The sequence below is a fragment of the Pituophis catenifer genome, unplaced genomic scaffold (genome assembly GCF_029215685.1).
Source record: "Pituophis catenifer annectens isolate HBS135680 unplaced genomic scaffold, rPitCat1.0.hap2 SCAF_4, whole genome shotgun sequence".
Classification (NCBI taxonomy): domain Eukaryota; kingdom Metazoa; phylum Chordata; class Lepidosauria; order Squamata; family Colubridae; genus Pituophis; species Pituophis catenifer.
In genome coordinates, this window is record NW_027256884.1 from 69,036,731 (window position 1) to 69,180,909 (window position 144,179).

Consider the following 144,179-nt stretch of genomic DNA (forward strand, 5'->3'; position numbering starts at 1 on the left):
CGCTTGCCAATAAACCAATATTCCTTCTGGTATTAACCATCTGAAATTTACTCCTTTTTGGATTAAGAGTTTTGTCAGAAATTGATATTCTCTCCTCGGATCTCACGCTCTTCTGGGTATCTTCAGCACCACAATCTCTTTGTCTTTATATTTTATTGGAGTATTTCTTGCTACCTGTAATATTTTTGTTTTTATTATTTTCCTGGTAAATCTTACATGCACCTCTCTTAGCAGTTTATTTCTCATTGCATATCAAGTATGCATTCTGTATATCTTGTCAATCCCATTTAATATCTTTTCCTTGGATTCCTCCACCACTTCCGCCAGTATTTCCGCCATCACTTCTGCCACTGTCAGGACAGCCTCCTTTCATTACCCAAGAAAGAAAAACCCCAACTCCATTTTCATAGAGAACAGTATCTTTTACTGAGTATGAACTGAATGCGGTCAAAAAAAAGCAAGGTCTGAATCAAAGGCGCAAAAATTACATATAGAAAGTATCCCCCACCATCTGTCCAGCGTTCATCATCCAATCCACAATTTCCCCAGGGGAAATTGTCTGGTGCCATTCTTCTGCTAAGCCACGACAGTTGAGCCATTCGCTGGAGCCGTTATCAACTTCAAAGAAGACACTGAAGCAAAGTTTTCCCTTTCTTCTTCTCCAGCTCTCTTTCCACCCCCCAAGAATCCCAATAGCTCCCCCCTCCCCCCGTTTCATGGCAGCCGAGCAATAAGCAATGAAAGAGCGGAGGCTGACATTCGGCCCTCCTGAAGAAGAGACATTAGTCCTACAAGAAAGCAAAATGACATAAAACACATGATCACAGAAATAAAGTATAACATTAAGAAAATATTAGGGTTTATCAGGATATTTGGAATGAAATATTTGCAATTTCCCTGGAGCTCGAACATCCTGTTTATTTACCCATTCAGCCTTAGATAATGGAAAATGTTTCCAGCCCACCGAATATTGCACCTTACCCCAATGTTTCCTAGAATCCAATATCTCTTTAACCTTGAAATGCTGTTCCCCTTCAATTAGTATGGGGACAGGAGAAGGTTCTTGGTCTGGACATAAAGGGGACATGAAACACCGGATGGATCCGTCACAAATTTTTTGGGAACTCCAATTGTACTGTGACGGGGTTGATGATTCGAACAATTGGAAAAGGACCCACGTACTTGGGTCCAGGTTTTTTCGACTTTTGGGCAGTTTGCAAATACTTGGTGGAAAGGAAAACCATATCTCCAACTTTATAACTTCTGCACTGAGCTCTTTTCTTGTCGGCCTGTGCTTTATGAGCCCGATGGGCTTCATCCAGAGCCTTGCGGGTAACAGACCAAGTGTTACATAACTGTTCAATCCACTCAATCAAAGAGGGAATCTGTGGGTTTTCCTGAGGCAACTCTGGAATGGGTACGAAATCTTAGCCAGAGGCCACTTTGAAAGGGGTGAACCCCATTGTTAAGGATATTGTTGTTGTGTTACCAACCAGCAGAGTGTAGAGCACAGAGAAACCTTGCTGAGAGCAATAAATAAGAGATATACGAATTGTGTTCTGGTCTGTAAAGAGCAGACCGTTTATGCTGGATCCCTGCATCCTGCAAAAACTTTTCCAACCTTTGGTTGGTAAATTCTGTACCATTATCAGTCACTAAGCATTTAACCTTAAATTTCTGTTTCCTTTCCACAAAATGCAGCCAGTTGTTAATATGCTGGAATGTTTCACTTTTTGTTTTCATAAGATAACAGAATCCGTATCTTGAATAATGACCTACTATGCTCAGAATATAGCAGGCACCTCCTATGCTGAGTTTTTTGGGTCCAATTAGGTCTACAAACACTACCTCTAATGGCTTTTTGGTTTTAAAATGATTAACACGGTTTGCTGGTGTTACCCTACTTTTTTGCTGACTACAGGCAATGCAATTCAGATATTTATTACATGCTTGTAGTTTTAACCCTTCAGATAACTGAACTGTTTTCTTTAACGTCCTGAAATTTAAATGCCCAAGTCTCCGGTGTAACAGATGAATACATTCATCATGTGGTTTAATATTCTTATAAACAGACTTAGACTTAGCCACCAATACTGGGTTATCCCTTAAAATAAATAAATCATTTTCTAAACTTGCAGTAAACAGCCATCTTTCTCAATAAAACACTTATCATTTTTAAATGTTACTGTAAACTCAAATTGCAATAATGATTTAACAGATAATAAATTGAATTTTAACCCAGGAATATATAACATAGGCAATGGTTCATTACTAAATGACCAACAAGCAACACCCTCTCCAGCTACCTTAACCTTCCAGCCATTTGCTAGTTTAACATATTAGTTACTCTTCTCCATTTTAACAAAAAAAAATCTATTTCTAGAAATAGATTGAGAAACACCACTGTCAACAACCCAACAATCCTGGTTAACATCAGTAGTTGAACTGGATATAGCTAAATTACAACCCTTCTTGGGTCTAGTATTGTCCCTAACAGACATTATCTTATTCTTACAATACTTAGCTATATGCCCTTTAGCCCCACAAGCAAAACAACATTTTACAAAATAGGCAGTTGAATAAATTTTTTCTTCTTTTGGTTGATGCACTCTCAACTGATCCCTTTCTTGTCTTCTTTTGGATTCTTCCAATAACCTACCAGTTATACCAGCCAATGTCAGTTCATCTCTGGACAAAACCTCTAACGAAGAAACATAGTCATCATAACTATCATCCAAAGAAGAAAAAATTATATAAACTTGTTGTAGTTCTGAGAAAACAAGTTCCTTTTCATGCAGCTCCTGGAAAATTCTGGTCATGGATTCCATATAAGCCATCATATCTCCACCTTTAAGAAGATGTTGTTTAAATAATCTCCGTGTGAGATAAATATGAGCACCCACAGAGTCACGAACCTATAGTCTCTTCAACTTGGTGCAACACCTAGCAGCAGACTCTTCGCCACGAATATGGACAAGCTGCTGGTCACCCAGTGTTAGTCCAATAATGCAAAGAGCTCATTCATTGTCTCTGTTAAACTTGGCTAAATTCTTCGCATCTTCCTCATTAGCAGGATCCCATGCTGTTACATCCGGTGGATTATAAACTATGTCCCACAGTCCTTCTCTATGCAAAAGTAGATTACATTTTGTAGACCAGGATACATAGTTTGTTCCATCCAGCCGGGTTATCATGGAAAAATTTGCTGCTTGTTCTAGTGCCATCTTCACTTGGATTGTATATCACAAACACAGTTTGTACTAACCACATTAACTCTCAGTTTAACTCTTAACAATCCTAGTTAGTTCTGGTTGGCTCTGGGCCCATAACCAATGTTAAGGATATTGTTGTTGTGTTACCAACCAGCAGAGTGTAGAGCACAGAGAAACATTGCTGAGAGCAATGAATAAGAGATGTGCAAACTGGTTTATCAAAAGTTTACTTTATAGTGAAAAAACAATCTCATAGTCTTTAAATCAATCCAAGTCTTTGCCAGTTAAATCAGTCCAGTGATACAAAAATCTTCTTACCACACAAACAATAGTTGGTTAGAATAACAAACTCACTCTGGTTCACAAACCACGATGGTAGCAGATCCATCCAATGATGATAGCACAATGATAGCAACTCCTCACACAATGGTAGCTTATCATCAACTGAATACGTTACAGTACCTTTCTTAAATACGTTTACAACTAATTACAGCATGACTCAGCATTACAATGAATCAGCAGGAAAGCTTTAAAGTCACACAATACATATTCATATTAAAGTCACAGAACACATATATTGCCTGGACAACTTGTTAGGCTCAAACCATATCCTAACACCCGTGCTGCTATGTATGGAGTTATTATAGGCTACCTCTGCAAAGGGTAGCAAATCTGCCCAGTTATCGTGTTGATAATTTATATAACATCTAAGATATTGTTCCAACATGGAATTGGTTCTCTCACAAGCCCCATTAGTCTGAGAGTGATGGGCAGAACTTAACCCTTGGGCAGAGCCTAACAACCCAAGGAAATCTTTCCAAAATTGGGAGGTAAACTGAACTCCTCTATCCAAAATTATCCGCTTTGGAGCTCCATGTAACCTGTATACATGTTAGACAGTTTTAATTTAATTTAATTTAATTTATCACATTTCTATGCCGCCCAACTCCCAAGGGACTCTGGGCAGCTTACAGCAAAAATAATGCGAACATAGAAAAATTATTTAAAAACATTATAAAAACATTTTAAAAATATTAAAAGCCCATGCACACCATTCATGGCCGGATCTCGCAAGATTGCAACAGCGAGATCAACGGCCCCAGGCCTGCCGGAAAAGCCAGGTCTTCACCACTTTCCGGAAGGCCAATAGGGTGGGGGTAGTCCGGATCTCAGGAGGTAACTGGTTCCAGAGAGCTGGGGCAGCCACAGAGAAGGCCCTTCCCTCATGGGCCCACCAGCTGGCATTGTTTAGCTGACAGGACCCGGAGGAGACCAACTCTGTGGGATCTTACCAGTCATTGGGAGCTATGTGGTAGAAGGCAGTCTCGAAGATAGCCTGGCCCTGAGCGCTTTGCGAGCGTTTTAGCAGAAGGGATCTTGGGACATGGGATAAAATGCACTTGTTTAGAGAACAAATCAGTAACCACCCAAATAACAGTATTCCCCCCCCCCCCTCACTTTCGGGTAATTCAACAATAAAATCCATGGAAATTTCCTTCCGGGGGCTCCAGGCCTGGCAACACTCTGGAGCAGCCCAGGTGGTTTTCCAGGAGGTCTCTTGGCCAAAGCACACACGGGACAACTGGCTACATAGGCTTCTATGTCCTTCTTTAGTGCGGGCCACCAGAACTGTCGTTTAACTAAATGTAATGTCTTCACAAATCCAAAATGTCCAGCAACTTTGGCATCATGAGCGTGCTGTAGTACTGTCACTCTTAGACTGGCAGGAACATACAGCTTAGCTCCCACCAAGCAAGACCTTCTCGATGTGTACACTCATTAGAATGGGCCAAAAACCACTCGTCGTTTTTTAGAGCTTCTTTTAGCTGGTTAGTCAAGTCGCCCACTAAGGTTTGGTCTGCTTTTGCCTGGGCTCTAGTAACTACTGGTGCCGCCAGTTGTTTTGAGGGAATAATCAGTCAAATCACCTCCTCTCTAATGCTATTGTATTGTGGCAGTCTTGACAGAGCATCTGCCATGAAGTTCTTTCCTCCAGGAAGATATAGCAGGGAGAAATTAAATTGTTTGAAATGTTGAGTCCAACGGACTTGTTTTGGGGACAGTTTTTGTGGTGTTTTCAACGCTTCTAGATTTTTGTGGTCAGTCCACTCCTCAAATGGGTGCTTAGCTCCTTCAAGGAAATGTCTCCATGTTAGCAGTGCCCAACGAACAGCAAAAGCCTCCTCCTCCCATATGGCCCATCTCCTCTAGGTCTCTGACAGTTTACGAGAGGTATAAGCACAGGGTCTGCATTCACTTGAAGTAGCACTGCACCAATGGCTACATCGCTGGACTACAAACGGGGCTTCCATGTCAGAATGTTTAAGGACCGGTTCAGCAGCAAACATCCATTTTAGTTTCTCAAAAGCCGCCTGACAGTCCATAGTCCATTCAAGAGGCCGGGAGGGTTTTGGTCTCTCTTCTCCTTTTGTTTTCAGAAGGTTTGTAATTGGTAAGGCAATTTTAGTGAACGAGGGGATGAACTGTCTGTAGAAGTTAGCAAATCCCAGGAAGCTCTGTAGTTGTTTGCGAGTGTGTGGTGGGGCCCACTCTAACACTGCCCGGACCTTTTCTGGGTCCATTTTGTGAGGGAATGGGGTTGAGGGGTACCCCGGACCGTGAACCAGCTCATGAGTAAACACACTGAGACTGAAATAATTCTGACAGAGGCGTCTTGTGTAAAAATATAATTTACTTTAAAACATTTAAAAAGCACTATGTCTTTAAGAAAGCACATTAAAAACAAAGTCTTATCTGGGTATGTGAAGCAAGGCTATCTCCCTAGATTCCTCTCCACAATACCGAAACAGTTCACAAGAGAATAAAGCTAACATGAAGGTAAGCAGCTTCGGCGTCGATACATCATCAAGGTAGGGGCAACACAAACTTCACAGCTAAAAGTCACCTGAAGCAAAAACAGTTCAAACAGCAAACGTTGCTTGAAGCTTGTGGGAGGAAAAAGGTCCAGCAACAGCAGTCCCGATGATAGCTTGCGTGCTACAAAACAGCAAAAGGCAAGCATCCGTGGGAGTTTCTCTACAACGGCGTCTAGAGTCCTTATCTGCATTCTTCTCCCATCTGCGGCGTTGCACTAAGCTTCCTGCAGGAGCTGTGCATTTAGGCCTAAACCAGGAGTCTAGGCCCAAGTAGCAAGCGAAAAGGTCCTTGCTTATATAGGGAGTTAACCTGCAATTAACTAGGGCGGGGAAGGCTTGCAGGTAATTACAAACAGGAGATGGCTTGATTGAAACCATACTGTTTGTGAGTAGGCAAGTAGCCACAGCAATCCTGGAAACACTCGTGACACATTTCTATTCCCTCATGTGAGATGTGGTATCCCAGATAGTCAATTTTAGTTTGGTGGAATTCGCATTTTGATAGTTTGGCATACAGTTCAGCAGCCCTAAGTTTTTTCAAGACTCACCAACTTTATGTGTTGGTCCATGGATAAGGTCCATAGATAAGAATGTCATCCAAGTAGACCAGTACCCCCTTGTATAGGTGTTCATGCAGCACCTTATTAATTAGTTGCATGAACACTGCAGGGGTTCCTTGCAGACCGAAAGGGAGCACTCTGAACTGAAAACATCCTAGCGGGCAGTTAAAAGCCATTTTCCATTCATCCCCTTCCTTAATCCAAACTCTATAATAGGCCTCCCGTAAGTCCAGTTTTGTAAAAAATTTTCCCCTTGCCTAGGTGGACTAACATGTCCTTCATGAGCGGCAGGGGGTAGACATTTTCTATGCAAATGGTGTTAAGGTTTTTGTAGTCAGCCACCAAGTGAAAGTACTCATCCTTCTTCTCCCAGAAAAGTACCAGTGCTGCCACCCGCAGTCTAGCTGGTTGGATAAAACTGCGCTTTCTTGTCAATAAAGTCCCATAGTTCCCTCAGCTCCCAGAGGATCATGAGGTAGATTTTTGGCTTAGGGAGTTTTACCCCCGGGAGGATTTCAACGGCACAGTCAGTTGGCCGGTGGGGGGGCAGCACATCTGACACCTTTTTGCTGAACACCTCCCGAAGGTCCCAGTACTCCTTTGGGATCTTTTCCTCCCCCACAATGTGGTCTGTTGCCGTAGCTGCACTTTCTACTCTGCCCACAAAAAGGGGTTCCTCCCCTTCCTTCCCTGGGTGCTTCAAGCAGATGCGCAAAACTCCCATTTTCCAGTTTATGGGGTTCCATTTACGGAGCCAAGGCAGCCCAAGTAGGAGGGGCTGTTCCATATCCGGGTCACGATAAAGCTAAGAGTCTCTAGGTGATCCCCCATTTTCATCTAGATTGGCTTGGTTACAAAATAGGCTGGGCCCTCTCCAGCCACCAATCTGTCTAGCTGACAGAATGTGATGGGCCTTTTCATGGCTTTTAGTCTTAGGCCCATCTGTTCTACCACCTCTGGGCTGATGACACACCTGGTGCATCCCGAATCTAGGAGGGCTGGCATCTGGCCGTGGGCCCCTGTGGCAGGTACCTTTAGTTCTACTAGGATGGTCAGGGCCCCCCTTTCTAGCTTACCAGGCAGTCGTCGTCGGAATCAGTTTTGGTTTTGCTGTCGTCTGCGATGGTCGGAGTTCCCAACTCACTCTGTTTCAGGGGAGCGAACGCAAGGACTTCTTCCTTCAGGGCGGTTTCATGGACTTTTGCAGGTGGTTTATCTGATCTCTTTCCTCCGGTAGTGGTGGCCTTGGGCGCTGGCTTGGAGAAACACTCAGCGGCTCGGTGCCCCTCCTTTCCACATTTGAAACACGGGAAGGATCTTGGCTTGGGCCTTGCCTTGCTTGCTGCGGCCTTAGGCGCCCCCTTGTGGATCAAGGAGGGTGGTTGATCCCGTGTGTGCCCCCCACAGAGACAGCTTCGGTCCAGGTCAATCTCCATGTCTGCTGCCAGCACGTATCAGCTCTGCAGGTTATCAGCCCCTCCCCCCCACGAACAGCAATCTTTGTAGACATCTTCATTCAGCCCATCTTTATAATTCTCTAGCAAAGCCACTTCTGACCACCCTCTCATGTAGGGTGCCAATTCGCGGAACTCTTGGGTGTATTCCGCCACCGACCTCTGCCCTTGGTGAATGCCCTTCATTCTGATTCTCGCTCTTCGCTCAGCTAATGGGTCCTCAAACCGTGTTCTGAGGACTGTCATGAATTGATCATAATTTCTCAGCAAGGGGGAGTTTTCATTATGAAGTCCCACCATCCATTCAGCTCCTACTCCCTCTAGGGCATTGGTAATGCACCTCACACGAGCAGCCTCTGAGAGGAAATCCTCCCCCCAGTCCTGCATATGGTTCCAGACTTGGGTCAGGAAAAAGCCCAATTTCTTCGGGTCTCCTCCAAATTTTTCTGGTATCGGGGAAAAATTTGGCTTTCTTCGCCTCTGGGATGGTGCCTGCCCTGCAGGGGCCCCTGGGCTGCTGCAGCAACTACTTGAGTTCCGGAGGCTTGAGCTGTTCCTTCCCCAGCTTGCTCTCACTCTCTCCCACAAGTGGCTGCCTCTGTTTCATCCCTGGGACGTTCACACACACCCTCCCAGCAGAGTATGCATACCTTTCCCAGCTTTTACAGCTCTCTTCTGCTTCCCTCAAAAGTTGCAGGGCCTGAGTGACCAGGAAATTTTCTTTCTGCTCCTGCATCCAAGCAGATTCTCCCCTTTGGGGTCTGGTGCTTGTTAAGTCATGGGGGGTTTTCTCCAGCTCCGGCAGCCTTCCCACCCCCATCGACCATCTGGCTCTCTCCGAATCTTCTTCCAGCCGTAAATTAGCCATTCAGTCCACTGCCTCTCTGCCCGGTTGGGATGACAAAGCTGCTGAGCTGGCAGCTCCCATCTGTCCAGCGTCCATCACCCAATCCACAATTTCTCCAGGGGTCATGTGGGTGCCACGTCTGGTGGTGCCATCCTCCTGCTAAGCCACGACCATTAACCTTGAGCCGTTATCAACTTCAAAGAAGATGCTGAAGCAAAGTTTTCCCCTTCTTCTTCTCCAGCTCTCTTCCCCCCCTCAAGAATCCCATTAGCTCCCCCCTCCCCCCATTTCATGGCAGCCGAGCAATAAGCAATGAAAGAGTGGAGGCTGACAGCCACATTCTCTCCCTTCTCTTCTTCTGTGTTTTGAAATCTTAAATAGTACTCTGCTCTGTCCATTTCAAGAGAAATAATTTTTTTCCTGGTTTTTGACAGCCATTGTGAGTCTGTCATCCATTTCCTCCACTTTTGTTCCTGTTAAATCTGCCTTTTCCTTCACTTTCTGTATTCTTTCTTCATTCTTTCCCATCATTGCCTTCACTTATTTAAGTTCTCCTTTTACCTTCTCCATTCTTTCTTTGAAGTCTTCATGAAAAACCTGTATCATATTTTTTAGTTCCAATTGCATGGCCATGGTATCCAATGTCCTCTGCACTGCAGGGCTTGAAGCTGGTGTTGTGGAAGGTAACTGCGTTGTTGTCTTCTTCATCTTGTCTTGTCTATTATAATCCACTGAATTTATAATCCAAATAAAATTTAAATTTATAATCCAAATACCTAATCCACCCCATTGAATGGATTGGTTAAAAATAGAAATCAAAAAGCTCCATCACACCCAGAAACACATAGCAAAAGGTAAAAATAAAATTAAAAAAAGAAGAAATGAAGAAGAAATGAAGAAGCAAAAAAACCCAAAAATTTCTGATTCTTCAGGTTCTTCTTACCTTAATCCAATTTTTTATTTATCATCAAAATTCAAACACTCAAGAAACCAACCAGCCAAAAAAAAAAAAAAAAGGAGAAAAAAAGACATGGAAAGGAAAAAAAGATACAAAACTCAATCCAGTCAATGAAAATAGTTCAAGAAAAAAAAAAGAAAAAAGAAAAATCACTGTAAATGGTCAAATCCTAAACCAAAAAAGAGGAGTATAAAAGGAAAAAAAATAAAATAAAAAGAAGCAAAAGAGCACAGTCACAAGAAAAAGAAAAAAGAAAAAGATTTCCAAAGAGGGCAGTTTATATTGCCTCAGTTGTCTTCTTTTAGTTTCTGTTTCAAAATTTTCACAAGGCACACTATTTCAACTTCTATTAAGGCTATCTATCTCAATGTGTAGTTCTTGCCAGACACAGCTGTTTCTTATCAGTCCAAGCCTACAATCTCAAGGCCAGTCCTCTCAATCAGTTTATTTAAAATAAAGTCTTTTTATTTGTGTCTCTAGATGGCGCTGCAAACCACTTTCACTCAGAAGAAAAGGGGGAAAAAAGGGAAAAAAATAGGAAAAGTTTTATAACTAGTTCTTTCAATAATTTCCACTCAGTCTCATTAATTTTGCATAGATCCACAAATTCAAAATTTACAAGTATTCAATCAGGCTGCCTGTTCTTATTTTCTTGCCCCCAAAGTAATTTTGTTACTTCATTCAATTCATTTCTTCCACTTGGGTCAATCCACTTTCTTCGCCTGCTAAACAGCTGAGGGTAGAGAGCTGACACACACCCCGCTCTCCCCTCTTCTCTTTGCCCCCTTCACTTTCCTTCAAGTTGTTTCCCGGGGTTTATGCAAAGAAAACTTCAAATCAGAAAACAAAAAGAGAAGTCGGATTTCTCACCCAGATGAATCCACATCCATTGCCTCTCCGGTCCCGCTGTGACCTCCCCAGCTTTGTTGTGGCTCATTCAATGGCCGCTTTCTAGATCATCTGGTTGAAGGGCTGCTTCTGACTAACCAGGGAATTGCAATTTTCCTGCGTTAGCCAGTCTGTGCCCTTCTTGCTCACCGTTCCTCCAAGAAAGTTTTCAGTCAATAAAGACCCCAAACAACTTTGATATCAACGTTTTCTTGGGAACATCCAAGAAAAGCGTTGTGCCGCTGGGTGCTGGCCACACCTCCTCTCTACTTACCACCCTTTCTTATTTGCACCCAGTAGTATGCCTCTTGTAGGTCTAGCTTGATAAACACTTTCCCCTTGGCTAGATGGGCTAGCATGTTTTCCACACACACAGCATTAATACCTCTAGTCAATGCATAATCTCATCGACCCATCTTTCTTCTCTTTAAAAAGGATGGGGGCAGCTACCTGGGATTTGGCAGGTTGGATCAACGCTCAGGCTAAGTTGGTGTCAATGTACTCAGTCATTTCCCTTGGGGTCATGGAATACATCTTAGGCTTGAGTAGTTTAGCCCCTGGGACAAACTCTATGGCACAGTCAGTAGGTCGGTGAGGTGGCAGTGCATTGCATTCTTCTTCACTAAATGCTTCTGCTAGGTCCCAATATTACCTGGGAACCTGGGGGCTCCCCGGGAGCACTTCTGCAGTGGTGGCTGGTTTTTCACCATTTTGTGGCTTGACTTTTTCTTCCTCCACAGGGTCAGGAAGGGGGGCCTAATCCCAGCTTTACTTTCCAGTAACTGTCTTCCCAGGTGATGGTGGGACACCACTTGTCCAGCTAGGCCAGACCCAGGATGATTGCTTCAGGCATTTTTGGCCCCACCACAAATCAAATAATTTCTCAGTGTGGCCCATTTCTAAGCGTACAGGCTCAGTGATCAAAATGACCAGTGTCCCCCCAATTAGTGTCCCATCAACTTGTTCAAAGTGTGTGGGGATGGCCAGGGGCTCTGTCTGGATGGCTAGCTTTCGGCAGAGAGGGAGGCTGATCAGGCACCAGGTACCGAGGTGACCTGGTGCCTTATTTATTTATTTATTTATTTATTTGTTAGATTTATATGTCGCCTTTCTCCGGAGACTCAGGGCAACTTACAATGCATTAAGCAATAGCCTTCATACTTTTGTATATACCTGCTTAGTAGGGCTTTTGGCCCCTTCTAAGCGGTGTTCTTGAGCCGAGGTGGCGCAATGGTTAGGGTGCAGTGCTGCAGCTACTTCAGTTGACTGCTAGTTCAGCAGATCAGCGGATCAAATCTCACCGATTCAAGGTTGACTCAGCCTTCCATCCTTCTGAGGTGGGTAAAATGAGGACCCAGATTGTTGGGGGCAATATGCTATTTAGTATACTGTCTTTGGTGTAAGCCGCCCAGAATCCTCAGAGAGTGGGCGGCATAGAAATATGAATAATAATAATAATAATAATAATAATAATAATAATAATAATAATAATAATAATAATACATCTCGTGTCTATGATGGCCTCTACTTCCCCTTGGGCTCCTGTATTTGGCACCACCAGTCTTGACTTTATGGCAGATGGGTTTATTCACCATCGGGTCTTCCTTGCTGCCGTCATTGCTGTCATCAGCTGTCAGTGGTGATGCCTCTCAGGCCAGAGTTCCCTCCTCTCTTTGCAGTGGGGGGAGACCTCCATGGCTTGGTGGGTTATTTTACTCCCTTCTGTGGATTTCCATGGCTTTTTGGGTTTTGCCAGTCCAGGAGTTTTTCGCTGTGGCATGGGTGCCGGCACCAGGCATTCTGATGCATGATAGCCTTGCTGCCCATACCAAAAGCACTTGATCAGTGCCGTCGAGGTCCACTGGGTGGCTCTTTCACTCATCAGGGGCACAGATTGCTGATTGAATTGCCTCCTTGGCTTCTTTTCCTATGTCTCTTTGCAGTGCGAATATTGTGACTTAGGCTCAAGTAGTTATTATCAGACACAATCAGTCCTAAACAAACATATTTTATTAGAACAACTGAGAATTACTTCATTCTCATCTTAGTCCAATTTAATTCCAAAACAAGTCCTTCAGAAAAAGTACTTCAGCCTTATCACAAACCTCTGTCTTCTTTGGCACCCTGCCAAAGGCTTCTCTTGGCAAAGCCCCACGGACACCGACAAGAAACCAATGTAGCAACGTTGCTTTCCTACAAAGAGCCCAAGAGCCGTTGCTGCTCTTTTAAGCCTTTTGGGAGGGGCCAATCATCTCCTGGCCTTACTCTCGAGTTGTCCTTTTTGCTTTAGTTGCTCTTGCCTTCTGGTAGCTCTTCGCATGCACGCACTAGGAACAGGCTTCTCCTGTTCCTCTGCCTCTCTGCTGTCCACCTCTGGAGGCTACAGAGTCCGCGCATTGCTCCCAGATGACCCTGGCCCCATCTCTGCCTCCGACGCAGACCCGTCATCTGGGCCTTCCCCTGACTCCAGGACTGGCCCATTGCCCTCCCCAGTCTCCTCACTGTCTGACTCCACTGCCAGCTCTGCAGACTGCTGGTGAACCACAACAGCGAGTAGATCTTGACAGTGGTGGGTTTCACTTATCTTTGCTATCAGTTTGCGTGTGCGCCACATCTGCACATGTGCAGAAGCTTCTGTGCATGTGCATAGCATATTTGATGACATCCAGATGGGTGGGTGGAGCCTCCCACTGCCACTACTGGTTTTCCGAACCAGGGTGAACTGGTAGCAACCCACCACTGGATCTTGAGGTCCATGGCCATGGCCATCTGGTACCAGTCATGGATGCGGTCGGGGACTCCCTGGAAAACACAGGCATTGCACAGCTCCTGGTCCAGGCCCTCCTTTAAGTAGTGGACCAGGAGGTGTTCCGGCCAGTACTGCAATTTTCCAGCAAGCCTCCAAAACTCCCCAACATACTCTTTACAGGTGACTCCTTTGTCTAATTGCTTTCATCTCCACCTCCGCTTTCTGGCCCTGAACCAAGTCTTCGAACCTCATCCTTAACTGCTGCAGGATTTCATCAATGTTCTCGAGTTCTGGGGTGCCCTCATCATGGAGTTGGGTCACCCACTCTGCTGCTTCACCCTCTAGGTTGTCTGTGATGGCCGAGATCATTTCTCAGTCAGTGAAATAGTCATCTCCATAGTGGTCAATGTGGGTCCAGATCTGATTCAGGTTGAAGGCCAGCTTGGTGGACTCCCATCAAAAGTGGCCCTGAAGCAGGGTAGGGCTGCCGGCCATGTGGGTGGCGGAGGTGACTAGGGGGCGTGGGGACAGGAGCAGGCATCCACTGGAGTTGGACTCAGCCTTGACCCAGGTAGTATGTCTATGTGGGCAGCACCTGCCCTGCTGGCAGCATCTGGTGTTGTCCCACCAGGCTGGCAGGTCTCTGATGCTTGGGAGGGCTCCTCTGTGGACCTGGGCTTGACTGGGCCAATGGAGGCGGTGGAGGGCTTGCTGGCCGAGCTGTCAAAGAAGTAGCTCGGGCCCCTGGGGAGACTCGGTTGCGTGCTAGACTGTGCTAGTGGGAGCAGCACTGGGGCTGCTTCTTGTGTAGATTGGTCCCTCTAGGCAAAAAACATAAAGGTTGGCTGGCCAAGGAGCACCATCACTTGGCTGGATGTTTGAAGCTGCCCAACGCTGCCGAGGCTTAGTTGGCCAACCTTCCCTGGCAGCCCCTCCAGGGTCTGGCTGTGGGTCATGGTCTGATACTTCCACTCCCCCAACTCGCTGAGGTCCAGGGGTCCCATTGACCTCCACTCGAGAATCACGTTCCCCTTTTCTCTCATTGAAGTGACCGTGCATTTTCTCGCTGGCTCCTGGAATGCAGACCGGTAGCCAGTGTCCTCCTCTGTCCTGTAAAGCTCCTGGGTGGCCAACCACTTGGTGTGAGTTTTGGGCCAGGTGCCCTGTTGGCACTTGGCCTCCACCGCTGCTGTTGCCGCCCATTGGGGTGAGGGGTGCTGTAGGCTTTCAGTAATTCCTCTACAAGCTCCAGCAGTGGTGGCCATCTTCTTCTCTATCTTCCCTGAGTCTTCCCGTTGCCCGGTAGATCGGATAAGCAGCCAGGGCTTAGAACCCCGGAGAGTGGCCCCAGATGCAATGGATCATTTCCTTATAATTTAGTAAATAGTTGGTTTAATGTCAGGGTTCCAAGTAATAGATCCATTGCAAGAAAAAACTCCAAGGCAGGTGAACTCCTCAAAGAATAGCTTTATTGGAAATGTCAAATTGGCACATATCTGGTGAAAACCAACTCTGAGAGGCCCCTTGGTTTTCACCTAATTAAAAGTAAACATTTTCCCCTCAAACCCAGTCAGTCAGTCACATGGCCCAATCATGGCAGCGTCCGCAGGTCTGGTGACATTACTCCTCCTTCCTCCTGCCAGGTGTGAGAAGTCCTTGGTTCCCTGGGGAAAGTATTTTATTTTGACTACACAGCCCCAGCTATCTCTAACCCCCCCCCCCCCTCCCTATCTCTCATTCCAGTGTGGCAACACTGAAGCTCCAAGACGGCTCTGGTCAGGTATCTTCAGGGTTGACATGAGGAGAGATACAATAGAATTCTTCAAATATCTGAAGGGTTGTTCTATAGAAGGGAAGGAGGGAAGGGGGAAGAGTTATTTTCTACTACCCAGAGGGCAGAAACTGAACAATGAAGCAAGTTTAGATTAGATGTCTGGAGGAACTTCCCATCTGCATGAGATATCAATCATGCTGCCACAAAAGTGGTAAATTCTTCTATGAAGGTCTTCAAATGAAGGCTGGATGGTTATCTGTCAGATCCTAAAATTAATATTAGCAAAATATTAGAGTGTGCAGAGATAAGTAAATTAACACACGAGATAAGTGATGAAGAAAATTCAGATTATGATATGGTGTGGGGAAGATGGTACGAATGGATAAATGATAGAATCAAGGAAGGAGTTAAAGGTGCAGAAATTAATTAGAAATGTATAGTATAAATGACACCAGATATTTTTTTCATGTATATATGTACAAACACTGCGAATCCGATGTCAAACAAAATTGTTATTATATTTTATCTGTCTTAAAAAAAAATCAATAAAGTGTATAAAAAAAAATATATACTAAAAGGTTTGCCATTCAGATAGGAAAGAAGAAGAAAAACACAAACAGATATCTAAACTATCTCTCATATCCTACTAAAGCAGAAAGGAGGATGGGGAAGGCAGAGAAAGACAGATAGACAGACACAGACATATATGCCAGGTAATCCAATCCCACAACAGATATAGTTCTAGTTCCTAAATTCAGAGAAACAATATGGGTAACATAATGTAAAGAAGGACCAATCTATAATGAGGTGAATGGTCATCTTTAATAGTTTGGGTTTTGGTTGGTATATTGCTATGACTTTATATCTTTCTTTTTCAACATTAAACACACCACCAGCAAAGGATGAGAGAATACTGATGAATAAGCCTACTTCCCTTCAGCTAGACCAGACAAACTGCAGAATATTGTGTATAAATTGCCCAGACTTGATAAATGTTGAAACTTTTAGAAAATACAAAATAAGCATGATTTTTATTATATGTTTTTATGAGGTTTTGTAGCCAAAAGGATCAAACTGCAATTATGTATCTTGTGAAAGGAATTGAAACTTGAATTTAAAGCTTTGCCTCCTGCCAACACCAAAAACAGTTGTTTTAAAATTTTGATTTTAGATTTCAAGAGTCACCTTATTTTAAAGTTAAATTGGTAATTTGTGGAAAAGCTTGGTCTTCAAAGGAAGTGCCATCTTTTAGCATTTTCCCAATACTGTGAACACCAAGTTGGGGAAGGCTACATTATTAAATTTCTATCTCATTTAGGGGACACTGATCTTTTCTGTCAAGAACTCAAAATAATAACACAAGCACTTATTTCTCCTCATTCTTTAAAATCATGGAAAATCATATCTTCATTTGTTTATATTTGTTTTAAAAGCAAGAGAAAGTCCAATATGAATCTTGTCTATGACTAGCCATACTTTTTTTAACCAATTTCCTACTTGGTTACCTTGCACTTTTCCTATGTGGATATGTAAGAAAGTACTGTTGAAAATCAACATACATTGTTGTACTCTGTCCATTCCTTACTTATTTAACTGTAGGACTTTACATCTATTCAAATTAATTCCCAGTTAGGAAGGTACTGTATAAGATTTTTGGAAAGCTATAGCTAATCAGGCAATTGGCATGTTTAAAATATTCTATACATTTTAATTGTAGTTATTGATTTTATTTTTTAAATCCACTGTATTTATTAACACAATAAAGAGAGAATAGAGCTTCTAAGGCTGATGTAATGTAATGAGCAGTATTACTTGGGGCATTTCCTAAGGCTAGGGAGATCTTATTTGTTTAATAAGTACTAATAAATATGCAAATCAGCATCCATGCCGCACCTCAATTCTGTCACAATTAATGAGTTGCAAATTAATGTGACAACAAAAAGAAATTCTATTTAGCAACAGATCTACAGTGTTTTATATAAAAGGCAAGGATGTTGGTGGTTCCAATCATAAGAAATACTTGAATGTTGTGTACTTCCTTCCTTCCTCATCACCAGGGATTGAGTTCAACAAGAAGGCACCTTTAGCTTATTGTTGCCATTCAGCAGTCTATGAAGATAATCCTATCTAATATTTCCTTAATTGCTGGTCTGTGTTACAGGAAAAAAATACTCTTGGCCATTCTATTTTATTGCAGCTACCAATCTTCACAATCGCCTGAAGTAACACTTTGATTTCATTCAGATTAATCTTGATCCCAATGTACTCTCCTACTCTCCTACTTCAAACCTAAAGTGAATTGTTGCTTGCAAGGCCTATATATATATTTTTTTGAAAAAAGTTTTTTTTATTTTTTAAAACATAAACATAAAACACATCTTTTCCAAAATGAAGCATTGATCCAGTCACAAATTAATACAAATCATTAACAAATCTTATTTTCCAATTAACACAACTTAATATTTTACTCAGTTATTTCCCAAAATTCTATCAATTTAACTATGCCATTGTCCCAAAAAACCTGTTACTTAAATCTTAAATCCTAACCAAATATCATTCCATTTTTCTCTTGCTTTTTGCTTAGATGGATATATTTTAATAATATAAATCATTACAGTTATTGTAAACATTTAAAAAATATTTTAACTATTGCTCCCAATATAGTCGTCTTCATTACTTTATTATTAATCCTAACACAATCATTTCATTTTTACTATCCCCAACATAAACATAATTTCCAGCATAATCATTTTATTTTTACTGTTGAACCCAACATCTTAGTTACTGTTATTAAACCCGATTTATTCATTTCATTTTTACTGTTAATTTAAACATACTTCTCCTTATTTTGGCTGTCCTACCCAGCATAATAATTTTTATTTTTTGGCTGTTAATCCCAGCATAGTCATTTTATTTTTACTGTTAAACCCAGCATCATTATCTTTATGATTATCTTTATCTTTATGATAATCATTATCTTTATGATTATCTTTATCTTTATGATTATGATCATAATCATTTCATTTTTACTGTTACTCCCAGCAAAATCCTCTTTGTTTTGCTGTCCTACCCAGCATAATTATTTTTGGGGTTTTGGGCTGTTAAACACAGCATAGTCATTTTTGTTTTTTGGCTATTAAACACAGCATAATCATTTTTATTTTTTGCCTGTTAAACACAGCATAATCATAGTTAATGTTACTATTAATCCCAGCATGGTCCTCTTTTGATTGTTTCCATCCATCTATAATTGTTTATTTCAGTTAATCAAATTTGTCATTATCCCTTTTTTTTTTGGACAGTTTAACATTGAGACATGGTTCTTACTTAAAACATACCTTTGTATATATTTATAAATCTCTTTTCACAAGATTAATTTCTCTTATGTTCTAATTTCCATCAATATTTCAATTTTATATATCTATGTCACATTTTTCTCATATTCTTATTCATCCATATTTGTCTATAAAAACCTCCTTTTTATTATTACTATCCACCTATACATTATTTCATTTTTAAACAGATTGTTTTAATCTTCCAGCCGTGTATTCCTTATTTCTTCATTTTCTCACCTGCTAGCAAATATTTCCTTCATTTTCAAAGTCTTCAAATTTTGCCCTCCATAAGTCATATTAAATCTTTTTCTTATTTTTATTCTGGATATAATGCAACAAGTTCCCTTCTCTTGAGCCTGCTCTAGATCCTTCTTTTATTCCTGCGCCAGTTTTTTAAATTATTATTGTTTCAATTATAGGAGTTCCATTATAATTTCCTTTTCTTTTCACCAAAATCAAACTGCCTGCAGACAAGAAGAAAAACCTCCTCCACAAAATCCCAAGGCTATTATCTGTAAAGTTCAGAATTTTCCATAACAAAGATGAATTGCAATGTTCCTTTTTAAGCCAGAAGGTGTTCCTCTACAATCCACATTTTCCATTAGTCATGCACATATCCATTTTGTTTCAGTTATATAACAGTCCAATTTAATTACTCTTCTTCCTTTGATTTTAAGAATATCAAATCTTCTTTTTTAAGATCCAGTTCAAATTTTAAAATATCCAGTCTTTTCACCATGTCTCGATATTTAATCCCATTAGTTCTGTTCAAGAGTTAGTTGTTTATCGGGTCTTTGTCTCTTTAAAGTTACATTTTAACCTTTCTATAGCCCTTTTTTTGTTCAGCCGCTGTTTTAAAGCTAGGGGTCTTATAGTTAAAAATATTGCTCTAAGCATTGTTACAAGCCTGGGTTGGTTGTCACTCACCCGGCTTCAAAAAGCTGTTTCACTCCACTTTCCTCCTGCACATCTCTTAGCCTGGTTGTCCCAGCTTCGTGGCAGCCGCCATGGCTGCCGCCCCCGCCACCGACTCACAGAGGGTTCCCTCTGACCTCCAAGGAACTTGCCTGTTCCTCTTGGTCATCCGAGGTACCCCTCCTTCTTCCCCATCCCTGCAGGATGATTCCGGTCCAAAGACCCATCGGCGGCGGTTCGGCATCCGGGGTTTTCACGGCGCTCATCAGAGCCCGCTATTTCCCCGACTGTCTCACCGCAATGCCAAACCGGAAGTCTCAAGGCCTATATAAAATTAATCCTCTTGTGAAAATATGCCTGAGTGTTGAGTTAGATGATCATTTTGCAGACTGATTTCTATAATCTCTCTTTCTGAACTGATTTTGGGCTACAATATATGGATTAGAAATAAAACATACATAGTACTGAAAGACAAGAAAAAGGTAAAGCAAATCTAAGACTTTTTTATTTCAGCAAGCCGAGCTGGGTTAAAAATCTTTTAATTGGGGAATTTTATGGGTAAGGGGTTTTAAATTGGGGAAGCCAATGATAAATTTAATTTCGTTTTAAAGTATTTTAATATTTGTATTGTGTGTTTTTAATTTTGGCTGTTCACCGCCCCGAGTTCTTCGGGAGAGGGGGCGGTATAAAAATTTAAAAAATAAATAAATAAAATAAATAAATGTTGCTGCCTAATGATGTGTCCAGTTTTTGCATCTCATGCTTGGTATACTAATATAGACAATGGTGAAGCATTTAAAGGTCAAAGAAAAGTTACAATACTTAAAAGATTTTTAATTTAGAAGGGGAGCGGGGAGAGTAAGGGCAGATGGAGTAGAGATTAAAAGCACAACATAAAATGAGGCTCCAGTACCACTAGCAAGAATAGCTTTTAAAGGCAAATTTCACTGACAGTGCCAGATAATCTAAACAGCTTCAATGCTACCTCCATCTGTAATACTAGCTGCTGAAGAATAAAACTTGGGAAGAATTTTGCGTTCAAGGTTGACTCAGCTTTCCATCCTTCCAAGGTCAGTAAAATGAGGACCCAGGTTATTGGGGGCAATATGCTGACTCTGTAAACTGCTTAGAGCAGGCTGTGAAGCACTGTGAAGCGGTATATAAGCCTAAGTGCTATTGCTATTGCTATTGCTATTGTGGGCTGCGGGGCCAGCAGGTGAGCCTGGCTGGCGAACGGGCCATAGAGGCATCAGAGGCGCTGATGGCAGATGCGGTGCTGCTGCTGGGGCTCTATGTGATGCTCTACTACAATTTTGTAGTGGCCACACAGTGCTGGAACATAGTAAGCCTGCGGGGCAAGACATCACAGGTCAACTGTGTACCATCCCCCGTGCGCTCCAGGGGGAGCATCCAGCCAGGCTCGGCTGCGGTCGAATCAGCAGGGGCTGGCCCCTCGCCATCTCCAGGGCAGCCCCATGAGCCAGAACTAACCACATTGCAGGCCGTATCTAGCTCTGGGGCCTTGAGTTTGACATGTCTGCTCTATAGCATTGTTTAGCATGTTAATTGAAAAGCACCCCTTGAGTTTACTGCAACTTACTCTGTAGACCACAGGTTTATAATTTCTGTTTTACATAGGGTTTTGTAGGTTAAACTGCTGCAAAAAGTGTTTTAAGCAATGAATAAACCAAAAATAAAAGATCTATTATTTCATTAGCGATGGTTATATACACTTTGGATGTGCTTTTATGGTAAATACCAATCTCTGGAATACATCATCAGAAAAAGTGACTTTCGCATTTCGTATTTTAAAAGTGTCAGCATTCTTTTCAATAAAGTTATCCCATTCAGCCTATTCTCTGTATCCTATCTCAGCTTTCAACATCTTCATAAAGTTGTAACCTGGGCACTGCAGTGTAACTTGAATAAAAATTGTAGTAGTGGGTTTCAATTTCGGTCGCCACTGGTTCACTCGTGGGCACACATCCATTTACACACACACACACACCACTTCTGTCCATGCACAGAAGCTTCTATGCATGCGCACAGACGTCCAGGCGGGTGGGCGGAGCCTCCTGCTGCCGCTACCAGTTCGCACGATATGGTAGCGGTGCCATCCACCACTGAATTGTAGGACATATTCAACAAAGAGGATCTGAAACTGATGTGTAAATATATTTAAACCATAATTTAGCATCTTTGTGTGACTTTTTTCTAGATGATTTTCCAAGCAATTCATCTATAAAGTTATTTTTGAAAAAGATGAAAATTATGCTTTACCCATTATAATGCTTTACCCATTATAGTGTTTTTATAGAGGGCAACCTTATCTATGTACCCTTCTCATCTCCAGTAAGCAGCAGAAGACGATGAATACACAGTACAGCCAGTGAAGAAATGCATAGCTCCTGAGGAAGGGTTACCTGACTTCATTCAACAGCTTAGAGCAATGATGATTAACCATTTTGGTGCCAAGTGCCCAAAGTGCACCCGCGCGTAAATGTACGTGTGTGCCCGAACCCCCAAAATGCAATGTGAACGCCTCCCACGCATGCCCCCCGGCTTCCCCCGCGTATGCGTCCCGCCCCCCCCGCCTTGTTTTGGCTTCCAGTTTGGTGCAGGAGGCTTTCCAGGCCCAAAATGGGGCACGCACAAACCCCCAAAATGCAATGTGAGCGCCCCCCATGCATGCACCTCCTGCACATGTGCACCACCCCCGCATGTGCACATGCATCCCCGTATGTGCCCTGCCCCCTGCGCATGCACCCCACCCCGCATGTGCATGTGCAACCCCGCATGCGCCCCACCCCCTGTGCATGAGCGGCAGAGACCCAAAGAACAGCTGGCTGGAAGGAAGCGCATGCGCAGTGCAGCTACGCATGCCATATGTTAGCTATCACGGGCTTAGAGCCACCACAGAGAATTCTCCACAGAGCAACTGAATCCTTATATCCACCAACCAAATTTTCCAGATTTATCTTCTTTCTGCTGAATAATATTGACATTATTCTGTTGACACAAGCAGTTTTCTCTAACAAATTCTATCACCAGCCATTCATGCTGAATATTAAATGGGAGATAGGAAAATAGAAACTCCTAAAAATATTTCCACAATGTTTAAAAAATTTCTTGTCTATTAAACCTGGTAAACAAATCTAACATTTAACACGATAAAATGTTTGTAACACTGCTGCTTGTGTCCAACACATCATGAATAATTAATTAATATTGGAGTTAACATAATGACAAACCCATACATCAACCATGAAGATAGAAAATTACAAAATGTGTTTGGTACAAAAATCATTCTTTAAAAAAAAACTGCAATGTCATATGTATGTATGCAAAGATTAGAATTTGTTACAATTTCATGATACATATTTTGTCATTTCCAATCCCCTCCTCCCATCCCATCTGCAGACATCTACAGCCAAATCTTGTCCTATGGTATAAAGGAGTACCCACAATTTGGGGGGGGGGGTGTAGTTTTGAATGAAGAGGGATTAGTATTTGACTGAAAAATGACTGAAAATTTTCCTTTCTTTCCGGGTAAGGAGTCCACACAATTCTACTCATGGGGAAAAAGAGATACCATTTGGGTTCTCAGTTCACTCAAAGGTCATACCAAAAACGTTATTTCAGCACTGCTTTTTCAACAGTTTTATTGCCTTTGGCATCTTTTTTTGTAAAATATAAATACAAAGGCAGAAGAATTTACGTACAAAGTTCAAACACAAATCTCAAACATAAACACACAATTCAGAAAAAAGATTTAGCTTCTGTACAGTTTTAAACAACTTCAACATAGGTTAGTTTTCAGTATTTTACAGAAAAATAGTTCAAAGTTTTCTTTTAAATAAAGAGCATCAAATGTTTAAACACACACATATAAAATGTGTGTGTGTGTGTGTGTGTGTGTGTGTATCTATATATATATATTATAAACAATCCAGTTTGCCATGTGAAAACTAAATTTCACATCTTTAAATTAAGATATAAAAGTTCACACAATTAGTAGATATGTAGTTTTAATTTATATTACAGTCTACTGAATTGTATTCAATAGTGTGTACCTGATCAAAGCAGGAATTTTTGTAAACAAAAACAAAAATATAATGAAGTGCCTCCCCCAATAAACTTTCCCAAACTAACAATATTGATCATATCACCTATAATAGGCATCTTTATGTAACCAATGCTTTGTTTGAAGCAAAGCCATTTAGTTCCATGTAAAAACAAATCTATACCAAAGTTCGTCTGCACTTGGAACGTGCACACACCTTTTACCAATTTTATAATTTCTAGAAACAGAGTGGTCTCTTTAAAAAAAAAATCTTCCAAAAGTCCACCCATCTGATATGTTTGTGTGTGGCATATATGTATTAGAGGAAAGCTCTTTTATTTAACAGTATCCTTTTCTTGATAGAAATAACTGCAGTAACACATATACATAAAGAAATATATTACACAGAACTGTACATTAAGAAGCTGGGAGATTCACCAATTAATATCAATTTCTTCATCTGGATGCAACCATTCAAGTGAGGCTCCAAGCAAAGATTGTAATTCATTAGAAAATTCTACCAAGTCCAACAGTTCCTTGCCTTCTGGGTTGAAAGCTTCAAGATCCTTTTGGCAAGCAAACAGCTGACTCAAAGATACCTGTTTGAAAAATTCTGCTTCTATAACACTGACAACTTCCAAACTTGGGAAACTGCAGCGAAATATCCTGGGTGACATTTTCAGCCTCTTGGCTACATCAGAGAGCAAAAACCAGTTCCGTGGTCTAGGGACAAAAGTAAAATATTGGCAAGATGCTGAGAGGTTTCAATCAACCTGATTCTGCTAGTAATAATTTTATATACATTTATATTTAAGGCAAAGAGATTTTAAAAATAGGTGAGTCTCTGTACTCTTCTGTACTCTTCCTGCTCCCTCCTCCAGTAAACTCATGGATGAAATCTAGCTTTAAACAAGCAAACATCTGTTCACACAATGGAGCAGTATTTTTTCTCTCTCCCCTCCATCCTTCCACATGCCCTGCTCTCACACGAATCTTGGTCTGGATTCATAAACTTCACCAAGCCACAAGTTTTTCCCTGTGAATATGTCTGCAATATCAGCATATATTCAGATAAATAGATTTACACTGAATATGAACAACTCTTGTTTTAAAGAAGCCAATCTATGGGGAGTTTTTATGTTCAAAAGACATAGGATATGAAACCTATTTCTAACAGAATGAATAACAAAAAGTTCACTGCATTCAGTGAGACAAAAAGATGATCTTGAATGTGTCAATAATAACTCAGATATTTGTACATTAACATACACTGGGAAAACAATTTATCTTCCCCTCCAGTATAAACAATAATAGTGCTTACCCTTGAGAAAGAGACACTTGGATGTTATAACATGGCAAGAGAGACACATCTGAGAATTCAAACTCAAAGATATCACTAAATCCATCTTCATCTTCATCATTTGGGCCAGGTGGATTAGACAGAATGTCAAATCCTGATTCGCCTTTTGGCTCTATTTAAACAAACAAAAAAATAATTGAAGATCCTTTGTCAAACAGTGGCTTTTTCCTCCTTTCATTCCCTGTTTTTAATTTGCTCTCCCTTCTGTGAATTCTTCCCCCTCCCCATACATATACATGCACACATTTGAAATAATAGAACCCTGCCCCCCACCCCCACCTCAAAACATGTCTTCTTACCACACACAGAGCTGCCATAGAAGTCCCAGGACAAGCCAGGGTCATCAAGATCACGACCTTGGAGATCAGTTAAATATTCTAGAGAGATACAACAATATAACATTGAAAAACGCCCAAAAAGTTGGGAAGTTTCCAATCTATCATAGCATGACAAAATATAATCCATACAGGTTTTATACTTATCTGAAAGCATACAGTATTAACATAAAGTATCAATCAGAATACAGCAGAACTCTAAGTGAAGTACCGTATTTTTTGGAGTATAAGATGCTCAAGTATAAGACGCACATAAGTTTTTGCAGAGGAAAACAAGAAAAAAAAATTCTGTCTCTGCCTACCAGCATCCATTGGTATTGATCTGACTAGCGTCCTTGCAGCGTTGGCCTCCACGCGTCCTTTTGGCGCATGGAGGCCAAAAACGGCTGGCGGGTTGGGGCTGGCGGGTGGGTGGGGCTTCGGCAAAATTTGCTGTATAAGACGCACAGACATTTCCACCCACTTTTAGGGGGAGGAAGTGCATCTTATACTCTGAAAAATACAGTAATATCAGGTATCTTATTTCTTTTCAAATAGAATTATTCTACTTTCATTTACTTTTCAACAACCTCCAAATCCTACTTTTAGTATTCAGTTTTGTGTGCTTCAAATTGATTGTGGAGATATGAGCTATAAAATTTAGGCTACAATTGCTAAAGATACATTTGTTTCACATGATCAGGACAAGATCTTCAACACCTTCATCACTAGATCTTTTTTTGATGCCGTGAACTTTGAAAGCACAATTGACAATGCAAACCTGAACTTAGTTGATGATGAATGGGAATGTACGAGGATACACATGAGCTGTACTCAAGAGTTGTTTGACAGTGAGATGGGCAGCATGATAGATAGATAGATAGATAGATAGATAGATAGATAGATAGATAGATAGATAGATAGATAGATAGATAGGCAGGCAGGCAGGCAGGCAGGCAGGCAGGCAGGCAGGCAGGCAGGCAGGCAGGCAGGCAGGCAGGCATAATATTTTATGACATAAAAGTTATCATAAAAGTTTCTGCCATAATATGTTATAAAACATTTTCTGTTTTAACTATGAGAACTCCCCCAGCTCAAGTATGTACACTGTTAATGCTATTTTTGCTGTTTTAGTATTTGTTGCTTTGTTCATTTTAATTGTTAATTGCATTAATACTCAAATAAGACTATTTTGTTTGGGAGAAAATAGTTTTAGTATTTCCAATTGCAAAACAGATAAATGGAAACGTATGAAAAAAGAAGAAAGCAGTATACTAATTGAAAAAATGTCACTGACTGTACATTTCATACTGGTTATTCATACGTCTCTCCCCACATTCCTAAATTTGGATGACATCATAATATTGGCCACTGTTGAGGGCCACAGATGAAGAGATCTATGAGCTACCTGCAAGACTAAGTTACTAGCATTTTAACTTACAATATTAATGCTGTGAAAAAATACACAGTATTTAAATACTGTATTAAATACTGTGTATTTCTGTTGTAAATTAAGCAACAAAATATCTGAAACCACAATCCTTACTTTTACTGTTATCTGAAAAGTAATTTATGTTTTGTAGAATATCAAATTGCAAATGGACAAGCATTGGCACAATCAAAAGTATACACACCTGTTAGAAAAGTCTCCATTAGTTCACTGTGTGTCATTTTCACAATTGTTCTACCTGAGTATGTAGCAAGCGTAGGGTCAGCGCCATAAGAAAGGAGCAATCGGACAATTTCTAGGTGATCATTTTCCACGGCATCATGGATAGGCCTTAGGAAGAGAAGAAAGAAACTTTTGTTTTAAATCCATACAAGGTAATAAGTTATGTTCTGTCTCCATTTAAAGCAAGATGTATGAGCATTATTAGTACATGATGAGGAAGAGGACTACTGCACAAAGTGCTTTTCTCACATTTTAGAATATATTATAAATTTCAGGAACTGAAACTAATATACTCTATTAAACAGCAAGCTCCTTGGAAAAAGTTATGTTTAAATAGACATCACTTTGAACAACAATCAAATCCCATAGTATTGGCATATAAGTATCAAAGGTTTTATGTATGTGTAAACAATATATTGAGCATTCACATCATAGTTTTGCTTTGTAAAATTTAAGTCCTCAAAAACCCAAACAAATAGCTGCCTTAATATTTTCCAATTTTATACAAACTTAATTTCATTCAAAATGTATAACTATTAAAAACCTCTAGCTTATGAATCAAGAAAAAAGTAAAAACTATATAGATGAAATTAACAATTATTGGTTGAAACCCTTAGAAATAAATGTAAAATTATGCTATCAAGTTTTACTGAATAATTTATTAAAATATGTCTGAATGACTAAAGATATCACACACGTTTATGACTGTGGATAAAAAAAAACAGATCTTCACTCAATTGAATTATAGAAGACAATGAAGCTAGAAGCAAATATTTTTTGGTAGAATTATTTTAATTTGTTTTATCTGAATCAGAATTCTAATATTAAAGTCAAAAGGCATAATAATTCCAAATTCTAATATTGTTAGAAATCTCTACAAAATAAAATGTGCACACAGGGCCTAACTAAGACCTGATATTAACCAAAGCCAAAAATAAAACGGCATCTGTTTCAATTTCATGTATGAAAGCCACCTGGACTAGCAACTAAATCTTTCTTCAGCACTGATGCCTACAGGTTGTCCTTCACTTAAAGACAGTATTTGAGACCAGAATTTCCATTGTAAAACAATAAGATTGTAAAGTATGATGTCACAAGACCACATCACTTAAAGATGGCAATCTTGGCAATCCCTGTTGCCATTAAGGAAAAAGTGCAGGTCATTAAGTGAAGACTTATGGCTGTGAAAGGGTTGGTGCAGTGCCACACACATGCAAGTACCATAGGTTGAATAGATGTTGTGATGCTGAGAAAGTGCAAGCAGGCTAAGGAAGGGATGCTGCAGCCTAAGCCCACATTATGCAGTCCACGATCTGCAGGGGTCCCTTGGGAGAAAAAGAGGTGGTAGTAACTTGCAATCTTCCCTGCTTGCGGTATTGACCTTTGTTGGTGGGAAGCCAGCAGGGAAAGTGACTGTGACCATGGGATACTGTGAGCCAGTTGCCAAGCACCCAGATCACAATCCTATGTAATGGTTAGAACGTCAAGGACTGGTCATAAGTAGTACTTGTTCAGCACCTGTTGAGAAGCATCCAGCCTGGCAGGGAGGAAGAATCAAGTGCAGAAGTAGTCTAAAGTCACTGTGCATTTGCAAAAGGGCTTAGGCCAACCCACCCCCAAGTTGAAGCCTTGTCTAATTGTTCCCATGGGTTGGCTGCCAGACCAGAGAGATTCCCATTTTATAGGCAGAACATAATAAAGTGGTTAGCTTGAATTCTGCACATGTGGGTCTGTTTGTTCACACCTGAGAGCACCATCACAATTTCAAATGGTTGCTGAACAAATGGTCCTTATGGTCATTGATCAAGGACTACCTGTATTGCACTTGAAAATAGAAGCTAACTTTTCTAAGATCTGCTCTGGGGGACCCATCTTTCCTCTTTTTTTTCTAATACCATTTTGTTATTTCCTACTAACTAATTATAGAACTGATCTAATGCAAATAAATACTGGGGTTGGTCTGCCCATTGGGTAAATATAACACTTATTCTAGAGGGACAATGCAGTGTGCCCACCCTATGTGACTGATTGACTCACTGGGGTTTCACAGGGAGCTTGGTGTAGTTCCTGAAGTTATATACATTGTTTAGCTAAGAATATAGTCTCTGCTTGGAATGAGCAAGTGTTGGCGGCCTTGCCACAGGTCATTCCTATATAAATCCTGGAGAGTCCCCTAGTTTTCAAAGATACAGAAGTAAATAAAATGACATGATTAAGGTACAGTCTTGTCCAGTTATCTGGTTTGAGTTCTATGTGGTCATTTCCAAAGAAGTGCCACCTGTGTGTTAAATTTATACCTTTCCTGGATGATTAGTATCTCCAGGGAAGTAACACATGGCTGTATTCAAGTAATGAAAAATGCCTCTCAGCAAGAGGAGATACTTCTACCTGCATTGAAGGAGGAAATAGCCATCCCCTCAAGAGGCGATCGCTGCACCCAGGTGCATTGGACAACTATATTTCTGCTATGTGGGGTGCCAGTGGGTTCAACTCTTTTTCTACTCATGTTAAACAACTAAATGAAACTGATGGGTGAAGTTATCCATTGGCAAGGAATCCCAAAGGAGCTTTTTTCAGGAGGCAACTGGATTTTCTTGCTTTTTCATTGAAGAAGTTTCTTCAAAGAAAAAAAACACCCTTCGAATGGTGTGGGAGTTTGAATGGATTTTCCAGAAGAACTGCGGATTGCAGGAGCCATTTGTGCTTCAATTTGGAGTGCAGACAGCGTGGACTCATCCCCAGCAGCCTGCACCTGTCTTCAACAGAAAAGGGACACAGGGCAGAAAACATTCTGCAGCCAAGAAGACTCCAAACCCATTTGCACTACTCAGGTGACCCTGAGGACACAGATAAACCTCCAGGTGGCTTCAACAACTGTCTAAAAGAATACAAATTACCAGCTGTCTGCAAGGAATGTAAATCCTTCCATTCCCCACCATTCAGTGAGCTGAAGAAGCTTCTTGGATGAAAAGCAAAACATCTTCAAAGAAAAAACAAGAAAGTCCAGTTGCCTCCTGAAAAAAAGCACCTTTGGGACAACCATGAGCTGGATAACTGAGAATCTCCATAGACTATTGGCAAAGAATGTAATTTCATCATGATACTAAATTGTATAGCACTGCCTAGGGCCATCCAAGAGATGCTATTAAAATGCTTTCCCACTGCCTGAGAGCTGTGTGTCTGGATGTGGAAAAACTGTCTTCAATGCAACCCTGACAAGACTGAATGGCTGTGGATTTCAGTACCATCCATATGTGGTTATTTTCCATCATAAACTCTTCATGGAATTATATTCCCCCAGGAAGAGTTGGTGGGCAATAGGAGAAGGGGGGTTCTCCTGGACTAACAGCTCTTGTTCAAGGACCAGGTGGGCAGCTATATTTAGAAGGACTGTTTTACAAATATATCTTGTGTGCCAGTTGTGCCTATTTCTGATTGGAAAACATTGTTCAGAGTTACTAATGCATTTCTTGATTGGACTACTCAATGAGCTTAAGATAGGAACTACACTTGAAAAGCATTTGCAAACTTCAGTTAGTCCAAAATGCAGCACTATGTGCACTACCGGCCACACCACAGTATGCCACATAACACCACAGCTACTTCAACTATACTGATTTCCAGTTAGCTTCTGAGTGTATTTTAAGGTGTTGGTTCTCACTTTAAAGATCTACATGGCATGGAGCCAGGCTACATGTGGGACTGTATGTTTTATTGTATATTTATAGTGTATGTTGAATGCCCAGAATTCATTAAAAGGATAACAGCCTTAAAATTTGATAAAAACATAGATGGCCTCAGGGAAAAAACATATTTTGAAATTGAGATTTTTTGCAGATATTTTGAATTAAAATTAACATACTAACTAAACACAAAATCATAGGATTTTCACCCACATGTACATTTCACACTGGAATTTTAAGTTTAATATATTCATAAAATTGGACATTAACAGGTATATGCTATCATCAACTGTACAACTTTTAATAAAGGCCCACTAATGACTCTTTCTACTTCCTATTTTTGAAGATTGCTTGGAAGAGTAAAAATATCATTTATTGATAGAGAAGAAAAATATAGGGGAAAGATTTGCATAAGTGACTTATGAAGCATGGCTGCTCACTGTATTAATCACCTACATACCGTGTTTCCCCGAAAATAAGATCCTGTCTTATATTTTTTTGAACGCTGAAATAAGCGCTTGGCCTTATTGCCATGCACTCAAAAGCCCGATTAGGCTTATTATCAGGGGATGTCTTATTTTGGGAGAAACAGGGTATTTTCTGAACCAATGTTCTCAACCTTGGCAATTTGAAGAATGGTTGGGGGATTCTGGGAATTGAAGTCCACATGTCTTCAAATTGCCAAGATTGAGAAGCACTGTTCTATACTGTAGACAAATGTAATAATGTAGGAAATTAGGCAGCTAACTGTAATAGTTTCAGAAACATTTATCTCCATATAACACAGCAATTTTTGCATCTTCTTTATATACACATTCTACTGTATATAAACACACATTCCCACATATCATACATGCATAATTAATCCACAAAGTGAGAGAGATGTATATACTGAAGAAAATGTTGCTAATTATTCAAATTGGTAACCAGTAAAATAGGGCTAAGGCAGAAAGAGAGCCAAGGACAGTAAACTTTGATACAGCTTATTGTTGAGAAAGAATTGTAGAATGGACTATGAGATAGGGAGGGACCCTTGAGATAAGGTGGCCCCATAGGCTGAGAGAGGGAAGGCAGGAATTGGGAAGGAGTTGAGTTGTGGGAGAGAGACATCACAAGCACTTAACATCAGGGTGGTGATGGATAAATTAAGATGGAATTGTGAAAATGGGCTACTCATAAGAAAGTGTTGATCATTTGAGATTGATCTGTCTTCCAGTTCTCAGTATTCATCTCTAATATTAGGTCACCAGAACCTCAGTGGTGCTGGCTGTTGCCATTAAATGCCAGACCAGTATATAAGAAGGTACTTTCACTCAAGATTTGATTATGGATGAGTCAGTTAATCTGGCACACATTACTAAAACCTGAGTATGCCAAAAAGTGATATTTCTTTCTCCCAAATATGCCCAATTGTGGTTCAAGTTTGGCACCAGTCACAGCTCCAAAGCAGAGGTAATGGGGGCAGTTGTTGGCCAGGAAGCCTTAACCTCTCTGACAATAACCGGATATAAATCCCTGTAGCTGAAGTTGTAGTCTAAGAAGCAGATGAGTTTTTGCTGCTTTGCTGACTTCCTAGCTGCACAGCTAATCCCTGCCAGAGCTGCTCAATTCAGTCATGGACCTGGCAATGGAGTACCCATGCTCCAATTCTGGGAACCCCGCCCTCTTTTGCACAAAGGTTCATAACCAACATGCTAACAATAGACCTGATTCAGATTATTGAGGACCTAATTCATGCAGGTGGTCAAATATATCTATTTTTTGTCTTTAGGCAGTTCCAAACATGATCTGAAGATGGAGGACATTCTTGTTATTCCTTTGTCATGGTGAGCTTAGTCTCTGATTGCTTTTTGGCTTGCTGGTACTGCCCTCCCACTCATCTCCCATACACTGGGAGGTTGAAACCATTACATCACTCTGTCTCTGAAGCCTCTCAGAGGAAGGTTGGGTGTTATTTTTTTTTACTGAGAATCTATTGGACAGTTTGACTGAGGCCCTTGTTTCTACTGGAATAAGCATTTTATGGGACTCTTGGATTGGACAGTCTTTCAATCTCAGAAAGCTCAGTGAAATTAAATGGCAGAGGAGATACCTAGGGTGTCATTGATGGAAGATATACAGTGAATTTGATCCAACATAATTAAGAGTCCATTTCAGGGATTACATTGTGGCAATAAGAGCAGCAAAATGTAAATATTTTTCAGTTCTTACCAATCTTATCTACATATTGCCAACCCATCACCCATTTTAAAACAACCTCTTTCCTGCTGGGGAAGGATGGACCACAGCAATACATAAAAGGCCATTGTGAGGAATATCCTAGGCATCTGACAAATAAATTCACGCATATTTTTTTAAACTGGACCCTTGATTAGACAGGTCTAATCAAATAACTAAGGCACAGTCTTGTTCAGTTATATGGGAAAATTTCATGCTGTAACTCCTGAAAAAATGCCCAGGGTCCTTGGAACTATTAATCTTGCACTGGTTACCAATGGACTTCTGGGTAGAAGATGTTTGCTGTTTACAAATCCTTACATGGTAATGCAAGAGGTAGTTATTTAATGGACCATCTTTCTCCCTTGTTTCTGCCTGCCCCTAAGATCAAATACAAACAGCAAACTCTGGATCCCATTAAATAATGTCATCTAATGGGACCCAGAGGGTGTGCCACCGCTGTTGCAGTGCCTGCCCTCTAGTCCCCAGAGATTTAAATGGCCCAGCCTGCTTTCCTTTAAGAATGCCTTGAATATGACTTTTCTCCCAAACTGTGGGCTACAAGTGGGACATAGATTCTCTACATGTGGGGTTTTATTGATTGCTTGTGTGTGTTTTGTTCTACTGGAATAACAAACATTTCCCTCTCTTCTGCCTGTTGTTTTATACCTTTTGGTATTAATTCTATAAGTTGCCTGGTCCCTTAGAATTGGGATGTCTTGGAAATCTTACTTGTAAACAAATTTAATATTGTTATCAATGTTGAAAGGAATAGAGGAAAAACAAGGCATTTAGCCATTTCGGTTATGCCTCTTCCAATAAAAGACTCATAGAACAAATCTGTACAACTCCAGTTGTATATGCCCAAATCCCAGTCTTTAAACAAAAACATATCATTTCCCTGATTTAGTTTTGAATTCATCAGTACTACAAGGTACATACACCAGCTCTACATAAACATAGAAAAAATGCTGAAAAACTCTGCTGTGAGAGCTATCCTTAAGATTATGGAACCTGATAGTTTTAATTTCTTCTTGGCTCCCTGCCTGCAGAAATCACATCACTTTTGAAAGTGGCTGTCCCTTCTAGGCAGCACCTTCACTCATCCTAAAGCCTACAAAACTGCATTCTCTCTCAGCTGCTGAGGGCATCCAGTTTATTCTATAGTACTCATTGCCCAATCTCTTTTGCAAACACTATACTAAACTCAAGAGATCAAGGAAAGACATGGTGCATACTCAGATGCTTCCCAACTTACTGTTGTCTTCATAAACTGTGCAAATGTCATTTAAATCAGGTATCCAGTATTGTGCCCTTGGCTTAATTCATTTTCATTTTCAATGAATGAGCTAATTAACAGATAAGATAGTTTAAATGACTCAAGTGATTTTTTTCTTGCAATATATTAGATGAAACCCAGTCACAAGAAATCCATGCCAGCTAATAATTTCTCTTACAAACATTAGCTGTTAATGTCATGAAACAGAATACAGCAGAGTAAAACTCTAAAAGTATATTTCAGCATACTCCTGTCTTAAATAGAAATGTTGAATAAGTGAAGTAACAAGCAATAACATTCAACCCAAAAAACAACAGAATACAGAGGTCACATAACAAAAAGTGGGTAAAAAAAATTAATGAGGCAGAAAAGTATAATTCTAGTTTCCCATTTCAGTTTTAGCCATCTCCCCATTCTCTAAAATTACCAGAAACACATGGTAACTAAAATCCTATAGTGCGAGCACAAGAAAACAGAGAAAAGTATTTCTACTAGCAATTTAATTAATAAAGTATGCTAAGTGGAGAAAATACTGAAGAAATGTCACAAAATACAATGTAGGCCCAATGCTGGAGTTGCAAATCAAGTTTTATATCCCTAATTCTGTTTTGATTATAGATGACAAATAATCCATAAGATTATCTGAAATACTCAATAATTCCTTCCTTGTCTTACCCTCTAGAATTGCCTTTCTCAGTTTATAGAAACAGAAGCATATCATTAAAGTGAGGGTTGTCTAGTGCATACTGTTAATTATTATTTTTTACTTAAGTATCATATCTGGGTTACAAATTACAAGTCTGAACAATTGATTGAGGTTTTTAATAGTAAGAGCAGTCTACAATGCAGGAAGATTTCCTGAAGATTTTCAGATAATTGATAGGCATTTGTTGAAGATGCACGAGCTCTGGATTCCTTTCCTCAATCATGAAATAGGTAAGAGATTGACAAATTCTCTACCAGAAATATAATTCTGTACCTTTAATTAAAGATACAACAGGGGCAGGAAAAATTCCTGCAGTAACTAACCAGAAAAAAATTCAATCTCTCTACTTTGCTTACTCCTTGTTCAGAAGGAGCTGAATGTTTTCGTCTTATGAAAGTTTAGTCTGTAAAATGAAACTATGTATCTTAACTGAAAATATAAATTTGTACAATACTTATTTTTATGTGGAAATTGCAGAGGTAGAGAAAATATAGAAAAGGAAAACAAAAATAAGCAGTAGGCCAAAGCAAATTCCCTTCTTTGAAAGTTGGGTTTATTAGTTTAGAAAAAAGCAATTAAAGAAGGACTTCATAGAGGTGTATATAAAATTATATGCAGTATATGCTTCTTTTAATACTAGAGTCCAGTGCCAATGAGGAAATAGTGAAGCACTACTTCATTAAGCTGATGCTTGAAATGTAGAATTTACTGCTTAAAATTAAATGATTTGTTACTTGGATGGCTTTTGAAGATTAGATAAATTCATGGAGAATATGGGTAGGACTTAATACCAAATTTTATGACTATATATATGTGCATGTATATATACATTCATTCTCTCCCTCCCTCCCCCCCCCCTCTCTCTGTGTGTGTGTGTGTGTGTGCGCGCGCGTGTGTGTGTGTGTGTGTGTGTGTTATATAAGCCTGAGATGCTATTCTGACTGTGTCCATAAAAAAAGAAAGGTAAACACTGAGAGATCAGGTGAGAATGCTAAAATATTTTAGAAACAGTAGTTAAGCCAGGAGTTGTTAACGTTATTGCCAAAATTATTTTGTTGTCTTAAGTGCATTTAATATTAAATTTGCCAAAATAGAGTTCAGACATATTGCCTTCCATCGATCATGATAACTCTATTTGCAGCCTATTTCCAGGATCTTAATCTGTATCTTCTACTGTGGCAACATCTATGGATTCTGTGTTCAATCTATCCTGTGTCCAAACAGTGTTTTGTTTTGTTATGTTTTCTTTTGTTTTGTTTGTTACATTTCTATGCTGTCCATCTCACTGGTTCAGTTATTCTGGGCAGCTTACAATATAAATAAATATATTTATATTTATAAATATAAATAAACAATGCAAACGTGCTTTCAAAAGTTAAAATTGGAAAAATTGAATAGAGAAATTAAAAAGTTAAAAACCAAGATGATGGGAGACCCAATAGTGAGAATCTTCTCTACCCCATCAGCCACCTCCAGCATAGTAGACACCTGTCAGGGCCCCAGGCCAAACAGTAGAGCCATATTTTTAGGCTCTTCCAGAGGCCAGGAGTGTGTGGCATACCTTACCTACAAGAGGAGAATATTCCAGAGAGTGGGGGCTACAGCAGAAAAGGCTCTTTTCTTGGATTCCATCAGCTGAAATTATTTGGCCAACAGAATCTGAAAGTATTTCTGAATGAGTGAGGTGAATTCCCATTAGGATGAGATGGTTCGTCAGATACCCTAGACCCATGCCATAAAGGGATTTAAAGGTAATAGCCAACATCTTGAATTGGACCCAGAAACAAATTGGTAGCCAGTGTAGCTCATGTGACAGTGATATCATATGTGCCACCTGAGGGGCCTCCATAACTGTCCGCACTGATATATTTTGTCCCAGTTATAACTTCCAAATACACTTCAAGGGTAGCTTTGAATATGGAATATGTCTGTACACCTGTGTGAATATGTGGTGTATAAATAATATTACGGATTTGACTGATCTAGTTTGGGGACAAAGGTAGCACAACAAACAGTGAAAAATAGCAGAATCATACAGAAAGGGTACAATCTGTTTTTAATCCACTGGCTGCTGGCTGTACATTACAAAGGGCAGATGAAGGTAAACTACAATAGAATCTGCCACTTATTACAAGATGAACTTCAGTGTCTGACCATACAAATAATCCCCATAGATTTAACAGTAACATCCTTAGTAAAAGAAATTAATGATAGGAGTGTTGCACATTATGAATTCAAGGAATGAAAAAAAAGGTACACTGAATGAAGAAAATTTACTTTTTGAGCCATGATTTTGTGTTTATACCACATGCTACAAAAATTTCTATGGCTTACTGAGTAAAGTGATCTTATTAAAATAAAGGTCTGACTGCTTGGTTTTTAAAAATCTCTCAATGTGGAAGTATGTGTACCTTTTCTCATTATTTTCTTTCTTTACTTAGCTAATGGAAGAAACAAATATTCAAAATGTCTCTACAGAATCAATGAGGTGACAAAGTCTGCTCAGAAGTTTTTAAAAAGGGTTGGTTTTTTCCTGAAATCTTTGCAACTTCTATTCAAATGCCAATGGCTTTCAGACATGCTAATTCAGAGCTGAGTTACCAGATAAGGTGATAAGTGATAAAACATTCAAACAGAAGAACTCGAAGAATATATCCATCATCATTATAGAACTTTTAAAAAATAAACACAACTAAATTGCTTTAGAAAAGATGAACTTTGCATAACAAAATATGAAGTTTAATGAATAGTAATGTAAAAGGAATGATCTAAAAATTTAAAAAATCTTGTGTGAGAAAGCATGTTTACTGCCTGTTTCCTTATGATTAGTAAAAATTTGAATTTTACGGTTGTCTAAACTTTGTATTTTTATTAGTATTTAAGGGAGTCATATGAGACAGTTTGATGCAGTGGTTGAGGCCTCAGGCTAGAAATCTGGAGATAGTGAATTCTAATCCCACCTTAGCTGTCTGACTTTGTGACATTCATTCTTTCTCTCAACATAGGAAGCATGCAATGGCAAATCACTTCTGAATCTAGCCATGAAAAACTGCAGAAGCTTGTCCAGGCAGTTACTAGAAGTGAACACAGACTTGAAGGAACAACAACAAAAATCAAAGGATTCTTTGCTGTTGATGATATAGTCTTGCAGCCAAAATGTACCAAGTAGTGACACCATGTTGTCATATCAACTTTTGAATAGTATACAAGGACCAAAGCAATTACTGTATACAATATAAACCTTTTGGGAGAAATATGCCATTTCTCTAAACAAGATTACAAGTTAGATGTAACAGTAATCCCACTATATATTAATACAATACTGAAGCACAGAAGTTTTAGATTTAGCTTAACTAGAATTGCTAACCTAGTTCCATCCTGAGCACTGCAGTTGACGTCTGCTCCATATTCTAGGAGATGTCGCACAATGCTCAGCCAACCTCTGGCACAGGCCTCATGTAGGGCACAATAACCAGCATTGTCACGATGATTTGCATCACAGACTTTGTTTTCCAAACAATATAGAACCACTTCCTGAAAAAAAAAAGAAAACAGAGCAAATTGTTTGTTGTTGTGAAAATATGCATATCATTTACTTTTAACATTCTGGGAATACTTCTCTGATTGGACTATTAGCGAGTTACAAAGGAAAGAAAGAAGCTACTACATAGTTCTCATCTCAGATAAAGTCAAATGATTGAAAAAGAAAGCCAGGGATTAGCCCAGAAGGAAGACTGAGATATCTCAAACAAAACTGGGGCTCAAGATATTTAACAATTTCAAGAGTTACCATACAAATAAATGTAGAAGAATAGTGGGGTAGATTAATTTACAAGGAAAAATTGTTTTTCACTCTAACAGAAGAAACAATGTGGATGCAGGGTTTTTTTATATAGTGAATTTTTTTCTGGGGCAAAAATCTCTTCAGACTTTTAAAAGTATATTTAGTTTCACTTCTATTTATGCAAACCTCTTCCACTGCATCATATGTTAATTAATGACATGCAAAATTTTCTGAATTTCAGTTTTGTGCCACATATCAAGGCAGAGAACCATCATTTTGGGGGTTTTCCCCCTTGCTTCTACTGTATTCCAAGGACTAAAGATATACCAAGATGCATCACCATTCCTCTGTGCCTGCTAGAACCAAATAGAAATCCACTGTGAAATAACATGTAAACCAGTGGTGGGATTCAAATAATTTAACAACCAGTTCTCTGCCCTAATTTCTTGGATTTCTTTTGTTGGATTTCTTCCAACAACCAGTTCACCAAACTGCTCAGAAAGTTAACAACCGGTTCTCCCGAAGTTGTGCGAACAGGCTGAATCCCACCACTGATGTAAACCACTCTATCTATTGGGATTTCCCTTAATATTTTATTATTGACTTGAGAGATTTCATGGAGATAAAGATCACTTGTCAATTAAGATCAATGAATGGAAAATCTTTATCCTGTATTTTGAAAGAAAGAATTTGCACAATAATCAATTAGTTGCAAGGTTTCATTTGGTTACAATTCTTGCCAAGTATGGAAATTTCAGACCATGAGTATCACCTAGCTCAGGGCTGTCAAACCCGTGCCCATGGGCGGATGCGTCACGTGCTGGCCACGCCCAGTTTAGCGAAGGGGGGGAAAGTCTGTGACGCTGCCATGACGATGCAAGTTTGACTCCCCTGACCTAGCTCACAGGTCAGAACATCTGTAGTACATCCTCCTCAATTTGGCTATAATGGTTTAAAAATCTCTAGTGGAAGACTCTGGTGTGATGCCATCAAATTTGTTAAGATCACTGCTAACTTCAACATTTCCTCTAATTTCTGAAGATATTATTGTGGCATAAGGTGTTATATATGACAATAGCTAATTGTGTACTGATCTAAAATAGAATTGGAATATCTCTCCCTAAATCTACTCCAACAACCTTTCACAAACTGGTTCACTCCTATTGCTTTGCCTACAATCTCCATCATTCCCAATAACTGATCACACTATGGAGGCATAGAGGACTAAACAAATGGTAGAACTTAAGACGCAGAAGGCTACCACACATTTTTCAAGGTTTCAGGAAAGCGTTTACAATTTTTCTGAGATAATTTAGATGACAGTCCTAAAATTTGGTATCTTATGCATAAAGTATACATTGTGATAACACTTAGAATTAGTTGGCATTAATCCACGAACAGTATGGTATTTGCCTATATTAGTAAATAAATGTAATAATAAATAAGTATGTGTAAGAGAGAAATTTGTCAGATTTTTCTCTCGTTTAAACTCATTCATTTAATCTGCACAATAGTTCCTGAAAGACAGCACCCATTCTGCATACAGCTTCTCACCACTGAACTGGTCAAGTTCCCAGTGGATTTTATCCAAAGTCATTCACCACAAAACATAGCAATATAGAGTTTTATTATTCATTAATTAAATACACTATTTAATTATGATTTATTTAATTCATAGAGATTTCAGCCTTGTGTATTGAATTTCAAAAATGTGATTTATTTATTTATTTATTTTATTAAATTTCAATACCGCCCTTCTCCCGAAGGACTCAGGGCAGTGAACAGCCACAAGATAAAACACATAAATACAAAAATTTAAAATAAAATAAAAACGAATTAAATAATTTGGCTGAACAAATTTAAAATACCCTATAATTTAAAAACAAATTAAAATTTACATTTAATAAGGGGAGAAGATTTAGGCTAGGCCAGCTTGATGAAATAAAAAAGTCTTACGCACGCGACTGAAGGTGTGCAGATCCGGGATCCTCTGTATCTCCGGGGGGAGCTCGTTCCAGATCGTAGGTGCCCCCACAGAGAAGGCTCTCCCCCTAGGGGCCGCCAGTCAACATTGTTTGGCCGACGGCACCCGGAGGAGCCCCTCTCTATGGGAGCGTACTGGCCGGTGGGAGGCTATTGGTGGTAGCAGGCGGTCCCGTAGATAACCAGGTCCTAAGCCATGGAGCACTTTAAAGGTGATAACCAGAACCTTGAAGCACACTCGGAAGACCACCAGGAGCCAGTGCAGCTCGCGCAGGAGAGGTGTTACATGGGAACTCCACGTCGCTCCCATAACCACCCGCGCGGCCGCACTCTGCGCCAGTTGGAGCCTCCGAGTGCACCTCAAGGGGAGCCCCATGTAGAGAGCATTACAATAGTCCAGACGAGAGGTGACGAGGGCATGAGTGACTATGTGTAGAGAGTCCCGATCTAGAAAGGGACGCAACTGGCGGATCAGGCGAACCTGATGAAAAATCCTCCCGGTCACGGCCGTCAAGTGCTCTTCTAAAGACAGCCGTGAATCCAGGAGGACGCCCAAGTTGCGAGCCCTTTCCGTGGGGGGCAATGATTCACCCCCAATAGTCAGCGATGGCACCAGCTGACTATATCAGGACATCGGAAACCACAGCCACTCAGTCTTGGATGGGTTGAGCCTGAGCCTGTTTCTCCCCATCCAGATCCGTATGGCCTCCAGGCACCAGGACATCACTTCCAGGGCATCGTTGGGGTGGTCCGGGATGGAGATGTACAGCTGGGTGTCGTCAGAGTACTGGTGGTACTTCACCCCGAAACCACGGATGATCTCACCCAGGGTTTTACATAAATGTTGAACAAAAGGGGCGAGAGGACCGATCCCTGTGGCACCCCACATATGAGGGGCCTCGGGGTCGACCTCTGCCCCCCTGTCAACACAGATTGCGACCGGTCGGAGAGAAAGGAGGAGAACCACCATAGTATGCTGCCTCCCACCCCCAACTCTTCCAACCGGTGCAGCATGATACCATGGTAGATGGTATCAAAAGCCGCTGAGAGATCTAACAGGACCAGGACAGAGGAGCAACCCCTGTCCCGAGCCCTCCAGAGATCATCTACCAACGCGACCAATGCCGTTTCCATGCTGTACCCAGGCCTGAAACCCGACTGGAACGGATCCAGATACGACGTTTCATCCAGGTACTGGGGAAGCTGTCGCGCAACCACACTCTTAACAACCTTCGCCACAAAGCGAAGGTTGGAGACTGGACGATAATTAGCCAATACTGCCAGGTCCAGGGAGGGCTTCTTGAGAAGAGGCCTCACCACTGCCTCCTTCAAGGCAGCAGGGAAGGCACCCTCACCCAATGAAGCATTTATAATCCCCTGGAGCCAGCCTCACGTCACCTCCCAGGAAGCCAGCACTAACCAGGAGGGACACGGGTCCAACAAACATGTGGTCGCGTTCAATCTACCCAGAATCCTGTCCACGTCATCTGGGGTCACAGGATCAAACTCATCCCAGATAACATTCTCAAGACCTGCCTCCGTCACCCTCGCTGATTGATAGCACATGACTAGTTTGAATATGAAAATAGGAGCCCTGAACAAAATGTCAAAAGCTTGCTTAGAAATTACAATTATTATACCTTTCTGACCTATTTATATTTTCATCAGAATTGTCATAATCCAAAAGCAATAAAATACTTCTTATCATAGAGAGTACATGCCTGTGTCAAAATCAGTAAGAAACATAAATAATTATTTCCTAATATATGTTTTTATGTTAATAAACACTCATTCTGATAGTGGCCATACAGAGGTCATTCTAGAATGAGCTAAAAGGAGCACAACAAATGTAGTATTTAGCATTTAATAAGTCAGGTTTATGTTTTTAAAAATATGCATTTTTCTTCATTTTCAAAACATGTAATACAAACAAAAATGTATTTAAAATAGTGATTCAAAGATTAGAAAGTGAAATAAGAAAAAGATCAACAGACACACAAGCAGTTCCACTAGATAGTCTCCACTGACGTTTTAAGTAGACTATTTCCATGTCCATATTCCTAAATATGGCTCTGCACAGTATTCTGTGTACAGCCTCAGCTCAAGCCAGCAAAGAAAATCACTAAAAGAATAAACATGACTAAAGTCTCTTTACAATATAACAGCCAGACTTGTCACAGTGATTTACATCACAGACCTTGTCTTCCACACAAAACAGAATCACTTCCTGGAGAAAGATGGAAAGGGTGGGGAGGGGAAAAAACCCTGTTTGTTACTATGGAGACACCTTTAAAATTGGTTTTTCACTTAAAGAAAATAGGTGGGGATGGGGAATTTTTCACTCTGGAAATTCTCCTTTACAGTGAGGCAGTGATAGGAAAGAAAAGTTCTAAAAGGGAGGTTCCAAAAACAGTATCCAGAAAGGTAAGACACCTATAGGAAAATGCAAAGCTTTTACTGCCAGTTTCCTGGTGGTGCACAAACTCTGCAGATCAAACATTACAACATATTCCAGAAGGTAAATCCAATTCTTGGGGGAGACCACAAAAGACATCTCCAATTTTGTTTCTACAAGCCTATCCATTACCTTTACCTAAATACTTACAATTCACTGTCTTTGCTAGCATGTTCCTGTAGTGTACAGCAGGGAATGCTGAAAAAACACATTTACAGGAATATTTCTTTAATTAAAAAGTGCTCAACTTATTATAACATACAATTTTTCAAAGTCCCTTAACTTATTCCTTGTCAAATTATACTCAAGAGATGAAGAAAATGAGAATCTGAAAAATTGGTTGTATTCTTTCTGATTGATTCATTATCAAGAGTTTTATTGTTAAGCATTTCCATGTAACGTTGTGAAAGGCCACTCAAAAGGCTGCATCTGTTTCCCTATGACTATCATTAAGTGTTGTACCTTATGATTCTTGATGAATGTATCTTTTCTTTTATGTACACTGAGAGCATATGCACCAAGAAAAATTCCTTGTGTGTCCAATCACACTTGGCCAATAAAGAATTCTATTCTATCTGCAAACTAAGATGATATGAGGTTCAACTCCAGGTTTGACAGCAGCTCAGTTTACACAGAAAGAGGCATGTATGTTTTCCATAGTGTATCCAGTGGTCTCTTTTCTGCAGAACAGAGTTCTAGTCATGGAAAGATAAACATTGACATTAAGCAACAGTCAAATTACCTCAATATCTTTTTGGTTTTTAAAAAAAATATTGTCCTTTATTGCCACAAGCTTGTTGGTTGTTGATATACATGGAGGAAGAGAAGAAGTGCAAACTGAGACAGATACAGCAGATCCAAATGTATTATCACCTAGCCACCGCCTTCAAATTGCTCTCCCTCTTCCTTCAAACTGTGCATTCAAGTACATCTGCTTCAAAGAGAATTTTAATTTGATATTTGTTACTGTTTATTCACTAAAGACCTTCAGCACTGTCCTTTATTTTCACTTAAACCTCACAGAATATATTTTGAATTAATTAAGCCACCTAAATTTTAGGAAATCAGGCAAGATTTTCACTTGCAGCAGTTTTGTACTGCAGTAATCAACAGAAGTTCAAATAGTTATTCGGTTAATATGGCATCACATGCATGAATAAGGAGATATTAAATTCTTATTGTTGCATTATGGTGTTAAAAGGAAACAGAAGTTCAGAATTAGCTTTTCCAATAGCTGGCAATCTCAATGTTCTATTAGACCAGGAAGACCTGTAACAATTGATCCCATCTTTTTCCTTTTGCTGCAATCACATGCTGTCTTCAATCAAATATCTATACCTCTGAGTGCAGGGGGAATATAAATTTTTTAAAAAACCCATACAACTTTGTATTCACTTGTTGACCTTTGCCACCCTTGGCACAAAAAAAAACCCAACAACCAAGGGTTCAAAAACAAGTACCAAAGCAGGTTTGAGAAAATGGATTTTTCAATGTCCCTTCATTAACATCACATTGATAAACAGTGGATACAAAAATAAACAAACAATTAAAGACTAAGACCTCCCTCTTCTTTTTTTGCCTTCTCATGATATCTCATACATTCTTGCAAGCAAAAGCACTGTCATTTTGAGAGTCCATGAGGGATTTCTTTGTGAAAGGGACTCTTACACTCCCTAGGTCTACGCTGCTAACTTATTTTTTCTTTCCCCATTACCCAGTTTACTCCACTCCTTTCCCATTTCCCACTCTTCAACCCTTATCCCAAGTAGGGAGAAAAGAATTTCCTCCTTTTTTTGTTGGGAGCTAGGCACAATTAAATGAATTACCAGCTGAGGATATACTGTAAGTGAGGAATTATATTCATGGGTCTTACCAAAACAGGCATCATACTCCCAATATGAAAATTTCCTCATTTTTAGTGATTGTCTAGATTACTTCATAAGCAATAGGATCCCAGACTGATACTCTTGTCTGGATTTAAAAGCATTTGCAATACTATATACTTGCTGGCTGGTCTATCACTTTGATGTAAACAACCAGAGCTGGTTTCCCATGACTAACCTCAATGCTAATAGAACAAAAAAGATGAAGGATGGCATTCTTAACTATCTTTCAATTCCAAGTCTTTTTCCACAGTTCCTGAAATTAACCTTTATCAGTTTGGTAGCCAGTCAATTAGGTAGATCATTGAGTTTTCTTGAACTGCTTATCAGTCCTGCTTGATTTAACGTAGACAAATTTATAAAATTTAGATATTCAGCAGGGGTGAAATCCAGAAGGTTCTGACAGGTTCTGGAGAACTGGTAGCAGAAATTTTGAGCAATTCGGAGAACCAGTAGAAGAAATTTTCAGAAGTTCGGAGAACCAGCAAATACCATCTCTGGCTGGTCCCAGAATGGGGTGGGAATGGAGATTTTGCAGTATCCTTCCCCTGGAGTGGGGTGGGAATGGAGATTTTGCAGTATCCTTCCTCTGCCAAGCTCACCAAGCCACATCACACCACACCCACCAAGCCATGCCAACAGAATCGGTAGGAAAAAAATTTGGATTTCACCACTGATATTCAGGATATATTGCCTTATTAGGATAAAGTTAAACCATTACCAAGATTGCAGTTTGTGCTAGTATGTGTTTGAATGCAACAGGGGTTTATATTTCTCTCCCTCTTTTTCAGATTTCCCCTTTTCTCTTTTTGATAAAATGAAGTATACAATAACATTTAATTATACCTAAGAAAAATGACTAAGTGGCTGTCCAACCTAATAAATCTAAAGCCAGAAACATATTTTTCATGCGACCTCTGGATTGATAAGGTGTCAGACCACCTTGCCACATAGGAAGCTGGATATTTTGTGTGTCACAAAATATTTGGATCTAGGTTTGCTACATTACCTAGCCTCTCAATGTAGGCTTTCATAACAAACCTCTCCTCAATCTCTTTCAGCAAGAGAAAGTCATTTTTAAAAATTAAAATCCTAGGTATGAAATAAGATTCACCTATTAAAGAACATATTAGGTTTCTTGCTTCTGATTAAAATGTATATAACCTCTTTTCTGTTCTTTGCCTTTTTTTGGCTGCATCAGAGCTTCAGTTGAAACATTTAATAAATAAGCTGTATCAGAACTTTGTCCAACTTGACATTTAACATATATCGTTTTTACAAAACATGACCAATGCCTTAAAATGTAGAACATTTACACACAAAGAGACAAACACACTTCAGATATTGTATTTTCACGTTCTGAGTGGAATCCATAGTCCATTGCAATGTGTATCTCCTAATAGTAACTGGCTCCAAGGACTCTATATTTGTCCAAAATGTGAAATGACTCCCAAAACGTATTTATATACAGTGTACCAATAACGTAATGTTTAAAGCAATCTTAAAATGCAGCATGCTTAAACTGTGAAAATAAGGCAAATCACTAATCCTTTATAAATGCAGCAAAGATATTCAGATCTCTTAACTCTATCCTTACTTTATACAAGATTCCAATCTTGCAAAGTACACCATACTCTGAATTCTTACTGGCAATGACAGGCACCTAATTCAAATTGCAGGTTATTAAATTATATGGATTTATATGGTTTTTCTCCTAAACCCACTCACAAAATGCATTAATCGCATGCTTGAATGAAAAACCAAATCAGAGGGTCTCAAGTTATTGAGAGGGAATACAGATTCTTAAACATATGAGCAATTAGAATCATATGTGACACCAAACATCTTCTATATTCTAATTCAAAATAGTGATCTTCAGAAACAATGCTTGCCTCATATCCCAGTCGTGCTGCCCTTTGCAGAAGTGTTTCTCCAGCATTCTTATTGACAATAAGTCTTCGAGCTTCTGGGGGCATGGGACGACTTGGGGCAATCTCCTGAGGTGTACTTGCAATCTGCAGCTGTGAGGGCTGAAAAAAGGCAATAATGAGGAGTCTGCTGCTGCTTCAGGCAATCATACAGTTTGCACCTAAGTGATTTGAGTGGTGAAGAATCTAATCTGAAGGAGCCTCTAGTTGATTTCAGATTCTTATTAACTTTAACCTGTCAAAATCTTCACTGAATTCCGTACCTCATTCCATCAATCCTCAATAATTTATTGAAAATCTTTCCTTTTTTAAAAAAGTGAATGGTAGTGCCATCTTCTCAATTACGGTAAAAAGTTCTTAAAAGTTCTACATAAATGTACAAGATTTCCATGAAATCATGTAATTTGTCCTAGGAGAAAGCTGAATGAACCCCAAGTTAATGCAAAAAGGAGATGTTTAAGAATTTAATCTGGGTGATTTTATCAATCTGATAGTAATGGCAACTGAGTCATGATAAAAAGATACCTTCTCCTCAATGCTTTCAATATCTGTTATGTCATCTCCAGTCAAGGATGACCTTGTTCTCCTCTCCTGCAGTGCCAAATGTTTTGTTTTACACTGACGTTTCCCTGGCGGCTTCTCACACTCGCTGTGTTTCTGCAACAGGGATGCAGCCTGAAAATCCTCTTCTTCATCCAAGCACAGCCCATCTGTCTTCCAGTTTTCTTTAATTTTCTGCTGCTTGGCAGCCAACCTTGAAGTCAAAGTATAGCTTGGCTGAGTTTGCCTTTTGCTGTTTATATTGGTGGAGAGATTCTTCATATGTGAGGACACTGGGAACAGAGGGATACCTACATGGAAAGAAAGGCATTGCACACTGTACAGCATGTTGAATGGGAAGATAAATACATATCAAACATTCAGTACAAGTCCTTGCATTGTTTAAAAGTACTAATCTTTATATATGTATTACATTACTATTTTTAAACAAATACACATTTTAACTGTAACTGTTAAAACAAATATTATATAGAATGAATTGTTGTAACTTCTAAGCAATGTTTTCTAATCTGATTTAGATAAAGGACAATAAGCAATCCCACAATTTAGATACCACATCACAGAAATGGTGACAAATTAGTACTACGCCAGTCTACCTTTTCAAGTTACTGCTTTGGATACGAACAGGAGAAGATATTTCCTTACCTGTAACTTCATGATGCTAAAATGGGAATATATTGCTCTTTTAGGTATAGAACTGGTGAACCTTTTCACTTTGGGAGATTGTTTTTAACAGAGCAATATGTAAACAGATGCAGATGATTTCCAAAAGCAGAAATGGCATTTAAATATCCAATTCTCATTCTTGCCTTTGAAAATTATCCCTTTGCATATGAAGATGACAGCATTTTGAAATGGTTTCATGGATCCAGATAGTTAGCCATGTATCTATGTAAAATTACTATAAATAAATAGCTTACCTTTTCTGCCTAAACAATAGAAAGCACCTAACCTTTTCTGAGAACATCAGGGTTTTTTGTAGGTATACTATATGTACTTAATCTAACTGGAATCAAAATACAGTGTCCCATTGATAACTTCTCAAGAAAAAATTCCACAGTTCTATGTTTCGCGATATTCTGCTATCGATGCCTGAAAACCTGATTGCCTGATACATGAGAAAAATGTGACAACAAGCAAATATGTCCTATAGCCATATTTTCAATATAAAACAATTCATTACTGCTAGTAATCTCTGAACTAAATGAATGACTAAAGGTTTCTTTTAGAAATATTCATATGCATATTTCAAAGGCCTGCAACATTTTTAAGACACTGGGCAAATCTAGAATTTTGAAAGTGGCACCACACAATGATTACCATGACTCAGACATGCAAGTTCTGCAAAGAAATATAATGTGGAGAAGAGCTGGGGTCTTGTCTTAGACCCAAAAGTAAACCCCATTCTGATGAATCCAGGTTTTGTTCCACCAGAAACTCTCTTTACAAAAATGAAAAACAGGTAAACCTAAAAAAGCAAACAATTTTCCCAGGAACCCTATTAAAACATAATGGTCTGAGCCGCTAAAGCACATTGCTTACAACCTACAATTTTCTTCAAATACAATCAATTGTTCTTTTTCACACCTGGAACATACCGTATTTTTCAGACTATAAGATGTACCTAAGTTTACAGGAGGAAAACAATAAAAAATAGTTTTTGGCCTCTGTGCATCATGTTTTCTCCCTCCCTGACCTCCAGAAGCACTCTGCAGTGCTCCGCATGGCCCTTTTCACCAAAAACGACTCTGTTTCTGGCAAAAATGGGCCATGCAGTGCACTGCATAGTGCTGCTGGGGGCCTGGGAGGGAGAAAACATGACACGCAGAGGGCTTGGGAGCCCAAAAATGAGCCAGTTTTTGGTGAAAATGGGCTGTGCGGAGCACTGCAGAGTGTTTCTGGGGGCCCAGGAGGGTGAAAATGTAACACACAAAGGACTTGGGAGCCCAAAACTGGGCCCTTTTGTGAAAATGGGCTGTGCGGAGCAGTGCAGAATGCTTCTGGAGGGAGGAGAGGGTGAAAACGTGACACACGGAGGGTTCAGGAGACCAAAAACACCCGTATTCGGTCTATAAGATGCACCTAAATTTTCACCCACTTTTAGGGAGGGAAAAGGTGCATCTTATACTCCGAAAAATACGGTCATCTGTGCACTCCAATAGTTCATTTTTCTCAAAACATTTTTTTTACATACAACCTCCCTCCCCCAATAATCTTCTACAGCCCATTCCATTCTAACCATAGTTTTGCCTTCTCTTATAATTCATCCTATCTTTCTTACCTTTTCTATCTGTTCTTCCACTACCCTCTACCCACCATCTCTATTTGAAGCATCATGGAGTCCATGTCTTCATTTTTTTTACCCCTGCAAAACCATCATAATGCATCATGTGTCCATGGGACACAGCAAACAGCAGCATTTACGTAAATCCTCCTCTTTTCAGATAGGTCATGACTTTGGTCGCTAAACAACCAGTCATAAACCAAGGACTACCTGTACTGGGAAATTATTTGCTTTCCATGTGTTCATTTTCCATATGTTTAATTTGAATGGAGAAACACTGACATGACAGGAAAACTCACAGTAACTTGAAATAGCAGAACTGAACCTCCTCAGTACCCTACAAAATAGGCCTACGGTTTTACTGACTTTCACAAGATATAGCCTGATGTTAAAACTTAGAAAGATAAAGCAAATCAGCCTTCTCAACACATACACTGTTCTGAAAAGCAAAGATCTAACTTCACTGGAGGGGGGAAAGCATTATGTTCAATGCCCTGATTCTCTGAAACAGGCAAGAAGAGTATAACACAAACTGCTTATCTCCTAGCAAGAACAGGATTCTTTTACTTCTTAGCTAGATGGAAAACACATTTTCACAAATAGCATTCATAAAAACAGACTCATGTTTTGAAGGTATAACAGAAGAACCTTGTTGAGTTCACCCTCTGTACAGCCTCTGTACAGGTTGCATTTAACATCTGGGTAGGGATGATAGCTGAAAAAAGTTATGCAAAATAGGCAGGAATGTGTTAAGGGCCTGGTGGCTCAGCAGACTAAAAGCATTGTGATTAATACCAGCTGTCTGCAATTACTGCAGGTTTGAATCTCGCCAGGCTCAAGGTTGACTCAGCCTTCCATCCTTTCTAAGGTAGGTAAATTGAGGACCCAGTCTGTGGGGGCAATAAGCTGACTTTGTATAAATATACAAAAGTATGAAGGTTATTGCTTAACGCATTGTAAGCCACCCTGAGTCTCCGGAGAAGGGCGGAATATAAATCAAATTAAAAAAAAAGTACTCAGCAAGGCCAGGATTAGAGTCCTTTCAGATTATTAAATTATGTCACAAATGTAACTAGGGATTACACTATAGTTTTCTCTGTTGTCCTTCTCAAATACCTAGCAATAATGTGATAAGGAAATATTGCTTTCCTCTACATTAAGGTACTTAATCCAATTTATTTTTATGATATCGGTCTAGCTCTACTGAGCCTCACTTCAGGCTATTTTAGGCTACCAACTATAGAGTGATAGTTGGTAGTTTAAGGTAATCTGAAGGGAGGCTCAGAAAGTGCCCACTTTCAAATGGAGTCAAGCAGTCTAACTCATTCAGGGCCACTAGGTAAGCTCATGAATAAACCCCAAGGAAAATTCTTTGACTGCAGCAGCATAGTTTCCCGAGTGGTTGTGCTGATAGGAACTTGGTATAGTGAGCCAGGTATAACATTTCTTTGGACCCTTATGATAGAAAGCTTCCCAAGGAAAGGGATCTATTTCAGCCCAGGGATATAATACCAGTGATCAAGCATTTCAGTGGTATATTATTGTTGTTACTTACAGTATTTAAATTATTACCTTTTTATCTAAACTGCTTTGGAGCACCTTACATTTCTGGAAAATGAAGTTCACAAGTAAACTAACTGACTAAATAGGAAAGAAAAGAAAGATGTGGTAAAGAACTTTACCAGTACAAATTAGACACAAAGAACAAGAGATTCAGGACATCATTTGTCACTTCTTCTAACATAAATCAGATAAAAGCTGATATCTTTCTATCTCCCAGCTCCCTGAACATGAAGATTTAGCTCAGAAGTTCAAAACCTAATGGAGCAGCCTATTCCCATGAGTGATCAAAAATTCAGAACATTTTATACTTGGCTTAATTTTAGCCCATTTGATATAGTCATATTTTATAAAATCAACCAACAGAAGAAAATATATGTTGAATTGTGGAGTCCTTGGTTGTTTTTCTTGCAGACATTTCATTACCCAACTAGGTAACATCATCATCATTAGCTCAGAGCACTAAGAACTCCACAATAAAATCAAGCATTTTCAAATGAGCATTATCATCCTTCAAATCATTATATAAAAATTGTTCAGGATTGTTTCTACACAAACATAAACATCTAGGATATTGGTTTTAAAATAATTAATACTATATCACACTTTACAAATTTGGCAAAATAAGCACAATTTAATTTACTATGCGAAAGATTTAATTCTTAAATCTTTCACATAGTAACAACTGATATTATAATACACAATGAAATATACTACATTAAATATATTATATTATATTATATTATATTATATTATATTATATTATATTATATTATATTATATTATAATCATATTCTATCCCACAAAAATCATTACTGATAACTTCTTAGCACTGGTGGCAGCATGCGTCACTAAATAATGCTAGATTTCCCTAGTAATCTCTGCATACCTGGTTCATTGTCACTTGTTCTGAGGGACTCTTCAGACCAACTTCTATTGCTTTTGACCTCTGACCTTTTCTTGGTGTGCCTTTCTTCTGTGCAGTCTTTGACCTTTGCAGTGGCCTCTGGCTGAACAGCCTCAGCTAAATCTTTCCTGCTTTGCCGGCCCAACTTGCCGGGCGGGGATCTCTCTGGTGATACCTGCTGCTCCCATAGTTCCCTAAGATGCTGCAGGTGACGCTGCTTTTTTGGATGAAGCCCTGTTAATTCAATGCACACCTTCAGGTTGGTCACCTCATTACAATTGGGCTCTTCTAAGTGGTTAGAGGAATTGTTTGTCATTTCCCTCTCAGGCCAGTCATCTAATGGAAAAATAACTAAAAATTAATCAAAAGGCCCTGAACTTGAAACAAAAGCTATAGTTCACTTGTGGGGCAGATTCTTTCAGCTTCACCATTATACTTGCATTTTAAACATTTAGCTCAGGAAGGGGTTGCATGCATACAGCCCTTTGCATTGTCCAATGATTACATTGTCCAATGACTAGTTTTTAACCTTTCAAATTTCCAAATATCATTCAGGGAGAATTTTGGATTGGCAGAATCAAGGCCATAAAGGGGCATGTAATTCATTTCACAAACCATGCCTTAAAACAGACTAACAGGGGTTGATTACCTTTAGAGGTCTTCTTCTTTTTTGCTTTTGATGCAAATTCTTCTTCCAGTTCTTCTACAAAGTTTTCTTTAGGGGTTCCATCATTCTGCATGTTCTCATCAGAATGTTTACGTTTTCGGTCCAGATGTGGGCACGGAAGCTGGCTTCTATCTTCTAAATATTGGTCATTTGTCTTTTCATACACAGTAAATCTCTCCAAACAAATATCTGCAGGAGAACTTTTGTCCTCAGGAATTTCAGAACTCTGATCATGGATATTGTCTGTGTCATGAAAATAGCCTTTAAATAAAGCCACATTATTAATTTGGTTAGTTTTTTGTGCAAGAATGCATTTGATCTCTTCAAAGAAAATCTAGTCTAGTGACTATCTCCCACCCTCCCTCTCTCTCATCTAAAACACGAATCTTTTTCAGACTGAATATTAAGAGACCTGTACAAAAACCAATAGGAAAACCAAGCTTATAAAAACTTTACTAACACTTCACGAAACTATTATTTCACAAGGAAAAGAAGTGGCTACAACAATATTGTCTGCCTGTAATAAAAATGCAGTCTGAAAAAATGTAATTTATAAAATAGATCCATAATCTGACGTTCCAGGCAGCATGCAAAGATTTTGAGTAAAGTCCTCCAAACCTTAGATATGGCTCTTAACCCTTGCTACCAAATTGAAATCTATAATGCAATACTGGAGGAGGAAATTATTAAATACACAACTGGCAAGATAATATACAACTGGCAAGTTATTCATTATATTTTATATGAAATAAATTCATATGCAAATAAAATCAACTGTAGTTTTGCTCTAACCCAGTGGTGAAATGTAAAATTTGTTACTACCGGTTCTGTGTGCATGGCTTGGTGGTGGTGGGGGGTTAATGTGACTGGGTGGGCGTGGTGAAGTTTGGGGTTTTTTTACTTTTAAAAGCATTTTTTCTACAACCACTTCGGCCGAAGAGGTTGCAGAAAAAAATGCTTTTAAAAGCCTCTGACAATCAGGCAACTCAGCTGGGATCATCAGAGGCTTTTAAAAGCACTTTTTTCGAAGAGGTTGTAGAAAAAATGCTTTTAAAAGCCTCTGACGTACCCAGCTGAGCTGCACGATCATCAGAGGCTTTTTAAAAAAATTTTATTTTATTTTTTCGGCCAAAGAGGTTGTAGAAAAAATGCTTTTATAAGTAAAAAAACAGCCTCTGATGATTGCGCAGCTCAGCTAGGCATGGGGGGTGGGGAGGCAGAGATTTTTGCTACTGGTTCTCCAAACCACCCACCGCCATCGCTACCGGATTGGGTGATCAGGTTCAAACCGGGAGCATTTCACCTGTGCTCTAACCCCAGCCAGTATTTTTTCAGTGCAGTCCCCATCCCATCCCATCCCATCCCATCCCATCCTTCAAATATACAACATAGTCCTTGGGTTGAAAAAAGCTCAGCATCCTTTTTCTTAAGTGTAATCTAGATCAGGAATGGAGATGGTCTGTGGACAGAATGTGACCTAGCATCTCTCCTGTTATGCACTAACTCTTCCCACTACTCCCATACTATGCAGCTCTTTTCCCACTGAGAGGGTTAGGAAATTGCATACCTTGTTTTCTTTTATTTAATATCTAGCCATTAGTTTACCAATGAAGAGAGCAAGGCAAGGAGACTGGAGAAAGGTATTTTGACTTTAGCTCTATATTTTGTCAGTCTACAATTCTCTGAATTATGGTAATATTCATACAACTGTATTCATTGAGTAACTAAAATATTTTAAAAGTGCAATACAATTCCATGTGTACTTCAGCACCTCTATGTCATTACTATCTTTCTTCCAGAATTTTTCCAGTCCTTCTCTCTCAGCCCAACCAACATCATAGTGTTGTTATAGGAAAAACAGGAGGCAGGAATATTAGAAATGTTTGCCACCTTGATTTATATATAAATAAAACAGGATAAAAATCTAATAATAGTAACAAATTTTATTATTTTACTCAACTATGGCAGACATACAAGGCCATGAAAATTAGTTTGATATTTTGTATCCTTAACATTGCCCTAAATCTTAAATGCAATACTATATACAATATAGCAAAATTCACTTTGCCATATCAGATATTTCATATTGCAGAAATGGATCTAAACAAACCAAATTCTGTATGAGAAAAATACAAAGATGAACCTTGAAACTACAATTTTATTTCCCCCTTTCCTCTCTTCATCTAGGGAAGAAAAATTAGGCACTTCTCTTAGGTTCATATGTCTTTTTTACATTTTGTGATTCCAGGTGTGATTTTTTTTAAAAAAATACTCTCTCTTTCTATTTCTGCCTCCTGTCTTGTTTGTTCCATCTCCCACATTCTTCCTTTAATTTATCTCATCCATCTTATTATTAACTTAACTTGTTCCTCTTTTTGTAACATGCCTTATTTTTTTCAGCATCCCACTAAAATGGTTGTTTGCAAAGCAGACTTGTCAAGTATAATCCTAAACTCAAAGTTGACTCAGCCTTCCGAGGTCAGTAAAATGAGGACCCAGATTGGTGGGGGCAATATGCTTGCTGACTCTGTAAATCACTTAGAGAGGGCTGTAAAGCATTGTGAAGCAGTTTATAAGTGTAAAGGCTATTACTATTTACTCTAAAGCAGGCATGTCCAACCCATGGCCCATAGGCCGCATGTGGCCTTGCGCTGCTAGTAATGTGGCCCTACAAGGTAATAGAAAATATAAAAAATAAAGGGAGTTTATTATTTATATACATTAACTATATCATATATTTCATCTGCAGCCTAAGACAATTCCCCTTCACTCAATGCAGCCCAAGCAAACCAAAAGGTTGGATAATCACGCTCTGAAGTGTATGGTCTGTGGCAAATGTTTTAAGACTGTAATCTTTCAGAAATTTAGAAACTTCAGGAGAGAGGCTATTTTAGAAAAGGAAAGTTTTAAACTGAGTAGTTTTACAGCAGCAACTCATACTTGTTATTGGGATACTGGGAACAAGAAGTTTTATGTACATCACCTATAAAGCTTTTAAACAAAAACATATGACATACGGTCTGAGAAATAAATATGTATTTTAAGATAAAGCTATTTTTTGTTTTTTATTTCCAAGTCATAATAACGGCAGTAAGAAATAGCCCCAAGATAATGTCTGCAAATCTTTGCAACTTCTTTTTCTATGAAACAAATGGTATAGTTAGCACTTTAACTCCTTCTTAACTCTTATTTGATCTCTGTACAGATGTATCATTTAAAAGACTGTATTTTAAGGTTTTACCATTTAGAAAAATGATGTTCCATTCCTATCAATTCATGGTAACCTTTGCATACAACCCCAAAACATGGAAACTGACAAGACCTATATGTGCATTTTTACTCAGTCCAAGATGCTTAATGTTCACTTTTATTCCAAGACATTATATACATATCCCTCAATAATTTGGTACTTTTTATCCTATATAGCATTCAAAATAAGATTTGGTATCAAGGAATAAGTGGAAATGGGTGTGTGATTGTTTATTTTGATCATTTTTACTTTCTGGGTAATTTTAAGGTTTCAGGTCATAGGATCAGTCTGAACATATATTTGATAACTACATTTTCCAGAAACAAAGACGTTAAGTTCCAGAAGAAAATACATAATACAGTAAAATTAACTGGATAACCCCATTCCACCATGTTTCTTCATGCATGCACTGCTTCTTAGAATTATTTCCAAATATTCCTTGACCAAATACACATTTCAGTCAACTGATATGGATTATATGTATCTTAAACTTATGCCATGATTGCCTTTTATTCAAAGAGAAACAATATCCTTATTGTTTGAACTTTGCTACGTTTGATAGGGGCTAGTTCTTCACTCAATCCTGTCACTTGTTATGGCCTGCTCAAATGCATGAGAGGGGAAAAAAGTAGCTGCTTTTCTTTTAACTTACAAATACCTTTGTGTTTTCTACACTCACAGAAAACTTAGCTGAAACCGAAGGCAGCCACGACAAGAGACGCAGACAGAAAAGAACTAGAAACATAGCAGCTTCTGGAACAGCAAAATCTTTTCAAAGAAGAAATTCACTGACATTACCCAGACAGAGGTCTCTTTATGTTATATTAACAGTGCTTCAAAATATTTTTTTTAATTGGTAGGGGAGTATATGAATCATAAGCAACATATCAAAAAGTTAAGGAAATAAACTGTAATTGTATTTCCTATCAGTTCAGATATTCAACTGTACCAAATAAAAAAGTTATATATATACTAACTTCCCCAACTATTCAAATTAGAACATCTCCCTTTTAGCAAATAAATTAGTTCTCCACACATCTCCTAAAATTAATGTATGCTTACATCTGCTTTTGTCATTTGGCCCAGCAATGACATCTTCCGAAGGGACAGAGTTAGGCTTTTTCTCATTATTTCCTTTCAAGTTTTCCCACTCTGCTTGGTTGAATCGGCAGATCTCTGAGTCTTTGGTTGCTACATGGCCTTCTCTCTCTTTCATCTCCAACTCTGAGAAGCGCATCATTGCACGCTAGAAAGAGAAACGATATGAAAAAAGACTCACAATAAGAGCTACTTTATTTACCTTACCTTAAATGAAAGTACATTCAAATGAAAGTACATTCAAATGAAAGTACATTCAAAATGAAATATGTAATGCATAAAAATTGAGATGCATACAATTATTTGAGCTATGCATAATTACAAAATTTTAAAATCTCAGTATGCTAATGATACTGTATTTATACATATACATATACATATAGAGAGATGCTATGGAGGTGTTTGTGTATAATATAGGCAAGCAAACACACATTTTGAGAAATATAACAAGCAAAAAAGAAAAACAGAACAATGAGTAAAGACGATCATGGCCCACAACTTCCCTTTGTGTGTTTTGAAATGAAATTTTAACTCAAACTTTTAAGAGTCTAATAATAAAAATTTGAAGAACTGACCTCACAGTAAGCAGCAGGTAGACATAAAATACTGTCCTCTTGTAATCCTTCCATCTATGTAATTAAAATGGGCACTCAATGGATCATTTGGATAATTTCATCCATTTTTATAAGCATCAACCAATTCTTTTCTTAACAATGCAAACAATTTGGCTTAACTCATCTTGTCATAAATTGTAAACTTAACCTACAATATTTGCTATTATTCAACATTAAATTCATTACAGCTTTTATTCTTCTATGCTGTTTTTGCGTAGTAAAGAAGTTGCATTAATTTACTAAAACGCAGCTCCTTTATCAAATGCCACATTTAGAATATCAATTAGAACCTTTGCCATTATTGTACAATGCTGGCCAAACAAGCTAGCAAGCTATAAAAAACTACCTATGCAAATAAGAAACACACATTTTTCAGTTCTTCATTATTATATACTTCTTGAGATTAAATTACTTATTATTATTTACATTTGATTTGTATCTATTAATGTTTAACTTCCTCTCATCTCATAGCAGTACCCTCATATATGCAAATTTATCATTAATTTTGTCAACAGACTTAAATTTGTAATATATACATACATTCTCCCAACCCGCAAAATATCAATTTTCATTCTCAACTGCGATTTTATAAAGCAAATATTGTTTTTGGTAAGTTATCACCAGAGACTCACCTGCAAGGCCCGTTGTTCTCGACTCAGTTGACTAGAATCTGCATACAGTTCAGTTGTAACACACTTGAATCGGTCACCTACATAACCAGCAGAGTTTGCTATTCTCTTTGCCAGCTTAGATGGCTTAGGTTTCAAGAGTTTGCCATCATTAGATTCCATACCCTCAATCCCATCTTTGGCATATGTCTGATTGATTTCAACACTTGACTGTGCATTTCCCATACAAAGCTGTTTGGCATCATCTGGCATTTTACAAAAAGACATAGCCAAGTCATCATTCCCATGAGCAGTCTCCAGGAACACAGAAGGGGGAATAGTCAATCTCTCTCTATTATGGCTTGCTGAGAAATCATCTTTCCTTAAATTGAAGATTGATGGGTGTGGATTCTGAACTTGCTTAAAGTTGTACACTTCATGGAAATTATTTCTCCCACATTCTTCTCTCATTACAATAAAATCTCTATGCTGAAAGGCTTCTTCCACCTTGTGCTTTGTAGGGTCATTTGTTTGATTACTATTTTCAATAGGAAAATTCGGATTTGTCAGACCAGTTTCACCTTTTGCATCTTGCTCATCTCTCAATTCTGCAAACATAAGTTTATCACTTTTGGTACTATTTTTATTATGACTTGAACTTTGGTGTGATTTCACATTTCTCTCTGTGGGTATTTCAAAGTGTAACTTTGTGCTGGTTTCTAGCATCTCTGGCAATCTGTTTCTTAGAGCAGGGTCTTCATAATGGAGCCTCTCATGTGATCTAGATCTCCTTTCTGATTTATCATCTTTTAGCTCAAGAGCTGCATGGGATAACAACATTGGATGCACCATTCCCATACCCAGTGCATCTTGATATGTCACAAAGTCACCACTGCTAGTTGGTAAACTGTATGGAATAGTAGGTTTAGGAGCCAAATGTCCAGAGAAAAGACTGCCACTAGGTAACAAAACCGGATGAGGATACACAGGTCCTTTTCCATGTAGAGACAAAGGACCTAATGCTAAACCATCTGGAATTGGATATGGGAGATAGCTTCTTGGATAGGGCAGTGGTGGAGATCGGAATGCGTCATTTGAAGAAAAAAATATGGAACCTGGAGCAAGAGTGTTTTCATTTGCTTTGAACATAGGTTCTTGGTTATTGCATTTAGCTGCCTTATTACCATGCTTTGATGGTGGTGATGATGACAGTGACAATGACGATGATAATGATAATGATACTGAAGGTTGTCCTATATGCTGTATGACAGATGCAGTGGTTTCTACAGAAATGTTAGTTTTGGGACAATCTGCATTAGCATTTGGAGCTGGAGAAGCAGATGCTGGGCGACCTTCAGTTGACAAAGATCCTGAAGTATTATTAATTACTGTTTCCATGCCTCCCATCCTAGGGCAAGAAGAACTTCGTTGTTGAGGTGTTACCCAGCCAGGGTTTTTGTTTTTCAACAGAATGTTTTTGCCACCATTCTCTTCATTAGAAGCTGGACCAGGAACCACCCAGGAGGAAGGTGCAGTGCTAATTATCTCAGGTCTGTAGATAGGACAACCATTTCCAGGAGAAATAGTTTCTTTTGTAAGATCACCTCCAGGTAAAACCAATCCTCCTCCAGCCCTGCTATGAACTAGCACAGTTGGTACCATTTTCTTAACATTATCAGACTTGGTTATTTCTGCATCAACAACTTTTGATGACAAATCCAGGGGTTTGTCAATGATATCTTTGGTAATAGTTTGCTGCTTTTCTAATAATGGAGGGGACCTGCTATCTTTCCGGTCATGGCCTGTTTTCCTTGCATGCACTGCAGGTTGCTGAGAAATTTCATTTGGATCATGTGTTTTGGGAGCTTTCCCATTTGAGACTCTGGAAGAAAATTCACTGCTTACATTCATGTATGGCTTGGGGAGGGCAATTGAAGAAGGAGAAGTTGAAATTCTGGAAAAGTGTTTATGGAACTCTGAGTAAGTATCTCCAACCTGTGTTGGGAGATGCATTCTAGGTGATGGCCTTGGAGAATGTGACAACAAAATAGAAGGATCAGTTGGCATATTATTAGCAGCTGGTTTACCAGAGGGAACTCTGGGTGGTTTACTATTCTGAATATGTGGATAGGTATGAGAATCTATGGGATTTGCTGGACTCACTCCCATCTTCCAAGATAAGCCTTTATCTGGACAGTGTCCCAAAGGGGGAATTGCAGGGGATGCTGATGTAGCCGAAATCCTCATCGGTGAAGCTAATGATGATGGAATGTGGGGAGCAACATAGTGAGAAGGTGGCAAGTATAAAAAACGTTCACCATTTGTACATACAGGCGAATAAGTCACATGCTGTGGCAAGCTAAAATTGGACTGCTGAGGTAGCAAAGCCTTATACATATTCAATGAATACTTATTTGGTGAGTCAAGAAAAGGATAAATAGCACCCTCCATATAAGGATTTACCCAGGGTAGCCTTAGGTAACTAGCACCATTGACACTGAGAGGACTTTGTTTATCACTTGAGCTTCTGTCCAAGCCTAAGGTCTCCCCAGTTGGAACAGAACTCTTTTGTATTCCAGGTGGTGTTTTGTAAAGAGCACTGAAGCCATTTGGGTTCTTTCCAGCTCCATTTTCAATTGCTTCAGTGGGATTAGACTTGAACTGTATCTCTGAGTTCCTTTCAGGACCAAATCCAAGGCCAGCAATAGCACTTGTAGCATCCCGGGTCTTGTCTGAGCCAAGTCCACATAAATTGGAATAGACAATACTACTGGGGACTCTAAGTCCTTCCCGCATAAGTCCAGAACGATCCATAGTCAGAGCTGCAAGGCTGTCAATGTGATGCACAGCCGTTGTATCCACCTTTGAAAAATAAAAAATGATGTTATTTTGGCATCTAATGAAAATGATAATCAAGACTACAGTTGGTATTTTTAATCAATGGAAACAATAGGCTTTCTATCATTAAAACAATATACATCAATAAAAGTAAAGAAATTTAACCATTTAAAAATTGTAAAATGTTTCACACAGGAGTGAAAGAAGTCTGTCTTTTGTCAACTAAGTTTGATTTTTTTTTTTTAAATTCAGAATAACTTGACAGGCATCTAGATCCTTTACTACTTAGCAAACATCTATGTAGATAGTACCTTTAAACAATAATCTCTCAAACTTTTTCCTACTGAAATGACACATTCATAAAAAGAAATAGATTTCAATAGTCGTATCTTTATTATCTATGGTCCTTTTTAGGGGGATCGTTATAGAACAAGTGTCAATGCACTGGTATAAATATCCATGTATCTAAAGTAACAAATGAGAAAAAATATCCAAATAATACTTTTAAAAATTCTCCTTACCAATTAGAATAGATTCCAACTGTATACAAATACTTAACAAAAAGTCCCATGAACTCAATAGGATTTACCCTAAGTAAATAAGTATAAAGTAGCATACAATTATAACGTCAAAGCCTACTGATTCCTAATAGGATGTAACCTGTTGTCTGTGGAGATTCTCAGTCATCCAGGTCATAGTTGTGTCAAAGGTGCTTCTTCAAAAGGCTGGACTGTTGTTTTTCCTTGAGGAAGAGGAAGCTAGCACTTTCAAGACACTTAAACTATAGTAAGAGTTCATATCCAAACTTGTACAATTATCAATCACAGAATTCCTAAGTGTAGGATGGGTAATTGTAGTATTATTTGGAACTACTGTAACTCCTTAGGAACTAGGTATATCATAGAATAAGAGGCCTTAGGATTCATTCTAAACAAAATATAGCATGGGAAAATTTTACCATGAAGCCTTATTTATGCCACAAAAAAGAGAGATCTTAATGTCTAAATACCACATCTGAACAGTAGTGAACTAAATGTTTCATCACCTCCAACTGCACTTAATTATTTGTAAATGAAACAATATATAACAGGTTAACAACAATTGTATCTTTAATCTGTATTATCTGTTTCTTACCACACTGTGGTTCAGGTGATTTTCTTCTCTTAATTCCAGCCTGCTTTTCAAGACATCTCCATCATTTACAGGGATTTTCCTGTTTTAAAGGAATTTTTAAAAACAGGTTTAGAAATAAAATTATGAAATTTATATCCTGATATGACTACTTTTTCCTTTCTTTTTTCCTTTCTTTTATTTGATTTGTATACCGCCCTACTCCCGAAGGACTCAGGGCAGTGAACAGCCAACAATAAAATACATACATACAAAATTTAAAAAACAGAAATAAAATCAAATTAAATAGTTTGGCCCAGACAAAGATTAAAACCCCAGACAAAGATTAAAACCCCAATCAATTTAAAACAAATTTAAACTTTGAAGATTAAAAGATATTAGAAATATTAAAATATTAAAATTGTTAAAAAGAGGGAGAAAGTTAGGCCAGGCCCGCCTGGTGAAATAAAAAGGTCTTTAGAGCGCGGCGGAAGGTGCGCAGATCCGGGATCCTCCGTATCTCCGGGGGGAGCTCATTCCAGATAGTACGTGCCCCCACAGAGAAGGGTCGCCCCCTGGGGGCCACCAGTCGACGTTGTTTGGCCGACGGCACCCAGAGGAGCCCCTCTCTGTGAGAGTGTACCGGCCGGTGGGAGACTATTAGTGGTAGTAGGCGGTCCTGCAAGTACCCAGGTCCTGAGCCATGGAGCGCTTTAAAGGTGGTAACCAAAACCTTGAAGCGCACCCGGAAGACCACCGGGAGCCAGTGCAGCTCGCGCAGGAGGGGTGTTACATGGGAGCGCCATGTCGCTTCCATTACCACCTGCGCGGCCGCACTCTGCGCCAGTTGGAGCCTCCAGATGCTCCTCAAGGGGAGCCCCATGTAGAGAGCGTTACAATAGTCCAGGCGGGAGGTGACGAGGGCATGAGTGACCGTGCGTAAGGAGTCCCGATCCAGAAAGGGACGCAACTGGCGAATCAGGCGAACCTGATGAAAAATCCTCCCGGTCACGGCCGTCAAGTGCTCTTCTAAAGACAGCCGTGAATCCAGGAGGACGCCCAAGTTGCACGCCCTCTCGGTGGGGGCCAATGATTCGCCCCCAATAGTCAGTGATGGCACCAACTGACTATATCGGGACGCCGGAAACCACAGCCACTCAGTCTTGGATAGGTTGAACCTGAGCCTATTCCTCCAGGCACCGGGACATCACTTCAAGGGTATTGTTGGGGTGGTCTGGGGTGGAGATGTACAGCTGGGTGTCGTCAGCGTACTGGTGGTACTTCACCCCGAAACCACGGATGATCTCGCCCAGTGGCTTCACATAAATGTTGAACAGGAGGGGCGAAAGGACCGACCCTTGCAGCACCCCACATATGAGGGGCCTCGGGGTCGACCTCTGCCCCGTCAACACAGACTGCGACCAGTCAGAGAGAAACGAGGAGAACCACTGCCACAGTGCCTCCTACCCCAAACTCTTCCAACCAGTGCAGCATGATAACATGGTCGATGGTATCAAAAGCCGCTGAGAGATCTAACAGGACCAGGACAGAGGAGCACCCCCTGTCCCTAGCCCTCCAGAGATCATCTACCAACACGACCAATGCTGTACCCGGGCCTGAAGCCCGACTGGAACGGATCCAGATACGTCGTTTCATCCAAGTGCTGGGGGAGCTGTTGCGCAACCACACTCTCAACCACCTTCGCCACAAAACAAAGGTTGGAGATCGGACGATAGTTTACCAACATTGCCGGGTCCAGGGAAGGCTTCTTGAGGAGAGGCCTCACCACCGCCTCTTTCAAGGCGGCGGGAAAGTCACCCTCACCCAACGAAGCATTTATAATCCCCTGGAGCCAGCCTTGTGTCACTTCCCGGGAAGCCAGCACTAACCAAGAAGGACACGGGTCCAATAAACAAGTGGTCACGTTCAGTCTGCCCAGAATCCTGTCCACGTCCTCAAGGGTCACAGGATCAAACTCATCCCAGATAACATTCTCAAGACCTGCCCCAGTCCCTCCCCCTGAGACTACCTAGTCGGAGTCCAGATCTTCCCGAATCTGAGTGATTTTGTCATACAGATACTGGACAAAATCCTTGGCTCTACCCTCCAAGAGGTCCTCCCGCGCTTCCTGGTGGAGCAGGGAGTGGGTCACCCTAAAGAGGGCGGCCGGGCGGTTATCTGATGATGCAATAAGAGCAGCAAAATAACTACATTTCGCTACTTTTATCGCCACTAGGTAATTCCTAATATGGGATATTACTAGTGTCCGGTCAGATTCAGAAAGACTGGCCCTCCAACTACTGTCTAGGCGTCTTTTCCGGCGCTTGAACTCCCTCAGCTCCTCGGAGAACCAAGGAGCCAATTGAGATCGGCGCCGGGTCAGAGGCCGCAAAGGCACAACCCGATCCAGAGCTCCAGTGGCCACCCTATCCCAGGTGGCCACTAGGTCTCCAGTTGAGGCGTGTGCCAGAGCCTCAGGAAATGGCCCAAGCTCCATCTGGAACCTATCTTACCGGTTCCGCCTTCCTGCGGCGGGGTGCAGTGGTTCGAAGGTCGAGACGAAGGAGAGAGTGATCTGACCATGACAAGGGCTCGGTGACTATATCCCCTATCTCAAGATCACTCAACCACTGTCCAGAGACAAAAACCAGATCCAGCGTGTTTCCCACCGTGTGGATAGGGCCATGAATTAACTGGGTCAGGTCCATAGCTGTCATGGAAGCCATGAATTCCCGAGCCACCTCATACGTCTCACCCACAGACAGCAGGTTGAAATCCCCCATGACCATAAGCCTGGGGGTGTCAACCGCCACCGTGGCGATGATGTTGAGTAGCTGGGGCAGGGCTGTTGCCACGTGGCAGGGAGCCAGGTACGTGATCAGCAAACCCATCTGAAACCCATGACCCCATTTCACAAGGAGGGATTCACAGCCGGCCATCTGAGGAACAGTGGCCTCTCTCGGTCTCAGACCTTTTTTAATAATAACCGCTACCCCCCCCCCCCCGCCCTTCCCCTGTGACCTCGGCTGATGGAATGCTTGGAAACCTGGCGGGCACATTTCAATGAGGGGAACCCCCCTCCTGGCCCAACCAGGTCTCCGTAATACCTGCCAGGTCCGCACCCCCCTCCTGAACAAGATCACAAATGAATAATGTACAGTTTCCTATTAAACTGTACATTAATATGCATTTGTGAATATTATAGATACACAGTATTCCGGATTGTAGGCAAAAGAATGGAGTGGAGTATAAAGGAGCATGAGAATAACATCTATAGGCATTCATTCAGTTTCAAAAGTTTTTTTCTATAAAATGAAGTGTAGTGTTTCTTTAGAGACATACAATAATAGCAGTAGCACTTAGATTTATATACTGCTTCATAGTGCTTTTATAGCCCTCTCTAAGCAGTTTACAGAGTCAGCATATTGCCCCCAACAATCTGGGTCCTCATTTTACCGACCTCGGAAGGATAGAAGGCTGAGTCAACCTTGAGCCGGTGAGATTTTTAACTGCCGAACTGCAGCTAGCAGTCAGCTGAAGTAGCCTGCAGTACTGCACTCTAACCACTGCGCAACCTCCGCTCTATAACCTTCCTAGTTAACATTCCAGATTGGTTTATCTTTTTTTTTAAATGAAGGAAGTAAAAAATTATCACATCCTCCTAATATCATACAAAAAAATGACTGTTTAGTGACAAAGAGGAAGCCACACATCTGTGCCTCGGCAGTGCTGCGACCCAGGGACTTGTTATTATAGAAAATGCCAATAAAAAAGCTCCTTGGTGCCAACTTTCAAATCCCAGGGACACAATTGCTGACATATAGCAGAAGGAAAGTTTCATCATTACCCAGAAGAGCCAATTCTAATCTATGATATTTAAAGTGACACAATCAATATAAAAGATAAAGCAGCACCCATATTTTTTATAGTTTAGATCAAATATTGTAGCAAAACACAGCTGGCCAAACACTTTAATAATTTTTTATATGTATCCTTTTACTAGTGCCTTGATAACCTAATGCCAAAAGTCCTCATCTGCCATGTTTTGTCATTTATTTTTCTTTCTTTCTTTCTCTCTCTCTCTTTCTTTTTTCTTTCTTTCTTTCCGTATCACTTTAAACTAAAAAGAAAAATGCTATATATCTTCAGCAAGGTTAGCAGTCTATAGGCTTTAGCATAACCTCTAGGAGAGACATCAGGTAATAATTGTTTGTCATGTCACTTCAGAGTGTTAATAAAGTGGGTTTCAGAAAGAAAAAAAGTGGGGTGTCAAAAAGAGAATCAGTTACTATGTGCACTTCCAATCAGAAAACCATTGAGGAAATACGCTCCTCAACAAAACAATGTTGTAATATTGAATACAAATCATTTTATCAAGTTTCCCATAAAACTTACTCTGAAAACTTTTATTTGTAAAATGGGCAGATGAATGCAATGTTCTCTACTATGGTAATAGAAAATCTCCAGTAATAATGGTATAGTTTAAGATTTCTGATACATAAATATTTACCTTTCTTCATTAATTCCACACATGCGGACCCTCTCACTGCTCATCCAGCTATGAACATTGCCATACAGGGGAGTTGCAGAAAGCATGACGTCGTCACTTAGAAGAGACTCTTTCTTCACAAGTGTTTACAATCTATTTAAAAACAAGAACATATGGAATTGAGAAAACTGGCCTAGAAGGAAATGCAAATATCACAGCAGAATCACCAAACTTTTTTGATAATTAATTCTGAATGCAGGATTGGAAGATAATAAAAGTGCATAGTTTACACACACACACTAAAACCACACTGAAGAAATGTATAGATCAGATAAGATAGGTATTTTCATACACTTTCTGAGAATTAAGATTTATTCCATACTGTTGACAAATCTAACACTTTTAAGAGTTTCATTCAAATTTAGAAAACTAAAATCATTCTATTTTTATGAACAAAATATACCTGGCTTGTACTTTAGGAGAGAGACAACCATTTAATATTCCAGCAAAGTATACCTATATATATCTATTTCATTCTTCTACAATATTACTTTGAAAACATAATGGAATTAGGCTCTAGAATGAATAAGCCATCAAAGCAGGGGTGAAATGCTCCCAGGTTTGGACCGGATCGCCCAATCCGGTAGCGATGGAGGGTGGTTCAGAGAACCAGTAGCAAAAATTCCTGCACTTCCCCCCCCCATGCCCAGCTGAGTTGCGCGATCATCAGAGGCTTTTTTTTATTATTTTTAAAAGCATTTTTTCCACAACCTCTTCAGCTGAAAAAATGCTTTTAAAAGTTAAAAAAAAAAAGCCTCTGATGATCATGCTGCTCAGCTGGGATTGTCAGAGGCTTTTAAAAGCATTTTTTTACAACCTCTTCAGCTGAAGAGGTTGTAGAAAAAATGGTTTTAAAAGTTAAAAAAAAAATAGTTGGCCACGTCCATCCAGTCACATTACACACACACACACACACACACCAAGCCACACCCACAGAACCGGTAGTAACAAATTTTAGATTTCACCACTGCATGAAAGAAAATCCAACTAACACTAATTAGTTGTATCATTTATTGTATGTATTCCTGACTCGGCTAACTAAAGATGTTAGAAATTGTAGTACAACATAAGTGACAGATCAATCCACTACACTGCCAAGCAGTAAAACCATAAAATATATTAAACAAACAGTTCCAGCAGAAATCTATTATCTATCTATCTAATATGCTGCTTCAATCACTAGAATAGACAATTAATATGTTAGCATTTAAAATAGCAGAACAAAAATAATAAAAGGAAACTAGAACCAAGAAAATAATACTTTAACACGTTGGGAAAAGGATAAACCAAAGTCAACTACAACTATAACATCAATACACAATTAGGGAACAGATCACTCACTCTATTCCAAGGCCTTCTGAAAGAGCCAGGTTTTCAGAATTTTATGAAATCACAGTAGGGTTAGGGCTATGGAGATTTTGGGAGAACAATGTTCCACAAGATAGGCATACTTACAGAGAAGGTACATCTCCTATAATGCTGGGACCTGGAACATGCCATTTTACTAAATCTTTGTGGTTAGGGAAAAACAACAGGAGAAAGTGCACTATAGGTAAGCAGGTCTAAAACACAACCAACACCTTCAATTGCACTAGGAAAACCAGGATACCTAGTTCAGTTCACAAAGCAAACATGCTGAATGGACAAAACAAAAGTTCCCATAACTACTCATACGATTGTATTCTGTACCAGTTGTCACTTTCAGTAATTTTCAAGGGTAAAGGGTAAAGTGCACTTCAATAGTCCAAATTTGAGGTGACTATGAAAAGGACTTCCTATCTAGGAAAGAATGTAATTAGTGCATAAAATGGATTTTTGGAAAAGTGTTCATGGCTGCAACTGCCACTTAGTCCACTGAACATAAATTGAGGGTCCATGAGAATTCCCAAATTTTACCTGGAAGAACTAAATTTCTGTAACTGGAAAGCTCTTGAAACCAAAGCCATTCAATCCCATTCCACCCTTTATAAACTTCAGACACTTTATAGATCTCCCCAACACTAACTGCTTGGCGAGGGATCAAAGTGTAAAGTTGCATATCATCCACATACCAATGATGGTTGATCACTTGCTGATGGATGGATATCATCTAACGCTGTTATATAGCTGTTGAATAGAAGCAGGAAAAGTATTAAGCCTTTGGAACCACATACAGCAAAGGTTTCAAACTAGGTGTTTCCTCACCTACTAACACTGATTAGAATAGGTATTAATGTTCTTTATCCTCAGATTCCTTCATATTTGCCCCAATACAGGGACTATATCTAATATTTGACATGTATGTTGCTTACCTTGTCTTAAATGGGTTAGGCTTGGATAGCTCTTTACAGGATATAAAAGTTACTAATCTTATTAATATAATTCTTTTTCATATATTTTAAGTCTCAGTCATATAAAGGGTCACATAAGAAAACATAAAGAAAACAGTGCAACAAATCACTCAGCAGAATTCATAAAAGTCCAGAACCCCACTGAAATCAAGAGTTCTTATTGTTTGTTGTCTCTCATGCACTTTGTAGCAAATTTCTGGGAATCTTGAAATCCAAACAGAATCAAGAGTTCTGTACTTCAAAGCCCAATACATTTCGTATCAACACAGCATTGAAAGGAGCCATTTAGACCTTTCAAAACTCTGCTCAATGCAAGAATCCAAACTAAAGAATCCCTGCAGATGGCTGTCCAGATTCTGGTTGAATATACCAGAAGCAGAGTTCACATCTCCAATGACAGTTGGCGCAGCTAAGCACTTTTACTGCCGCAAAGCTTTTCCCAATATTCAGCCAAAATCTACTTTTCTGTAACTTCTGTGTGCCACCCTGCAGTCATATTTTCTAAAATCTGAAACAGCGCCCCACCCCCAAACTTTTGGGCACCAGGGACCGGTTTCCTAGAGAGAATTTTTTTCTACAGACCAAATGGGGCGTGATTTTGCATTCTGCCTGTATCCCATGGGTAGGTCTTTGCTTGTTTGTGTAGCCCAGTTTCTGGCATGCTGCAACCTGTTGCCAATCCATGGACCGGGTGTTGGGGACTCCTGATCTAAAATACTCAATTGCCCTCAGTTCTCTTTGTAAGATTTAACTTCTAGTCCCTTCAGCATCTTTCTCTTCTCAGAACCAGTTTCTGATTCTTTGTGTGACACCTAGAACTGGGCCCAGTGCCATGCCCAGAATTGGATGCAATATGTAACATGGTGTCCAACTAATGCAAAACTATTTCCTGTGATTTGGAAGCTACACTTTTATCAATGTAATGTAAACCTGCATTTGTCTTCTTAGTAAATATGTCACACCACTAACTCATATTTACTTTGCAATCAGGTACAATTCCAAGATCTCAGCTCCCCATATATAATTCAAGACAGATGGCAACACCTAGCTGGCTGAACTCAGAAAAATTAAGCAGAATTGAACCAGGTTATTATCTGGATGGCAGATCACCAGAAATTTCTAGGAATATAAACTAGACTAACATTTAAAAAGAATATTCCTGGAATAGGTTAACATAGAAAACTAGTTCCATACTATTACCAACAAGCCAATACAAATTTGTCTGTAACAAAGAGCCAAGATGAACTAAGAGAGACAATACCATTTATTATTAAAGCTTGATGTCCTCCTTCCTAACCTGAGCATTTTATTTCTATCTGATTGAAATATTTCACATATATCTTGATTAAATCTCTTTCTGTACTTTTTAGCCCATTTCTTTAACCCATTAAGATGATTTTTTTTTCTGTCTCCAACAGCATTAGCTATCCAATTCAGTGTCATCTACAAATCTGAAATCCTCAAGCATCTCATTAAGAAAAATGTTGAAGAAAAGCAGGGTCAAAACTGCACTTTATGATACCTAACTTGATACCTCCCTTCAACTTGTTAAGGAAACACTTTTTGAGTGCCATTTTTAAATTAACTGTTGATCCACCTAACAGACTTGCCAACCAGCTCATAATTTAACATGCTTGCCAATCAGAACATTATGGGCTTCTCTGTGAAATCACTAAATGTATATGGAGATTCTCAGTCATTCAGGTCATAGTTGTCCCAAAGATGCTTTTTCAAGAGGTAATTGCACTTTCTGAAGAAGTTTCTTGGATGAGAAGTGAAACGTCTTCAAAGAAAAACCAGAAAGTCCAGTTGCTTCTTGAAAAAGCACCTTTGAGTTCTCTGTGAAATGTTTTATTGAAGTCAAGATATATTCAATTTGTAGCAGTCAGATAATCTACAAAGGAACTTACCCACTCAAAAACAAAAAAAGTCATTAAACTGAGTCTAAAGAGATGCCCTGGTATGGAAGCAGGGTGAGAGTGAATCTTTGAACATTTATCTCAGGCAGAAATCCTATTCATCACTAAAAAAAATAACAAACAGCATGTCTGTTTCTATTTTAAAGGAAGTTTCTAAGATCCCAATCTCCAAGAAAAAGATGAAGGGGCTATGGACTATGAAAGTTGGACTGTTGTAAATAAACAGGAGGCTCTAATTTTAAAATGGTAACATTTTAATTTTCTTGGAGTAAGAATTTGCATCTCAGCCCAGAAAGGTGTTAACTTAGTAAACTCCTCACTCTTGATTTGATTAAGTAACCAAACCCTAGTGGCTTTTACTATTGGAGTTGCTGTTGCTGTTGCTGAGCTGCTGCTGCTTTGAGTGCTTTCAGTAATTCAATGACACCTGTTCACTCCAGGGAAAGAAATCATTAGTGGGCTCACTGGAGAAGCATTAGTAGTCCAAAAGGATCAGCGCTGTGTGCAATAGGGAAGGAAGGTGAAAAGCAACCAGATTTTTGTGTCCAGAAACAGAACAACTTTGCTTGCCTTTATTCCTTCCAGAACAAGCTTTCTCCACCAGCATTAAATTCTACTTTGCTGCATGAGTGAAGTGTCAGGACAAGCTGCCTTTTATTAACCCGATTATCCCAATGCATGATTTATTCCAGTGCCAGATTTTAATTGTTCTTTGGAGGCTCAGTCGATTATTTTGATTGAGGTTCAGCCTACATCCTGCTGTTAGATGCTGGGTTAATGGGAAAGGATTTTAACACACAGGATACTCCCTTCAGGTTTTCCTCTCATCAGAAAAGAATGAAAAATGCAGGCAAACACCAATATGAGTTAGTGATGTCTTATATTACACACCAAGTATGCAATCCTATATATGCACTAGAAAGGCCATGGCATTGAGCCCTTATTGGATTAATTGGAGATAAAATGTTTTAGGTATAACAATAGCACTTAAGACTTCAGTGTTTTACAGCGCTCTCTGGGTCCTCATTTTACCAATCCCGGAAGGATAGAAAGCTGAGCCAAACCTTGAGCCAGTGAGGATCGAACCCCTGGCAGTCAGCAGAATTAGCCTGCAATATTGCACTCTTAACCACTGTGCCACCATGGCTCATAGTCATGGTGCTGCACAGCAACAAATACTGAAAAGACATGTTCCTTGTGTCCAGTTATTAGTTTAGATGGAACAGTCACAGAATCCAACGCACAGAACAAATTGATTTTAATAAAATGACATGCTTCCCTAATACCTTCCAGAGTAACTAGCTCCCAAATCACTAGAACAGGAAACCAATAATACCTTTCCTTTTCCTCCTTCCCCTCCCCTTCCCAACCCCTTCCACTATTACCACAGTGGCTAGAAGAAATTATTGTGCTATACCATTCAAAAGGAGTTATTCCGCTGGAAAGATGGGCTTGCTGAACAGATTTACTGTTTTCCAGATGTACAGCACTTTATGTTTTCAAACAGGGCAGCTACTGCCTGGAGAGAGTGATTTAGAGTTTTACATACAGTTAGTAGTCACCCAGTGTACTGCCTCATCTATAAGGAATGGGCACAAAATCCAAATAAAGTTGTGTGACAGGAGAGAAGGGCACCACTCACTCCCCTTTCTGAAAATAAAACATGGCAAGGAGCCTACTTATTGAGCTTTTGATATTTTTGCTAGTAATGCATTGTTGCATTAGCTGCATGCCTGCCTGGTTAAAATGTTCATATTTTGGAATAACAATAACAAAAATCACTCTAAGAATGAAATCCCCAAGTATGCTGTTTTGGAAGTTCCAATGAATGGGAGCACTCACTTCTAAGAACCCTTAATTTTAGAAACTCATGAAAACTCTTAAATCAACTGTACAATAATCAGTGTAGGTATGACAGTCTACCTGCCATGACACTGCAATAATCTTAAGAATCGTAAGAAAACCGAGAAAAAGAAAACTATTTTGTTATCTACTGCAAGACAAACATCTCTCTGCTATTCCACTCTACAAAACTGCCTCAAGCGGAGGTGTTTGCAGAGAGAGGCCCTGCATGAGGCTTGCACAGCCAGCTCTTTGAGCACCACAGCTGCATGCCAGTGAGTGAAATGAAGCCACTGAATTAGGAGTGAACATTTTTCAGGATCAGAGGTTGTTCTGGGTGTGTGCGGTGGCTGAGCCAGTTCTTGAGGATTGTGCAAAATAAAACCAAGCACTATGATCAGTGTGTATTCCTTTTGGGAGGTGGGTGGGATGACAAGTTTGCTAGTTCTTGCTCGTTTTCAGGGTCATGCTTTGCAGTTGGATATGTACATACGTTATTTATAACCACCGCCCTGATGAACTTTTTGTGAACTGTTTAAAAGTGGAGGTCTGTTGAACAAACAGCGGCGCCACTGCCAGCCATAATTTCATTGCAAGAAGCAACAGACTTTAACTCTTCAGAATCCTGTCATTGAGCCTTTCCTTGTAGGATGGAGAAGGGGGGGGCAAGAGGAGGGAGTAAATGCTGCTTGTGTCCTTGATCTATGACTGTTTGTTAAAGAACTTTTTTCTAAATAAAGCAGTCCATTACTCACTACAACAGGAACATTTAGAATTAGTGACTAATGCAGGTTTTATACTTGGAAACCCTAGTGAAATCACTTATTTGCTGACATTCAATCTCCAGTTACACTAACTTAAACCTAAATAAATAACCTTTCTCACCATTTCTCAGAAACAAATCCAATCAAATTCCGTGAAACTGATCCTTAGTCACTAGTAGATAAGAGCAGGCTTTTTAAGAACTGAGTTGACCTTAGATAGTAAGGAGCCTCAAGAGTGATGTCAAGAGATGGACCTATACTAATAAAAGTTGAAAATGTAGGTAAGAAATGTTTAGGCTACAGATCAGCCCTGTTTATTTTGTATAACTAAGTTTTCAGGGAAGTTAGTTGGGTAGCATTTTCGTTTCCTGTTTCAAAATAAATTTATTTAAAAGTAATGTTTAAAAGTAATGCATGTGGTTAAATATTAGAAACTCTTGGCCTACTTGGCTCAACCTTAAATTTAGGTAGTTTCTACTGGTTTTTAAGACCCACTTGTCAGCCAAACCTTCTAAGAATTATAGAAATCAAACACATTTGAAGAATTCAATCAGAAATGGGTTAAATTTGTCCCAATTACAGTATTGTGTGTATGTTCATGTGTGTTTTTGGGTGAACACACCCTCAAAGACAGTATGATTCCTGGCAACTGCCTGGCCAAGCCCCTGCAGTTTTCTAGAGCTCAGTTGTAATGGTAATTAAGGCATCAGGCTAGAAACCAGGATTCTGGTTTAATCCTGCCCTGGTCAGATGTCAATTGGGTTACTCTCTGCCAGTCACTCTCTCTCAACCCCAAAACACAGGCAAGGGCAAACCACTTCTGAAAAATCTTGCCAAGAAAATTGCAGGAACTAATCCAGGTATCTCCAGGAATCCAAACCTGACTCAAGTTTATGTATTATTCCACAGCAGTTCTCTTTGGTGGCATGGTAATATAGATCAGTGAATTGGAAAAAGAAATGGAGGAAAAGACGGGAGGGGGGGGGAACCCTGTCCTAGAGTATAGACCGTTTTGCTCACTCAATTACAGAAAACTTTAAAACGTGCTCACCACTTTCCTATATTTAATGGCGTGGAAAGCAGCCAACTGCTTAGCTGCAACTCGCGCATGCTGGGCTGCGCTACTTGAGTTGCCCGGTATTGCTGAAGGAACAGCAGTAACAGATTCAGGTTCATTCCGCGCCAGGAGAAGCCAAGAGCTGCCGCCGTCGCGGAAAGAAAGGAACCGCGCCGCACCTCAAAAGCTGTCCGCGCTGGCTCGCCCAATCCTTTGCTGAGCGGCGATGTGACCCAAAAGGCAAAAGTCAGGCTCTAACCGCCACGAAGGCTACGGAATTTCCTTCCCAGAGGTATCTCCCTGACAGAGCTAGAACGCCGATTTGCAGGAGGGGATTTCGCTGCGAAGGGAGTGGCGTGCAATAAATGCATAAATAGCGCCTGCAAGCTGCAACCTGCTTCTCGATTCTCTCCCAGCCGAATCTCCCTTCCCCCTCCAGTCAACAGCACTCAGGTTACAGGGCAGACAGGGGAGGGGGGAGGAATCCCGGCGCTTGGCCTCTCTGGCTGAACACCCAGTTCTCCGGGCACCATTGGCCGCCGAAACTCCGCGCAGTTGTGAGGCAGACAAACGCGTACACGCAGAGCCTGACTTGGCCGTTTGATCTTCAACTCTTCCCCTCCCCCCTCCTCTTTCTTTCTTCAAAAGGGAAACATTTGCATCTCCCTCGCAACGACAGCAGACTTTTGGCAGCTTCTGACGCCAGCGGCTGCGGGCGCAGAAGCAAAGTTTTGCTAGCACGCTCCTGCCTTCACAAACTAGAAAAACCTGATGCCCGCGGCCAAGGGAAGCGGCGGCGGCAGCGCTTTGCTCTCGCCTCCTAGGAAGGAGGGGAGGGGTCAGGGAAAGCCATTCAGCATGTCAAGCCTCTCTCGTCTCCCTCTCCCGATCGCCTACGCTTTCCCGCGATTCTCCTGGAGAGGATGCCTTTATTGCTAGCGAGTGCACTGCAAAGGTGAAAGCAAAATAATCCACAAGGAAGTCCCATGGGGGTTCGGGCAGCCCTAGCGAGTCAGGAAGGAGAGAATGCACCGAGCACACGAGTTCCCTTTTGGCGCCTTTACTTTCCACCTCCAGCTCCTCTTGGCAGCCCGCCAGTTTCCACTGCATAAACCACAGCCGCCGTCAGCTGAACTGCAGGCGGCTCTAGTGAGCTACAGCTATAGTTAGTGTCGGCGAGTAATAGCGGGAGCCGAGCGAAACGCGTAAGACCTTCCCCCAAAAAGAAAGAGCTTTGACCAGCACACGCCTCGTAGCAGCTCTTTCAATTTTCTCCGAAGCAAGCCGAGAGAAGGATCGCCTGAAAAATAGTGACTGATCTCCGAATGCGAAGAATCAAGTGAGTTATAGAAGACGCCAATCTCCGTGATACTTTTGAACTCTTAGTCGAAACCGTTTATTCTTACATGCACCGGTCATTAACTTTTAGGAGGGACTAGATAAGCACATCCCAAAAAAATTTCTAATGGCCTTTTCTCAATCAAACTATAGTAATCTTACGAAATAAATTAGACTGGGAAATGATGAAATCGCGAGTTCATACGTTGCGCTAACTTATTACACGAGTTGTTGAACAGACATATTTCATTTTTCCTCCAGTGGCACAAAGTGCGTAGATGCTTCACTCTCCTGTTTTTCCTTCAAGAACAAGGTAAAACGATATAACGGCTGGCCCCAAAACATCCAGTCAACTTGCAATTCAATCAGGGCCCTAGTCCGATTCCATAATTACTGTGCCACACAGGCTTATACTATATGAAGCCCACCAGTTAACCTATGTATAGGTAAAACCGATCTATACCTTAGAGCAAACAGATTCTGATCGAATATGGATACTTATAAGTTAAAGTGTTTTCTTACAAGTAAGCATTGCAGTTTAAGTTCTTCCGTAGTGTGTTAATCCCTAATGTATACAGAAGAACCTACTCGAATGTAGGCATTTTAGTTCTTTTGCTAGCAATTACTGAATGCTTAATAAATGCGGTTGCATACATTTGAACGCACAGTTGTTAACGGAGGCGAAAGAAGAATATAATAAACACATCGATGTTTGCGAGGCGGCGAGATGGGAAACGGCGAAGTGACTGCCGCACGAACGGGGCGACAGGAAAAACTGACCTTTAGGAGAGATGTGTGGCATTTCGTCTGAACATAAAACAGTGCGCCTGCAAGTTCTTACGAAGTAAAAATACGTATCGAAGCTCTGCAGAAAGCTGCTTAGTTTGGCAAAATAGCACGCCCGGTCAAATGTCGGGGGAGGGGAGCGGGAAGAGTATTACACTTCCTCTTCTCTGCGCTCTCTTTCGGTTCCCTCGAGGCTCCTAAGACTGTCACGTACAGAGAAGCGATCTGGACTTTCCAGTAACCACAATGCTGTTCGTCGGGGGGACTCTGCATTGACGGGACAGACGCCACTATTAAGCAAGCGATTCAAGTCCTGACACAGATTAGAGTAGAGGAAGGAGGGAGTGTCGCTCTTAAAGCTTTGGGCACAGAAAAAGCTTGACTTTTAGGAGCTGGAGCGTAACTCCTTGCAAATCGAGGAGCGCTGTGTTGGTGTGGCAAGAAGCAGCAGCAGTGTTAGAAAAATGTGGCATCCGCGGCCAGGGGATTTTCCTGCTGTCTCAGTAGACTCGGGGAGTCCCTTCTTTGAAAGAACCCGAGCCTTCGCTTTGTTTCCCCGAGAGTGGGGGCACAATCGACAGCTCATCAATTCTACTTTCTCATTACCGCCATCCAATCCTCTCTGTGGTTGCCTCTATTACACACACAGCTTTAGACCGCATCCGCAGCACCAGCGTCTCGCCTCGTTTTTTCCATTTTCGTATTTCCATAAATCGTGAAAAAAGCGGTATGATTTCTGCCTTTTGACGCCATTTGCCAGCAAAACTTGTGAATAAGTGATGCAGAGAGAAAGGGAGGGAGGGGAGGCCGTCAATAAGGAAAAGGTAAAATGGCTGGTGAGCCTTCAAATAACCTTGCTGCCCGTCTTTCTCACCTCATTTCTGCCAGAGGCTTATACAATGGAGAAACAGCGCCCTCCCCAAGTGTCAGCCTGCGCAGTACATTTCCTCCACAGTACTAAATGCATGTGTGAAGGGAGACTGTCAGGACAAGCAGGCATGAAGTTACCATTGCAGGGGGCTGCCCCCTTGGAAAAGGTGCTCGGTCACAAGCTCAGGAACTAGATTCAGAGCCTTAACGCTATCACAAAAGATGGCCCTTTAAAACCGCTGCTTGAAGAGTGAGTACGGCACGGCGATGTCATCTCTTCCTCTACACCTCCTTCTCCCTATATGCGGAGGGTAAGAGTAGAGAAGCAACCCCCATTTTAGTTTTAAGGTAGAATTCCCAGAGCTCAAATAAAATAACTTTTCCCCATTACCACTGAAACGTTCTGTGGAAAGAATCAGATCCCAACACCCGTTCCTGGAGCGGAGCAAAGGAAGCAAGAGAGCATACGCATGCTCGCTCTTTCTGGGCAACCTCAGAGCTACGGACCAGCGATGGAAGACGCTCACTTCCGTCTGGATAAGAACAATCCTCGGCCTTTCCCTTACCTCCCACCTACATTTAAACACCCTGTTAGATCTTTTTGTCTTGGTCTCCCGGACCAGGCGCGCCATTTTAGACAAATGCAGGATCAGCGGCGAAGTTGCTGCTGCTTTCAAAAACAAGCAGGCAGCGACAGTATCTGAGTAGTGGCAAAAGATGAGGAACAGTAGCGGAGATCGCGCTAGCGCAGGGAGCGATGCATCCACCGAGCCAATCTGCTTGGAACGAATAGACCCGTCAGGTAGTTAAGCAAACATTTCTCTTTTTGGGTCGGCCAAACCAGAGCTTAGGGAAAACGCGGAAGAAGCCGCGCTGGCTTCCGCTGCCGGCTACAGCCACAACCCCATTAACCTTTTGAAGGCCTCTTAGGCCCAGACGGAAGCAAAGCGTTCATTTTGCCAGAGTCGGCCTGAGGCGGATTGCCCCCGCTCCAACGCTCTTTTGGTTTCTCTATTCCTGGAAGGCCAAAAAATCCGTGGTGGATGCTGGACTCCATAACATACAGACCACTGTGACCTAAGAACCAGGTATTGGGGAAGAGGGATTCGATGTGCATATTTATAGTTTGGTAAGAATGTTCCGGGGTTGTTGTTTTTTTAACTTAATTCACAGGCGTAATAATGAAGTTTGGTTTAAGAAGGAAGAACCCACATCCGCAAACGTAGGGCAGTGACTTGTATGCATCTGTGCTGTATAAATAGACCCACGGCCTAGGAGCACTGAAAACAGGCTCGATTGAGCCATACCCTGGCTTCTGTAAGCACCAAGTCTAATGTTCACCCCCAAGATCGTACACGGTGATTCCTTTTCCCATTTAGCATCGCAGCCTCATGATTCACGAGTTCCTTGTCGTTTTTCTGGATCCATGGCTGCCTCAATTCGCATTACACAGTGCTGGACCGATAGCCGAGCTGTACGTTCCTGGAGGGCAGGGGCGCCTCCCGTGTTCACCGGAGAAGCCAGCAGATATTGAATCACGGGCGAGTTGATTTTGCTTAATTGTGGCTGACAGTACCTGTGGTTTCCTCATTTACGGAGTAACAGCATTGAGGGGCCTGATTGATTGGGAGCGCAGCACCTCCCACTCCCTTTTCCCCGGCAGACACACACTCAGCTGCCACCTCCGAGAGAACTCTGCATGAAGGCGAATCCCTCGGGAGGGGAAAAGAAGCCGCTTCTCATTATTCAGCAAATGGCCGGCGCGCCAGCAGCGAGAGATTCAGCTTGGTTGGTTCGCTGTCGAATGCTCTGCTGAGCTTAACTAGCCTTAAATCCTCTTGCTTCCCCCTCAGGCCCGTCTGCCTGCCTTTGCTTGCGTCGTCGGCCCCACCGCCTCCACGTTCCCTCCCGCCACCAGATTGGTCCGGGAGTTAAGCACTCGCAAAACCGAGGCGGGAGGGGGAGGCAACGCGGAATGATCGTCGCTTCTTGAAAAGCACTTAAACTGAAGGCCCCTTGCTCCTAATGGGGAAGCCCAGTTTTCTATGTATCTATCTATCTATCTATCTATCTACCTATCATGAGATAGACAGATGAAACGTTTATATAGAGAGCCACGCCAACCCCTTTCGTGACGCCTAAGCAGATACGCGCCCGATCCAACACACGAATTCTCCGTATTGAAACTACCTGCATCATGGCGGGGGGGGGGGGTTGTAGATGAATCTATGCTCATTTGGCTCCGCCCTCCCCCCATTGGAACACTCCATTATTTATTTTAAAATTCTTACTATTTGTGTATTTAAATCAAGGAGCGCATCAGCCTTAAATATCAGTAAGGGAACCACATGATAATCTGCAAGCCACTGGATAGGGAATCTTTCCTGGTTAATACGAAATCTGTAGTTTCTATCTTAAATGACCTCATCAAATGAGAGGATTTTCTCTCATCTCCACGCTTGTCTTCCCAAGACGACAAACTGTGTCATGAACTCTTAAATGGTCTAAGACTCTAAGTAGACATAAACCTAATTGGGGTGAGGGGGGCTACTCATAGCCTTAAACAAGAGGGGGGGGGGTCTCTTCTGTGACTTAGGTCAGAGCTGAAGGTCACTTAGGTTGGGACACAGGCTAAAGCACTCTTCCAATCCCTTGGATTGCATGGGAAATCTGGTAATGGAACTCAGTGAGCCCAAACACAACCACCACCCACAAGGATGCAAGTCAGCAGGATAGAACTCCAGCCTCCTGTCTTACAATGGGCCCCCACTTTCATAGTTAGTGTGCTGCCCCTTGCTAAAGCAGCCTCAATAGCAGACCTGGAGAGTCTGCCTTTTTTATAAACAAGAAGGGGCCTGGAGCAAAGCTCAGACTTCGCAAGTGAAGCTTTATGGTGCAGCATAAGGCTTTTTCTCTCAGTGTGTTAAAGTCAGTCCTCAGCAGCCCCAAGAGTCTGAGCAGAACCATCTTTGCCATCTTGAAGTCAGCCTCACATGGGGGGGGGGTGGATGAAATTGGGCAGGGTAGCAACTTTGCAGATGGGCAGCTATGAATTTTTTGTTGCTGCTTAGAGCCTTAATTACTGGCTCTTGATCCTTGGGACTAGGACTCGATAGCGCCAAGGTTAAAACGCCCAGAACAGCTCTGAGCAGATGTGAGCAAGTTGGCAGACACGCAAATGAGGTTTGCCTCCAAGCACGATAACAAGTGACTAATACATTGCATATCACTGAAAGAAAATTGTTTTCCTCTAATTTACATTAGCTCTTTTCCCCTTAACATGCTGGGTGACTTTAACAGAATTGTGGAAACACAGACAAGATTTGCCAACATTTTGGTGAGCCAGTTATGTTTATCATACACCTTTGCTCCAAGACAAAAGTAGTGTCACAATACTCCTAGAAAAAATGGCAGGCCTCATGTTAAAATCCAATTTATTGCTCTGAACTGCTGGAGGGATCTTCTACCAAAAACACTTTTTGCAAGGAAGCTGGAGACTGACAAATATGCTGTATGAGAGCTATAAATTCTATGTACAAATGTGAGTCACCCTTAAACGAATCAGCTCTTGCCCAATAAAAGATTCAGATTGTAAGCCAAATGAATTTTGTTTGAAAAGACTGATTCTATAAGCCAAAATAAAATGCTGCTATTCATAGGATTGCTCTTTTTAGTCCTATGTGTGCTTTTCAGAAGTAAGTTTCCTTGAGTTCAGTGAAGCTTATTTCCTGCAAAGGCACTATTAGGTCTGCAGCCCCAAAGCCTGTTCCATTAATTTCAAGCTCTTTAAGAGCAATTAACTCAGCTAAAAACAGGTTTCCTGTTAATTCAAATCTCCATCATTTTTGCATTTCCTACATCTGTAATTCAAATGCAGAACCACCTAGGGAAGCCAGAATAGAGGTTCAGTGGAATATGAGTTTCCTTTTTATCACATTCAGTTACTTGTGACATTGTGGCCCCTACAAGTCATTGTCATATATACAAAGGTAGCATAGTTTATTTATTTAAATATTGTTATAAAGTCTCTCATCTATATAAAAGAGATTTCAGTGTCATGAACATCACAAAAAATTATTTCCTTTCCCCATACCATGGTTTCAGACTTAAGAGAAACAAGGCAAGTAGATGCATGTGCACTAGGCTTCCAAAGTATGGTCCCAAGTAATACATATTGGAAGAGTTCTTGCATTTTAATGCTGGAAGAAATAGTACTCCCTCTTCAAGCACCAAGGCAAGAAGTGCCCCATACTGTCTAAAGATATGCATTCACTTGTAGTGACATCTCTTCCAGTTGAGATAATTGCATAACCTATGAATTTGTTATAGGAGCATAGTTTTGGATGGTATGATCTAAAACTTCTACAATATGCCAAGACACCTACTTCTAATCTAATTCAACCGTATTGGGCGCAAACATCATACTATGATATCATACTACTATGATGACATAAACAAATTCAACTTTATTCAGTATTTCACCTCCAGTGAAAAAGAACCCACGAGGGAGTCTTTACCTACTGCCAAATATCTGACTGTTAAAAGTTGCTCCCAACATTTAGTCAAAATTTGCTTCCCTAAAACATCCTTGTTTATTCAATTTTATCCTCTGGAACACAGGAAAGCAACTAGTATTTGTGTAACAAGTGTTTAAAGAGTACTGGACATCAAGTCTCCTTATTCAGGCTAACCAAACACAACTTTTTCAACCACTCTTTGACTTGAATACCATCACCACCGTATCCAGGCTGCTCTCAACCCGATTCAGTTTTACTGCCTCCATAAAAATATTATGCCCACAACTAAATATATGTTGTTAAACATAGCAGGTTTTTTTCACTACATATAAGCAAGGAATAGATTTGCATTGCAGAAAGATTCCCAAATGGGATCTACCAGTAATTAATTCCAATTATGAAAAGGAATGAAACTACTCCAATTTGCTCAGCTGCCATTGGACCAAAGCTAAGAGCTTTTTGTTCATGTGCAATCAAAGGGTCATTCTAGACAACAAACTCTAACCTTACTGAGCCAAAGCAAAGTGTAGCTTGGAATAAAACAAAATGGAATACTTTTACATTTTTCTTAAGTATATACTTATGTGAAATATAGTATTGATTCTGAAAAGAATATATGTAATGATTCTTCTTCTTGTGCCATATCCGTCATCAGAAAGACATTATAAAATTATATTGTTGGGCATTAAATTGTATATTAGTCAAAATCTTTTTCACATTTATGCTTCTATCATTCACATCATTGTCATCCTTACAAAATCATTTCTCAAATATAGGTTTTACTTTATATTTTATCAAAACAGAAAGAAGTGAGGTTCATTGGCATGGCCAGACTCTAAGGCCCTATTTTAAAATAAAAGGTAAAAGAAAGAAGTGACATGCAATTGCCTTCTTCCAGAATGATTTGGGACTTCTCAGTCTTACTCCAACACTGGAACTCCCTGCTAATCTCTCATCCAGATAGTAGCCAGGCCCAGTCCTATTTAGCTTCCAAGTCCAGGAAAAGAAAGCCAGGTGTAATTGTAAGGGATGTATGTGGTAAATGGTTTGCTAGTTTTCACATGGTTCCAAGGCTATTAGTTCCAGAGTAAAATGCAAGCTGTGAGTTAATTTTCTTTTGCTGCTTCAGTCTTGCTCTAAAAATAATAATTAGGTTCTCAGTTCATCCAGGCAGGACCAAGTCTGTGCTTTAATTTGAAGTACCATGCAAACTGATCCTCTGCATATTTACTTTTCTGAATTTAGCACAACATTCTCCCTTGTAAACAAGGTTAGGATTGAATCTGGTTTATAACAAATTATCAGCAGCATTTTTTTCTTAATAAAATGGTTGAAAATAATTATGAAATGAATGTATTATAAAAGTTTGGAGGAAACTAGCAAATCTTACTGGGAACAAGTGATAAATCAAAATCTCTACTATTTTTACCTCAACAATTTTTTGCAAAAATAAAAATAAGTTAAGTTGGAGAAAATCATGTGAACTTTAAAAAATGAGGTCTTGCCTCTTGTATATTTATATTAATAAAAAGGAATAATTGTACACCAAAGTGTTTTTAGTAGCACATAATGAATGCTATTGTGAAACTGGTTCTGTTGTAGCATAAAAAAGTAAGAATAGCAACCTGTTGTTTCAGAATGAATTAATTTTATTTGATAACTTTATAATTTAATATTTAAAAACCATGCAAGCTAATTAATTTGATAAATACTGCAAAAAATGTTCTAACATTATACACTCATCTATTTCTGTTTGGAATTCTTATACTGTACATATCAAAACATGCAAACATATTATGCATTAATTTCTTCTCCTTTCCTCCATTTTTGTAAGGCTTAATTTTCTTCCATGACAGTTAGGCAATTCTGATTCAGTCAGAGGAAGTTTCATTCCACTATGAACAAAAGCTTACATGTGGACTTCCTAATCATCCTCCACAACCAGACTAAATGCTTGAGAATGATTAGAGCCCAATTTATTCAATGTGGTGTTCATATCATTGCCTTAGACCAGGGGTGTCAAACTCTCATAGTCACAGCAGTGTCACATGATGTATCACAAATTTTTCCCCTTCACTAAAGAGGAAAAGTGGGCATGGCCAGCGGGTGACACATCTAGATCACAGGCCGTGAGTTTGACAACCCTGCCTTAGATCCAAGCCTCTTGGTTGAGTTTTGCTTTGTGAAAGCTCTTGGTGTTCTACTTTTAAGTAAAGACCATTTATATTTAATTTGGAGCTGGCTTATAACAGGCTTTTGGCCTGGAATAAAAAACACTTAATCCTGAAATAATATAGAAATTTACTTTTAGCTGGTTTTTATACTTTAATTTCTCTGTTAATATACTCATTTAAGCAGAGTCAGATGAGAATTTTTTTTAATGTTCTTTGCTGTTATTTATATGGGATATTTCATTTGATATGACAATTAATTCCCTGATACATGAATTATATTAAGAGAGCTAGTTGCTCTGGCATCTGCTGCTAAATAAACTGGTGATCCAGGATTTCCAGTACTGATTCCTACTTGTAGGGGCTAGAACAGGAGGGAAAACTTTTATCTTCTCCAGATAATTTGCAGAAAAAATGTCCATCTAACTACCTCTTGAATGAAGGGGCAGGCAGACATTTACACTTTTTCTGATCGAATGTATTTAATGGAGATGTGAAAAACAGTATACAAAGTATTTTGTATAAAAGCTTATGGATCTCGATGGCTGTGGATTGCAACCTCCATGTTTCCTATTGGCTAGGGCACTGAAGTTGAGCAATTTTTGGAACAGATCCCTAATCCATAACTTTCACCATAGACTTTGCATATGGGAGCAACCCTTTAAGAGATATTTGCCTCCTCAGCTATGGTGTATTTTAAGATGGGTAATATTTCCCTGGCATTTTTAATCTCTGGCATCCACCAAGGACCAGAAGCCCTTATTTTCTCAAGATTTCCTTTTAATATTTTCAGATTGTTGTTTTGTTGTCTTATATATTATATGTAAAGAATCATGTAATCTCATGTATGCTTTAGGCTTTATATATTATTGAAGTGTCACTAGTCAGTTTTAGAAATCTTAAAAGCTGAAACAATTACATAAAAAACAATTTTTATTAATTGGATATAATTTTATTATGAATTATTTTTAAAGTGAAAAAATAGAAGTAGATTCTAATTCTTCAAGTATTTGTCCTGGTTATACAGGATAAAGAATAATCTCAAAGGGCTAGTTAAGGTGTTTTTTGATTCTGGTCAGGAACTAGCCCACATTCTTCACTCCCCAATGGGCAAGAGCAACTTTCAACTGGGGTTACTGTGCTTAATGATAATAACCTCCCAAGCAGCAAAATTCCACTAGTTGCCCAAGAACTCTTTAATGTCTTATGTTCAATTGTAACATCAATAGTTCCAGCATTACAGTCAAAGAATATAGGAGTCACAAAACCTCTCAGTGGAATCTGTTTACACATTAAATGATGAGATAAACTAGGATGTGTATGCATGTGTGAATCAATCTTCAGTTAAACTAAAACGTGTTAATGTGTAGCTCTTTGTAAAACTAAGTAATATGCAGGTGTCAGATAACTTGCAGAAGAATTTTAAAATAATATACCTATCCCCTTTTATACAATGTAAGAAGACATTTCCCAATAATTTAAATCTTCTGTCCTAAAACACAGGTAACTGGGGAATAAAGTTCACGGAATTTCTGTGCATTTTCTTCTCAATCTATTCTGCAAGTTTCTAACTCAAAGAATGGAGGAGAGATGGTTTTCTTCTCTCCCCACTCCCCGATAAAAAGAAAACAACCCATCCAACCAAGACTTCCAAGGAACCTTTCAAATCTGTTGAGCCTGCCCTAAAGAAGCAGGAAGAGGACGCCGCCTTTGTCGGGTGTGCTCTCTGCAAGAACCGGAACGAAGCTGTCGTCCCCTGCCACCACCCCCCATTTAGCTTCCTCTCTCCCTCCTCCCCCTCGCCATAGTGAGAGCTTTGTGTAAAAACCGAAGAGGCGCTGGCTGCTCGCTCTCCCAACAGCTGTCACATTATTTGCACTAGCTGTAAACAGCCTTCGCGCCCCCCTTCTTTCGCCCGCCTCCCCATACCACATAGTTAAATCCAGACTAACAATCCCCCGTTAGAGATCAAGCCAACAACAGCAGCATTGTGTCTGCCTCGGTCGCTTTAGCATCTCTCTTGCAGCTGGTTTACTCAAAACAAGGAGCCCCCTTTCTTCGCTTCTCACCCTGGAAGCCAGGGAGCTGTTTGTGTCAGCTGATCCATCATTCCATGAACCTTCCCTGTCAATCTAGGAGCGGTTTTTTTTAAAAAATTAAAAAGGTTTCCTTCCACGCAGAGGGAGGCCGTCCGCCCACTCGCTCCGCCCGCGCTAGGACCTTTCCTCCCGGAAAAGCCCGGGCAGGTCCGCCATCCAGTGCGCCCCCCTGACGCCCAGCTGTGTTAGCTTCGCCTCTCCTGGGTTCAGTCTCAGCCAGACATGCTGACAAGGTCGTGCTCCGACCTCGAAGCCCCAAAAAGCTCCAGGCCTCTTGTTCCGGAGGAGACGTTTCACCGCTAGTGACGGTTGCGAGCGGCGCGCTGGGCGGAGAAGAGAAACAAGGAATGAGAGCTGGGCTGCGCAGCCACTTCCCGCTTGGCCGTTGCTACTGGTCCTCAAGGCCCCCTCCGTTTACCCAGGCGATAAGACAGAGCTGAGACTCCCGAGGGGCTTCAAGAAAGCTGCCAGAACGATAAGGGCTTTTACAGCTGACGGGCCCGCGTCCTTGCTGCGCCTGAAGGAGGGCTGAGGAAATCTTCGCCAAGGCCTCCCACTGTGGAGATCAGACGCCAATTCGGCGATATTCCAGCTCAAATCGTTTGCCGGACTCCGCATAAAACCGATTCGCCAGAGCTGAGAAAAGGAGCTGCCGTCTATGGCCAAATTCCTTTTCGAAAGAATTTTCCGTTCTCTTCAGACAGAGGGAACTGTTGATGTCACAGCACTACACTCGAAGGTGGTGGGCTGGAGTTAGCAAGTTGCAGAAATCCTGCCTTGTTTCATATACTACTTATGGCCTAGCATGGAAGAGCGAGCATAGCCTGAATACGGAGCAAGGGAAAGAGTCATTGGCCCATATAATTCTGCCTGAAACAAGGTAGCTCCACCTTGCTAAACAAAGGGGCTGGTTTAATGAGCCTTAGTGGCCTTGGTTGTGCTGGCTGGGAATTCATCCCAACACATTTAGATGCTATCTTGTTGCCAAGTTTGACTAAGTGTAGTTCCTTTACATTCTTAAGTGTGAAATCTCATGCAGTGTTTACTTGAAAGAGTTCACTGGAGTCTTTTCTCCACTAAATCTAAGCTATCCCCAAGTCCCAGGCCCATGATTACTACTGCTAGCTATATACTAATACACCAACTGATATACCTAGTTCAGTGGTCGGCAACCTTAAAAACTCAAAGAGCCACAAAGGTCCTAACCGGAAGCCCCCATTCAATTCTGGAGCCAATCGGAAGTCCAGTTCCCCCATCATAGAGTCTCCTCCTAGCACGGCGTCCTTTTTCCTCTGCTGACCAGAAGTCCAGTTCCCCCACCATAGAGTCTCCTCCTAGCACGGCGTCCTTTTTCCTCTGCTGACCAGAAGTCTGGTTCCGCCACCATAGAGTCTCCTCCTAACATGGCGTCCTGTTTCCTCTGCTGACTGGAAGTCCAGTTCCTCCACCATAGAGTCTCCTCCTAGCCCAGCATCCTTTTTCCTCTATCTGTCCTAACCGAAAGCCCTATCAATTGTGGAGCTGACCAGCAACAAGGAGCCGCAGCAGAGGGATGAAAGAGCCACATGCAGCTCCAGAGCCATGGGTTGCTGACCCCTGACCTAGTTCAACAATAGTAACCATAAGATCTAAGTCTTCTCATGGACCACCATTTAAGTATGGACTAGCTCAGTGTGCTGCAGTGCCAAGAAAAACCAATATAGTCTTTGATTACATCAACAGAGGGATAGTATCAAGCTCAGAGTAGTGATAGCAGTGCTCTATACTGCACTTCTGGGGCCAAGCTTGGAATACTGTATCCAGTTCTGGTTGCCACAATACAAAAAAGACGCTGAGTCCGTGGAAAGTGCAGAGAAGATCAACAAAGATAATAATAGGCCTGTAGACTAAACTATATAATGATGAATAGTTAAGGTAACTAGATGCATCTAGGCTAAGATTAGAGGTGACAATAGCTCCCTTCCAGTACTTGAGAGGTAATCATAGAGATGAGGAGGTTGACTTATTCTCCAAAGTAGCAGAGTTGGAACGGACCTTGGAGGTCATCTAGTCTAACCCCCTGCTCACGCAGGAGACTTATGCTAGGGATTCAAACTGCCAAATTGCCAATCTTTCTGATTGACAAGCTCAGCATCTTAGCCACTGAGCCACCTAGCCAGGCTTAAGTACCTGAAGGCAGAACAAGAAGTATGAGGTAGAAACTTGTTAAAGAGAGATTCTATCTGAAACTAAGGAGAAATTTCCTGAAGGTGAGAGCAATTAATGAATGGAACAGATTGCCTCCCAGAATTGTGGGTGCTCTATTGTTGGAGATTTTCAAGAAAAGATTGGACAATCATTTGTCTGGGATGGTATAAGGACTCCTTCCTTGGGCAGGACCTCTAGCTCTATGATTCTATGATTACTCAGGGATTATAACAACAGAAGACATAATAAGATTTCTTATATCCATGGAGGATGGCTTTGGTGGCCTGGATCAAACCAGGAGCATTCCATCTCACAAGGATGATCTAAGTAGGATTGACTTTAACTGTAAAATTTATTCCCACTCCTCCTCCTTTTGGGACATGGAAAAATAAAATTCATTTGCCACACATGGGAAGCACAGAAAGGAGCACTAGATAGATGCCTTTGGACACAAGTATCAGTTCAGCTAAGCCTGCCTTTTTGTATGCAGAACTGCTCCATGCAACATTTGCAAATTCAGTGAAAGTAGTCCTTTTCACTAGACCATTTTTAAAACCTGCCTTTAAGTTGACTGTAATACATCTGGACTAGAAGGGAAGCCAGGTGGTAGAACTATGAAGCCAAGTCTCAAAGCGTGCCTATTAGGAGGCACCAACAGCTACAAAACTTAATTTATGGCCCTAAATCCACATTGTGTGACTTCGGTGTGCAAATTTAATTATTTATAAGAAGGGGGTTAATTTTTGTGCTTTTGCATTGGTAGATCCAGCTCCAGAAGAATATACCTAAACTATAAGTAGCCCTTCTATTACACTAGTATTTTGTTCATATTCATGTGTTCTTTAAAAAGCCTATCAGTAATGTGGTTAAAAGGGAAGCCACACATGAAAAAAAAAAATTGAAAGTAAATCTTATACATGAATAAGGTTGTACTGAGCTACATGTACGTAAAATGATTGCTAAGTTAAATACTACTGTGTAATATAGGATTGCAATCAAAGAGTACCTTAGGAACAAATAGCTTGGTCCTGTTCATCAATCTTCCTCAACCTGGTGCCCCTTTCAAACTAAAGTGTACTCTAACTGCCATTATCCCCGTTGCTGGTTATGAGAATGGATGCCCTACATATCTATAGTACATTCGGTTGAATAAGACTCTAGTTATTTCCATGTAACTGGAATAGCAGAAAGGACAGAATGTTACTATATTTATCTAGACGTTAGATTTATTTTTGAGTAGCTATGCACAGGCAATTGATGTGCCCACAATGTCACATTTATCAATACCTGTAAAAACTTAGGGGACGTTTAAAGCAAGCAAAAATTCTGCTAAATATTCTATTGTCAGCAATGTCTCACTTCCCAAGGGGCCAAACTGGTGTGTTCAAGAGAACTTACTTCCAGGTAAATACACATAAAATAATCACATGGCTAGCCATTTGAAACAGTAGCATTGGATGACTTGAAGCAAGCATCTCTAATCCAATTAACAAGATAAAATACTTCCTAATTCCCACCTGTAGACTTTCTAACTAACTAGCTGGATTTATCTCAACTTTCTAGCCAAATTCCCCAGTAAAAGAGTCCAGATATTCGAGCAGTTGAGCCTCCTCTGGTCAGTCATAACTATTGTCTCAACCAAGCTGGCAAATATCTCTACCATGGAAGTTCTGTGTACATGAGTACTAAAAAAACCAACTCTTGCTAACTAAGTCAGCAAAGGCCACAACATATTCTTTTAAGATGGAATAGCAATTCATGCTTTGCAAATCTCTTTCAGCACAAAGGATTTAGAGGAAGGTAAAGGGAGGGAAGGGAAGGAAGGAGGGACACAGACAGACAGAGAGAGCACTCTTGTATTTCTGGACTGTTGTTCCCCTGGGAACCAAGAACCAAGTATAGCTTCAATCAAATGCTGACTTTTTCCTTCTGGAAACCTGAGCTCACAAGTTTCTACCTGCCTCCATGAGTCTCCCCCCCCCACACACACACAACTTTGTTATCAACAATATGTATATAAAAAGGTATAATATTGCTTGATTAGAAAAGAAGAACCAAATCTGCTTGGGGATATATTCTTGCTAAAAAAATTTTTTAAAAAACAACCACCTTGAAATAGCTGCACTAGGCACAGTTTCTCAAGGTTCTTGCTTCTCAGAATGACTAAAGCAGTATTTCAAAGCAAACACAGCTACTTCATAATTTGTTCATTTGCAAAGAAGCTGTCTCAAGGCAATCCCCAGTTATGCTTCCTTGATACGAAGCCTCTTTGAGTTCAGTACTTTTCAACTGTGTTCCAATCAGATATTCCTAGGTTGGGGATACTCAACATTTTATAGCATCTGGAAACAGAAATGCATAGGATCTATGAGAAATACGTACAATTTGCTCCACTCAGATCAATCCCCCATCATTAGAGTAACTGAATGAATTGGTCATCTGCTTTTGCCCCACAATACAAGTGGCACAGGTCCAAACATGATTCAATTCTATATAGCACTCAAAGCAAAGCTAGCAAGATTGACCAAGTATCATCCTGCTCCAAAGCAATGTTTTGTTCCTTTAAGAGTGTGTCTGCTGTGTCTCCAGAAATGATTAGGAAGGAGCTGGCAGGAAGGAGTGCAGGTTCCTGGGTAAGACCAAGCGGAACCCACAGCCACACAATGCACCGGGCGAAGAAGCAACCAGAGGAAAATGAGATCCGAGATCGCAGGAATCGCGACTGAAAGAGGGAATGGAGACAGTCACTTCCTACTCTGAGGATTTCTGAACTTGAAGGGATGCCTAGCCAAACCTTATAACTCCACTCAGTCTTTTGTTTTACTGCTTTAATGTGTTTCCAAATTTAACAATCCCTGGTTCAACAGAATTTCAGCCTTGGGCTCACTGAAAACACTAAGGAAACTGAGATTTGAAAAACAAAGCTTTGCCAGTTACTTAAGCACTTTTAAGCTCCTACCTTTAGTTTTTCATTGCAACTATAGATTCTGAATTTCAGGGGAGCTTAATCACCCAATTGTGACTTTCAAATTAGCCATTTACTCTTAATGTTTCAAATTCTTATTTTTAAAAATATATTTCACTGAAAACTTGTATATTTTTGAAACACACTGTCTCCCTCTTTCTCTACCAAACACATTTCATTACATTTATTTGTACTATTTTCCCTTCCAGCTTTCTAAACATGAGATAGTCTGGTTTGAAAGTAAGTCCTGAGTTTATTGAGGTATTTCCAAGTATGGACACAGACAATTGTAGACAAGCTTCTAATGTAAATTACAAAAAAAAAGAAAAAACTAGAGTAAATTGTACTTAGTTTGATTTACAAGGTTATCAACTCATCTTTACATTTGCACAAGGCACTTGTGGTTAACTAAATGTAAGCTGGTTTTCTGGCAACACTGAGCTAACACATGTCAGCCAAGCTGATACACAGCACATTACCCTACAGTGTAATGTAGTTTGTGATCCAGTGTTATCGTGCAAATACAGCCACTATTCCTGCCAAAGATTAGAAAGAATTTCAAACATCTAAGGAAATGTCAGTTTATTAAACAGCAGTATCAGGGAAAGAAAGATGAAAATGTATTTTTAAAAATAATTTGTCCTAATCAGGAATATAAAACTAACAATTCAACTCCAAATCAAAATGCATATAAGACAAGCAAGAACAGTTACTCAGAAGCAAATGTCTAAAAACATAAAAGTAATCCAGCATATATGGGTGCATGGGGTGCACTACATGTGTTGCAAATCAGGGGCGGGGGAGTGCAATTCAATGTATTTTTACTGGGAAGTCTTCCTGAAGTAAATGAGTTGTCTTCAGTTCACTGACTTAGAACTTTATATAGCAAAAATGCAAAAGAAGAAATTAGGATAAATATTATGGAGTATATGATCTAATCTACACATTGTGCTCAATCATGGTTTGCTTATCTCTGATGTGTTTAATCAAGAATTAACATAGCATTGTATTGGCTTATCATTTGCAAAACCAAATGGGCTCATAAAAAATGATAAGCCAAAATTGAACTCCATTGTGGTTTAGCATATTATATGAACCTAGCCTAAATAAATTCACCATGGAAGATATTTAATAAATGTCCATCTGGATTTTGGACAGAAGAGAGAGAGGTAAATTACTGAGATGTTATCACACTAAGCATTATTTTAGTTTTATTTTTTGTTGGTTTTTAATGTTATTATTTGTGTCATTTTATAGCTATACAATTTCATGTTTATACTTACATTAAAATGGACCATCTTTGATGAAGAAGTGTTACCAAAAGAGTTTACATTAAAATGAAATGCTTCACCTGCTTTAGCAAGTTCATCCCATTCCACAAGCTCTTATGTGGATCTGGGTGTATTTCTTACCAGAAACTGGAAAGAGATTTCTAATCTAATATAATTGTAAAGGATTATGCAATCCAAAGAATATAACTTTGTTATTAACTTCATAAAGGACATTGTTACAATAATTATAAAAATGCATTCATTGCATTGACCCTGATCCCTTGAAATTGTATTAAATTAGAAATCTCTTCCAAATTTTTGGTAAGATGCTATACCAACTTAGGACAGTCAGACAAGACTTGCTGAAGAAAATGTATTGTTGGTGACAGGCTGGCATAATTTGTGCAATCAGAAGTCCTATCCTGTCAAGCATTTCTTTGAACATTTATTAAGTGAATAAAAATAATCAGGTATAAAGATTATATGCTATTTGACGAACTTACACACCAATGACTCTTTAAATAAACTTAACAATCATCAGATAAAAATATAACTATTTTGTAGGATTAATAGTTGGTGAAATCTTACCTAGGATTAAACAGATGAAAATAGTATGAGATGGGGCTATTTAAAATATTCATACTTTATATAAAGCCCAGGATAAATAATGCTGTAACCATCTACCCTAGCTATCACGCTATAGTTAAATTCTAATAATCAGTGAAGACAACCTGAGGAACCTGTCTAATGTGCATGAATAAGGAATTTTGTTTGCCATTTTGTTAAATATGAATCAATAACCTTTACAAATAAATGCAAAACACTTAGAATAAAAATCATAATTGCATATAATGAAGTCAATCTGACAATCAACCGGAAAAGAGATATTAGCATTATAGCAGACAATTCAGTGATAAAGCTAAGTCAGCCAGTGTGCAAAATAACTTTGACTTCATGTATGCAATTTGTGCTTTATTTGGAAAATGATATACAAGTATGATCACGTCAGGATATGGGTACTATCTAAACTGGCTAACACAATGTGTACATGTGGAACAATACCATTCTATGGAGCTTCACTCCTGGTGTTACCAATTGATCCACTTTCCTACCATTCATATGTACAGCATCATTCTCACAAGAAGCCTCCATTAATACAGTTGTATTTACAGAAGTCTCAATTGCATAGGATTTTAATTGTGTGAAAACCATTACTCTGAAATGTGTAAAGTTTTTTGCCATATATCATAAGACATGTAGTTAATGTGTGGAAGCAACTTGTTTAAATTGCTTTTTAAAAGATTCTACTAAACACCAGATGCTTGAGAAGCTGGAAGCACCAAAAATCTCTTTCTATATTTTTTTCAGGGCAACAATCTGTTGATTTCCAGAAAAAAGAACATTGTATGAAATTTGAGTCCCGAGTCTCCACATCAGGAATTAAGCTATAATCTTGATACAAGTAGTGTATATAATATCTCATTTTTGTACTGATGTAGAATGTTCAAATTCTAATTGTCTCCAGATTTTTTGTTCTTGCAATGTGAAGAAAAACACTACAGATAGTCTTCAACTTACAACAGTTCATTTAGTGGCAGTTCAAAGGCACTGAAAAAAATGACTTATGACCATTTTTCACACTTACAACCATTGCAGCATCTTCATGGTCACATAATCAATATTCAGATGCTAGGCAACTGACTCATATTTATGACTGCTGCAGTGGCCTGGGGCCATGTGATCACCTTTTGTGATATTATGACAAGCAAAGTCAATGGGGAAGCCAGATTTACTTAACAACCATGTTACTAATTTAACAACTGCAGTAATTCACTTAACTGTGGCAAGAAAGATTGTAAAATGAGACAAAATTCACTTAACAACTGTCTCATCTAGCAAGAGAAATTTTGGGCTCAATTATGGTCGTAAGTCAAGGACTACCTGTAGTTCCATAAATCTATATCATATACTTTCAATAACTTCAGTGTTACCTATTCAGATTATTATAAGTGATGTTTTTAAAAAAACACATTTCTTAGAATGAGGCTGTTCTTCCTAACAGTCTCCTAGAATTTTAATTGAATTTACTTCTAAGGAAGCAAACATTAGGTTGCAGGTACGGCTTATTTCCAGAAAAGCATGTTTCTCTCTAGACCAGTGATGGCGAACCTTTTAGGCATTGAGTGGCCAAACTGCATGCATGCCCAAACTGAAAGATGTGCATGAATGCGCACATGCATGAACATGCGCATGTACAGACATGCACCAAGATGCACGCATGCGCAGCAGAGACCCAAAGACCAGCTGGCCAGCAGGAGGTGGGGCATCCCAACACCAGCAGCGCGGCAAGACGTTAGATCTTTTTCTTTCGTGAGCTTGTTTTGTCGTTTGCAGGGAAACAGAAGCTCGTGAAAGAAACGCCATGGAGATCTGACCTGGAGTCACAGCACGTGTGCCAGTAGAGAGGGCTCTGCATGCCACCTCCGGCACACGTGCCATAGGTTCGCCATTACGGCTCTAGACTATCTCATTACAGGAGGTACTCGACTTACAGATGTATAAGAATATGTCTATTATGGTTCTAAATAATGGTTATTAAGGGAGGCACCCATGTGATTGCTTAATTATCACAATCTATACTTTCCCCATTGTGGTTAAGAGACATTGCAGGTCGTTAAGCAGAGCACGGAGTGTCTCTGGGTGAGGAAGGCCTTGGGAGCCCTGGGGCAGAAAATCTAAGGAAAAGGTAAGTGACCAAGCCATGATGGGTGATAGGGAGGAGGGTATGGAACCCAGCAGGGTGGAAAGCAGACCCAAGGCCTGGAGGGACCCAGTGGAGCAGGAGCAGGGTTGCTGTGTCCCTGCGGTCAGTCATAATGGTGGGAAGCAGGGGTGATATTCACTTACCTTCGCTACCGGTTCACAAATGTGAGTGTGTTTGCCTCCTCCACGCATGCACAGAGGGTCAAAAACGGGACATGATGACATCCGGGCGGGTGGATGGAGCCTTCTGCTGCCGGTACTACCAGATCGCACAATCTGGATAGAGCTGGCTGAATCTCACCATTGGTGGGCAGATTGCCAAATGTTCAGATTTTGTTTTGTGATTACAGGGGTGCTACAGCAGGAGTAACTTTGGACAGGGGTTGTAAATCATTTTCCTCAACACCATTATAATTAACAATGGTCATTGATGAACTGTTGTAAGTCAAGAACTACCTATATACAATATATTTAATAAAACAGTGTAGTCTAATGCAGCAGTCCCCCACCTTTCCAGCTTGGCATCCTGGAGGGGAGGGAGACAGGATGTTTTGTGTGAGTGGCAGGCGCGCACAAGCGCGCGCAGCTCCATGTACACAAACAGTGGGTGCACGTACATGCTCAAACAAATGGAGCTGTGTGCATGAGTATTGAGTGCCTGCCACTTGTGCAAGTGGAGCTATGCATGCACAAACATGCTAACCTACCAGTTGTGCAGTCCAGTTCTGAACAGTGGACCATGGCCCAGGGGTTGGGGACATCTTGTTTAATGAAAAGCACAACTTTTTTTTCACTTTCAAGAACTTCTAAAAACTATATCTGAATCTCTTCAATTGCAATTTTATTTCTCTGTGAGAAATTGATTTTATTCACAATCACTGGAGCTGTGCCCTATTTAAACATCTGTTTCTTTTGAAATAAATGTAGATAGGTACTGCTTTGCTGAAATGCTGCAGTCTGATGGTTTCTTATTGGTGCAGTTAAACCCACAGTATAACTACAGGTATAACTGCACCAGTGAAATATATATATAAAACCAGTAAACCAGTCTTACACACTTTAGCTAACACAGAATCTTTGTGATAGCTATATAACTTCAAAATAACAAAATATTTTCAAATGACAAGGTTATAACTACAAAAATCATGGTATTGATACTAAATCAACATATTAGACTTGAACAGAAGCTTCTAACTTTATTTCAAAGAAATGTGTTTTATGATCTAATGCTGCATGTAAAATGCTAGCCCCTTCTCTATCTTTGATGGAGAAGAGATTCTGTACCATCCTGGAAAACATTTACTCAAAAGCCAGTCATTTTGTATTCACTCATGTTTGTTCAAACAGTTCTGCATAGGATGATAGTCTTAGCTGGGCAATTAGACACAAAGAGTGCAATCCTGTGCAGTTTGTTGAGAGGAAATATCATTATAGCATAGGAGCTAATTTTCATAATATGTTTCAGTAGAAACATTTGCAAGCAGAGGCTTCTAATACAGAGAGTGGACTCTCTTGCAGGAGATTACTTTGCATGACTTTTAAACAGGTGCAAGAAACAGTTTAGGAGAAAATGAGTTTCTTTCTCTGAGTTTTTCTGGCCACTATTAAATTAGATAAATTTAAAATGTGCAGAAGGCTTTCTTCTGAGGAAATGTGGTATGGTGCAAAACCATAACCCTCCCCAAATGGTCTTCTAACTTTACTCAATTCTCTATACTAGTTTCCAGGACTGCTGATGCTGCCAGAATCTGTGTTTTTCTTTTTTTAATTCCCTTATTAAATTAAAGCCCAGCATTTATCTTCTGGAAACCAGAACATTTTAGCATTTCTTTTCAATTAATACAGAGTCACACACACTGGACAGTGATTATGGAATCACTATAGATTTCTAGTCTTTGTAGAGTTGTGCAAGATAATGTTCAAGGCAATGGGAGAGTCACCCACCACCTCCAAGTTTTATAGTTCTGAAAACTGAAGACCAGCAGATTGAGTTAACGAGTCTTTTAACATTTGTACCTCAATATTAAATCTAGTTTAATTTAGCTTGCAGTATTTAATTTTAGCAGATTTCCCTCTTTTTGGCATGCAAATCAATATGGCAATTACTATCTAAAAGCTTACCAAGCCCCAGGTCAATGTAAATTGATCATTGTCCATCTTCTACAAAATAATATCAGGAGCTTGTGGTGCACAGTAAAATTATGCTCAAAGCTGTCTTGCATATCACAAAATTATATTTCATGCTGTTGAAGGATCATCTTCTTTGCAACCTTTTCCTAGCACATTGCATCACATTGGATATAATGGACAAAACGTTATGTATTTATTTTGGTATACTGTAAGCATACAGATCAAGAAATAAAATATTATCCTTGTACCCTGCCATTCAATACTTTATACATTTAAGGCAAAAAATGTTCTATATAAGTTTCTCTGTGATTATAATTTTATAATTTTTTTTAAAGGAAGGAAAGTTAAACAAAATGCTTTGGGTACCAAGCTAATACATGCAGGGGAGGGGACTTCTTCAAGACAATGTAATTTTCAGAGTGCGGAGGGAATGCCATCTACAAACTGGTGGCCTCTTTTCTTTCTGCTGGTAAATCAGCTCATCCATTAAGACAGGCACTGAACATGCCAGAGGAACCCGTGTGAAACATTTATTAACTTCTGCCTAGAAAGATCCCTTCCATAGCTTGCTAAAGGTTCAGGACTAAAACCTTGTTTGGTGGAAGGACAGGAGGATTAAATTAAGTCAGCACTGAGGAAATCCCCCCCCCCATCTGCAAATGAGGCCTCTGCTCCATACTCCAAGATAGAGAGGATCCTTGCATCCGATCCCCCCAGTCAGCCATTGATACAGCAAAAGGATGTTAATCAGGCTCTCAGGAAGGAATCTGCTTGATCTATTTTAAGTGGTTAGATTGCTGAAGCGGGTGGGTTGGGAAGAAAAATGCCCATTCTTTTTTCCTTTCCCTATGCACATCAAGTACTGAAGGTGAATGTGCGCACTGCTATTGTGTAGCCTGTCTGGAAAGAAAGACAGAAGGTGAAGTGGCTTAGGCTGGAGATACATAGCTGCGGTATAAGTTAAATTAGAGTAGCAGTTCCTGCAGGATTGCTGTGCATAAAACTAATCCAGAAAATCCCCACAACCTAGCATCTAAAATGAAGAAATTAATGACCAACTAGGTCCCATCTTCCTTAGGAACAGTGTAGGTGGTCTTGGGCAAACTGCTTAACACAATCAATTCTCACAGAATTTTTTAAAATGTTCCTGAAATCAGCTCTTAACAAAGAGGGTCCTTTTTTGAGTGCATAACCCTATAGGGCACACTCACACTGGATTTATACATTGGACTAAATTGGAGTATTTGCTCAGACTGAAGAAGCTACTTAGATAACCAGCTAAATGTTTTGAATCAATAAGAGATGTTTGAACCAACAAGAAGTCCAGTTGCCATGACTCAACTTTCAGACAACTCTACCTGGATAACTGAGAATCTTCATCAACATATTGGACTAAAATTAATCATGCCATGCTTTCAGAAATAAACACAATTGACTGGCATTCCATAATTTTAAGATACAACACCCAGTCGGATACTAAAAGCAGCTTGCATAAGTGAATCCCTAGAAACAATCCACAAGTCATCTGTAAGTAAGCTTCATTAAACTCAGTGATATTATGATCATGTTCACACAGTATGTTAAGCTATAAAATAGTAGCTTGGTGTGTTATAGCAACTCAGTTACTGGATTTGTAAACCATGGTTTATGACTAGCATTGCAACCAACCCAGCCAGTTGTAATTTATTCAATAAACCAAGGTTAAGCATGGCTTAGCAGCAGCATGAGCTCAATCTATAGGCTCAAATTATAAAGCCCAGAGTGCCTCCCCCCAAAAAATCAGCTGAAATGTGTGTTAATGTCCTATCAATCTTGCCACTGTTGCAATGTAAAGGAAGGAACTCCATCAAAGGAATAAATTTATGGTCTTTCCTTCCTTTTATACCAGTTAATAAACCTGAGTACAACTTAAAAGCTTAGAAACCCTGGCCAGAACAGAAAGAATCAATGAATGTTTGGTTAGATGACATAATGCACCACTTGTGTGTGGGGGGGGGGGGGAGTTCCTGTGTTTTTTACTTCATACCCACACCCTTTTACTTCAGCACTGAGGTGTGCGCTTTAGAACTGATAAGCAATCTTACAAGACAAATTCATTTAGTTGTCACCTTCATACTCCACCCTTCCTCTAAGCTCAGGCAGAGCATAACACTGTTCTAATTTGTCCTCTTTGCAGACAACTTTCCTGAAGTAGGTTAGAACACCCTTTTCCAAACTACTTGTGCTGGACTGAGAGATTAATTCTCTGTGAGAATAATTCAACCAGAAATTCTGAAAGAGGAGAATCAATTATCTTGTTTCACATATATTTGTAGAAGAATTTGTTCTGTTTGATTTTAATGACTGACACAAAAACATAGAAATTGATAGGTACTATCTCTCAAATAATAGTATTAAAATGGTTTTTGTCCACTTTTCTGAAATAGATAATCCCTTCAAAAATTATGAGTTCTAATTCTTCCATAGAAATGAAGGGCCAGTCATACTCTGCCAACCTAAGGGATGATGTTGTGAGGAAAATAGGAAGAGGAAGAAGTATTATGTTTGCCACTTTGAGTTATTCATAAAAAATTAATAAAGGTGCAATTAAAAATCTTTTAAAAATCACCCCTGCATCATAATGGTCAGGGTTTCTTTTCAACCCTTCTGCTTTGGAATAGGAAGAGGGAATAGGGCCTAGGAAGCCTGCAGTAATGTCAACAGTGCAGGGGTGAAATCCAGCAGGTTCTAAGAGGTTCTGGAGAACCGATAGCGGAAATTTTGAGTAGTTCAGAGAACCAACAAATACCACCTCTGGCTGGCCCCAGAATGGGGTGGGAATGGAAATTTTGCAATAGCCTTCCCCCAGCAGGGGAGAGAATGGAGATTTTGCAGTATCCTTCCCCTGGAGTGGGGTGAGAATGGAATGCAATATCCTTCCCCTGCCATGCCCACCAAGCCCACAGAACCAGTAGGGAAAAATTTTGGATTTCACCCCTGCAACAGTGGGTTTTACATCAGAAGCAGAAAGGAATGGGGGCAGGGAAGAGCTATTTTAAGCACAATAAAGTCACTGAATGCTGGTAGTTAGCAAGAGTCTGCTTAAGTGGCCACATTTCTCTAGAGTCAAAGGCATGTCAAGCGCTATACAAATGCAAAGAACCATGATTGAAGGAAAGGGACCAATCGAACAGCCCGAAGTAGCAGGGAGCTAACAGAACACAACTTCCAGATGCTCCCAACTCCTGAAATCGGTGGTACTCATGGCAGTCGTTGCCATTTAAGATGAGGCACCCATAACTTTGGATGGCTGCCCCCCAAATGCTAGTTTTTATTCCCGCGCCTCAGAGCTAGAAGAATCTTCCTTGACGTCTCTGCATCGACACCCATTAATTTCCATAAGGGCGCTTAACCTCGGCTTCAGTGCGAGTTTGGGGAATGAAGACACAGGCCTGAGGTTCCATTAATTGATCGGATTCTTTCTCGTGCATCCGCCACTCCCGCCTTTCTCATAGGTGCATATATTTAGCTAGCAGACACCCAGAGGATTTTGAAAAGACTCCCGAGTTCCCTCCTCCCACCTCCCTGCAGCAAACACGTTCAAGAACTGTTTGCAGCAGGGGAGCAACCGAGACTCTCATCTGTTTGGTTGATTACAGCCGTAAAACAGAAGACGTGTAATTTCAGTTCTCGCTCCAGATCTTGGGCTTGATTTCCAGGGCCCACTTATTCGGGGGAGGGGGAAGAGGCGCTGTAAGCTTTATTTGTCCTCGTCCCTATTAGCTATGCAGCCAATCTATCATTTCCGGCGGTGCTTCCATCTAATTACCGATGTATTTAGATGTGACGTGCAAAGAACTGCCGAGCTGCCTGCTTGGCTCTGCGTGGACTCCTCATCGGGAACCTTTCCAGAGAGGGCTGGAGCGCCGGGAGTCTGAGCTCCAGACAAAGAGAGAGAGAAAAAAAAGCTGATCCGCGCTGCAGGGCAAATCCAAAGCAAATCAGCTTTCCCTGGGGCTGAGAAAGGGTCTGCGACCCGAGGCAGGGCGGAGGGGGGGGGGACAGTTCATCGGAAAGGATGAGCGTTTGTATTCCTCCGAGAGTGGCTTGGCGTTCCTCGTTCTCCCTTCCTCGATCTCAGAAAATAAAGCATAAATCGAGGCGTGCTCGCAAAGTCAGAACCACTGTTTACCCTCTGAGTCTGCAGGCAAGTATAAAGCGCCTCAAGGCAGCGGAGGGTGAGTTTATGCCTGGGTTGGTCCGTTTGTATGAAACAAATATAAAGAAGCCAGCCAACCCAGCAGCAGTGTGAAACAAAGTCAGTCCTGACCGACGCGTTTCCCTACTTTCCAAACCCCACCCACCACCGCCGTTGAAGAAGGAAACTGGATTCTGCTCCGAAGGTTGTTTGCTGAGAGATCTTTGCCCGGAGAGCTCTCTGGCTGAGCTTTGTCCTTTTATGTCAGACACGCGCGCGCGCGCGCGCGCACGCACACGCATACATACACACACACACACACACACACTCTCCATCCTGGGGAAAAGCGATCTGTCGTTCTCCAGTTTGATGGTCCCTCCTCCACGTCTGGCTTGTCTAGTGCTCCTCGGTATTTGTCTGGCTGGGCACCACCAGGACATGGGGTTAAGCGAGCTCAGCGGAGTTCCCAAACAAGAGGAAACTTTTGGAAACGGAAGGCTCTGGCACTCGCCTTCCAAAGGAGGTGGGAAAATGATATTCACGAGGCATTTAGATAACAAGGGTGGGCAACTTAAGAGTTCACTCTGATCTGCCCTAAAAAAGCACACGATCATAGCCACTGACTAACCTGGTCTATTCCTTTAACGCACAAAAATCGAGTTAAGGCCTTGACCCGTGAAGGGTTAACACCACCATTCTCAATAATAATAACGTGCTGACCTTTTCCTCTTGGTCTCCCCCACACTCCCTTTTCAGGCTCCGGTTCTTTCGCTCGGAAGGAGCCTGAACGGCTGTCTAGACCGATCTATCATAGGCGGCCGAAACAATACCGGGGAAAAGCCTCTCTTTTTTCCCTCTCAATTGTTCTACCTCACCTTCGAGAAAGGGAGAAGGATAAAGAAATTGTCTGCCCTACTAGCCCCAAAGACTATTCAAAATGCTTAGAAAATGTCCACCTTCGTGCCAGACAAATGGGATATTGCCTGCTTTTTTTAACAGTCGCCAGAGACGTACCACTCCTTTCTGTTCCTATTCTGTAACCGAACGAAGGTTGGGCTCATTCAAATATAATAAATCAAATGAGTGGAGTGGGGGTAAGAATGGATTAGAATCTAGGCCTTCCAGGCATTCCCAAATTTAAGGGGCTTAGCCCACAGATTGTTTCTTGGGATCACCATCCCTATTTCGAAACAAGGTAGTTTGCACGATGTGAACTAGATGGCAAATTCTGCCATGGGTGGGGAACATACAGTGGCTTGCACCACTCTTTGTCAAGGATACTATGGAGAAACGCACAACTACTAATTCTGATAACTCTCCTGAGTTTAAGCCCAGCTCGAGTGAGTGGGGGAGGGAAAAGATTAACCCTCTTCTTTACAGCCCTCCTAAAATCAAGTAAGGGGTTTGTTCCCTTGTTCGCAGGAAAACAAACCGGCCACCATCCACGGAAACACATACATGACTTGTAAAAGTGGGTTGAAGGAGAGACCTAAGAATAAGCATAATTCTCCTGGTTCTCTGGAGCAGTTCCACTGCTTTACTATAATAAGGGAAATGGTTTGAAAATTGTTATCCCTATCTTGAGGGCATAGCACCAACAGGACAAGCCTGTTGGTGCGACTATAGTATTTCCAAAACAAAGTTGATATAGACAGCGAGCGAACAAATAGTGGTTAGAAATGGGACTTAACAGCATGAAAATAGGCGCATGAGGGAAAGAAGGACCCATTTGCCAAGGATGAAAGCCTAATGCAGCTGGTTTTGACCTGTAGGCTCTTTCCCCAATGCCCCAGAGAGAGGCTGTAAGGGCGTTTGGCGTCTTATCACGTAAGGGGGGGGGGAATGAAATCCCGCTTATCTTGGTCGGCAGATAGACTTCGAGGGGCCCAGCTCAGGGATCCCTTTGCCCTGGGCCTCCTTCACAAGGAGCCTCGAGCAGGCAAAAGTTCAGAAAACCTTGACAAAGCTGGACTCGGCACAGGTCGTCCTTCCATCAGCGTCCTTTTCAGAGAAAGGAAACACAAAGCCACAGGCTTCCTCGGAACAGACGGAAACCCCAGAGGGAGGATCGTTAGAATAATGCGGAAACAGGCTCCTGGGCGATCGCCATTAAAATAAAACGCAAATTTTGCCAAAATCCTTCTGCGGGGGTAAGACACTCCTCTCGACCCAGCCCTCTTTCCGGAGCCGCCGACGTACCTCGCTCTTGTGAGTTTGAGATATAGCCAGCATGCCAGCACGGAAGGTAAGCGAAGCGTCACAAGCGAAAGATCGCCCCCGAAGCAGCTGGGCGAGACAAAAAGGAGCTACGTGCTTCAGACACGGTGCTCTGGCATCCCTGGAGTCGATGGGGAAGCGGGGAGGGGGATTGCAAACAATCTTGCTGGCCCCTTTCTCTGCCCCGGGGACTACCAGACAACTTTTTAAGCTACCCGTAGCTATATGGAAGATGCGACGGACCAGCGAGATTCCCAGCTGTTATATTGGGCCCCACGCTCTTCACACACATTCTTTGAACCGGAATACTATCACTGGAATATCCCCTGCCCACCCCGCCAAATCGAGTCTCCAGTGGCCTCAAAAACCACCGGTGAAAAAACCAGTCACTGCCCCCACAGGCTTTCTCAAAGAGTCCCTAGGAAAACAAGCACACCCACTGAGATACAGAAGTCTTTTTCCTCAGCCACACGTCACTATTCAGTTCCCGGCACTCATCTTTTTTAGTCCGCTGCTCAGCGATCCATAAGGACGAACCAAAGAGCCTTTCCAGCAATACTTCCCGGGGCCCTGAGCTTCCTCGATCGAGCTCTGAGCGTTTTTCCCTTCCACCCACTTTCCCCGTTCCCCCTGGGAGCCGAAAAGTGGCGGCTGCCAGAGGTGGGGCTTTTACAGGCCTTTCCAAATCGGAGAGATAAAAGAGAATGAGACGCCGTAAGCTCTCCCTCCCTGCCCCCACTTTCCTGCTGGAGCAGACAGACCGCGAGCGGCAGCTTTTCTTTTCTCGTCTCTCCATCGCCCCCCCTCCCCACCACACAAACACTGCTTCACAGCCCAACTGCTACCAAACTTCTAGCCAGCCCGCACGACACAATCGTCCCCGGATTACCCCACCCGCAATTCTCAGCCAGGGAACATCTAGGCTGCGACCGCTGGATTTGCTAATCTCTCTGTCTTCTCTATTCCGCTTTCGTCCTGGGATTCCGGATTCTTTTAAGTTGAAATAAATTCTGGCAACAATCCCAGCCCTAGAAAGGCAGGCTTCAAGCAAGGCGCGCGCTGTCTTTTTATTTCTTTCTTTCTCATGCGCACCTTCACACGCATCCCAGCCACACCTGGTGTGGAAGGAAAAGAACGCCTAGCCTCGGTCTTACTTTAGCACAAGCCGAAAAGTCTAAGCGAGGAGACAGACAGATTGTTCGGACGAGTCAGGCTTGGGGTCCCTCAGGTGGCTGGCCCGCCGCGGCGCTTCCGCGAAACGCGAGGAGCATTTGATGCGAAGATCACTGACCTTAGTCTCCGCTCCAGAGACGCTGCCGGGGACACAGAGTCCAGCGCTGCTGTCGCCTGTCCCTTTTCGAGTGAGCCGCGTCCGTTTTCTAGGTGAGCGAGAAAAGTTTGACGACCTCGGAAGCGAGAGGCCGGAGTTGCCCCAGAGACTGACAAACTGACCCCGGCTCAACTAGCCAGAGGCAGGTGGGGCCGAGTGGGCGGAGAGAGGCCGAATGCCAGCGTTTCCCTCGGCTGAGTTCAACAGCCCGCCGGGCTCCCTCCGATTGCTCTTCGGCTCCGCTTTAGTAACGCCATGTTGCTGCTGTGGCTTCTCGGGACTGATCTTGGCGGCGCCTACAGGCTCCTTTCCCCCTCCCTTCGGGGAGCCCGTGTCCTGGCGGCGGCTGTGAGTGTGCGTGTGTGTGGTTGGGTTGGCTCTGGGGATTTAATCCACCGGGAAAGCCGTTCTTCCTCACCTTGCCGCTGGGAGAGCGGGCTCCGTCTGCTGCACGGTGCCCCCCCCCTCCCCGCACGGCCTCCTCCTCCTCCTCCTCCTCCCCGCCCCCTTCTCTCTCTCCTCCCCCCGCGGGTTTAGCACTCAGGGAGCCGCTTCCAGCAGAAGCAGAGGCAATGCCGCCGCCGTGTTCTCCCAGCGAATCTCTCTCCCCTCACTCACGAGTGCCTCGCTTTTTTCTTGTTCCAAGGCTCTTCGCTTTCTCTTCTTAATTGATTCCTCCTCCACTTTCCCTCCCACCGCTCTGTTTCCTGGCTTTTCGTTGTTTCTCTCTTGGCTGATCTGGTCTCAACAAGCCCCCCTTTCCACACGCCCTGCCTGCTTCTTCGCCTGAGGGCGTCCTGAGGAGACTCCGCTCCCCTTTTGACCAAGAGAGGTTGAAAAGGAAAGTCTCCCGCCCCCTTCCAGACTCCCTGCTCGGCTCGGCTCGCTACCCAGAAGGCCAGTGGAGAGCTGCAATTACCATAAAGCTCCTCTCCCTCCGCTTAGCCAAGCTGTCAAAGCCTCAGCAGCAGGCGCAGCCAGACACCAGCTCTAGACCGCCGCGCTCGCCGCCCGGGCTGCTTTGCCTTTTCGCCCCAACAGTGCAAGCCGCTTTTTGCCTCAGGATGCGTCCCCCGCCTTCTCACAGCACCTTTCTGTGCCGCTCGCAGCTGACCCTCGGCCTTCATGAAGGCGAGGAAAAAGTGCCCATGCCGCGGAAGTCATCCTTGTTCTCCTTGCTAAGGGAGCAGATGCCTCCTGCCATTCCCCCCCCCCCACTCCAGGTGAGACCATTCTCTGGCCGCCACGTTTTTCCTTCTGCTCTCACATCCCCGAGAGCCCCAGAAGGACTGTTTCTTTGTCTCCCCCTCCCCTCCCACGCGCTCTATTGTCACGCACAGTGTACCCCTTTCCCATATGCCCCCCTTGCACTTTCCATCTTCTTTGACCAGCGCGCTCCCCTCCCCCCACGGAAATGCCTCTCAGGGCCTCCTTTTTTTAAGAGTACGGCGTGTGCTCTGCCTTCCTTCCAACCTATACTTAAGTCTCCCTCAAACGAACCGTTTTCCATTATCTCGCTTCTCCAGAAGCATACAAACCGTCGTTCTCCTCGAGCGTCTCCCTCCTCCCGTGTTTTGTTAATCGGCTCTGCACCCACAGCTCTTCATTTGGCTCGTCTTCCCTATTCGCTATTTTTGTCCCATCGTGGGATGCTCTGCCTTTCCGCCCCCGCCCCGTTGCCCCGAGCCTTTCTGTTGTAATGAGAAACATTCGTTTTTCAGCAGCTACTTTCCGGAATAACAAACGGCTTCCCTTCGTTTGATTTCTGAAAGGCAATGCTCTGTAGTCAGAGACCGTAGTCTCTGAAATTTCCAAACACGTTTCTATGTGACTTGGAAATCGCGGGGAGCACTTCGCAGGCCGGCTTCCCTCAGTACAATTTGGATCGCTGGGAGGCTGGTCCTTTGGCGTATCGGCTGCGAGAGTGGTATTTTTGACTTAGTAGGTCAGCTGGTGGATGTCGGGTTTGCGACGCCCATCTTGACTGATACTCGCTTATTCGGTTCTTCCGCTCGCGACTAGTGGTTCTTTACTGCATTCAGCGGTGGCTGGAATTCACAAGACGCAATCTACAGGAAATAACTGTACCTCAAGAAGTGGGGGGTGCGCGCGCATTCCATGGCAATTTATCACAGGAGTAGGGTAGTACCGTGCCTCATTACAGAGATTTATCTATCGTGTCAACCAACCAGTGCTTGGCCGATACGTTAGCAGTGAAGACAGGCTTCATTTCATTACAGGCTTTATGTCGCGACAACTATGGCTGGATGATGAGATACATCTCTAGTGAAAAAAGGCACAAGTAGGAATTGTTAAGTATGTCAGCAGTCTATATGTATATGCTTTGGAACAAGCCGCACTGAGCATGATGGGTCTGGCTTTGTAAGAAACTTGAGCAGTAATTGTGCAGTCGTCTCTGATTCTTACTTCCGATCCTTGCTCGAAAAACTTCCAACTGTGTAAAAGAACTGTAGATCTAAACATGCTTTTCAGGAAGTCTGTTATATTCCGTTGGGACCTGCTTCTAATTGAACAGGTCTTGTTAATGACCATGAAAAGTAGCAAGTTCGGAAAGGGACCATAAAGCAGCCCGGTGAAAATGAATGAAATTTTATTATCATCCACTGGAGTGGTAATTATATCCCCACCCCCTTTCACCCCAGTCTTTAAAAGCGGGTATAAGCTGTTTACATCAAGACCAAAAAAAAAATAGAGAAAAGAAGATCCAATACACAGAACTCCAGAAAAACTATGATCTGCCTGTTTGTCATCAAGAAGTCCAGGAATCTGTGGGGAAAAAGAAAGCACGTTTAAACCTGAATCCTAGCTACATTTTCCTAGTCCAATATGTGGCTTACTCAATATGCCAGAACACTTCTGAAGTTCCCTTTTTTAATCATGCACATCTCTTATGTTTAAAGGAAAATAAATAGGAGTTCCTTTGAACAACTTTCTGGTCTGAAAACATTTTATATAGTTCCTGCTTTTGGCTTGCATCTTTATACCGTAGAAAAGAAGAAAGAGGTGGGCCTACCTCTTTTTTTTCCTCTCAAAGTAGGAGGGAAAATTACCTACGTTTGAAACCTGAAACCTTGGGTGTACACACAAGCTGTTCAGCTTTCTAAACAGCTGATAGAAACAACAAAAAGACACAGATTTCCTAAGCAGTCGAATAAATGCTCTTAAGGGGGAAGGGAACAAGTTTTAAATAAAATGTCTCTCCTGCATTGGAAATGCTTTGGAAAGGTTTTCCTCAGAAGGGCCTGAAAGGAGAACTTAAATCCGTTTGGGGGCGGATTCAGTCTTGTTTTCTGTTCATGAGTTTATAGGTCTGAAGACATTGCACTTATTCCACCTCCTCCCATAAGGAACACAAGGACTCAACCTATTATACTGTAATTCTGTTTATAAAACATACATTTTATAACTAATGTAGACATTAAAATTTATTGGCTGAACCCACATGAGATAGAGACAGCTGAAAACTGAGGATTGAACTAAGTAGAACTAAGATGTTTTACTTCACCTTCCTTTTCGGAGTTACCAGTCTTAACTGGTAAAGTTAATTATTTCCTTATTTAAACCCTTCAAGTGCTGTTTTTTCCCCCAAACTTTCTGAAGCATATTTTATCACTCATTATCTAGTGTTAAGGCTGTAGCCTTAAAAGAACTTGAGTTGTCAGAGGACTATGATCCGACCCTCTTAAAGATAAACTCCCCGGCAATCCTGGGGAGGCGTGCCACGCTCCTGGCTGAACCCAGATTGCCTGATTCCAATTACGCCCTTGCTTAACCGGGTTCTCTGGGGCTGCCTATGGAAGCTGCATTCTTCCATCATTCCATCATGGCACAGAGGCCCTTGCAGCTATGTTCTTAGTGGAAACCTCGACTAGTTGGTTTTCTGCCCCTCCTTTGCGTGCGTTGGGCTTTTCCCCTCCCCTCATTTTTTCTTCAGGATTTCCTGAGACTGCAAATCTCGGCATCCCCAACGGCCCAACCACGGCCTTGGTGTTTCGCTCCCTGTCTCTTTCCCCGTGGTGTTTGGTGAGCGGAATTCCCGCCGAGGGACATGCCGACGAAGGAACTGAAATCGCCATCGCCAGACCCCTCTCGCCTGTCCTCGGGGAGCTGACTTAGAGGTCAGGCCGCTGTGCTGCACTCGGGAAAGAAAAACTCGAGAGCGAGCTGGAGACAGCGGCGCTCCAGATGGTGTTTATCAAAAGCTAACGAGAACTTCACGCCCAGTCCTGGGTACGTGTCCTGCCTATCTCATGAATTAGTCTTGAAGACGCTGCTGCTGTTAATGGCTGGCCAAAAGGGGAATGGGATCTCGGTGCTCCTGGCTGCTTCCGCCTGGCTTCCCCTAGCTGCTCTGGCCAGGCAACGGATTCACTGAGCTCCTATTTCTTAACTCCACGTGGTTGTTCGCTCCCCTTTTTCCGGCTAACAATGCCTTCTGCCCAGAAAAGCAGGAGGTTGGTCTTTAGCAAGGCACATTATCAATCAAAAAGGCCTTGCGAGCTGGAGGCCCGGGGTCTGATCAACCTCCGCCCTCGATTCAGTCCTTTTCTCCTTCCTAAGGGTGTTGCTCAGATTAAATTCATTAGGGCTTTGCTCAGCTACGAATGCGGGGGGGGGGGACACCTACAAATAACGCAGTTCTGAGCTCTGAATGGCCCTCCTTGAGTGTGCCTTAAATCAAGCTGCTGCTATCGCTTCCTGGGAGCCTGGTTTAATGCGAATGTAGAAATCTGAATAGCAAAATAAGACCACCTTGGCTTGGCCTTATACAGCAGATATGATCAGTCTTGCACGCCTGATTTCACCATCAGGAAAATAAAAGACGTTGGAATTGCTGTTTATTTAACACACACACACACACCAAACCCTGGCTACAATAGATAGAATTTCTTATGTAGTAATCTAGAATTCCATTTATTTTCCCAACCACTGTCTCTTGATTTCTTATGATATGCCTTTGCTGCACAAAAGTAACCAAATTTTGTGTTAGCATTTTGTATTACAACTATAACACAGGGACATCTACCCAATGCAGAACCATATTTTAGCAGATATTGTGTTTTATTTTAGAAAGTCAAATGCTTGTACTGTAATTCTAAATGAAGTGACTTGGAAGCAGCTTCCTGGTTAATTAATGGTAGTTACTTCTGAGTAGACCCAATTAAGAATACTGTAGAAGGGATTAAAAACTCACTGGTTGCAATTCTACTGGATAATCAGTTGGCATCTACACTGGTATATACACAAAGCACTCATATAGTCACTAGACAAGAAAAAAACTTGTTTTAGACATGTAATACACACATATACATAAACACACTCTGCCAACAAGTGAGAGAGAACTCACAAGCCTTTCTATCTCTGAAACCTTAACACTGGAAAAACAAAAATAATTGAGCCAGCCTGTCAAAGAAAAAAGTTCTGGTTTGGTGAATATGTGATCATGTCTATATAATTTATAGAATTTACCAGTGTAGTTCTGCTCAACCTTCTATTTTTTGACTTGGGTGGGGAGGGTGGGCTTAGAGAAAGCAAACTTTTTCTTTGCTGCTTCTCCTTCTTTCCTTCCAGTGAAGGACATGGAAATCACTGAGTATTGTGCCTGTAAAAGAACCAGTGTGGTGTAGTGGTTAAGGCACCAGACTAGAAACTGAGAGACTGAATTCTAGTTCCATCTTAGAGACAAAACCAGCCAAGTGACCTTGGCCCAGTCACTTTCTCAACCCCAGGAAGAAGACAATGGCAAATCACTTCCAAAGTCTTCCCAAGGAAACTGTGGGAACCTGTTACTTCTTTGCATCACATAAAGGTGCCTCCCATTCTTCTGCTCCATGGTTTACTTTTTCGAAAGTAGTAATTATCTCCAACCAAGAAAAAAACATTGATTTCAATGGAAAATATGTTAGTGAACAATAGTGGTCTACTCTATCTAGATGGGAGTACGGTACTATAGTCTTCCCTCATATTATTCTTCCTATCTCTGGTCCAGTTGTATAAACAGCAGATGAGGTATAGCACTCTCCTGACAATGCCACTTCAGACCATATTTGACAGAAAGCCTCTTCCCATTTCAAACTAACAACCCCAAACAAAATAAACAATTAAATGCTGAAGAGATTGCAAAAAGCAGCCCTCATTACATAGTTATTATTAGGATACATGGGACTCCACCTGTAGTATAAAGTGATATTATTCTGACATAAGTATGTTAATAGTAAACCTATTAAATAAAATAGAAAAAAAAGAAAAAAAGATCATCTGCCACTGGTGATGTATTATGTTCTTTAAGTTAATTTAATATAATGTTTTATCAGCACAATTATAAACCAGCTTATAATACATAATAAATGAATAACTGGAAATTAATTTTTTTTTAACGATATGTGGTTCAAAAATGTGAAAAATAAAAATAGTGTATACTTGAAAAATCAACACTACTTATTTTAAAAGACAGGTAAGGAAACTTTGACCCACCAAGTTCTGGATATATAAGGCTGGAAGATATAATCAATTACATCTGAAATGATGGAAAAGACGCAGGTTCCTTATTTCTCCCTCAGAGAAAACATACTTTGAATGGGAGCCTGGTTGCATATTCAAGACAAGGTTTGGGGCAGAAGTCAGGAATTTATCCAGTGACTGCATAGGAGCGGAACATTGAGTGAAATTAAGGAAATGATCCTAATGTAATGCATCCTAATGTAGTGAAAAGTGTTTACTACTATTTTGGACCATTTAAAATCATCTATCTAAACTATATGCAGCATACAAATGTTTTCAGAATGCCAATTTGAGAACCAATAATGAAATTAGTTTGATTAACTGAAAAGACCATCATTCAGAAGGAATATTTATTATGTTAAGCACCTATATCAAATTTTGCCAGAACTATTGCAATTGAACCCTGGCCACTAATGGCTGTTTATAATCCAGCCATTTTGACTGCATGTTAGGCCAGGAAATCCTGGGAGAGTTTCCAAGAATGCCCTTTGCCATAGAGCAGAAGGTTGAGCTGCCTGTCATTTCTGGGGTACAGCAGGAAAAGGGAAGCCAGGGACATGCTTGATGGTGTGAAAGGGGAATCTAGCCTCTTGTTCTGACAAACAATCACAAAGCATTGGTAACAAGCTCTGGAAAGGCTATGCTCTGCAACCTTGTTCAGTTCTCTTAGCTCTCAGAAGAGATGGCTGTTTGTAAGGGAGAACTGTTGAGGCAAGCCAGCAAGAGAGGACAGGTTTAGTTTCCACTGACCAACCCAAATAATAGATGTCCCACCTCTACTAGAAACAAGTTGGTGAGGCAGAATGTCTTAGAAAAGCATCAACCTTAGGACAATATCTAACTATGTTTATACAAATGTGTATCTGTTATAACCCATTTACGCTACCCAGTAGTCAGTTAGGAAATAATACTTCCCAAATTCTTTGAAACTGTGTTTCAACATTGAAACATAACATTCTCAAGAATGGTTTTTCTGAATAAATGTGTCCAATAATTTTCATCATTTTTTTCTTTCTGGTCCTTCTCCCATCCAATTAATCCAATTTAGCAAAGCTAGATTCAGGATCCAAACATTTTCTGGGTTATTTAGGGTTTCTTAGCTACATGTCTGAATAAAGACAGGAATGGTTTACAGAAAAGTAAATTGGGCTCATTCGTCTTGAAATTTTAGATGGGAATTCAGTTATTTTTTGCATTAGTGATTTATAGCATCTAGTCATACAGCTATTGCTGGGCCAAAATAACAGTAATGTGGAGTCTTGATATCATTTCAACAGTCATATGGACAGACTTTATATCATTTCATGTCATATTATGATATACCTGCCTTGTGGCTCCAGTATTTATTATGGATAACTGGCTAAATTAAAATTACCATTCATCTGTCTAGTTCCTTCCCCATATATCAAAACTATTGGAGCACTTTAGCCCAAAGACTTTCAAATGGCACTTGATTGGGGAAAGGAGAGTAGTAACCTGGTTTAGGCTCAAGCATTCTCATCAAGGCATTTTAACCCAAGCAAGCTTGAGTGCCTTTTAGCTATAAATCCCATCCAATCCCATCCAAGCCTGCAAAAATACAGATAACCTGAGGGGCAGAAATAATAGATTCCCCTTCTTGCACTCTGAGGATAATGGTGTCACTAGACTTCAGATTGCAAATAAGGGACATAGGTTCTCTTTTGGTCATCTGAAAAAGTGCCTCCCTCCTATTCAGCATCCAAGGTGGTACAGTCCAAGTACAGGCTGGTCACTGAATTTTACACAGAGAGCCCTGGTTAACAGCCATTGGGCAGTTTCTCTGCTGAACTTCACTATAATGCTGGAAAGGAGAAAAACCCACAATCTTCCAGCCAACATAGCTTCGGCTTTAGTGATTGGATACAAGTGGTGAGTCATTTTCTGCCTCTTTCTATTCCAAATGAACCAGCAATCCTCTCTTCCCCAGGGTTGGGCCTTTGGAATCATTATAATGGCCTCTCAGAGCCACCATGGGTTCCTCCCTATTGAAAACCAGAACCACGTAAGAGGCCATGCCAGAAGCCCACTTTGAGGTAGAGCACACAATGCTGGAAAATTCTTGTGGCCCAATAACTAGTATGAGGCAGCTATTTTTCCATTCAGGCTGAAGAGCATTCACAGCAGAGCAGAGGAAATGACAATGCAAATTCTTAGAGCTGGGCTGGAGAAATGGTGTGAACTGGGGAAAGACTTGAGTCTTAAAGCATGTATTTTTCACCAAAAAGGGGAAAAGACAAAATTTCTTTGATGACTGAGAGGCATCCAGCAAGGGATTCCCTGGTTTCTTGAAGGTACACAGATTACAAGCAAGAGCTTCTGGCAAAGCACAAAACCCGTCACTGAAAACTTTCTAACACTAGGAATGCCCTATAATGCCAATACTTCAAAAAACAAAACAGGAAAAAGACTGAAATGGGTTTAGCATTTAAACAGAAAACCTTGTTTGTAGGCCTGAAAAATGAAAATGTCCAGAGTGCTGCCTAGTTGCATGTTTTTCTAAGTAAAACCAAAGAGGGTTTGGTTCTGAGATTTTAATTCTATGTCAGTCTGGAAACAGGCTGCCTCAATATGCAAATAGTTAAACTGGGAATCTCATTGAACTCCAATGGATAAGTCTAGGTGCATACACGGCTAAACTCAGTTTTTATCTGATCTAATTGGAACTATAAATTTAACAGATCAGTTTGCAAACATTCTTGTTTTTCAAGAAAGCATTGGTCTCAAAAATGCAGGAGAGATTGTTTAAATCTGCTAACTTCTTTTTGCCTGGGCTTATGCCACCCAAGCCAAATGGTACCCATTTCCTTTCTGCCCAGTCTATTACAGGCTTCAATTGTTCACCTTAGACAGTAATGAAATTACAAGGATTTGTTAATCCAGGCTCCTGATCTCTGCAATACAGAGAGGCATATTAGACTCTTTCCTACTGCAGCAGCTGCAAGAAAGTGGGGAAGGGTAGCTGTCTTATTGGCTTATTTATACGTTCATTTGTGGCTTCACTGGAACTAGGCAGGTAATTCTGTTATCAGGACCACTTGCAAAGGAAAAATGTCCAAAAGAAACACAAACTAAAGCACTAGGAGTCCTCTTTGTTTTCCTTCTTCTTTACTGGGGTAGCTGGGGTTTGATACTTGTTTGCTTACATTTTAAGCAGAGAAGAGAGAAGAAAACCCAAGCTTGTGACAAAGCAAGAGGAATAACTGCAGCAAAACTCAGAGGTCCACCCCAGGTGCTTTTCAACTTGACTAACTTGCTAGATGAGACTAAATTATTTTGAAGGAAAGCCCCCTTGGGTTCTAATTCTATACTCTGGTGGTTGCAACTATGAGCAGGGACCAAGATGTACACATAAATGTATAATCCTTGCTTGCTTTAAAAGATAGAAGTAATTATAGGGTAGGTTTCCCCAACCTAGTGCCCTGTAAACAGCAACTCCCAGTATTCATAACTTCTGCAAGCAATATTCTATTCTATTGGCTGTGAATTATAGGCACTACAGTCCAAATTTCCTAGAAGATATCTGATAGGGTAGCAAGGTAACCTAACTTTTATAAATTCTATCAGTTTTAAGTGCCAGAGGAGGAAGATAAATTGGTTTTATGCAGGTTTATTTATTTTAAAACTGCAAAATTGCAATACAGATAAATCACTTGCCTATGTGTAACCATCAAGGATTAAATAGATGTTTGTTTGATCACCTATTGGAGAAAATGCTTCTCAATGATATCATTTCAATTCATCAGTTTTCAGAGCTAACACAGTGGTTCCAGATATACTGCAACTCTCTCAGGCAGACTAAGAACTATATCCCACCATCCTATGCAGGAAAAATCAGCTCACAGTCTGTATTTGCAGGTGTACTCATAGATAAGTTAAATACAGTTAGTTCAACTTGCTGAGTTTGCAGAACGTTCTTAAACATCAAGTGAAGTGCATGCTAGCTAAATGTGTTTTGACTATTTTGTGGTTCATTGTGTCATGTAAGCATGGCCACCAAAGGTTGTGTCAGATATGGCATTCCTTAATTCAAAATGTTCGAATTTCTAAATTTTATATAATCACATTCATTTCCTTTGACATTCTATAAGTTACAAGTATGAGAGGCAAGTAAAAACACAGCATCTCCAGGTAAATATATTTATATAGCGGTAGAAGCATTTCTGAATTACAGCCCATTGCAACAATGCCTTTACTAGGAACCATGTCTCCTTCATGAAATGGAGTTAAAAACTTCAATCTTGCACAATAACTGAAATTCTGAACCCAGCACATTTGCAAGTAAGACAACTGAGAAATACACCCTTTCAAAAACCTTTAGATGAAACTAGATTCATCTAATGTATAGAAAACCAAATAACAAAGAGAGGTCAGAAATGGAATACCTTTCTCAGCCAGACAGAGGCACATTGACACTGAAGAAAAACTTGATATATTAAATGTGACCTATGTCCAAATAAATGTATCTTAAATTCATACTTAAGCATCTGGACAGAGTGGTTTCAGTGTGCTTGCCTAGGCTGGCCACTACAGCACTGGACAGAGCCACAATGACATTGGTATCATTGTAATATTTCATTGATGGTATTCCATTGGTAAGTCTATGGAATATACTAGTAAGTCAGATCTATTGGCCAGACTGTAGCTTGCCTAGAAATACATCTTAAAAGCATTTATCAGTATGCAAGTTATTTTTTTAATCCCATGTTGGAGGTGCTGACACAGCAGTTTACAGCAACAGAGAAGCAAAAAGTTGTCAAACTTCTGCCTGAAGTTTTGAAAAGGCTCACAGGAAAAGACTTCAGGCACACTGGCATTCATCCCCCAAAGGCACCGCAGATACATTTACAATCCTGGATTTCAAGGCCACAAACTGGAAGATATTCAGCTTTCTTGGCCCTGGGAGGCTTTCTCTTAGTACTAACTGGGGGATTTCCCACCAGCCTGGGGATCTAGCTAGGCCTTCTCAGAAGCCGCCCGTCCGCAGCTCTTTCCTAGGGTCAGCAACTGCAGGTGACAAGAAAAGAAAGCCCTTACAAGCATCATCATGGCCCGTGATGAGTCATCCCAAGAGTTCCCCTTAGTCAAAGAAAACTTGGCAATCCCCCAAAGCCGGAACTGTTAGGGGGGGTTGCGCCTCGTTGTTTCCCTTTGCTTATTTGATCCCTTCAGAAGTTGGAAAGGCATGAGAGATGTTCTAGATGTGGGACAGAAGAGTGTGTATTTCTGAGACTGCTGTCACTGTGTATGTCAGGCTTCGGTCCTCTTTCAAAGGATCGGAAAAGGTTTTCATCTTGGCAGCAAGATTAGCAGCTAACGAAGTTCGGCGGCTGCAGCCCACACGTCTTCGATTGCCTGCGTTTATCCTTCCATAAAAGCCGATTCCTTTATTAGAAACAGGAGATGACTCTCCTACCTCCCCAACAGACTAAGCGCAGCCCGGCACCTCCCCCAGCATAACGCACATCAAATCCCCTCTGACAAGTCTCTGCCAAACATTCCCGACGCCGATGGCTGCCTCTCTTCCAACGGGGCCATCCAGCAGCGCACGCAGCACACAAAGAGTCTTTGCCAATCTCCTTTCCCTAGGGCAGGTAGCTAAAACGCGCACACCCCCTTTTATTACGAGGGCAGTCAATGTCTCTCCAGAAAACCCTTTTTCTGAGGAGCAGCAAGCATCAATCTGCAATCTATTAATCCTTTCCCATAGGGGCAGCCAACAATCAGCAGAAAATCCAACCTTCCCTGGGGCCACTGCTTTTAACATTCCCTCCCTAAAGCACGAAATGCTCTTGCCTTCCTCCATCCCTTTGCATAGGTGTTGCCATTCTTTGCATTTCTAAGACCACAGTGCACACACGCACACACCTCCCCAGAAGGCAACTAACACCTCCATCATCTTAAGCAATTCCCCCACCAGCAGCACCTTCCCTTTTCCTTCGAGAAAAGTCGCTTTTCTTTATTAGAAACAGAAGGCACGCCTCCCCGGAATGAAACCTCCCCCTCCCCGCAAAGACGCTTGGATTAAAAACAAAAACAAAACAAAACAAAACAAAACAAAACAAAAAACCCTCAGGCTCATCCACCCCCGCTTCAGATTTCCCATCCCTAATGACAGGCAGCCCTCCCCTTCTCAGACGCAAACAGCCCACCCTTCCCTCTCCCTCACATCCCTCTTTACCAGGCGCAGCCAACCTCCCTCCTCTCCCCAAGCGGAGCCAACCACCCATCAAATCCCCGTTCCCCCAGCACTGCTCCCGCTCCCTTCTCACTCCCGCATCAGGAAGTCCGAGAGACGGCAGTGCGGTTGCTCCTGTGTGGTAGCCAGCTACCAGACTGAGCGAGCGGAGACTAGGATCGGCTTCCCCGGGCGTAGCTGCGGAGAGAACCAACTGTTTGGAGACCAGCGGGCTCCCTGCCTGTGTTTCGCGCGCTGTCGAGCACGCCAGGCTCAAAGGAGCTTCTCGGTGCCAAGAAAGGGCAGAGCTGTGCAGTGCGAAGCGCCGTTTAGCAACAGCTCAGAACGGGCAGGCAGTTGACCCTGCGTTGTGTACACCGGGGCGGGGGATTTCTAGCACCGCACGGGAGGGGTGAAAAGCATCCTTCCTCCTTTAAACGGTGCTTGGATAAAGCTACCGGGAAGAGCAGGGGTGGGGGAGAGAAAATAAGATAAAATCTTCCGAGGCAAGCTGTGATACCACCCATGACTTAGCTACGATCTGAGTGGTGAGGAAAGCGAGCGGCTCTTTGCAGAACGAACCGCCGTTGTCGAGTCTTCCTTGGCACAGGCCCCAGAGCAAGAGATGCAGTAAAATCTGCCCGGAGGGTGGAAAGAGGGCTGCGAGTCGGCAACCTCTGCCAATCCTGCGAGCCCAAGATGGGGGATGAGCGGAAAGTGAGAAGGAAAAGCCACAAGAATAAAACACCCGGTCGCCAACCCCAACTCAGCCGGGCTTTAGCGGTGCACTGCGGGCAGCTGGATTCCCTCAGGCATAGAAAGGCGACGCAAAAGGGGCGCGAAGAGCCCTCCCTCTCGGGCGGGAAGTTGCCACTTGGCTACTCTTGGCATCTCCGGGCCTGAACCCCAAGGTTTCTTCCGCTAGAGAATGAGAGAACCCAAAGGAGCCAAATGGCGGCCTTGGCGAGGGAGCAGGAGCTATGGACTAGGGCGGGGGTGGGGGTGGGGGTGGGGTGGAGAGAGAGAAGGAAAACCAGTGTGCGCCACATGCCGCCCCTCTGTTACTGCGTACGAAAGCAAAGTACGTAGTCCTAGGCTTGACACGGCCTTTCTTCTTTGCAACAGCGCTGAACTCGCCAAGTTAAGGGCCAGCGCACGAGAAGAGAAGCCCTGAAATCGGTTTGGTTGCTGCCCCACACCAGCGACTAGGGCTGGTGCGGGAAGTGGTGGAGGGGAGTGTTTGTCTGCCCTGCTCTGTACACTGCAGGGCTATGAGCCTAAAAGGCTACTCAAAGGTATTCTTTCAGCCACTTAGAAGAAAGCCAGCGAACGAGCGATAAACTGGAGCGCGGCGGCGGCGCCTGGACTACGAGGCAGTCAGTCTCTGGGACTGTGACACGAAAAGATGGCGCTGCCTCACTTCCCCTCCCCCTTCCCCTCCAGCAGCCTCCTTCGCTCACGGCTTCCTCTTCCTCCCCAGCAGCTTCGCCAGGCCCGTTTCAAGGCTCCCCCTTATGCAGCCGGACACCATTATTAGCTCGGTGGGTCTCTGCCTTTTCTCCTTCATCCCGCTCCGCCTGTCACTCCTCCCACCACCTCCGTTGACTGGTTAACTTTCCTGTTTTCTTTTTTCTTTCCTTTTATTTTCCTATCAGACAGCTTGTGGTGGGGGAGGGGAACGGGTGAACGAACCAGAAGGGCGGAATGAAAAGTTCCCTCGCGGCTGTCCTCTCCGCTCTCCACCCTCAATTTCCTCCCTCCGCCCCCGGAGCCACCAGGGCGGGAAGGCCAAGGAGCTTGGAGGGGCGGAGAAGCTGCACCGACTCCCGGGGAGAAGGAAGGAAGCCGCGCCAGAGAGTTTGACTGAATTTCTGCCACCGACAAACCAATCGCTCCGATCTATTTGGGCTTCCAGTTTCCCGGTGCAAACAAACAAACAAAAAAATAGACCTATGATCCAGTGTCCCTTTAATTTAGTTATCGATCCTTCCTGTCTCTACTTAGAAATCGGCAGACCCACACGCCTCTTTCCCATTAGAGTCCCATTTACACTTCGGATTGCGACTTTTTTGTTCCTTCGGTCAAGGCCGACCTGAACTCACGTCCTCCCGAAAAGGGAAGAGAGCGAGGACTCAGTCAGATCGGCTTGCCTGACTGTATTTCGGGTCTCTTTCCCTTCTTTCTCGGCACTGCTCCTCTCGTTCCTCCCCACATTCTGGTTCTTTGATGTCGTTTTTACTTCCTCCCCGCCCAGCACCTTTACTGATGGATGGAGGGGGCTGGGCTGGAAGGAAGGGAAAGTTTCTGTGCGACTGACAAAGCTACAGATGTCACAGTAGTCAGAGAAGTTTAACTGCCTGGAAATTCGGTCACAAAAGAGCCAGCAGCTCTTTGAGTCAGTTCCAAATTACCTACCCCCTCCCGTGCGGTGCTAGAAATCCCCCGCCCCGGTGTACACAACGCAGAGAGTTGTTGGTCCTAAGTGCTAAGAAGTCGGAGGGATTTGTTTTGGGGGTGAAGTCTGCAAATGGCTTTCAGCGCTGCGGTTGCCTGTTTTAGAAGCTGTTAATTGAATGTCGTGACAAGCGATGCTGCTTGGGCAGAGACGCGAGAAAGCCTCTCTGGTTGTTTACTAGCCCTTCAGAACGCAAAGGAGCCATAGCTACGGTGCGCCGATTTCTCCTGTCTTGGTTCCTTCACATCCCATAGTTGAAGCACAAAAATACCTTAAATTGCTAGTAACATTGAAGTACGGAGTTGTCTGTTTGCGTGTGCGTGTTTGTACGAATGTGGGTGTGTAAATTACAATATTGCTATCACTCAGTCTCGCCTGCAAGGTCTTTGTTGCAATCTGCTTTAAAGTAGTGGATATCTCCCTTTAGGGACGGGAAAATGAGCGACTTTCTCTAGAACCAGATCATAAATAAAAATGGCAGTAATTTTCAGTGTTTACACACACTGATGTGATTGAAAACAACCAATTTACAAGTATAGTTTTCTACAAAAGAATTTGCTAAGAAAGGTACCTGCATTGCAATGTGGTTTCTTCCTCCACCCCCACTCTTCCCCAGCAAGTAAAGATCCATGTTCTTGCTTGTTGTCCATTTCCTTATTGTTGCTGCTGGTCTAATAGTTGGTTAAATGGAGGCTCGGTTGTGGTCTTATGAAAGGGAAGTGTCCCACCAGGTTGTATGTGACTGGTCAGGTCAAAAAAAGTCTGACCTCTGATCTGCTGCACTCTGGAGGCCCATGAGTGACGTTGCTGGCTTGCCTGTTAACATTTTGCAATGGCACTAGCCTTTTATTTTTGTTAAAAAATAGCTGGGAAAACTCAGAAGCTCTCTAGTTGTCCATTTTAAGATCATTGACTTGTGCTGCCAGGGAACTCTGTGCACAGAGCTGCTCTTTCATCTCCAGATACACAACAAGAACTATCACCCAGGCAGCATTTGCTAATCTCAAGACTGTGGTCTAAGCAAAAATTATTTCATAAAACCGCTCGAACTCCATTGATGCAATCTCTTGTATCCTGTGCTGGTTTTGGAACACTTGAAGTCTAAAGGTTGGTAATGTAATATTGGAACAGAGAAAATGAAAAAGTGAAGTGTAGGACTCAGAATGATCTATTTCTGCCATTTTAGATTCTTTTTTCAACCTCATTCCCTTGAGAAATGCTAGTTTACAGATTCCATCATCCACAGTCAACATATGGAGGTTCTCAAAAACCAATCCAGAGAAAATCCAATGGTCTCTTCCCCTCCAGGGCACCAGTGGGGAAGCTTTGTATCCTTCATTGCTTTTGCTTTTCAAATGGACTCTGAGTGGCAAATTTCACTGCATATGGTGATTTTCCCCAATGGAAGCACCTTTCAATACCTGTTATCTAGCTCCGGATTGAATATTAACAAACCTCCATCTCCTGCTGTCTGCCCAGAAGTTTTGCCTTTTAGGCTTTTGTCTGCTTTCCTGAAGGCCATCAGGCACCAGGCACTTTCTTCTTTAAAGGCAGTGAGGTTAATTGGATTACTGTAGGGACTGACAGAGTAGCGGACTACTAACCCATTTTGATTTTCTTTTAAAAAAATGGGTGTAGGGGTCCAGAGGCCACAGCACCTAAAGGATGACCACATAGGCCAATGTTTTGCCTGATGATGCTAATTTCTTTTTCTAAGGGGCTTGCTTTGACTTCCTCCTCAGAAAGGATGTCTGTCCTAATTGAGCCTACTTGCTGACACTCTTGCAGCTTAAAACACCTTGATAGGTAAGCAAGGCTAAATGGAATTGCCAGCCAAGCAAGATTATGAATTGGCTTGATCCTCTGCTTTATTAGTTGCCCATAATGACTGACATTCATCATGATAGAAATACTGGGCTGGCAAAGACATATTTGGAGAAAGCTCTATGGAATCTTCTAAGCAGGAATAAGAAATAGAATAAACCCTTTTCCTGCATATTCATCAACCGTGATCTGTCACAGTATTTTAATTTTATTGGACTGTACAGAAATGGGTACCACCAAATAAATGTCCTTTTTTAACCAATTAATTTAATAAAATAGGGGGGATGGTTCATAGAATCAAGATCCCTTTGAGGCAGTACTGAAAAATGCCAGCACGTGTTTTCAATATCAGGGCTGAGATCTGGTGTGTGTGAGCTAAACAGATGTTTTTCTTCTCCTTCTGAGAGCTGGAAATAGTGTGATAAAGCTTCGCTCATGGCTTCCCCTCCTCCATGCCACAGCCTTGTATCAGTTTAAGAAGGTTTTCAGGTTTTACTGTTATAGTCCTGCAAACCTGATTGACCGGAGGTCATAAAAGGACAGAACAAATGAAGGTGGGGTGAGCTCTTAAATAAAACAACCATCCAGTCTTTTAAAGAAAAGTGTTTTTCAATTGTTGCAGAGTGCTTTTTTCCTTTAGGCAAGTCTACCTACCTGTCCAAACTTGGCTGGAACTATCCAGCAACACTTTGGGGTCAGAGGGCTTGATTCTTAAGAGCTCTCAGAAGTTAGGGTACATATTAAAAGCACACCCCACTTTGTTCCTTCTCTCCATTGTACTAGTGAGCAGAATCCTGACCGTTTTTGAATTTTTATGTTCTTTTTTGGCTGACATGTATGGCAAGCAATTCCAAACAGTCCGAGCAATTTGAGGGAACAATGGATTAATCTAAAAGATCGTGGCTGAGCATGGACCCCTGCCAATCTCGCGGAGGCCTCCCAACTTCTTCTGGTGAAAACGAGAGCCTCCAGCCAGCTCTGCCTGGTAAACAGGGAGCGCATTTGTGCAGGCGCGCCGACTAAACAGTGCCTGGCAAACAGACCACCGGCTTGGCTGTGGCTGTGAGCAGAAACCTTCCACTTCTCAGCACTTAGCAACCGAGCCAAGCGTTGTTCCCGGAGCCAGGCAGGCAGGCTCGATTTGATTTACATTCTTGTTAGGACGCAAAGCTTTCGCTTGGCAGTTCAAGGGCAGGACAGGAACCGTGCAAGCAGAGTCTTGTGAACGGAAATCTCTCATTTACAAGGTTCTGCTCCGTCACCGAAAGCCACCCTCGAGCACATTTGTTCCGCACGCAGCTCCCTTTTATCTTCTTCACTCGCTCCTTCTTCCCACGGCTCGAAAGGCGGCGAGGATTGGGGGAGGGAGCCGGTGGGGAGCTACAAGCAAATGCTACAGAAGCAAGTGAGCTCGGCTTGGCCTCCCGCTTAGGCCCAGGGCAGGCAGAATGTAAATAGGAAAACGAGCTTCGGCTCCACGCGTAGACGAGAGTCTTCAAGGCCAGACAAACAGAACTCAAGCACGTGATCAGGCTACCCTGCAAGTCTGTGAAGGCAGCGAAAGGGGGAAGAATCTCCTCCCCCGTCACTTTATGGGCTCGGAGCAAGGAGACGCTTGGATAAATTCTGATAGAAGGCCAAGAGCCAGGTTAGCCTAATGCGGCCCCCAAAAAGTACACGTTAATTTTTAACAACTTCCCCTCCCCTCCGATTCTCTAATCTAGCTGCTAACCTGCCTTGAAGAAGCCTGAGATTGTTAGGAATAAGAAACGGAGAGAGAAACTGGGGAAGGGGGCAGATGGGGGGCAGGGAACACAGGCCATACTTTATGGTAACATTTTTTTCTTCTCTCTCGCAGGACTGTTAAAAACTTCTCAGTATCTCACCTGGTGGATATCCTTAATTTGAAATGGTAAAATTCAGATCCTGAATCAGCTATTGGGAGAAAGACATACTGAAATAAATGTAATCAGGTACAATAGATAAGTAAATAGAGATCAACGTTCTGCATTTATGTCCTGTGGAAAGTTATACAGAAGGATGTTGTAAGGATAATCTGAAATTTAATGGACACTTTTGCTTCAATCCTCCTTGAAAAAAATACACTGAATTACAAAATCAAGATATTACAAAATAGTCAGTTTGTGTGGTCTATTTGCCTTGATTGTTAGCTTGGAATTACATGTCAGAATATTTTTCAAAAGAACAAATATCTACACTTTGTAGAAATAATTACCACATAGTTATTCAATAGTAAATACAATGATTCCTTAATTACTTGAATAGTGTACAGCTTTCACATGAGATTTTCTCAGATTCCCCTCACAAGTATGTATCAAGGCTGTGATGTTCACTTTGGAAGAAAGGTGCTACTCCCTCTTCTACACCCAAAATAAATGTTCTTCATTTATATTCATCATCTGCATTCACATGCTATGTTAAGCCATATCTTGGTTTCTTTCTTGGTTTACCATCTTGTCTAAATCCATTGAAAACCTTACTTAATGCTAAGTGAATTGTGTGAATCTAGCTAGTTGTGTCTCCTTTAATTTACTTTGATTAAAGAAACACTGGTTTATTATGATATGTGAACCATTCATTTTCCACTATTTTTTTCCTTATCACATGCTTGGGGAAGTGATTTTCTAGCTAACTTTATAACTTCACCTGATTTGCTAAAAATTAAATGTGAACTGAGTTTACAGGATTTTAATTATTGTGCTAGAAATTTTGTTGTTTCTAAATTTTAGGAAGCAGATATTCCCATTTCAGGCAATTCACCATTATTTAAGAAGTAACACAGAGGTGGCTTACCTGTCACCTCAAAGCTCTTTTTGCAACTATTTTGAGGCAAAAGTTGGTATGAACATATGTAATATGTTTATTAAAAGACAAAAGGTCCAAAGTTCTAGCTCCTAAGCTCTTGAAAATACTATTTTTGTCAAAGAGTTTGATATTGCTTTGACATTTTTCATAATTATTACTTTGTGATATTATGGCCATTTCCTCAGCCAGCAAAAAGCTATTTTATGTAGAATAATGTTCTTGTATGATATAGGGAAAGGGAAGCTATTTTAAGATTATTCATAGAACTATTTAATTTAATATCAGCTTTGGAGCAGAGATATAGTGGTGAAGGACTCTCATTACTGTGTGCATGTGCCATTTAGCCCAATTAACAAGATGTTTCATGCAATTGCTTTAGCTTGGAATGAAAGCAGTTCAAGTAATATGGGTTCTATTTGGTGTATCTTCCTGTCACATAATAAGAGTACAACATAATTCACAATAAATGCTGAAGAGGAAAACAATTCTAGCATTCTACTAATATTTCTAGCATTTTCTCTCAAATGGCTAGTTACATAACTTAGCAATGTTGCCTTTTTGTACCTTGTTGTTGAATCTTCCTTCCATTTTTAATAAATCAATAAATATCAAAATTTGGTTTTAATTCAGAAATCAGGCAAATTTGGTGACTTTTTGTTACATAAATCTCAGGCTTTATACCCATCCACCAAGTAAGTTATTAACATAGTTTCTGTAGGAACTCATTAACACTCTGAAATCAACATTGTCTTATCTCCAAAATCTGTATAACCAAAATTTTGTATATTTTTTTTCACCAATCAGAAGTTTTATAATACTATGGATAAGAGTTAGAAACAGTGGTGAAATGTAAAATTTGTTACTACGGGTTCTATGGGCATGGCTTAGTGGGAGGTAATGTGATTGGGTGGGCGTGGCCAACTTTTTTTTTTAACTTTTAAAAGCATTTTTTCTACAACCTCTTCAGCCAAAGAGGTTGTAAAAAATGCTTTTAAAAGGCTCTGACAATCCCAGCTGAGCAGCATGATCATCAGAGGCTTTTTTTTTTTACTTTTAAAAGCATTTGTAGAAAAATGCTTGGGCATGGGGGGGGCAGGGATTTTTGCTACCGGTTCTCTCAACCACCCATCGCCATCGCTACCGGATCGGGCGATCCGGTCCAAACCGGGAGCATTTCACCCCTAGTTAGAAATATTTCAAATCAGAGTTATATATTACAATATTCACAAAAAATTGCCAAAGTTTGTATCATGGTTGTATCAAGGCATTCTATAAAACTCATGTTTTGCAGCTCTCTCAGAAGAAGGTAATAAAATGCTCATTTGGTCCCTCGAGGTGTGCCTATTTTTTGGTGAATGGGTATATAATCTAAGAAATTTGGAATATAGCGATACAAAATGGTATAGGTAGTCCTTGACTTATGGCTACAATTGAGCCCAAAATTTCTATTGCTAAGCAAGACAGTTGTTAAGAGAGTTTTGCCCCATTTTACCACCTTTCTTGCTACAGCTGTTAAGTGAATCACTACAGTCCTTAAGTTGGTAACATGGTTGTTAACGAAGCTGGATTCCCCATTGACCTTGCTTGTCAGGTTGCAAAAAGTGATCACATAACTCCGTGACACTGCAACCATCAGAAATATTGCCAAGCACCTGAATTTTGATCACATGGCCATGGGGATGCTGCAATGGTCATAAGTGTGAAAAACGGTCATGTCAGTTTTTTTCAGTTCTGTTGTAACTTTGAATGGTCACTGAATGAATGGTTGTAAGTTGAGGACTACCTATACATCATTTTGCCTTGGTTTTTGAAGAAAAAACCAATCATGTTGATTTTGGAATGCTCAGAGATTTACCTTAAAAGGTAGATCACTGTCAGTTTCCTTCTTTCAAGAAGAATCGCTAGGTCATTTTTTAAAAAAGTAATCATCTGCTGCATGTTGTTCAATGACAATTAATCTAGCTAAAACACTAAAAAGAATGTTTCAAATGCCCTTATTTCTTAGCAAATGTGCACACCAATTTTCTACAGTTAGCATGGTTAGACACTACTATGGCATGGTAACATGAAGAACAAAATTAGATCTCCACCCAGTTCATTAGTGAACCTTGAATCAATTAGTCTTTTTCAACCTAGTCCATCTCACAAAATAGAAACTGAAAGAAGAAAATTATTAAAATACTTACAGAGATGTTCTCTACCAAATACATTGTATGTAGATATGTAATATGACCTCTTTTCTCAAACTGTTTTAGCAATCTTGGTGGACTTTTGTAAACCAAGTGAACTATATCATAAACTGTCAGGAGTTTGGAGAGGATAATTGTTAATCATAATATACTTGGCACGAAGCAACTATTGGAGGGGGTGGAGGAGACTGACCTTTTTCAATTCCTCTTAGATAGTGCTGATTACTACCTAGTTCTCAAAGCTATTGTTTTGGAATAGTCTTATTGAAATGGAAAATCCCCAGAGTCAGCAATTTGCAGATTTCCCCCCCTCAACACTTTTTGGTACAAAAAGGTATATGTTTGGGGTATGTGCCTTTGATCTGAAACATGTTGTTCTTGTTTAAAATCCTGTTTATAGCTTAACCTTCCATTGCATTGTTAACAAAAGCAGCTGCTCCTTCAGGAAAAGCAGTGTGTCTCCTTAAGATACCAAAGGTTTAGTCTTCTAGCATATTCTTCATTTATAGACAAAGCCATTCACTCCCTAATGACCAGATTTTTTACCATCAGACCGTGAGTGCTCCAGAGTTGGAAACAGCTAGCTAAGCAAGTCTATTTTTAATGTGTGCTATTTTTGTAGCTACCGGTACCACATCCCAAATTTCCTCTCTGGCCTCCGAAGAAGCATGTCAGTAAGTATATACCCTTATCACAGAATTTGATATTAGGGAAAAGAATCAGATCCTTAATGGAATTTGGGTTTTAATGCTTCAACATCTTACATCTTATGATTTCCACTATAATATTTTGTTTCTCAAGTCATTCATCCCCAAGTTTTATGAATGTAAACGTTGTAAAGAACTTTTTAAAAAAAGTCACTGTCCCCCTTTAAATCAGGTCTTCACCTTGCAGCAAAGATGGTTTAGGGCCAAATTTTTGCTTTCAGCCTCTTCCATCTGTTTCCAAAAGATAAATGATATTGCTTTATACTTCTGAATAACTCACTGATAGATGTAAAGTGGTCCATTAAAGCTACTGGTAATTTACCTTGATCTATAAGCAGTTTTCTGGTTTCACTTTTTAATATATAAAGTTTTATGTATGATGCATGCATGCTGTTTTAGGAAATAAAACATAAGAACCATTGAAACATGCATGTGCTAAAACAGAAAAAGTATGGCTTTGCCAGTGCTCTTTTTGTGGCTGCCAAAGCTCCTCAGATTGGGGAAAGAATTTAATCCCTTTTCATTGTGGGGGAGGAAGGAGTTGTGAATTTTAAGTTCAGAAGGAAATGCTAAGCCTTTCAAATGAACTTAAAATTTATTTGATGGAACTTGTACTATTGGAGTGCAGTCCTCAACATGTATGCAAACCCTTGGTGAAAGTCAATAAAAGTTGTATTTGTTAATTTTGCTAGAGGTTCTGGAAGCTGTTGCTGATGCATATGGACTTGATCAGAAATTATGCTGTCTACTGATTTACTCAAAAATCTTGCATTCCAACTTTTCTTAATCAAGTGTCCTGATAGTATTGAGAACACACAGAATCCCTAGCTAGCATAGATAAGGGCACTAATATGAACATGATCTATTATATTTCAATGTGTTAAGGGGTTTGGTGATGTAGAAGTGAAGTCCAAAACACTGAATCACTGGTTTGATGTATAATCAAAGAAAAGTGTAACATTATTGAGAGGCTAGGCCCTTTGAAGTGATATATATTTAGGGAATAAGGTTAAAACAGAAATCTAAAAGAAGAAAAATTAGGAATGAAAACAGAAAATGAAGACAGGATTCAAGGATGACTAGAAAGGGGCAACAGTTTGGTAATATACAAAATATATAAGATAGGGGAAGGAGTTAAAGGAAAATTTTCCCAATGGAATTTTACAGACCTCTAGTAACTGACACCTTCCAGATATGTTGTATTATTACTCCAATAATTCCCAATGATTATTGTTGGAAATTATTGCATTATAATCCCGCACATGTGAAGGATGACAGCTCCATTACAACATTGCTTTGTTATGATTTTTATATGAATACAGTAGTTGATTTCGAAGAAAATCTGAATTTTAATTTTATTTCCCACTTCTTTTGACCATCTCACCAAAGGCAACTCTGAGTCGCATACAAACACAGTTCCTCTATGCCTCTCTTCCCATCATCGGCCAATGCATTGATTTGTTATAATTGTTTGATTTGCTATAAATTGGAGTGTAACTGTAATTAAGAGGAAAGGAAATTTTGTCAGTTTGGATTAATTCTACTCTCTGCAGGAATTTTAGTTATTTACACAATTAAAAAGACTCTTGTCAGAAAGGGATTTGTTGGTTTGTTTATTTGTTTCACTGACTCCAAACCATTGTCAGCATAGTGCAATAAATCATACACTATATTATGAATGCTATAACAGTTTACATAATATACTAAGCCAGGGCTTCTCAAAGTGTGGGACATTATGGGCAACATAGAAGAGGGTCTTTCTCTTCTTTTTTTATGGTGCCCTATGTTAGGATATCGTTTGAGCCTAACTAGTTGGGCAGGCAATATATGTGTACTGTAACTTTAAACTGTAAATGTATTATGTTACTTTAAAGGTATTCATTGTAATGCTGAGTCATGCTGTAATTAGGTAATCACTGGTTGTGAGAGTATTTAAGCAAGGTATTGTAACGTATTCAGTTTGATGATGAAACTGATATGATATGCTACCAGAGTATGATATGCTACCATAGTGAGGAGTTGCTATCTGCTAATCATTGTTTGATGGAATCTGCTACCATCGTGGTTTGTGAACCAGAGTGAGTTTGTTATTCTAACCAACTAATGTTTGTTTGGTAAGAAGATATCTGTAACTACTGGACTGATTTAACTGGCAAAGACTTGGAATTTGTTTAAAGACTATGAGACTGTTTTTCTACTATAAAGTAAGCTTTTTATAAACCAGTTTGCATAACTCTTATTCATTGCTCTCAGCAACGTTTCCTTGTGCATACACTCTGCTGGTTGGTAACACAACAACAATAATATCCTTAACACCCTAGATATGATAGTCTTTGAATCATTGCTTTTATTCATTGAGAAGTCACATAAATTCATTTCTCATTTAGTGGGTCATGGTATCCATCAAACCTGAGTATTACTACACTAAGCCCAAACTAAACAACCGCAAAGATGAACATATCATAAAATTTTGTGAATTGTGCTAGACTGAAGATTTTGTTACAAAAACAAACTAGTTTGTATGGTTGCAGCTTTAGAAGGGTTCAAATTAATTAATAGCTAATTGTTTTGATTCAAATGGTTTGTATACTGAGTTATGTTTTCTTGCATATGCTTTGATTAATATAGTAGAAAGCTGTCAGATAAAAAGTTATACAGGCAGCCAAGTTATTTATCCATTATCTGGTTTCAAAAGTGGTCCTGATACAGTTGTGAGGTATCCCTGTTATTGTTACTTTCAGATCTATCGGGTCTAATTTATTTTGTCCAGGAAGCTGGACAGGTAATCCTATTTAGCTACTCTCTTGTTTAACAACTGTTCGCAGTTACAACAGTAATGAAAAGTAACTGTGTGACCAGTCCTCTCACTTAGGACCTTGTAGGTCTGAATAGCAAAGAAAAACTGAATTAAGATGGTAAGCATGGTTGCAGTTTCACTTAGCAACCATTTTGCTTTAAAGACCTAGTTGTGGGTTCCAAATGTGATTGCTAAATGAGGACTTATAAGACTTACTGTTCCATGCCCCTAAAAGCTGTTATACAATATGTGCAATTTATCCATAATTTTTTTTAAAAAGTCACAGGGTGCTAGTTTCGGCAAAGTAGCTGAAGTTAAAATGTATCAGGTTTATACTTTGTAGTACAAACATGAGTATCATCAAAATAGATCTTTGGGGATTGGGATAGGTGGAAAGGTACAGTTTGCTAAATTGAAGAAAATAAGTAGATTATTAAAGATAAAGGACCACCAAAATAAAATATTTTTTACACAATTCATAGTTAAATTAGGATATTTTCTTCCATGAGGTGTAATGTTAGCTCCAGAATAGATAATTTTATAAGGAGATCAAATATATTTATGGCAGATATTGCCACTTATATATTAACCTCAAATGGGAGTCATTCACTTCCATTTCTGAGAAGCAGGAGCAAGAATTTGTAATATTAAAAATTTTAAAAATATAATTTTTAAAATAGTTTCTATATACAGTAATAATTTTGCATTTTGTTTTTCCTCATGTGCTTAGTGGTCTGAAAACCTTGTAACAGAAACATGGAACATGTGGATGAGGTAGGTTAAAATATTTGAAAGTAGATTTGAGGAAGGATGGATAACATTCATTGTCTTGGTAGGCTGCGTCTCCTATTATTGCGTATCTCCTACTTTAGCTTTTTCTAATCTGATGCCTTCTAGATGCTTTGGGATTATAATTCTGATAATTTCTAGCCAACTGCTGGTTTATCATTCTGGGAATTTTAATCCCAAAACATTTTAAAGATACCAAGTTGGAGAAGTCTGTCTTACATTAAGCTGTTTCTCATCTCAGGGACAGAATAAGAACTAGAAACAGTTAGTAGTATTTATTAGAAGGGAAAAAATGATTTACAAACCTAATGTTCTTTCCCCTCCCATTTAGATTATCAGAAACATCTGCACTGCACTGTAGTCCTCCCCCAGTCATATAAGAGTTATGGTGCTTTGTTAATAAAATTATCATAGGTGCTAGAAAAGCAGTTTAAATAAAATAATGAATACTCATTCATAGATATCTTTTACTTCCACAAAATTTGAGATCCTTTAAATATTTTAGAATGTATATTTAAGTTGAATGTGGAATATTATATCTTGTGTGTTCATTTTTCTGACTAGATGTATATAAGAATTTTAGAACAAATTAATATGTTTATATAAGTTAGATTTGGTTTCTTCAACTTTAAAATTCAAGTCCCATCCATATTACCACACTATGAAAATATTTCCTCCAGAAATGGTTTTATGATGTCTCATGAATTGCCACAAAACAGACAAAAAGCAAATTAACTTTTACTGAAATTTATTCAAGTAGTTTACACAATAGGATACTTTTTCCTTAATTTCTGTTACGATGAAAACTCCCAAAATTCTCAGATAGCATCCAGATTCCATCTGGAAGGGGCCAGGTTTGAAAAGTTTGATAGATTGCCCTAATTTAGTAGTCTATTTTATGATCTATACATTCAGTAATCTACTAAGTACTGTAGTAATGGGCAACTACATTATGTATTAAATAATATGAGCTGAATGGGGGATATGATTTACAAACCAGTAAAATGAATATTATAATGGCTGGTATTCATATACTAATTTTTTTGTGAGTCAGGCTATTAGCCATCAACCAAGTGCCACCTGAGACCTTATTGTCTAGATTTATTCAATCTGAAATTGGCCAATTTTATATTGGGTTGATTTTTTGCCAATTTATGAAATCAGAAAAGTACTTTCAGGAAGATGTCCATATCATCAGAATTTCTCAGTATGTATTGGCTAACCTCTGCTGCAAAACAATGTACAAGTTATCATTGCTTAGCTGCATCTTGCATAATCTTTGAAGTAATATTATCATTAGATTATCCTATACCAAATTTTCCTATTTTAAAATGTACTGTTAAGGATTTAGCACTGCACCGTTGTCTTCATAAGAATCCTATATTTGTGAGAGTTGTTTTGTACCTAATTAAAATAATATATGAAAGCTCACAGTGTACCTACTAGTGACATGTGTAACAATTGAGAGTTGAGAGAAAAAATTGAGTGTTGAATCTTATTTTTTAGAAAGGAATATGTTGTTTAGATACAGAATGAAAAAACAAACACATCACTCCATTTCCATGGCTTGAAAATATAAAGATCACAGTTTAGTTCAATAGTGGTGCCTCTCTGCCAATTAAGAGTTTTCTGTTCTCAGTATATTCATAATAAAATAAATGCTGGGTCTGGATGTCCCAAAGCTCTATTCCATTCTCTTACAACCTCATGTCAGTATTGTGAGCTTTGTGTGTGTGTGTACTCTAGGTAAATGGAAAGAACCCACAGCCATCTTTTTAGCTTGTTGACATATAAGTCAAAAGCAAAGTCCCTGAGTTGAGTTGAAATTCTGGTGACATATCTATGTAGTTTTCTTAGCAGCAATATGAAAGGCATTTCTATCATGTTTTTTCAACTTCCTAATTTAGTTTACAGTCTTGTAATCTCCTTGTAGTCTCCCCATTCATGTACTAACTCAATCAGATTCTCCTTATCTTTTGGGATTAGCAAAACTCAGTTGGGTGCTACTATCAAATTGTGATATACTTCTACAAGGTATTACTTTGGAAGCAGGAGCTGCTGTTATACCTTACTTCTTCTCAAGACCTTGTCAAAATTCTTCAGATTCCATAATATCAATATCAAAATAAGCATATGTATTTAAATATATCTACCTACCTACCTACCTACCCACCTACCTACCTACCTATCTATTGATTGAAGTTTGTCATTTTTTTATTAATATTTATCTCAACTAGGGCATGCTGAAACAAATCAGCTCAGTGTGCCCAGCAATAGCTCACTTTCATCTGTTAGGATCCCTTTCCTATCTAATTTTTATTTTTCATTCTACTCTTTTCATCATAAAAAAAGAATCTCGCAAGTTGAAAAACAAAGTTCTGGCCATTAATATTATAATTTAGGTATGGGACTGCTTCTAAATAATAGCCCCCCATAAACATTCTTAGCCAATAAAAGTTATAGGAACACAACACTTTGTTTGAAAATGTACACATTTTACATGGAAAAAGCAAAAGAAAGCTGGACAATAAGCATCATGGAGGCCAGAAGGAGTGGGGAAGAAAATAAATGACTGATAAGTGGTTTTTTTTAGGATTGGCCATGTCCATCATGGCAGCTGGTTTGATGACTACCCTGTCCTTACTCCATGAACACTTCTGTGAGGGCACCCACAACATGTGTAAAAATTCTATAATTATTCCCACCATCCAGAAAAAAAATCTTGAGTTGGAAGTTACATATAGGAATATGTGTCTATATCAAAAAAGCTTTTCAGCCAGTCTAGTAGGCCCCCTATGAGCTATGTATAGCTCTCCCAATCATTTTCATAGAGATCAAACAGAATTTTCTTTTAGCGAAACAGAAACTAATAAATAGTAGTAACTAACTGTTGTTGAATTTAATCATCTCCAACTGTCCACTTCTTTCAACTCTATTTCATTTGTTTCTTAGCATATAAATATATCCTCCATCCTAGTCAGGGATGGGTTCTACTTACCTTTACTACTGGTTTGCAGCAGGGCCACGCACAAGCGCAGAAGCATTTTGATGACTTTGGGGTAGGTGGGCGGAGCGTCCCACCGGTTTTATTATTGGTTCTATGGAACCAGTGCAAACTGGGGGCAACCCACCACTGATCCTAGTATATGCTTATAGATATCCAGATGTGCATTTGCATCTGTATTGGCTGTGCAGGTAGAAATTGTCTGCAAGTCTCTATATTATCTGCCTTACCCTCTCCAACATATCAATATCCTTTTGGAACTGGAATGACCAGAATTGTACACAGTATTTCAGAAGTGATCTCACCAGTACCAAGCAGATAAAAACAATAACTTCACATGTCTTTGACACAGCATTTCTTTTAATGCAGCCCAGAACTGCACTCATCTTCTAGCAGCTGTCCCACACTTTTCATTGTCAGCTTGTTGTCAAATACCATACCCAAGTCCTTGCCAAATGTAGTTATGAATCCATCTTCTATGCATGTCCTACATTTTTTCCTCTAAATGTAGTATTTAATATTTCTTCCTATTAAAAAATGTTTTGTTCTTCCCAACCCATTCTCCCAATTTATCAAGATTAGATTGCAATCTCATTCTGACCTCCTTGGTAGTAGACAGATATCCTAATATGTCCCATCATCCAGATCATTAATAAGCAATTATTATTTCATTTATTTTTCACATTTTTGAACCACCCATCTCCCCGAGAGGGACTTTGGGTGGTGTATAATAAAATGTTATAAAATATATAAAAACAATATTTAAAAATAAAAAAATTAAAAATCATGGAACATATCAGAATTGCTAGAATTGCTTTTCTTGATAGATTAAAACGTCCAATACTAGTTGCTGCAAAGTTAGTTTATCAAGCTCTGTAGAATTGGGAATAATGCACATTAAATACTGCAATTATAAAGAATTAGTTTCATATCACCTTTTTTGCCACAATATGCTATAGAACAGAAAATTAAGTACTTATGTATATTCAGCAATAGTTGGCAGAATACTGCAATAATAAAGGGACCTCATATTTTACAAATAAATATACTGTTACGATAATAGTTTATAATAATTAGAATCAAAATTAAAAAAATCCAACTTCTAAACCCATCAACCTGTCATTTGTGCATGTACAAGGTCCAAATATATTCAGACATATCTAAAAGAAATAAACAGTTTATAAATGTTTAGTATTTATCCCAACTTCCATGACATTTAAAAGAAAAAAAATCTGTTTCAACAGCAGTGAAAGGAGTGATATGCTGACAAATTTCCACAAGGGTTTTATTAAAATTATCTAATTTTTGCTCCCATTTCAACAGCATATCTACACTGAGCAGTTAAACTATTAAACTCTTTCATGGTTACAACTTCAAAAGTTTTTGTTTATAAAGTGATAAGCATTTGTTTATGTTGTTCTCTGCAATTTCAATCAGGATAGATCTGTATGTGAGCTTAGATGAATAAATCTTCATCTAGAATTTTGCAGTAGCTCCTGTCATGATTGGATAGATAAGATTATCTCAACATTTGTCTCAAGAGAAGAGAGGAAAAACGGAATCACTGAGAAATAGCACTATGTTTCTTCTCAGCAGATAAGTGATTTCTAGTAGTTGAGTTCAATAGGAGAACTCATATACAATTGTTAGCCTATGTTCAAATTATAAGATTCCATTTAGAACGCTATATGGGAAATGAAACTGATCTCTTAGCCAGGTGAACTTATTGATAAATACTAGTCTTATTTCCACTGAGGATAATTAAATGAGCTAACTATTGAATAGGCATCAAATTACGCAGTTCTATTTTCCAAAATATGTACCGAAGAGTGATTTTAATGTTTATATGTTTGTAGAGGACAAAAGACCCTGCTGAAATGATATGAACCTTGGGTGCACTTCTCACTCCCTTCTCTATTCACATTATTTTCTATCCCCGTGTTCAACGTTTGGGCCATTTTTCATATTCTTTTTCATTATAATTGCTGACTGATTTCCCCAACACAGTTACTATTTTGCTTTGTAGAAAATAAGAATTTTGTTTTTAATCTTCATTCAAAATGATAGTCTACCATATATACATCTATTTATTTAATTAATGTATATTGTTGCCCATTTGACATACATGACTCTGACATTTCCAAGAGCCAGAAGAATAGGAAAGGAAAAGAAGCACCAATGTAACAGCTACATGGATTAATTACACAATTAATATAATTTTATCAGTTTCATCCCCCAAATGTTTTATATTTACAAACTGGATAATATATGCCATAATGAAAACAACCATTCTTATTTACTTCATTTTAAATTTTGCCAAGGTAACTTACTGATGGAATATTAATTTTTGATGCAATCAATTCATTATATGCTCTTCTGCTTTGTTTTATTTTATTTTATTTTATTAAAAAAGCAGGCGGTACCTGTGGGTTTTTGAAACTGTTGATGCAATCCAATGTTGTAGGTATTTTCTCCCTCCTTAGATATGTAGAATGGAATCATCAAAGCACAAAAGTCGCATATATTCCCTTTAATATCTTTCCAATTTTCATCTTTAAAAATGGAATTTGAAGAAATCTTTGTAACAGTAGCAGAGCAAATTATATAACTTTTTGACAGGGAACCGCATAACCCCCGAGAGACAATTTGGTGTAGTAGTTAAGGCTTAGAAATCAGGAGACCATGGGTTCTAATCAGTGGTGAAATGCTACTGGTTCGCACCGGTTCACCTGAAAAAAAAAAGCTACCGGTTCCTCCGAACCGGTATTTCTGATGATCAGCTGTGCTGCGTGATTTAAAATCACTAGAAAGCAGAAAATCCTGCTTTCTAGTGAATCTAAATCGGACGGCACAGCTGTTCCCCCCTCGCTGTTCTACTTACTTTCCCAAGCTTCCTTTTTCTGTGTGCAGCCGCAGAGCATATTTGCTGTGCTGTGCATGCGTGGGTTTGGTGCGTATTGTCCATGCGTGTGTGCAGCATACATTTGGCACGTACTGCGCATGTGCACATGCACAGTGTGCATTTGGCATTTACTGTTCATGCAAGCACAGCATGCATTGGCATGCACTATGCATGTGCACACACAGTGTGCATTTGGCATGCACTGCGCATGCGCGGGCAGTGAACTGGTGGCAAACCAGAGAAGATTTCACCACTGGTTCTAATCCCACCTTAGGCACAAAGTCAGCAGAGATCTTGGACCCATCATTCTTTCTCTCTTAGCCCTAGGAAGGAATCAAGGGCAAGCCACTTCCGAAAATCTTGCCATGTATACTTCTGGCACATGTCCAGGTAATCACTAGTAATCAATATTGACTCCAAGGCATACATGCAGTATACACAAAATCGCCATTAATCTATTTGTAATAGCCAATTTTCAGCTGATGCAAAAAAGTTTTTTGCTTTAGACAATTACTAATCTGTGATATTTTTGGGACATTCCAATTTGCTTGTAATTTGCAAACAACCACAACCCAGTTGTTCCTTAAAGCAAGTTTTTTTTTTTCATTTAATCTTAATCAGTCTAAGCTATAATGGGACAACTCCATTGTACCTGTCTAGAGAGTAGCACTTTTTCACTAATGACCAAAATTAAATGCTTTGCTTCTATCTTCCCTTCTTTGGAAATGTTGTTATAGTTGTTATGATCCACCAAGTCAGCCCTGACTTTACCTATCTTAGTTTAATTCTTGGACCAAAATGTAGCTACATTTAAGGAAAAGGCTTTCAAATGATCTAAGAATTATATCAATCTTTAAATAATTCTGTTCTAAAAGAAACATATATTGGTCCTCAAAATGTTTTTGGGGAAACTGGGATTGTGATTAACACATTATTTGGGGGAAGTTATTTGCAACTCTTCTTTTGGTTTAGGATAAAATGGATAACTTTTCAGGCCCAAAAAAGAACTGCAACACCAGGTTTCACAATGATCAAGTTTTTTGGCAGATTAGGGGCACGATCACTAGAAAGGAAAGTTAGAGCCTCTTTCCCGTGGCAATCCCTCTCAATATGCTAGGTTCCCCATGCATTGGGCTCTGCCTACTTGACTCTGCAGATTTCAAAAATAGCCAAATAAGGATCAAATCTGGTTAGTTCTCTGGTAGGAAACCATCAGGGCTGTACACCAAAATAGGAAGTTTTTAAAAAAGCATCCAGGAAGAAAGCAGCGACAAGCTGTTTCTCTAGAGTTGTCAAGAAATATATAGATATATATAGATATGTCCATGTAAACATCAGAAGTCAAGTTTGAGAAAATCTTGCTAACTGGTAGATGTCATGTCAGTTGAATTGGAAACACTGGGTGAAAAGAGATAAAAAACACAAATTCACACACAATATCAAGTAAATCTAGTATTAGTGCAAAACTCGTTTTTTCATTTATCATTTGATAGTTCTTTGGGCAATAGGGAGAGTAGTCAAACATTACAAGCTGACATGAAGTTTACAGTAATTTTTGTAGGGTTTATTCAGGCTGTGATCCATAGTGCTACTTTAGGAATGCCAAAGTGTGCATATGTAGATGAGATGCCAATCTCCCTATTTTCTAATTGCAGATATAGACACACCATAACATTAGACAGACTGCTTTTGAAATGCTAGTCTATTTCAAAAGTAGCTAGCATTTCATATAGGGCCAATAGGTGGTTCTGATTTCATGGTTAACTTCTCAGGTATCGTAGTTTGCTATTTTAGTTGTGATCCACTTATAACAGAGTGTCTGTTGCACACTGTTTCTTTTATGGATCATTGAAATACTGATTATAAACAGTACTATATAAACATGGTTAGAAAGCATATTAACTAACATTTGGAATTGTTAGTAATGTTCTTTGTATTAGAGATGTGCTGCAGCTGGTGGAATAGCTCATGGGACTGATTTTTTTCTGCATGTTGAACTGAAGAATATTTGTTATAAGCTCTTTATTTTCTTTATGAAAATATCTGTTGGAATTACGTTTTATATTATATATGGCTTTTATATACGTTTTATATACGTTTTATATGGCTGATGTTGCCAGAGGCAGATGTATAAATCAGGCAATGGAATACCTGATAACTTTTGTTGTTGTTAAGATTCCTCAGTTCTCAGATAAAATGTGATTGCATACTCATAATTATTATTTAGTATTTATTTTGCAAAATTCTGTGTGAATCCTAAACAGATTTCACAATTGCCATTTATGAAACAAAGAATTCATCTGAGATATTTTTATTAACATTCTTATATTGCAGTCGAAACGTAAGTGTTCGATGTGTATATCAAGTTCAGTATAATTTTCTTCTCTGTAAATTTGTTTTCACTTTAGGGAAAGATGTGAGGCAGATTTATTATTCACATTGATTGTCAGCTTCCAGAAAGATGGCCTTTCTTGTAAGTACAGTACAGGTAAATAAGTAAAGCAATGAAAATCAGTGCTTAAAGATTGTTTCAAACTCATTTCCCCATTCTACACTCTTCCCGTTGATGAAATTTCAGGCAGACAAAGCACTAGTCAGCCAGCACCGAAAAGCATTCTCAGTGTGAAATGCCCATTTCATTAGAGTACATGGCAGGATAAACCCCTAAGAAGTACTGAGTCAAGAAACGTTCCAATGAGAAGGGTCAAGATTGGCAGGTGTTTTTTGCAAATATTAAAAATTGTAAGTTCATAAAAGATATTGTTTTATTTTTTATCAAACTAATGAAGGTTGTTTAATCTGGCTCTAGTTAAGCATACATATCTACACTTCGTGTGGTACATCTTGCTGATTTTTCAAAGATCTTTCCGATTAAAAATTTCTCAGCCTGCTGTAGATGGTCTATAAATCTCATGAGTACTTCTATTTATACAGATGAATACTGAAGGACAAACAGAAAAGAATGTTAATGCTAAGAGGTTGCTTGCTTAGGTACTAGACAATAGGCTCATAAAATCATCCAATCTGGATCCACTCCTCAAAAATCTGAAGCAACTGCAGCTACATGAAGACTAAGAAGACTTGTTAGGCTTGTCCCAAGGTCTTGTGGATCTCAAGGGAAGTAGGAATGATTTATATAGCCCTACTGGTAAAGTATTATAGATGGTTTTTTGACATTAGATTGCCACACATTCCACTAGAAAGAAGTTCCCTGAGGATGGGCTCCAGCACAAGTTTGAAAGCTTGAAAGACTAGACTTTTAATCCTGCTGACTGACACAGATTGGATCCTGCAACATTATCCTTGGACATGTATATTTGCCTTCATTGGATTGCCATTATGTTGGTAAGAGTTTGCATAGATTTAAAATTGGGCAGTTATCTTACTTTTTTACAAAAGGGAATTCACACACAATCATTACTATATGACCAAAATAGGTATTATATGACTTGAGTTTTCACACTACATACTACACATATTCTAATCAGCAAATGAACCAGGCAAAGTTCTATTCCACTGGCAGTACACAAGCACACTACTATGATCAAGGGCTGCTATATCTCTAGCCCTGCTTGGTGCTCTCATGACTCCTTGTACCACAATGGCAATGCAGTGAAGTACTCCAAATTCTGCTACTGGTTTGCTGTGTGCATGCATGCGCAGTGTGCACCAAATGGGCGTTTTGTGTGCATATGTGCAGTGCACACCAAACACACACTTCACATGCATACACACCACAGCTGCTACTGCGCAAAACTGAAAAGGAGGCTTAAGAAGCCTTTTCTAAGGTAAGAACAGCAAGGGGGGAACAACTGTGCCGCGTGATTTAGATTCACTAGAAAGCAGGATTTCCTGCTTTCTAGCGAATATAAATCGTGCGGCACAACTGATCCTCAGAAATACCGGTTTGCCCAAATCAGTAGCTTTTATTATAACTGGTTTGCCTGAACTGATCCGAACCGGTAGCATTTCACCCCTGTGGCAATGGTTCTAGCAGCACTGGGCATTGCTTAGGAACTGCAGCCAGTCAGTGTTGGAAGGCATGTCCAACACTGTCAAATCTTAGCAGTGAATTTTAAAATGGAATACCTTACATTAGTATTTTGCAGCCTTAGGCACTTTAAGATGTGTGAACATAGACTCCCAAAATTCTGGAGGTCAAAGTCCACACATCTTAAAGTCGCCAAGGCTGAGAAATATTGCCTTATGTTTTAAACTGCTTTATATTTCTATTCTTTTTCCTTGACTGAGAGCATTTAGACACTATCCCTAATTTGATTGGGCTCCAGTGTTCGGCCCACAGAGGTTAGGAAGAATATTTTATAATTAATCCAATACATTTTTTGAGGAAAAAATGTTTTTGATACTGATTGGGCTTTTATATTTGTATATCATAAATACTCTGCTGTCAATAAAGCTTCCGTATCAGCCAGCAATTTGTTTAAATGGAAGAGTTCTTCAAAGTAGTTCAGTCATGCTAAATAAGAGTTTCTCTGTCTGGGCTGTAAATATCTGGATGACCATCAGGTGGCTGAAGAGGCAGCCGGAAGGGTCTAATTCTTTCTGGAAGGTTTGCAGTAGAGCCAGGGTAGCCCTAATTAAGTGATGATGACAGTTTACTCTTTCATACACACACATGCACACATTCAATTTAACTCTAAGAGAAACACAATTGATTGTGTGCTTTAGCTTTAGTTAACTTTGTTTTGGATATTGCTTTACTATAAAACTTAGGTTTAGTAAACTGCTCTATACAAAATATAAAATTTCAGCATCTTGTCAGAATGACCAAAGGTGTATACTTGAGTTGGGAAAATTCCAGAAATGCCAAACATGCATTTGTGTATGGCAAGGGGCACACAAGGTATATTTGCTTATACATCTTAACACAATTTTTAAAAATTTGTTTTGTATTTCCATTTTTAATTTGTCCCTTTCTCAGTTGCATCTCCAGACATCTGAGAATCTAGGAATCAGTTTACCAACACTTAGGACCAAAAAAATTCCTTTTAAAGGGGTCAGTGTGCATGCCTGTGTCACTAATGAAAAAAATTAAGACCAGCAGGAGTCTGGTAGCACCTTTTCAGGCTACCAAAAGCTTTCAAAAGCTTATGCCTTAAAAATGTGTTAATCTGAAAAGGTGCTACCAGACTCCTGTTGATTTTTGGTTACCATAGACTAACCACAGTTCTCCTCCTACAGTGTCCAGTTCTACTTAAGAGGCCTTGACAAACTAAAGTGACTTTCCCAGTAAGCTTCCTTGTATTGCACACCTGTTACTACCTAGCTGAAAGAGTGTTCTTCCATTTCAGACACATTCCTAAGTCTAACAATTTTAATGCTGTGTGCTGTAGCAATTTTAAGACAACTTGTATAGCAAGCATATTTCTACTTGCGATCAGATCCTATGTATATTTATTTAGTTGCAGATAGACTTTTAACACATATATTTATTCAGAAGTAAAACCCTATAAATTGCTTTAGAAATTATTTCTAGGTAGAATTGCATCCTCAGGCTTATTACATTGCTAGATGAGGATTTAGATGTGAATTACCTACTGGGCTGAGCAGAGCAATATTTCTTGTTTTGTTCTTTTTGAAGCTACACATACAGAAACAAACTTCAGAGGGAAATGAAATGAAATCCTATTTCTAGATTGCACTCAGCCTTAACTTTAATTTAAGCTTAATAAAGCCTCCCCTTCTTTACATATTGATTCATAGGTTCATTCCCAAATACGATTACATAGTCAACTCTAGCCCCAAATTCCTAACCCCCCCCCCTCCCAATCTTGGCTCCTTTAAGCAAAGGCTGTTCGGTTCTCTGTCATCTCTCTCCTGGTAATTGGCAGCAACATCTGACAAGGGATCAGCCGTTGCTTGCAATCTGTTCAGTGACATGACACACCTGGTCTGCGCATCCTCTCTCTCTCCCACTCCAGCTATTTATGCCGCGCCGGCACCAGACGCGTCCGCGGCTCACAAGAGCAATAACTTTGGGCGCAACAAGGGCATTGCGAATCATTTGTCTCTTCGCCAGCACGGTCTGTTCCCTACTGCTGAGGATGACACGAGGCTTTTCTCGGCATAGTAAAGCAATGTCCAAAACAAGGAAAACAGGGCCGCTTCGGGGGGCGCCCTCCGCCGACGCCTTTTCTCATCAGTACAGAAAGGGCTGTGTTGTGTATAAATACTGCTGTTGTCGTTGCTTGGGCAGCTCACCGCTATAAATCCGCTTCCCCTCTACCATGCAAGGCCTTTTCCCACTCTCCGCTTGCTGCTCCTTTCCCCAAG

General features: G+C 40.4%; 1 protein-coding gene across 3 annotated transcripts; it reads right to left on the reverse strand.

Annotated features, from left to right (window-relative positions):
• Positions 1-23,201: 23,201 nt before the first annotated feature.
• Positions 23,202-106,084, reverse strand: BCOR (BCL6 corepressor). 3 transcript variants are annotated; one of them, XM_070944217.1, is made up of 15 exons: positions 105,636-106,084; positions 66,903-67,034; positions 62,417-62,495; positions 58,469-61,306; positions 57,798-57,851; positions 57,187-57,370; positions 52,857-53,135; positions 52,190-52,441; positions 47,421-47,746; positions 46,860-46,997; positions 38,230-38,396; positions 26,940-27,085; positions 25,291-25,368; positions 24,953-25,103; positions 23,202-24,354 (listed from the first exon to the last, which is right to left on the reverse strand). In XM_070944217.1, exons 2-15 carry the CDS (start codon positions 66,986-66,988, stop codon positions 24,066-24,068), a joined length of 5,067 nt encoding a protein of 1,688 aa, XP_070800318.1. In that variant the 5' UTR covers positions 66,989-67,034; positions 105,636-106,084; the 3' UTR covers positions 23,202-24,065. The 3 variants fall into 3 exon arrangements, with proteins under 3 accessions (XP_070800318.1, XP_070800317.1, XP_070800319.1); XM_070944216.1 differs by having other exon boundaries at positions 52,190-52,543; XM_070944218.1 differs by lacking the exon at positions 52,190-52,441.
• Positions 106,085-144,179: the final 38,095 nt, after the last annotated feature.

Coding starts and splice junctions, on each gene's coding strand:
- BCOR (XM_070944216.1), bottom strand. CDS start 66,988: ATGCTTTCTGCAACTCCCCTGTATGGCAATGTTCATAGCTGGATGAGC. Junction 53,136..57,186: donor GCCAAATGACAAAAGCAGAT/GTAAGCATACAT, acceptor CTTTATTTAAAG/GCTATTTTCATGACACAGAC. Junction 46,998..47,420: donor TTGAAAGCATTGAGGAGAAG/GTATCTTTTTAT, acceptor GCCTTTTTTCAG/CCCTCACAGCTGCAGATTGC.